Consider the following 144,179-nt stretch of genomic DNA (forward strand, 5'->3'; position numbering starts at 1 on the left):
AAATCAGTTCCTGAAGCAGGGAACCGATCAACGTTAAGTGAAAAAAACCATTCAAACATTGTTTTGCGATTGCAAAAGCGATTGCAAAAATATTGTCGTGAAGTGGATTCGTCGTTATACGGGGTACTCGTTAAGCGGGGTACGACTGTAATGTATTTTCTGATTTGTCACAGAACTGTACATAAGTCATATGTAAAATGAACATCTTTATCTGCTGTAAATCAGATTACTTTTTCCAATGCTGTGTGTTGCTTCATGTCATGTTATGCTGCCAGAGGAATGTCTATTCTCTATGTATATATGTAAATAGCCTAAGTTGTTGGTTTTACTGTCTAAGTGTCATAATGTCATAAGTATCTCTGCTAACCAATATCTCCTTACTCTGCTGATGTAATGAGAATACATGTTATAATCAAAATTCTCAACACCTATGTCTGTTTAATTCAGATTTAAGTGCTGCAGACTTTGGTGGGCTCTGTTTCCAAGATATTTTATTTTATTTTATTTTATTCATTTGTTTGTTTGTTTGATTGATTTCTATCCTGCCCTTTTAGACAAAGTCTACTCCGGGCAGGTTCCATCAAACATTATAAGCTAAAACAGTTAAAAACAATTAAAAACAATTCTAAATAATAGTAATTAGTAATACTTAGTAGTGCTCATGATGGGAAAACAGAAAATTATAGTAAAAATAAAGTCAAGTATTGGCAGGAGGGAAGGCCTGCCGAAACAGTAGATTTGCATACATATGGGATCTTCTACTATGTTCAGCCTCAGAAATGACATTAACAAAGGCCCAAGAGTGCCATTTTGAATACTAGATCAAATGCAGATTAAATTATAACAGAACACTGAAGCAACTACAGTCTTTTTTACTGTGAAGTCAGTGAAAAGTGTCACGCATTTTGGTGCCAGCTGAGACAGGCTTCAACCCAATATAAATGGCGTGTGTGAACAAGTCAACAATTGCTCCATAAGCAAGGTTGGTGCCTCTGTATTTATCCTGTAAGCAAGATAAACATTTACTTCTGACACAGTGTTAACGTGGGACATTGGAATTCCAATATCTAACACTAAAATTATATACTAGAAGACTGATGTGTTCATCATTTTTGATCTGCCAGTGTTTATACTTTCTCAGCAAATATTTAATTGTAGGATGTAACAGAAATGCTTGATAGCCTGAGCAGTTTAGAAATGTACTTTAAACTGCATCCATAAACCACAGTCTTCATTTTTGTGAGGCAGCAGCCATTGTGCCCTTCTCTGCTGGCATGTAAAGTCTGGGGCCTCAGCAGGTCAAAGCATTCAAAGGAAAAGAAAACAGCTGAAAAAACAAAAATAAAAACAGCTGAGGCAGTAGAAATCGAGGCTGAACCACAGGTTGGGGGAAAGGGGATTGATTCTTTTCCTCAGTCTGTCTCTCAAATACCTCCTCTGCTTGTATTTGCTTCAAATGGAAAACCTGTGTAGCTGCTATCAATTTGTCTAAATCCACAGGAGAAATTCAAACCAGATATCCTCAATCACATCTATATGGGTGCTGCTTGTCCCCATATAGAATTTGAGGGTTGAGCACGATAAGATGTGGTATCTGCCAGATGTGGCTGGGTGCAACATAGTTTGCACTCCATAAGATGGGAAGAAGTAAAGAGGTGATCACCCCAGGCTTCCTAGACTGTTATTTTCCTACTCTGTGGTGACCTTCCTTCAACTCTAGATTGCTGTTCTAAGGGTTGCTGATTGTCACTTCCTTCCTTCCTTTTTTTGTCGCCAAATGAGGAGACATCTTGCCATTTTTCTAATTTCTGGAAAAGAAAGGGGCAGCCATGGCTCTTGACATCTCCAAAGTGGTTAGCTAAAACTAGGACTTCTATCACCTTTCCTATCACAAGTGTGCTTCTGTAATTAACTTAAACTTTCTTATTTTCTTGGGGGGGGGGAAGTGCGACCATGATTCCTTTATAAAAGAAGTGAGCTCAGGTAATCATTCCAAATTTCAAAGAGCTGAACTCACAAGTTAACATTGTTCTTGCACTGCCATGTGTTTATTCTCCAACAATATTTAAATGGCTATAATATTTTAAAAGTAACAACCAACCCCAACAATAGCAGCAATGGCAGTGGAAATTAAATTTGAACCACAACACTGGGGGAAGATGTGCTTTTCCACCCTGTTATGAATGAAAAGGAGCAGAGGTGGCTTGTTTATGGCCATTTTATAATCTCAAGGTAGTAACATTTGAGCTGGGGGAAGGGGCTCCTGATTCTTCAGCTTAGTCCTTTTGTCTTTATGCTAAACCAACACAAAAATAGTTCTGTCGAGATCCAACCTTAAACTCGTTTACATAATGCTGGCATTAGTGGCTAGGCGTGCTTCTTAACTGTTCCTTAAGAAGCAAAAGTTTCCAGAAATTGGGATGTGAAGCAAAATACCTTGGAGTAGAATCATGATACATTTGTTAATCTGTCTCTTTTTTAAAAGGACAGAGTTCATAAGATGCTCATACGTGTTCTATTTATTAACCATCTCATCAAAATAATTCTTTATGTGATGTAGAAGAATAGTAACTTTAAATTTAAAACCACTAATTTCCAAGTAAACAAAATATTAGAATGACTAAGACTTTTAGCTTTGCAGCTGTTACCTTAGAAGTTTGAGTTATTGTATATATACATCACTTTTGGGTGGGAATATAAATGTGAGTGACTTGTAGGGCACTGGATCGAAATGATTTAATCATACTGCTTTAATTCCAGAAGGTGTAAGTGTTCTAGAAATTGCAACATGTGGCGAACATTACTTTGAATGTAGACAGTCGATATATTCTTATTTCAGCCACTAGAGGTCTCTCCGAACAATAGTATTCTCGTTTTGGGTCTATATTTCCTCATGCACACCACAATTGTTAACCTTCCTTTAAGGCCAGCTACACAGTCTTCCTATAGCTGGTCCAACAGTTCGATTTCAGCACAAAACAAAGGAAAGTGTTCTACATTATTTTTTTGCAGTCCCACAATATTTAAATTCCAGGGTAGGAGACTTGGTAATCAAAACATTCTGATTTCAAACAACATAGATCACCAATAGCTGTAACATTTAACGTTTGGCACATGTCAGTTTACAGATCGAGCATTATCATTTCTACCCTGTATTTTCATCATAACGTAGCATGCAGAGCTGTTTGCAAACTTTATAAAGCAGAAGAAAAAGAAGCAAATAAAAAGAGTTACCCATAAAACTATTATAAAAGTTTTTTTATGCCAGATTCACCTGTACAGTTTTTCTGTGGTATGCTACTATAATATAGTTTTAGTTTTGAATTAGTGACTATTTTAATTTTGTGAAGAGTATAATAAAAAAGCAAATTTGTAGGTCTATATTCTTTTGTTAGTTGTAACTAAAGTAGTCCCATTGACTCACTGATTTACACAGGCATTGCTATGCCGTTTAGAAGTTGATTCCTTAGGTACACTCTCTAGCTGAGACTAGAAATGGGGGTGTGGGTGGGTGGAGTAGAGATGATTTTCGAAAATTCTGTTCTCGGCACAATTATACTAATGGCAATGTAGCAATATTAGGAATGCTCCACTAGGACATTGCCTATGGAAGTTCTATTGCTTAACCTCTCTTGATCTTGAATTTCTAAAGGTCACAGTCACTAATGGAGCTGGGGGGTGGTTTGATTCAAAGCTTGAGATTCAAACGATAGCTGCCTGATATCTCCAACATCTGGGCTTAAGTTAGATTCAAAATGTGTTCATGGAAATGTAAATTTTCACTGGAGGGACTAGAGCATGAGAACAAAACCCCTGCCCTCAACACTGAATCCAGTTTAAAGAACCAATTCGACATCTCCATCTTCAAACTTTAGCTACAGACCTAAGAATTTAAATGTGTAGACAGAATGATTTTTTTTTACTTTTCTGTTTCCCTCCTCCACCATAAACACTTCAAAGCCAGATTATAACAGTCCTGCAGAACTTGAATGCCTATCTGTTTATATTTTAGCAGTCCAATAATGATACTACACATGCATGCGTCTGAATTTTGTGCATGGATCACGTGGTCGGGCTCCTTTCTTCCTTTTTTTGTATGTGTCTAATTGAATCTGTTGCAGATTTTTTTCCCTGCACACAATGAATCTGCTGTCAAGTCAATTCAGACTTATGGTGACCCTTTTTAGGGTTTTCTAGGTAAAGAGTACTGAGAAGTACTTTACTCTTCCCTTCTTGTTGTCATGTCTTAGGACTGTGCATCTAACTTACTGGCTCTTCCGGGATGCAGAGTGGAGAACTGAACCTCCAGCTTCTGACTCCACCACCCAACTCACTGAGCTGTCCAGCCAGTTAGAGTTTCTATGCAGTTCTTGCAATTCTTCCCCTATCACCACAGCCTGGACATCCACATATACAGGTCACAGAAAGTTATCCAAGTATATAAGAAGAATGAAAAGTGAAACTTCTTTCCATGGCTATGTCCAGAGTTGTCCCTTTTCATGGAAATAAGCTCTCCAAGATGTACAATTGGAAAATTAATTTGTCTTGCCAGCTGAGAACTACATCAAAAGAATTTATAGTATTGCTACTTCATCCTTTCTGTATAACATGAATAAACTGGGTTAAGAGGCAATATTTTCACATTAACTAAGGGGAAGAAGAACTCAAAGAGGCAGTTGCAATATTTCACATGAAATGGCATGCATCAGAAAAGCTGGCTTGGAATACCCCAACAGATTCAAATGGCATGCTATGTATTTCATGAGGGAAATGTCACACAGAAGTGTTTAAAGGCATGTGTGAACAGAAATCTGACAGAAGCTGAAAAGCACATTGAATTACACTGCAGTCATGTATACAATGGTGGTTGTGTTACTTGTCATCAAGCAGCATCCCGTTTAAGGGATCCTAATGTTTTTCGAGGTATGTGAAATATTTAAGGAGTGCTTTTACCACTTCCACCCTCCTCAGTGAATTTCCATAGATGAATGGGGATTCAACTCAGGTCTTCTGAGTCCTAGTCCATTACTCTATCTATTACACCTCACTGGCTTTCACTGTAGTGAGTCTGTGCGGAGTCAATTCCATTTCACCCCATAATCTACTCTGGATTCGCCACATTCTAGCTATTGAAGTTACTTCCGCCAAACTCCTCTCAAGAGCAGATGTTTCTTAGGTGTGGTATATCTTAGGACGTGAAAACCTTTCTGTCTCTGTTTTCCTGTGTTTCTCTAAGCCCCCTGGATATTCTTGTGTCATCCATGCATTGATTGTAAACAGCTTGTCATCAGAAGAGGGAAAGTGTAATGGCAGGAGTTACTGCCACAATGCTGCTTGCTCAAGCACAGAAAGACAGTCTTGGTCATGCTCTCCAACACTAACACTTGTGCTTTCATCTCTAATTATTGGCTATATATATATATTTCTTCATGGGTGTAAATGACAGCCAAATCTGACCCACAGAATAGTGAAAAAGCATCAGTTGGTACTTTTGGGTCCTGTCAAATTAGAGGGCAATCCTTACACTAGATCAGTATGAATTGTTACCACCCCCTAATCTTCAGAATTGTAGTTTTTTGTGACTAAAGATCTAATGCTGGCTTGAAAAATGGTTCACTAGCGCTAGGTATTTCTTTTCAAAAAGATTCTCTCTTTTTATGCCTGGCTGGGCAATGAAATATGAACAGCCCATCCAGAAGCTTAAGGCCTGTCAGGAGAAGGGAGATTTCAGGCTTGAGCCCTGAGAGCAGAGCACAGTGATGAATGGCTACATCCTGGCAAACAGGAGAGTATCCTTTGTCCTATCCCACCACCACCACCACCCGTTAATGAACTATCACTCAAACGTCCTGGAAGGGACACTATTTTATTTTATTTGCTCAGATAAGCTGCCAGTGAAGGTGAGAAGTTCTAAAGTTTCACAGGCAGGCTGTGGGAGTATTTTGTTCCATCACCAGCATCCTCTTCCCCTACCATTTCCTTTCACCCTTGTCCTCCCCATACTATTTTGTCCCACCTGGTCACTCTTCCTTTCAGCTCCTTTATTCTAGCCCCATTCCCCACTCACCCTCTTCCACTCCCGTATCCATATGAATACAAGATGCTGCCTCAGACTGAGCCAGTTCACTGACCCTTCTAGCAACAATCAAGGGCCCCAGATAAAGAGCTGCTCCCTAGCCCTGCCTACCTAAGATCCGTGGTTTAAATTAGGGATACCTGGGACTTCATACTGTAACACTGAAGCGCCTGGGTCTGCCTAAAAGATGGATCAAAGAAAAGATGTGGCTCTTCCTGCTCCTTTTGTAGAATCGCTCTGAGCATGAACGATGGTCCATTTACATATTATGGTTCATGGGGTCCTACTGAGACTGTTGGTCCCCCTGGCTAAGGTAATTTCTTTCCAGTTTCTCCCCTTTCTGACTGACTGTGGCAGGAAGCCTGTTTGTCTAGGCACACCATACCTTTATGCCTGTGCAAATGTGTCAGCCATTCTGTCCAGGCAACAAGGCTTTTTATTTGTTCCCGGCATTTGCTGCTGTTCAGCTTTTGCAGAATATATTCTTTGCCTGGGAAGTCTTCAACAATGGCTGCAATGGCTTTTTCTTGTAAAATGTTCTGCATCATATGTGTGCCACAGAAACAGCTGTTCCCCACATGGGTATGGAAGGGTTAGGCCTACAGGGTCAAATAAACAGTTGTCGAGGTTGCTGTGAACGGAGCGGAAGATAGATTGGTAGCTCTTTGATCCTTCTTCACCTTTCAGAATAAGGAAGTAATGCCAGCTGTCCCAACACTGCAGCTGCAGTGAAGGGCAAAAGCTCGTTTGGGCTTGATCTTTTACTTACCGATGTCCAGAAGAAAGTTCTTACTGATTTTAGAGACAGGAATGAATTCTTGGCTCAATTTGTCTAGTTTCACTGCGCAGCCTGACTAGTACAATTCACCCTATATATTACATTTCATGGTGCCTTTAGGTTCCAATCCTAAACCTTTTTCCTGGAAGTAAGTTCTGTTGAAATCACTGCAATTTATGTTGGAATAAATTCACAGAATCACATCAATGTAATTTTATTTTTATTCAGGACCCTTATTTAATGCTAGCACGTGAGCACTGATTTTATAAAAACGATGTGAAATCTTCTCTAGGCTATGAGAAAAGATTAAGAGATGTAAAAGTGTCTTGCTTGGTTTTAATCCCTTGTGTATGTGTATGTGTGTGTGTGTGTGTGTGTGTGTAAAATAAATGTTAAACCATTTTTCTTTTAATTTTTCTAGTTTTAAAAATATTTTCAATTCAGTTGTGTTTTAATATGGTTACTTGTTTAATTGTGTGTGCATATTTGTATACAAACACAATTAAACAAGTTTACATTACACACAAACAATTAAACAAGTTACCATATTTAAACACAACTGAATTGAAAATGTTGTTAAAACAACAAGAACTGAAGAATGATTATTTAATGGTGCAGCACCAATCTGTGTTAAAAGGCCTCTGCTTAGCAGCCTGTCAGTCTCCAAAAGTCTGCCCAAATTACAAGTGTGCTATCTTGCCAATAGAAGGAGAACAGGAAGAGGTGCATCCTAGCCTCCCTTGGTAGGAGTTGCAGAGGCTTGGAGCAGCCACTAAAAAGGCCCAGTCTTGTATTTTTATTTAACCTATCTTACCCTACCTTTCTCCTTTAAAAAGACCCAAAAGCATCCTACATCATTAAAAGACAACATTAAAGCTAAAACAAAGTATAAAAATAGTAAAAAAAAAGGATCAAGCAATACCACACTAAAAATGGTAAACGAAAGCAACACCAAAAACACACATTCAAAGCACTAAGGCACAACCATCCATTTTAAAACTCCACCAAATTTAATTTAATATCAACTTTCCCACTAACTCTTGTCTGTGTCGATGCCAGGACTGAGCGAAGAGCTTTCCCTAAAGATCAGGAAATATATGGGAGAATACCATGTTTCAGGCCATCAACGTTTTCTCAGGCTTCCAGCAGGGGGAATCACTGTTTACCCATAGCTGGATAACTGGCCACTGAGTCCAGGTCACAAGCTGGTAGACACACATCCTTGACACTGTCCCTTTGTCAGCGTTAGGACTGAAGGTCAACATAGAGAAGTCGACTTGCAACCTACATAGTGTGTCGATTCTATTAATGAGATTTGGGATGCTTTCTTGAAGCAGGGTTTTTCTTCCCTGATGACAAGTCTTCTGACCTTGCAGCACAGAGGCTTCTGCAGTTTAACCCACAGTGCCACTACCCAGCAACAGAGACATTGTAGTCTGTTTCAATTTTTTTGTAAGAAACAAATGTTTGTGAGAGCAGTCAGAGAAAACCCTGGGCAGTTGTACAATTGTGCACCAATGCAGGTGTATTCTGATCTTTATTATCAAACAGTGGCTTGAAGATGCAGTTCAAAGGTGGCTACCGCAATACTTGCAAAGAACAATATGAAATATGTTGGTAATGAGTGGGGTTTTGTTTGTTTGTTTCTGAGAGAGAGAGAGAGAGTTTTTTATATTCTGGAAAATTTCATAAGAGAACATCATTAGAGCAAGATTTAAATTCCTTGAGTGAGGTTCTCTGGATGGAACAAGAAAGAGATAGCTATGCATGATGAACTGCTGTTGGATCAGCCTGCTATTTTAGAGAAGGAAATCCAAGTGGAGTAAGAGGGAACTGAACTAAGTGGAAAGCTGTTTGGCTGCTCTACCATCTCCGAGGGAGAAACAACTGAACTTTAAATGTGTCCAGAAGGTCAAGAGGAGATAGAGAAGATTTATTTTAGAATTAGTTTAGATTGGTTTCTCCAATTGTCTGGTATAACACATGCTATAAAAAAGGGTTCATGGTTTCATGAAGAAGAGTTAATTTGGACACTGTTGTGAAGATGATTTAAAGAAGATGTAATATGAGCACTATTGAGATTGGCTTTATATATTTTATTCGATAAGTATAATGGGGGTATGAATCTAAAGAAACTGGTTAAAAAACAAGTACTATTAAGAGGAATTCAAGGAGGAAATGATATTAAAAGGGAGACAGAGCATAGAGGAAGAGATTTGAATGGGTAAAGTAAGGTTGTTTGAAGGCATAGCATTCTACCCATAAAAGGAGGTAATTATAAGAAAGGGAGAGTGAGAAGGAGGGGTAGAGGGAGAGGGAGAGAGAGAATGATAGCGAATGCAACCATTATTTCTAAAAAATTGATTTTAACATGAACAAAATGAAAAAAAGGTAGTAATAGAAGATGTGTAATGTTACAAGGAGGAATGAGAGGAGTGTACTGTGATTAGTGTTTATTCTCCAAATGTAAATAAAACTAATTTTTAAAAGCTGTGTTTAAGGAATTGGAAGAGATAAGAGAAGGGTCAGGTAGGTGATTGGATAAAGGGAAAGATAAATCAAACTCTACTAAAATTGAGAAAAATAATAGTGTTATGGTTTTGAAGAGAATGATAAGGAAAATTGATTTGAAAGATATTTAGATATTGATTAAAGGAGATGAACAGAATGCTAATTCTTCTCTGTTCATAAAATTTACTCAAGAATAGATTATATATTCATATCTAATAGTCTGATCTCAAGAGTAGCTAAAACTGAGCTTGGGTTATTATAAGCAACAGATTATACTTTACTTAATATGGAGATTAAAAATCATATGTGATTACAGAAAAGCTAAAATTCTAGCTGAGGTGAGATACTAGCATTTTTCAGCATTTTTGCCACCAGGGATATACATGAAGCATTATGAACAGAGTTATGAGAGGAATTGGTATTAGGGAGTAATATGATTTCAAAAGTACAGTGGGGTCTTGACTTGAGAACTTAATCCGTATTGGAAGGCGGTTCTCAAGTCAAAAAGTTCTCAGGTCAAATCTGCATTTCCCATAGGAATGCATTGAAAACCATTTGATCCGTATCTGCTCTTTTCCGTCCATAGAAACTAATGGGAAGCTGCTATTCCGCCTTCGACCACTAGAGGGGGATATTTTGTTTCTTTTTTTCTTAGGTCAAGAAAGGTTCAGGGAAGGCAGGGAAAATACAGTCCAGGCAGTACCAGGCAGTCCGAAGACTGTCACCCAATCCACTCTCTAAACGCTGGGAGGAGTGAGGAAGTAGACAGGCACCCTTTTCACTGGCCAACAGTTAACTGAAAGTTCACATTTTGCACTTTCCCTGCCTCCCACGTGGGTTTTTTTCAGTTCTTAACTCAAATCTAAGTATGTAAGTCAAGTCAATATTTTCCTATGAGAGCGGTTCTTAAGTCAAAATGTTCTTAACTCAAGCCGTTCTTAAGTCAAGACCCCACTGTAAATGAGAAAAAACACATTCTTTCTCTGCCAAGAAAACCTTGAAAAGGGTCACCATATGTCAGAATTGACTTGACAGCATGCAGTTATTATTAATTCAAGACTATTGGCTGGAGCCATGCAAGGTAAAAAAAAGCCAGTTAAACACAATTAGAACAGTTAAAAACAATAGTGGTATAATGTGTGACTTAATGAGAGATAAATTAGAGGTCTTCAAAAATTTCTTCAAAATATTAGCTGCTGCTGGAAGATATCAGGAAGGATTAAGGAATATATTGAGGAAAATGTGAGTAACAGACTTCAAGAAATGAACAGAGATATAATGGAGCAGCCAATAAGAGAAGAAGAGATTGAGAAAATAATTAATAAATTAAAAATAGGGAAGACACCTGGATTGGATGAGTTGGGAACAGAGTATTATCAATGTTTAGAAAAATGCTGGTATCTAAATTAAAGTCCTTTTTCAATGAAATAATGCAGAAAAAGATTCTGTCATCTAGCAAATAATCAATAATTATAATCATCCTAAATATGAATAAAGACCATATTGATTCTGAAGCTTAGAGAATGTTTCTTTAATAAACCAGATGCTAAGATATTGACAACAAATTAGCAAAGAGAATGAACAATTGTATTACTAAATAAGATCAAAATGGTTTTATGCCAGGAAGGCAAATGGCAAATCTGATTAGAAGAGTGTTAAATGGAATACAGTGGTGCCCCGCATGATGACGATAATCCATTCCAGGAAAATCGTTGTACAGCGAAATCATTGTCATGCAAAAAAAAATCCCCATTAGAATGCATTGAAAACCGGTCAATGCATTCCAATGGGAAAATACCTCGTTGTCCAGCGAAGATCACCCATAGAGAACCATCAATCAGCTCTTTTAAATCACTGTCTTGTGAAGCTTCTATCTGGAAAACACCCATTTTGCAAAGGGAAGCCAGCCATTTTGCGGAGCCGGAAAAATCATCATTTTACAAACAAATGATTCGCTAATCATCGTAAAATGGATTTCACCCATAGAAACCATCATTTTGCGATCGCTATAGCAAAAAGGTCGTAGTACTGCGGTTTCATCATACTGTGGGGTCTTCGTATTGCGGGGCACTACTGTAAATAGAAAAACTGAACAAAAGGTCAAGGCAAGTATAATTAATTGTATTAGCTATTTTCAAGGTGTTCATTTGTGCAGAATGACTAATATTAAAATTATAAGTAAGGTATTAGGTTTTGGTAAATATGTTAAAGAAATAAAAGATAAATAATATTCAGAGAGTACTGCAGCAGTATTAATAAATGATAGGAACAGGCCAAGTTGCTAGACAAAATGCCCCCTTTCCCCAGTATTGTTTGCTTTAGTTACAAAACTATTAACAAATATTATTAGAGAAGATAAAGAGAAGATAAAAAGTGATTTAGGTATTGGCAGAGTTAAAATCAGTTTATTCACTGACAATAGCTTATTAATAATAGAAAACACTAATGGTTATGGAAAGGATAAAATTCCATCTATAAGAATTTGGTGAGACAACTGGGTTAAAGATAAATTGGCATAAAGCAGAGATGAGGGTGTTTAATTATAACAAAGGGGAAAAGAAAAAAATAGAAATGAAACATATTTATTTTTGAAAGTCTACTAAGCATTAAGGTATAAATATCTCAGCTAATCTAGAGTGAAAGAAGGGAATTTTAAAACATTGGAAGAAATAATAAAATATATAAGTTTGATGTCTTAAGGAAAATTGGAATGGTCTGGCAGAATAGTAACATGCAAAATGAAAATACTACCCACTATTCATGGTGCTACTAATAAGGATATGCGAAGAAGAGTTAAAGGACTTGCAAAACATGATTAATACATTTTAATGGATTTTTTTAATGAGAAGATCTGTATATCTTTGCAAGCAGAGGACCAAGCACCATTTCACTGGGCCCTGTCACCTATGATGAGGTAATAATGCTGACTAACAAACTGAAGAAGGGCAAGGCCCCAGGAAGAAATGGAATCCCACCTGACTTTCTGATTGACTGTTCACACTGGTGGATCCTGATATTAGCTGCCTTATTTACCTCTATAGACAGATCTGGGAAATTCCCTTCAGAATGAGCTGAAAGGCATTCTAGTACCTATCTATAAGAAAGGTGCTCAATCAGATCCTAGGAATTATTGCCCTATAAGCTGCCTAGATGTAATCAGCCAAGTATACGCAAGCCATTTTGTGGACAAACTAGAAAACTGGGTGTCCTCAGAGAACCTCTTGGCAGAAGAACAAAGCAAGATTCCACTGTGACAGGTCCACAATTGTCCACTGCTTTCTATTGCAACAATTAGTGGGGAAATATACATCTCCCTCCTGTACTCACTTTTTGTAGCTTTTGTAGACTTTAAAGCAGCCATTGACACCCTATCTCGACCCCACCTTTGGAGCAAATTGGAATCCTTGAATATAGATGGTGGGTTGCTTAGGAGAATCCAAGGACTGTACAAGAATACCACTCTATGAGTAAGAGTCACTTCTGATGGCAATCTTTCAGCCCCAATCTCTGTAAATAAGGAAGTGCATCAGGGATGCTTATTAGCACCCCCCTTATATTTAATTTATACCTAAATGATATAGTTCCCACTCTATCTAACCCTAAGTTTTTCTCATTCCATCTAAAAGACAAAAATATATCAGTAGGTTTGTATATATAGATGATGCTATTCTCTTGTCCTATACCCAGGTGGGGATGTGAAAACTATTAAGGGCTTAAGGTGCTTTTTGTGCCAACAAAGATCTCTTAGTAAATAAAACCAAAATTTTAGGTTTTGGGGTTAGAAAGAAATACAAATGGGAGCTGAACAGGAAACTGCTTGGACAGGCCAACTCATATAAATACCTTGGAGTAACATTTAAAAGCTCAGGAACATGGTAAGGGCATTTAGAATCTGCAGCTCTGTCAGCGGAGGCATCTGGCAATGCTATTTATTGTTTCTCTCCTGGACCAGGCAGAAAAATGTTGGCACCACTAATACAAATGTATAAAGACAAACTGCTCCGCTACATGCTTTACGGAACCCCACTGTGAACTTTTTCAAATATTACAAAATTGGAATCTATTCAACATAAATTTCTAACCAGAGCACTAGCAGTACCAAGATCTACTTCCATGTCCAGAGTCTGTTCTGAGACTTCATACTACTGTGTGGGTTCTCTTGGTAAGAAAGCAGCTGTGCTGTTCTGGCTTAAGATAGTGTTCCATATGGCCTCATCCTTGGTCTCATTGGCCTATGAAGAAATGGAAAGTGTCTTCTGGGCAGCAAATATATGCACAACTGTATCAAAGCTGGGTTACCCCTGGGTCATATGGGAGGGGATATGGGGCAGTCTAAGAAGATATCATTAAAAGATGATATGATATCGATATCCAGACCACCATGGCATCTATAGCTAGCTGCAGTTCCAATATGATATACAAAGGCTTTTCCTGGCTTTTTGGAACACTGACCCCACATTTGTTCCTTGTTAAGACACATGAGCTGAGACATCTCCTAACTAAATGCAGACTGAACTCACTACAGTTGAAAGAGATTCAGGGATGTAACATGGACCAACATGGTACAGGCATGCATTGCCCAACAGGATGCTCTAAAACAGAGAATTTTGAAAGTATTTATTTCTCAGAAACAAGCCATGCTAGAGTTATCTTTCTCCCACCCTCCTTGTACTTTTATGCCTCTCCATTCTGCTGAGGCAGTCAGACTTCATTTGCGATATTATCTCTAGCTCCGGTTCACCGCAATCTGAGAAAAGTATGAACAAGTCGGAGTATATCCAAAAGAGTGTGACCAAGGTGGTAAAAGCTCATGGAATGATGGAGTAGTTTAAGCTTGAAGAAGAAAGACTGTGAAGTGGAGTAACAACTGTCTTCAAACATCTGAAGGGTTGTCATATGGAAGATGGGCAATATATTCTCATGTTCTCTTGTTCCAGAACTTAGAGTCTGAGCAAATGGATTCAGAACAGAGATTTTGTTGACAGTTGACAGTTGGTCAAGATGGCGGCGCAAGCACTTGCAGCGGCTAGGCATTCCAGAGATCGGCCCTTATTACGGACTCTACATGCTCAGGCACAAGTAATTTACAGTCGACAAGAATTATTATCTATTGGCAGAGAAGGTTACAACTTTGAATCGACGGTCTCAACTTACAACATCCCAGCTGAGCTTTTAAGACAGCCTGCATATCCGGGGGTTACTCCCCCTGCTCTCCCTGTCAGGAAGAAAAGAGCACGGAGAAAACGCAAGCAGAAAAGAGGTTGCAGGGCCGGTCTACGAGTGAGGTTAGGCAAAAATCCTCACAAGCCTGCATTGCCAAGTCTTTTTGTCTCAAATGTTAGATCTCTACCCAACAAGATTGAGGAGCTGGAACTTACTATCTCCCTACAGAAAAATATTCGAGACTGTTGCGTTATGATCTTTACAGAGACATGGCTTGACTCTTCCATCCCAGGGGAGGTAATTGAACTACAAGGACGCAGAGTACATCGAGCAGACAGATCTGTTGAATCTGGGAAGAGCAGAGGTGGAGGGGTTTGTGTTTACACAAACGATAATTGGAGCACAGATGTTAAAATACTGGACATTCACTGTTCTCCTGATTTGGAGTATTTGGCAGTGAAATGCCGCCCCTTTTACCTGCCTCGTGAGTTTAATGTTATTATAATAACAGCAGTATATATACCTCCTGATGCTAACACAACCACAGCTTTGAGTTGTTGTTAACTGCTATCAGCAAACAGCAGCAGGCCTACCCAGATGGAGTGCTGGTGGTAGCAGGTGATTTCAATCAAGCCAATTTAAAGACCGTCCTCCCTAACTTTTATCAGTATGTGGACTGTCCCACTAGAGGGGAAAATACCTTGGATCAGGTATATAGTAACATCACACATGGATATAAGACGAAGCCATTGCCTAGCTTGGGACAGTCAGATCATATATCTCTTTTTTTGATTCCATCATACAGACCTCTTGTTAAAAGAATCAGACCATCAATTAGAGAAATACAAGTGTGGCCAGTGGATGCATCTGAGCAACTTCAAGATTGCTTTAGGAGCACTGATTGGGCACTGTTTGAGGAGGACAATGTTGATACTTATGCCTCAACAGTACTGTTTTATATCAAAAGCTGCATCAATGTTGTTACTACTACCAGACAAGTACGAGTGTTTTCTAATAACAAGCCTTGGCTAAATAGAGAAGTGCGCCTTTTATTAAAAGCCAGAAATGCTGCTTTTCATTCTGGTGATGAACTACAGTACAGAGAGGCTAGAGCTAAACTGAAAAGGGGCATTAAGGATGCCAAAGCTATGTACAGCCAGAGAATTGAACAACACCTTGAAAGTTCTGACACTCGCCGAGTGTGGCACGGCCTAAGACAAATCACTGGTCAGAGTAACAAAAACAGTCTGTGTAGCAGCAGTGATTTTTTGGCTGAGCAGTTAAATCAATTTTTCAGCCGTTTTGAGGTGGAAACAGGAACAACCATTATTCCAGCACCTACTGTCTATAATACATCACTAGAATCTACCATCAACAGACAACCACTAGTACTGCAGATTTCAGATGTGAGACGCGCTTTCCAGAATATTAATGTTCGAAAGGCAGCTGGACCAGATGGAATCATGGGACGAGTTATTAGGGGCTGTGCTGCAGAATTAGCTGGAGTTTTTACGGATATTTTCAATCTATCCTTGTTGCAGTGTTCAGTCCCCACTTGCCTGAAGACATCTATTATAGTGCCAGTCCCCAAGCAGTCAGCTGTGGTATCTCTCAATGATTACAGACCAGTAGCTTTAACATCTGTTGTTATGAAATGTTTTGAGAGATTGGTGCTGGATTACATTAAGGCTAGTCTTCCACCTTCTTTGGACCCATGGCAATTTGCATACAGGAAAAATAGATCTACTGATGATGCTGTGTCCATTGTACTCCATACTGTATTGAGCCACTTAGAACATCAGGGAACTTATGCGAGGCTGTTGTTTGTGGATTATAGCTCTGCTTTTAATACCATTCTACCAAATAGGTTGTTTTTTAAAATGATCAACCTGGGATTACCTCAGGAGATATGCATGTGGATAAAGGATTTTCTGACAGATAGGCCACAGTCAGTAAGGATGGGATCTCACCATTCTTCTACCCTGGTACTAAGTACAGGAGCTCCCCAGGGCTGCGTGCTAAGTCCCTTCCTCTATTCCCTGTACACACATGATTGCACCCCACTGTATAACACCAATGCAATTATTAAATTTGCGGATGATACGACAGTGGTGGGGCTCATAAATAAGAACAATGAGTCTGCTTATAGAAAGGAAGTACAAAGGTTGATACTTTGGTGTAAAGAAAATCATCTCACACTTAACATCAAAAAAACTAAAGAACTCATAATTGATTTTAGGAGGAAGAGATATGTACATTTACCACTGTACATAAACGGTGAGGAAGTGGAGAGAGTTGGTAGTTTTAAATTTCTGGGTACTTACATCTCAGAGGACCTCTCATGGACTATAAATGCCAACATGCTAATGAAGAAGGCACAGAAGAGGCTGTATTTCCTGAGAATGCTCGGCAAGTTAAATTTATCTCAGCATTTGCTTCTGTCATACTATCGTAGCACCATTGAGAGTGTCCTAACCTATGGCATTCTGGCATGGTTTGGGAGTAGCTCTGTAGCGGACAAAAAAGCTCTACAGAGAACCATTAAAATTGCCCAGAATATCATCGGGCTCCAGCTACCAACCCTGGATGACATCTTCACATCCCGCTGTCTAAGGAAATCACATAGCATCCTGAGAGACTCTTCCCATCCTGCTTATAACTTTTTTGAACTGTTACCATCTGGCAGAAGATATAGAACAATTAAGACTCGGACCACACGTTTTCTCAATAGTTTTTATCCCAGAGCTATAATTGCAATTAATAATGAGCTTAAAGACCATCAGTAGTGAATAATTAGTTGGACTGTGTAACTTGGCCTGCGGTGTAGATGTTTGTATTTTTAGTGGGGGACTTTTAGTGGGTGGGGAGTGTTTGGGAATTTTATGTGTGTGCATGTGTCTGGTCTCTGGGTGTCTGTGAATTTCGTTGTATGTGTATATACTTACAATGACAATAAATTATTATTATTATTATTATTATTATTATTATTATTATTATTATTATTATTATTATTATTATTATTATTATTATTATTATTATTATTATTATTATTATTATTATTATTATTATTATTATTATTATTATTAATTGAACATAAGGAAGAACTTCCTGATGGTAAAAGCTGTTCAGCAATAGAATAGACTATGGTTCTATTAAACTCTCATGTTTTTGTAGCCAAAAAGGAGCACTGGGAGGAAGTGGGCTCTGGAAAACATCATGGGTGGCCAGGTGGAGGACTTAATTCCATCTCCCAGGATATTTGAAATTCTTTGAGGCAGGATAGCTCCTCCTCCTGCTCTTGAGAGATGGGGGTCATTTCTAAGCATGTTATTTAAAAATGCTTTGTACAAGGAGATGTGATTATTAGTTTTCTCATTAAAAAAACATTGTGCAATACAAAGCAAGTATAACACTGCAGTAAAACAAAACAATATACATTTAAACTAGTTTCCCTAGTGCCTAAGAGTTACATACAGGCACAAGCAAGTCTATCCCTGTTTTTGTTGGGAAAGGTAGGTGTCAGAGGGGGGCAATTTGACATGCAGAATCTAGGCCAACAGATGCCACAAGGCAGGACCCCATGTCCCAATCTGATTCTCCTCTGCATTTTCACTCAAAACAGCCTTTTCTTGTGAAAAACATTCACAGGGGCTTATATGCTTTTTAAAAATGCAAATATGCGTGTTACCAGCCAAAAGAGAAATTTCTTCTTGCCAAAAGAAATTCGTATACTTTGTAGGTAAAATTGCCAGTGTCTTTGGAAAAGAAGAGGTTTATTATGAAAATACGTCATTGTTCCAGCTCTATGCAAGACGACAGTTTTAAGAGTTACTTGGAGGCTTCAGTGTCATAAATCTGTAATGAAGTAAAGCGATGTTTCTCACAAAAATACATTTCCTAAAGTGATTATTCTTCAGTGCAGATGAAAAAAGGTGCAAGCATTATCATGCATGATTTCACAGGCAATATGAAAAGCAATGCAATTACATTTATGGCCACTGATAAGGTGCTTGCTTGATAATCACTGGAGGTCAAAAGTTTAAAACTCACACAAGAACAAGCACTGCACATTAAAAACGATATTTAAAAATGTAACACTGGATTCAGACTACAATAATTCTTACTTTGTCTGGACTATATATGTGTGCATATATATATTTCTACCCAAAGTTATCTGAGTACTTAAAGAGTTCCCCATTGTCATTTGTTTTATTTATGTCAGGAAGCTAAATGGGGACAAGCCATGCAGATTTTCTCAAACTTGTCTTTAGAAACACATATAAAAAGATAATAAATATTAATTGAGAGTTTTGTGATTCCATCTGTATTTGATAATCTCTTTTTTTATAATCAGAGGCTGCAATCTTGTACCCACTTACCAGTGAGTAAACAGGGCTTCCATCTAAGTAGGCATACACAGGATAGTGCTGAAAGAAAATCAATTGAAATATGATATCGAAACATTTCCTTGTTTTTAGTTGATAAAGAAGAGCTGATGTATGGTCTATGAACCCTGCGTCAAAACCATAAAATGCCAGGAATACATCCTAGAACTCTATAGCGATGGTATGGTTATGGTTTCGAAAGCATGAACTGGACTTTTCTGAGCAGTATTCAAAGGAGGGCCAAGCTCCTTCTTCAGGAGGTAACCAATAATAGACATTGGGTTGGGCCCCTATGAGTGATCAGTGGAGTTCTACTTGTGCAAGTAGCGGATCTCTGAGGAAATACTATCATGGGAGAGCAAATGGGTTAATTGTACAAAGTACACACTCCACTTACTGTCCCAGTTTGAGCCCTTCCTCTCCTCTCATTACAAAAAACAAAGGGAAGAAATCAAATTTCAAGACCACAAGATAACTTAAGGATGTTCCTGGATCATAAAGTCACACACTCATAGCTGGAATATTTTCTAACGTTTCCTTCTCTGTGTAGACATTTGCAATTTTGGAAAGCATCTCTTACAAATTGTCTTGAGTGCGGGGGGCTTCTGAAGAGTGTAGGACGAGATAAAGTGGTCTGCCAGGGGAGAAGAGAAACACCTTAAACCGAGCCTTCACCCTAAGAAATGTTACTTTAAGAAAGTTCATGGAAAGAGCATTTGCCACCCTCTCCCCTCCTCACAGAAGCTCTCACAGTATCCCATTCATGTTGCTCGGGAGGCCCCTGACTTTCTGGGGAATGAAGAGATGGCTGCAGAGTAGGAAAAAAGATGTGAAACTTTCCTTCTGTCACTGAGAATCTCAGAATCCAGGCCTAGATAAACTAAAGTATCAATGTACTGAAGGGAAGTGAGTTTGTATTATAGTACAGAGAAAAACTACACAATGAAATTTCAGCAGAAGATATGGCTAGATGGGCAGCAAAGGTCAAAAACTGACCCTTTGAATATATTCAAGAATGCACAGCAAAACAGAAGTCTACTTTAAGATTATTTATTTATTTATTTATTTATTGGATTTATATACCGCCCCATAGCGCTACAAGCACTCTCCGGGCGGTTTACAATTTTAATTATAAAGGCTACACATTGCCCCCCCAGCAAGCTGGGTACTCATTTTACCGACCTCGGAAGGATGGAAGGCTGAGTCAACCTTGAGCCGGCTACCTGGGATTTGAACCCCAGGTCGTGAGCACAGTTTTAGCTGCAGTACAGCGTTTTAACCACTGCGCCACGAGGCTCTTAAGATTAGTTTTGTCATTGGCCTCTATAACTCAACATCTACAGATAACAAGCACATAAATTATTATAATTACTTCCTTTGAAATCCAAATGTGTAGGGGGCACCTACTGTCCTTGAATTCTCCACATTTGTGGCCAATGGTGGTGACATGAATAATGCAATTGGTTTTTATTTGTACTCACTAATTGTCACTTTTTTGTATTAAAGTGGCAGTTGTGTGTTAGTTTAGATGGAAAAATCTATTTTCTAATTATAATATGCACATGTGTATGTGTGTTCTGTCAGTCAAGTCAGAACTTATACAGTATTATCCCTAATAGGTCTTTCAATATAAGTGAGATATTTAAGGAGTGAATTTCCAGTTCCACTCCCCCAGTGAGTTTCCATGGCAAAGTTGGGATTCAAACCTTGTTCTCCAGAGTCCTAGTCCATTACTCTATCCACTACAACACACTGAGAATCCCATAACATGCAAGAGCCAAATATGATTATCAAATTCAGGTTCTGGGTTACAGCTGTAGAACTGTTGGGAATTATGAAGGAAGGCAGGTATTGCAGGCTGAAGCTTTATTAGTCACTGTGATTTTTTTTTCCAGCAGGGACTGCAGCTGAAGAGGAAGCAAGTCCTGATTAAATTCACATTGCATAACAGATTTCAGTTGTCCACTGTGATCTTGAATTCAGTGCCAGTTTAAGCTTTATTCAACATCTGCTCCTCAAACGACACATAATACTTGCTCTGAGTATAGAATTAATTTCCTCTGTTTTCTCCATGTTCCTCATGACCTGTCCACCAAAACAAAGCATTGCATTTTTAGGTGACTGAAAACAAAAAAAATCTTGAGATTATCACAGGTTGGCTGTTGTTTGGTACAGCTTTTGGTTCAGCTTTTAGAGCAATGTAATCTTGCTATGTAATTAGTTGCCACTTGTGCTTGATCTTAAATGCAGTTGCTTTCTTAGTGAAAAACCAACTGCAAATCACTGTTTATGAAGCTGGCTTGTATTCAGTAGCCATTATTAACAGTAACTTTAATGTATGGTTTAGACCAATGGTCCCCAACCTTGGGCCTCTAGATATTCTTGGACTACAACTCCCAGAAGCCTTCACCACCACCTCTGCTGGCCAGGGTTTCTGGGAGCTGAAGTCCAAGAACATCTAGAGGCCCAAGGTTGGGGACCACTGGTTTAGACAACACACAAAACTATGGGAAATCTAAAATAGAAATAGGAGTTTCGAACTCCTACTGACAGCCATTGGGAGCCCCACAGCCATGACCTCACAACCTTCTGCTGGAGAGAGGTTTTAGGGTTGTTTATATAATGTTAAATCATGGTTTATCATTACATTCAAATGTTGATTTTCAGTTGTTTCTGATGTATTCATCGTACCTCTACATCTGCATACAAACACAATGAAAGCCCTGCATCTGGTTTATATGTAATATTAGCTGTGTCGGCCTTTTGTGATTACCAAAGCAGCTTTAGGTCAGAGTTGGCTTTCTTCTATGAGAAAACAATCATTTTGATCTTAAAGAACTATGTCAATATTTCACTGGAAGGCTTTCTCGAAATGTCACTATTTCTATATTCTCAATGGCTTTCTTTATTGCCTGTCTGTGTAATTTCAGTTTTGTAACATTCACAGACAGCTTGATGCTGAAGGGGTGAGATTGCCCTTTAATGCTTTCTCCAAATGTTGATAGTTGAACAGTCCGTACTAATTGGCAACACCTTTGCACAGCATACATCTTCACTATCTGTAAATTATCTTAATTTAAATGAAACATTCCCCCTGCAAAGTAATTACACTTCAGCAGCAAAGTTGTTAACTGGCTTTTACAGAATCCAAGAGCAAAAATAATGCAGACAGAACAACATCAGGAAACAGCAACCTTTCTTCAACCTAAGGCTTCCATCAGAGCTTGAGAAAATTACTTTTTTTTGGACTCCAACAGGCCAGGCTGGTTTGGAAATCTGGGAAGCTGTAGTCCAAAGGAACTTTCTTAAGCTTCTAGCATTCCCAGTCAAAAGAAGTTGTGTAGCTCTACTTGAAGAGTTTTTAGTTTTACTTTTTGGTTGAAAAGCAAAAGACAGAAGAAGTGGTAGGGCAACGCAGACGGTTTTAAGAGCAAGATCACATCATCCATGAAGTGTTGTGAAATGAGGTATGGTGATAGCATGGTATAAAAGACCCAAAGGAGAGTATCTTGACATTTTTTAAAAAATCACTTCCCCCCACCCCAAAAAAAACATTTTCTCAACAGAGAAAATTTACAGACTTAATGGAAACGTGGTCTGGGACTGAACTTCTGTATATTTTAGACAAGCATGCTAAAATTAAGAAATGATTTCTTCTTTCTCAAGGTTTTGAATACATACTAGAAATGCATATGTCTTTGACTAGAATATACGAACTAATCCCATGAGATGATTCTGAGTGAAGAGCACCCACGTTGGTCTGTTACAACCAAAACAACAAGGAGCTTGAAGGCACATTAAAGACTAGGAAGTCCTTTAAGGCACAGGGTTTTTTTTGGTGAACAACAGTCCTTGCATCAGACACATGGGATGGAGCCCCAACAGGCATACTGTATACTTAAATTGATGCTTGCTCTGTATGTGTGTGTATGTGTGATCAAAATACAAAAGGCATTAGAATAACATCTATCTATCTATCTATCTATCTATCTATCTATCTATCTATCTATCTATCTATCTATCTATCTATCTATCTATCTATCTATCTATCTATCTATCTATCTATCTATCTATCTATCTATCTATGTCTGTCTGTCTGTCTGTCTGTCTGTCTGTCTGTCTGTCTGTCTGTCTGTCTGTCTATTTTTCCCTGCCTTTCTCCTTGAAAAGGGCCCAAGGCAGCTTAGAACTTTCAAAGACCATATTTAACAATACTTTCAGACTGTTAAGTACCTTTCCACAGGGCACCATACAAAGATGAGCAGTGAACCATAAATGGATGAGCAGAGATGGGACTAGAGGAAGGAAGGATCAGCAAAGGGAGGACCAGAGGAAAGAAGGGGAGCTGTGGGATGGAATGCAACTCAGATTGCACCCTGTTATTGTTGTTGTTTAGTCGTTAAGTCATGTCTGACTCTTCATGACCCCGTGGACCAGAGCACGCCAGGCCCTCCTGTCTTCCACTGCCTCCCGGAGTTGGGTCAAAGTCATGTTGGTAGCTTCGATGACACTGTCCAACCACCTCGTCCTCTGTCGTCCCCTTCTCCTCTTGCCTTCACACTTTCCCCAAAATCAGGGTCTTTTCCAGGGCAACACCTTTGTGTTGGGCAACACTATTTATATTGCACCCAGCATAAATAGCCCCGTGTAAGGGTTGATTGCAATTTCAAATGTGATACAGGCTTTGAATCAAATCATAGCAAAGCCAAATTGGAACAATTCTTGCACCCCCCCCCCAAAAAAAAAAGCTTTTGGAGGAAAAGGGACTGCACCAGTTCAAACCAGTCAGTAAAAATACTTTGAATTCATTTGTTTTATAAAGTGGAGCAAATCCTGCATTATTTGATGACGTGGTCACACTCTAACTCTCAATCATGGTCCTTTAAAAGTTGTTGGGAGGTCACCAGATAAGCAGATTCACATATATAGTGATGATGAAACTTCTTTGTCCAAGCCAGGAGGAGTAAAAGACAGAGTTTAACTTCTGGATGGGAAACTGAAATCGGCAAGTCCAAATGGAACAGAAATGCAAAAATTACAGGCAGAAGAAATCCCTGAACAGGAGTTGGGTGATAACACATAAGAAGACTGCACAGGGATAGAAACAAGTATTTTGAGGATAAGCTGAATATATTTCTCTCACCTAACCCATAGGATAAAACAGAGGTTGCTAGCACCATGTTCCAGAAAGTGTGCTATGTGGTTTAGTTTTGTTTCATTTGACCAGCCCATAATTCTGCTCAATGTATTAGCCACCTCATCCTTGAAGATTTAAGGGAAGTAAGAATAAGACCACATAATACAATCACATTGTAACTTATTTTAAAATAATAATATCACCAACAGGAATACATACATAGGAATTATTGACATGTTGCTAGAAATACTGGAATCCTTTCTTCATGACTTTTTAATGCACTTTAAAGAAGCTTAGGATCCACAGGTACCCTCTTGTTCATGAAACAACTTTTCATTAAATATGATACAGGTCAAGGCAGTAAAAGATAGCCTTGCCAATCATGCACACATGCAATCCCCCGTCCTTGCATACAAATCTTGCACATGAGATGAAATCAGTTCTAATAACACACATGCTACACCATTTAAAAAACCCCTTTATGTACTGTTTCTAGGGATGTGAGGATCACTCTACAGGGAGCGTTTAAATAGATGGACTGGCATTAATAAACACGTGTCCCTGTCTGCCTAATAAATTAATACACAAAATGGACCTAAGAACTGGTCACATGTACTTCAATAGATAATGTTTTTACAGTTATGCAGTTTTCCATCAGTAGATGGCCATATTGTCTTCTCATTTCTCTCTCTCTCCCTTTTGGTTCATTAAAACAACCTTTGTAACAGAATATGTTCTGTGTTGGTCCAATGTGTATTCCTTTTTTAAAAAACTCTTTTACGGAATCAGATGGAGAGGGCAAAGGACTGCTCCCAGAATGGTCTGGTAGTCCAGATAGGCGGGGTATAAATCAAATAAATAAATAAATAAGCGCATCAAAACCTTTTCCGGCAAGCTCCCTGCACAAGAATGGGAGGAAGAAAAGCTGTTCTTTTGACCCTTCCCCTCAAAGGCTATCACCTTTCCAACCATGTCCCCCCCCCCATTTCTGTTTGATTAAAAACTATCATGTTGCACCAAAGCAAGAAAAAAAAAGAGGCAGCAGGATCCTTCAAAGTCATAAGGGCTTGTCTGTTAACCGGAGCATTTCTGAAATAAGGTCACTTCAGTTTAAATGCCTGTCAAGTGAATTTCAGAATTCTTTTCCAGTGTGGTTTTTAAAGCAGAGCTTTGTTTTGTAATTATGCACGCAGTTAAGCACTTAAGAGGTCAAAAGCTAGGTAATGGTAAATGTTTGTCAGCAACACCCCCTTTCTATTTTGTCCCCATGCAGTGCATGCATTATATTTCATCAGACCAATATGTGCTAGATGATATTTAACAGGCATTCTCTTTCCTGTGCCCTTCAAAAAGCTCTCAAGACCTTGATGTGCATTGGACAGTCATTAAAATAATAGCTGAGGATGGGCATCACTGTGGTTAATAAGCATTTCACAAATTACAGTGCAGATGACTGATGATAGGCTTCTGACTCTAGGCTGTATCTACACAGACATAGCAGCTTGATGCGTTTTTCAGTACTATGAAATTCTGGGATCTCTGGTTTGGTGGGGTACTTCGAATTCTGTGCTGTGTTCATAGGACAGCATTGGAACTCTGTGGCATACAGTTCTAAAGCCCCTCACTGAACTAGAAATCCAAGAATTCAACGGAGTGAAAATACAGCAGTTAAAAGTGGAATCAAAGTGCTATATCTGTATTGTGTAGGACACAATCTATGTTTAGCCATAAATCATGCCTATTATGTGTTATAATAACATAGAATCATAGAATAATTGAGTTGGAAAGGCCATCGAGTCCAACCCCCTGCTCAGTGTAGGGATCCAAATTAAAGCAGATCTGACATACGGTTGTCCACATTTCTGTTGCATGCTTACAGTGTTGGAGCACTGACCACCTCCCAAGGTAATTAGTTCCATTGTTGTACTGCTCTAACAGTTAGGAACTTTTTCCTGATATCTGGCTTCCTAACTTGAGCCCATTATTACTCATTCTGTAGTCTGGGGTTATTGAAAACAGATGCTGCCCCTCCTTTGTGTGACTAGTTTTGAAGTATTTGAAAAGTGCTATCATATCTCCCTTCAGTCATCTTTTCTCAAGGCTAAATGTGCCCAGTTCTTTCAGTCTTTCCTTGTAGGGCTTGGTTTGCAGTTTCCTGAACATTCTTCTTGCCCTTCTCTAAACTTGTTCCCCAAGCATTATTCTTGAAGTGTGGTGCTCGGAACTAGGCACAGTACTCTAGATGAGACCTAACCAATGCCAAATAGGGGAGAACTAGTACATCACAAGAGTTGGAGATTATACTTCTGTTAATGCAGTTTAAAATAGTATTTGCTTTTCTTGCAGCCCCATCACACTGTTGGCTCTTATTCAGCTTGTGATCGACAACAATTCCAAGATACTCCTCACTCATAGTATTACTGAGCCAAGTATCCCCCCACCTTGTAACTGTGCATTTGTGGTTCTCCCCCCCCCACACACACAGGCGAATCCCTGGAAACAAACAAATGAGGCCCCCATGAAGATGGGGAGAACAATGCTGTCCTTAAGACAATACCCTGGAATGAATTACTAAAAGTAGCACTTCTTCCCAAATAAGGGTGCAGCTACATTAGCAGTGGGGAGCAAGCTAGCGTGGGCACCTTGAGAGCAGTCAAACGTGATTAGAACAATCCAGTCAATATATATATTGTCTATATAGATGCAATGTGCATTTCCCCCACCCAAAGTTTTATTCACAGTGCTCTCAGCCATGGAAGGGGCCTTGCTACTTTGGACAGTGGCTCTGTGCCATCTGTTCACAGCCAAGGATGGGACTTCTAGATCTGTGTAGGTTTGTATCCAGTGTGAGATATTCCCCTGCTGGGCTCTACAGGGGAGGATGTGCTGATAGGAGGTGGGGGTGGGGACCACCAAGAGGGTGTGTATTCCTCCTTTCCTCTTCCAGCTCTATGTAGCTTCTCCCTCCTTCTAAACGATGAACAGTGAATGTATTGGTAATGGCTGAACCACCATGATTGCCACAGAGACAAAAATGGACTTCTGCTGTTACCCCCAATTCCTTCCTCCTCTTCCATTTCTGCTCAGAGTTGCTCTGAGTACAGGTCCCTCCCTCACCCTGCTTGTTATTGGTTGTGCTGTTACCTAAAGAGCCTCTCCTCCTCTTGCGTCCTTCCTTTTAAGGATCTGTAAGAGTCATGCTTGGCATCCTATTTGCCTTCTGCATTTGTGGCAGTGCCTCCCTGCCTATGGCAATAACCTGGGGATGCAGGTGATGGGGGCGTACTGCCTCTTCCTCCCTTATCAGCACTATATAGAACTGCAGCTGGTGCTCTTCCCTCCACACTTGCGCAAACAACAACACCATGATATGGGGGAACCCCCACAATGACAGGGTGGAACTTTTGTTCCCACCTCAGATGGCAAGAAAACTTTGACTGTTGCTGTTTCCACACTAAGGAGACAGTGTAGAAATGTCATGCCCCCTTCAGCCATCTTGTAGGGGGCCTCCATACGTCATCCAGTCATTACCCTCCTGGCCATTTTCTATGTGGTTCCTTACAGTGGCCAATAGAGTCAGTTCAGAATTTCTCCTAAAAGCACAATAAATATTTAAAAATAGATACCTTTAGCAGCTCCTGTCTCTTTCTCTCTCCTCCCCAATTTTTTTTAAGAGTGTGATTTTGATGTCCACAGCAATGTACTGGAATGCAGTTTAGTGCACTTTCATTGCAAATGACATTATATGGCCGTAGTTGTTCTGCAAGTCAATCTTTTAATTATTGTTATTTATGTTCCAAATGGATTTGCTTTTCAAAGAAAAGTAAATTCAAGCAATCTAAAACAACATAATTTCTTTCATTGTGTGGAAGCCATGGGAGCGGCAGGACAGAAAGAGGAAATTCTCCCCTTGCCAATAATATAATACAATGGGGGTGATCTTTGGTAATGAAAATATTTATCTTCCCTTCCCACAGTTCCCATAGCTTCCATATGATGAAAAGGATTATTTGCAAGTCAGAAAAACTATGGGAGGGAAAGCAGATATCTTAATTACCAAAAACCCTTCCCTGCTGTCCAAAGACATAGCTATGCCAACAAGATTTTGCACCACTCTGCTAGAATAGTTGAATATCGTTATTTTTTAAAAAAGAATATTATCCCATTTATGATGTAAATATTATAACATCATAATGATATTTTTTTAAAAAAAATATACATTACAAGGCTATAAGGACAATAAAATAATAATAGGAATCATAGAATTGTAGAACAAGGAGGGATGCCAAAGGTCATTGAGTCCAACTGCCCCACCCACCATGATGCAGAAAATACACAGTTAAAACATCTCTGTCAAATGGCCATTGGCCTTCTGTTTATAAATCTCCAGTGAAGGATAGCCTACTACCTTCTAAGGCCATCTATTCCATTCATGAACAGTTCTTACTGTCAGGGGCTAAAATCCCATTGTGTAGTGACAGAAGCAAGTGTAACTTCTGGAGGTGAAAAGCTGCAACTGAAGTGATCACTGCAGAAATTACCTGTTGCATGCTGAGTCGTGTGATTCAGTACACAAGAGATAATTCTCTGGTGATTTCATAGCTTTAGGCATTTCACCTCCAAAAGTTCTGCTTCTAGTGTGGACATAATTATGCAAGAGGACGTTGGCCAGAAAGTTTGCATAACGTTTCGTTGAAATTGTCTTTTTTGTTACTTGAATCCACTGCTTTTGGTCATACTTTCTCAAACTGTGGAAAATAAGCTTGCTCCATCTTCCACATAACAGCTCTTGCAGTATTTAGAAGTGTCTGTTATATTATGTGTCACCCTACTTTTTTCTCATTCTAAACATAGCCAACTGCCTCAACTATTCTTCATAGGATTTGGTTTCCCAAACTTTCGGACCATCTTGGTCACCCTCCTCTGGACATATTCCAGCAATATTGCTGCCCTCCTTAAACTGTGGTATCCAGAACTAGTCACAACATTCTAGATAAGTTCTGACCAAAGCAGAATAGAGTGTTTCCATTGCTTCCCTTGATCTGAACACTTGTGACAAGGTTGCTGGCAGCACCCCGGATGGGATGTTGGCTCTCTCACAAACCCTAAAAGAGACAAGTGCATCCTGGGAGGGCATGGTGGAGGAAGAACTGATGGCTGCTGAGGGGGCTGGCAAATAGGTTCAGCTGGGAAAATATTGGGGGGATTGAGAGGGGGCAGGAAAGAATGGACTGTGGAAGACAGCAAGACTGTCTCAGATGGAGAAGTAACCTGGGTAGACACCCATAGAGGAGCTGATGTCCTGTCCCGAGGGGGACTTCAAGTACAGGCGGTACGTAGGAGGATCCTTGGTAAGTCAGCTTGGTAGAGTTGTGGTACTTCAAGGGCAGGGACAAGGTGGTGGCACTTGCCCTGCCAGCGTCTCTACCTCAACCAGCATCCACTTTGTGATGCAGGAAACTGATGATTCCCACTGCTCTGACCCCCAACCCAGGGCCAGCATCAGAGATGCATGCCCCAGAAAGAGAGTCAGCAGCAGCTTCAGGAGAAGTTTGAGAGTTCCAGGGGATACCACCCAGTTGCCTTTACAGAGTGTTGGAGGACCCCCAGTTGCTTAACCTTGTGATGTGTGACTCTCCCCTTTCTCCAGTGGACTTAAGTAGGAAAGGCTCAGAGAGACTGTGCCAGAGGGGCTAGCATGGGGAACTGAGCCCCTCAGGAGACTACTTACCCAGGATGAAGGAAACACAACCGTACCTCTGTATCTCCAACTCAACAAGTAATAAACACTTTGCTTATTCACGCCAGCAGTCTGGAGCCTATGGAAATAGCTTCTGGGAATACTTTGAACCCCAGCCTTGTGGCTGGTGGGGTCAAAAGCACGCAAAACACTCTACGTCTGTTGATGCAGGCTAATAGTGCATTTACTTCTTTTCCTTGCCACATCATAGTGTTCACTGGCATTTAGTTTGTGATCAAGCCAGCTGTCATCTATCCTATGTTTATAAATCTGACTTTTGCTGCTTGACTGTAGAACTTTACATTTTTCTCCTGTAGAAACTCTCTTTGGGGCAGCAAGTTGGGCCCATTCTCCCGTCTGTTAAAGCCATCTCGGATTCGGATTCTTCTAAAGTACTACCTACTCATCCAAGTCATTTGGATAAATGCTGGACAACCCTGGGCCCAGGACCAAACCCTGTAGCATCCCACCTGTCCAGAATAATGAGGAACCATTGATAAACATTGTCTGGGTACAAATGCACTCAACAGTAGTATTGTGCAGACCACATTTTACCAGTCTGGCCACAACAATATTATTAGAGCTTGCAAAATGTCCTACTAGCATCATGATACACTATACCCACAGCACTCATCTCGACTACTAAGACTGAAACTGTATCACAACCAAAGATAAGATTAATCCAGCTTGGCTTGATTTTGAGAAACCTGTGCTGGATCTTAGTAACCACCACATTCTTTTCTAATTGTTCATAGGTCGACTCTTTAATGATCAGTTCCAGAATCTTTCCTTCCATTGATGTCAAACTGGCTGATCATTAGTTGCCTGGAACTCCTTTTCTTCCCTTTTTGAAAACCAAGACAACATCTGTCTGCCTCCAGTCTTTGGGGATCTCACCTGTTTTCCAGGAATTATCAAAGATGATAGTCAGAAGGCTCTTAGATTGCAACTGGCAGTTCCTTAATTAGCCTTGATGCGGCCCATCTGTCTTGCAGACTTGAATTCATTTAAAGCATTTATGTGTTTCTATACTATCTCTTTACTTATCTTGGGCAGCAGTCCCCTCCCAATCTCCTTTACTCTAGTTATGTTGGGCAAAGTTGGTGTTCAGCAGTTCTGCCTTCTATCTTCTATTTCTCCCCACTCACCATATAGCATTCCTCTTGCTCTGAGCATAGATGAAACACCACCACCCTTCCCCCCCCCTTTTTTTGTTATTTTCAATGTCTTGTAAGTCTGAGCTCATTCTGAGCTTTAGCCCTCCTGACTCTTTCCCTAAAAATATTGGCAACACTTCTTTGTGGATTTGCCCCTCCTTCCATTTTCTATAGATGCAAACCAGGTTTCTTGAGATGTCCCCACTTTTCTTTCTTCTAGATCTATTTGCGATTACAGTGGTGCCTCGCACAACGGGCGCCTCGTAGAGCGATGAATTCGCTCTACGAGGCCGTTTTTGCGATCGAAAATGCGATCGCAAAATGATGCCCGTAAAGGCGGTAATTCACAGAGCGAAGGTCGGTAAGCTGCTCGCTTACCGACCTTCGCTTTGCGACCCGCCGATCAGCTGTCCGGCGGGTCCAAAATGGCCGCCGGAACAGCCGAAAGGGGCTGGGGCGCAGCGTTTTCACGCCCTTGGTAAGCAAGGGGAGTGCGCGAAAATGCTGCGGAAGCCCCGAAATGGCTGTGCGCAACCATTTCGGGGCTTCCGGCAGCGTTTTCGCGCGCTCCCCTTGCTTACCAAGGGCACGAAAACGCTGCGCCCCAGCCCCTTTCGGCTGTTCCGGCGGCCATTTTGGACCCGCCGGACAGCTGATGGCAGCCATTTTGGCACCCTCGTTGTGCGAGGGGAGGGCGTGAAAATGGCTGCCGGCCCCTGGGAAGCATCGCACTACGGTGAGTATTCTATGGCATTGGAACGTATTAAACGCTGTTTAATGCGTTCCAATGCCTTTTTGTGTTCTGTAGTGCAATGTTTCCAACAGCGAAGGTTAATCCGGAACGGATTAACCTCGCTGTGCGGGGCACCACTGTACTCTGTCCTGAGGCACGTATATGATGCACTCAAGATACGGATGGGAGGTGTTGCTGTTCATTTTCTTAACAGTCACTAGTAGTAGATTTAAACTTAAAAGTTGACATCCTCTAAATCTTAGTGCCCTGGGTAAAGCCCCACTTGCCTTGGCTAGTAACCTATACTTTTCTCTTTGAGCATTTCTGACCATGGAATCTCACACAGTGTTTCCTTAAGTTTATTGAAATCAGCTTGCTCAAATTCCAGAATGCACATTTTACTACTCTCAGCTTTCCCTTTCCTCACTTTCTTTCTTTCTTTCTTTCTTTCTTTCTTTCTTTCTTTCTTTCTTTCTTTCTTTCTTTCTTTCTTCTTTCTTTCTTTCTTTCTTTCTTTCTTTCTTTCTTTCTTTCTTTCTTTCTTTCTTTCTTTCTTTCTTCATAAATAAATATTTATTTATTTAATTATTTACTTATTTATTTATTTACTTAATTATTTATTTCTACCCTGCTTTTCTCCTTAAAAAAGACACAAGGCAGCATAATTGAAAGACAACATTTAAAGCTGAAAACAGCAAGTCTATAAAGATTAAAAAGGAACAAACAAATAGCACTCTGAGAAACGGTAAGCACAAGCAGTACTAAACTTACTACATTCAAAGTAGTAAGGCACAACAATCCATCTAATAATCACACTCAGGTAGCCAGTCACTGAGGGAAGGCTTGCCTGAAGAGAAAGGTCTTTGCCTGCTTGCAGAACAACAACAAAGATGGAGCCAGTCTGGTTCCCTTTGGGGGGGAATTCCAAAGTCTGGGTGCAGCAACAGAGAAGGCTCTCTCCTATGTCTCCACAGATGCACCTAATAAGATGGTGGAACCAAGAGAAAGCCCCCTCTTGATGTTCTTAACATTTAAGCTGGCTCATAATAGGAGACAACGGTCATTGAGATAGCTTGGACCCGAAACACTTAGAGCTTTATAGCATAAAAACAGCACTTTGAATTCTGCCCAGAAACAGATAGGCAACCAGTAGAGCTGCTGTAAGAGGAAGGTTTTGTGAGCCCTATAACCAGCCCAGATCAGCAATCTGGTTGCTGCATTTTGGACTCGTTGAAGTTTCCTGATCCTGACACTTTCCATTGGCAGCCCCACATAGAGGGCATTAAAGTAATCCAGCTACGATATAACTAAGGCATATGTCACAGTGGCCAGATCAGATCTCTCAAGAAATGAATGTAGCTGGCGTACTAGTTTAAATTTTGCAAATGCACTCATGGCCACTGCCAAAACCTGGGCATTCAGGCTCAGAAATTAATCCAAGAGCACCCCCAAGGGCACATCTGTGTTTTCGGGTGCGGGTGTAACCCCATCCAGCACAGGCTGAATCCCTATTGCTTGATCTGCCTTTCAAGTTACCTGAAGCACCTCTGTCTTGTCCGGATTAAGTTTCAGTTTATTCACCCTCAGCCAGTCCATTACTGACATGAAACATTGATGTAGAGCCGAAACAGCTTCTTTGGATTTAGGTGACAAGATATTCACTAGAGTAAATCTCAAGAGAGCACGGTCACTTGCACTCAGAGGTCCCACCATTTTCAGCTCACTAACCAATTTCATCCCTCTTGGTGATAACTAGATCCAGGATAACCAGATCTTGTTTATGCTTCTTCTCCTTTCTTGCAGATGAAGTTGTCAATAGGAATATTACATTTTTGGCTGAGTTGGAATTCTGTTCAGAGCTTTTCTGGACTACAGTTCCAGTCAGCAGGGTTTCCATGCTGGTGATTCTTGGACTTTTATTTTTAAAAAGGGGGGCATACTCTGCTTCTACTCCATGTTTTGGCCACCATCAATAGAATGTAGTGTCACCTTTCCCTGGACTTTTATTTTAATCTGATTCTGCAGTGTTACTTATTCTGCCTTAAAATAAAAATTCCCCAAGGAAAATGCCATTGCTATATAAAATAAACAGCAAATCAAATTTCTCTGTGGGGCAATCAGTTTTGACAGTTCTTTCCACTCTTCCCCTACCTACTGTGAAAGAATACCTGCAAATTTAACCCCTTGCTGTTATGAACTTCCTTTCAGGCAGTCCTGAGTATACACGAACAAATGTATCTTGAACTGAGAGAGAAAAGAAATAAATTTTGACTGGTGGTTGTGGAAACTTCATTCCATTTAAGCTAAAAAATAGTGGAGGCCGGAGACTCCAATATTAGTGGGGCAGTGAATGTGCTCCAGGTTTGATTCTGAACTTTGCAAGTATTATCCTCTAGACCCCAAATAGGTTTTGCACCCAGACTAAACTGTGGAGTGGAGTTATTGCCCCACTGACTTTGGAATCACCCACTTCCACTGCTCACAACACATGAAATTACCTTCCTTTGTGGGGTGTAGAGGAAGCTTTAATCAATGCATCAGTAAAACGTGGATGTATGTATGGGATATTCATATTCGTCTCTTGCAGAATGATACAAATATTGTCACCACAGATGGTCAGGCTGATTGGACTGTCCCCCCAGAAGTGGGCTGTCTACTTACAGCTTGTGCTGCGCATGGTCGTCATCACTTGCTCAATGTCAATTGTGAAAGAAGCTCAATGGAGACTTCCTTGCCTCCCTGCACTGTTGACCAATCCATCAAGGAGGCAGGATGATGAGTCTCTGCTTAGCTGCTGACTGGTCAGCAGTGCAGGGAGGCAGGGAAGTCTGGCCAGGCTACTTCTGCAATTGGCACAGCGCGAACAATGATGGACCACGTACACCATGCCACAATCAGTAAGTGGATGGCCTGGTTCTGGGGGGAGGGTCCAATTGGCCCAGCCACCTGGGGTGGTGATATATATATTCATCTTCCTCAGGAGACACACAGGGATCCAGCGTTTGTCCATAGAAAGTTTCTGTGGTCATGTGGCCAGCGTGACTACACACGGAACGCCGTTACCTTCCTACCGAGGTGGTACCTATTTATCTACTCGCATTTGCATGCTTTCGAACTGCTAGGTTGGCGGGAGCTGGGACAAGCGACAGGCACTCACTCCGTCACGTGGATTTGATCATACGACTGCTAGTCTTCCGACTTTGCAGCACAGAGGCTTTTATAGTTTAACCCACAGCGCCACCACGTCCTGCATATATACATATATGTATAGCTAAATCAATTCAATCCGGGTGCCTTTAGGCACATCTTTTTTTCCTTACTGCATGAGCCTTCTAAAAGCTCCTTCACATAACATGAGTTTTAATGCATGCTACTTCTTTCCCTTCACCTTTCTTCTAGTGGGGCAGCCTTACATTTCCTAGTGGGGCTTTGCAGCTGGCTTGGCCTTGTTCAGAGAAGCCGTTCTTGATCCTCAATACATTCTTCAGCAAGGAGAAGGTCACAGCTGGGTTGCATCACTTCAGCCCATTTCATTTCCCATCTGTCAATACGTCCCTCAGACAGATCTACCTCTCTATACAAAATAAAGCTTTTTTGTCCCCACTGGATGTAATTAAAGTAGGTTCCTTTGTAAGTGCAGTACTGACAGAAGCCTCCTCCATTGTCCTGGCAGAAAAGGAAAAAAAAAATCATTTCCCATTTCAGATTTGGTACTTCAGTGCAGGAGATGTAGCACAAACGGACTTAAAATGTCAGAGCTGCCGAGTCAAAGTATAGAACTAAGAAAATGAAAAGACTGCAACCTCCATTTTCTAGTCATGCCAATTGCTGCTGCCTCACCAATGATCCATCACTCATTTGGACTTGCATTCTGCCTCTCCAATGATCGTAATCATTTTAGTGGTTTTTTATTGTAGTCCATTCAGTACTAATGAGTTGTCATTCAGCTGTTGCTGTGCAGTCTCTCCCCCACCCTATCAAATGGTTTTAGAAACTAGGTGCAGCAGCACACTACGCAGGTTTTTTTAAAAAAAAACTTTAATTCTGGGCAGGAAACTGCAACCACCAAAGTTACTTTCCTTCATAAAGGCACATGAGGAAGATATTATTCTACTTGGGTTCCTCAAGTACTTGGAGAGTTCTGGAGACATTCTTCTAATTCAAGGCAAGGGGGGGGGGCTTCCACAGACCCTTGGAAAAAAGAGATGAGAGAGGATCGTACAATTCCACATGAGGTAAAAAAAAATTAAAATTAAAAAAGAAAACAGCGCTATCAGGATATTAGCACTACTATCACTGGAAAACAGCTTACTGTGGGAGCCTGAGGACTTTCTGAGGAATGCTACATAGCACACAAAAAATATTATAAAGTGCACTCCAGTTCTAAGCAAAAAACACCTCTGGAGCCAAGGTTCACAGACCAAAGCATCAGTGCTTTTTGGTTGGCAGAAATAATATCATTCCAACTACAGCGGATGCTGTTCTGTCCCTTCAGCGCTGTCTGGAGTCTGTACTGCAATAGATGCAGGAAAATGGGCTGAGGCTGAACTCGGACACGATGGCGGTCCTAAGGGTGGGTGGACCCACTGTCAGCAGTTTGGGAAAGTCCTCTCTTGGGGGGGGTGACTCTCACTGCGAAGAGTGAGGTTCGCAGCTTGGGGATACATCTGTACCCAGTGCTCACCATGGAAACTCAGGTGGCATCAGTGGTCCATACCACCTATTTCCATCTTTGGTGGATTGCCCATCTGCGTCCCTTTCTTGTTGTTGAGGCACTCACCACCTTGGCCCATGTGCTCGTAATCTCGAGACTAGACCACTGCAATGTGCTCTATGTGAGGCTACCCTTGAGATTGATGCGGAAACTCCAAATGGTGCAGAATGCGGTGGCCAGACTTCTTAGTGGGGTGAGGAAACATTAACATATCACTCCCACTCTGGCCGCATTGCACTTGCTGCCTGTTCGATTTGGTATTGATTTCAAAGTTTTAATGATGACATACAAAGCCCTAAACGGTTTAGGACCTTGATACTTGGCGGAACGCCTCCTCCCACCTAGATCTACTCATATCACCCAATCTAGCCAGGATGGGTGACTGAGGAGCCTAACGCCGAGGGATGCCCAGAAGGAAAAAAAACAAGACACCAGGCCTTCACAGCAGTGGCTCCCCCCCCCCCGATCCATTTGGCTCCCTCGCTGGGCATTTTTAAAAACCAACTCAAGATCTGGTTATATAGACAGGCCTTCCCCCCGGGCATTACTTAACCTACCTCTTTCACCTGTTGTGTAAATGTTGTAAATTGTCATTATATATTGTTTTTACTCTGTGTTTTGTGAGCCGCCCAGAGCAGACTATGTCTAAATGGGTGGCATATAAGTTAAATCAATCAATCAATCAATCAATCAATCAATCAATCAATCAATCAATCAATCAATCAATCAATCAATCAATCAATCAATCAATCTATCTATCTATCTATCTATCTATCTATCTATCTATCTATCTATCTATCTATCTATCTATCTATCTATCTATCTATCATCTGCTGCCACCCTCTCACTTCTGTTTTCCCAATTCTCACAATAGCAATGCAAGCCATCAATTTTCCCAGCAACAATATGTAGCAATGCAAAATATTTTGTGGTGGCTTATTTTTGAAGGCCCAATGAAGGCCCATTAGGATGACGAAAGATGTACCCCTTATTTAACTGGTTTGTTAAAATGAAACAAAGTCTACAGTGACATTCTCCTTAGGATCATGGCCATAGGGACTGCTGTGATAATGCCTACACTCTAGATTTTAATCCTGATACACTGACTGTACCCCAATGATAACAGTGTAAGATAAGGAGTTAAGGCAGGAAAAGATTACAAAGGTGGATTATAACTGCAAATATCATTACTGTCGTTAACAAAATTGCTCTGCTTGTCTTTTGCTAGAGAGGCTGCTGGTTGGATACTCCATGAATGCGTAGGAAATATGTGGAAGATCCTGTCAGGGATCTTATCTTTCCATTTCCTGTCTACAGACTAAGGATTATATATTATAAGATAGGTCAGTGTTGCAAAGGGATTTACTAAAGGTGACAGTAACTTCATAATTAACTATTGCATCCTTTAAAAAATACTGAGTTCTAAATGTTAATCCCAAATAGAGTAGATCTCTCAGATCAGTGGATCTTTGATGTGTGGACATTTATGTAAGTCCCATTGATTCAGTCTATTCTTGTTGGGAATTAGCAATCAGATGCAGTCCTAAATTTATGGAGGGGCAGTCATCAGCATAGGCAACAATGGCCCAAGTGAGGGGTCCTAACTCCCTGAGCATCCCCCAGGCCATGAGCCACCACTGCTCCTTGGCATCACGCACCTCATGGAAGAGCAAGGTTGAAGCCTTCTCTAGCTAGCCATGATCTTAAGAAGGATGTGTGCATCTGTCAAACTTAATATTCTTGAAGTTCTCATTTTTCCACTTTAGAGTTCATTATGTCTTGGGTCCATACCAGACTGTGAGTCATCCCCTCTCACATACCATTTGTATGTATTTTTCCACATTTTTTGAGTACATGCATTTTTATGTGCCTTTTTCTATTGACAAAAGCATGCTTGTGTACACTATTCACAAGTATATATCTTTTTTTCCATGTACATTTTTCAAATCTCTGATTTAACTGAATGTTTGTGTGACTCACATTACAAACCGAGAAATTTACAGATTTTGACTACAAACAATATTTAGGTCCCAAAGATACAAAATCCTGTCTGTGAAATGAATGACTAATATGGGGGGAGGGGAGTTCCCCCATACTTCCCCCATGCTACCTGCCATACATGGGGAGGAGATTATATGTCTTAAACCTCCCCTGCATGGATGCCATAGTGTGGCATTTACAGCTGCCTAGAGTGGTCGAAATGACTAGATAGGCAGGGTATAAATACAATTATTATTATTATTATTATTATTATTATTATTATTATTATTATTATTATTATTATTATTATTATTATTATTATTATTATTATTATTATTATTATTATTATTATTATTATTATTATTATTATTATTATTATTATTATTAATAATAATAATAATAATAATAATAATAATAATAATAATAATAATAATAATAATAATAATAATAATAATAATAATAATAATAATAATAGTGCCGATGACTATTTACCTCAACTGTTCCTCCTATTCAGGGCTGAGAAAATGACTGGTTGTACTACTAACGTTATATGCAGTTAGGCCCCATCAGGAAGAATGCTGAGGGGGACATGTACTCCTTTCCCACTCATCCCTCAAGCAGGTCTCCCTGATACACACGAAAGCATTATTTTCATCCCGAATCAAGTCTGGGATGAGCAATGCTTTGCTAGAGAGAGATAGACTGTCCTGATGTTTCAAAACCTGGATCCTAAGGCTGCATGATCTGCTTTTGTTGTTGTTCCCATGGCTTCCTTGGTAGAGCTTCTGCTTCAAAAGCTACTTTTAAGACAAAGGAATATGACACGGTGACACCAACTCTAACTGAGCAGCGGTAGGTTCTCAGAGCATCATCTTAGTATGATTAGTCTGGGGTGGATGGCTTCAGCAGCCCTTTATATGTATTCTTCTTAAAAAATAGTTCTCAGAACTCTGTTATTTGGTTAGACTCCACCTTGAAAGGAGGAAAGAAACATCGGTGGCCTCCCTACCCTGTTTTCTGCATAACCACCAGGTTGGAATCTCCCACATCTCGCCTGCCAGTAATTACTGGAAGAGTCCTGCCTCATCTCTTTACCTGTTCCTGATCTCTTAAGACATAACTAAAGAAGCCTGGTAAAGCACCAATCGCAGTGGAATGTATTTAGCATGCTGAAACGCATCTTCTCTGCTATATGCAGCTTTTAATGTTTGCTGCTTTATAGAGATATATGTGGCTGAGTTGAGGCAAGGTGCAGATTTTCTTCCTGCTTCATAGCTGTCTACGGAATGTTTCTGGAACCTGGCTTTGCAGACTATAATTTTGAGACTGCTGAGAAGAAAGGAAAGGGAAAAAAAGACCAAAGTAAATAGAGGACGGAGAGCAGGCAGAGAGGGGAAAGTGCAGAGGATACATAAAACTTGAACCATTACTCTTTAATTTCTTGTGTCTTTCCCCACATATTCTGTGACTGGAGAAAACATCTGCTAACCAACATGCACTACAAGCAAATGCTTCAGGCAGCCTTATACAGAGGTATCATAATATATCCCTTTCTTTCCCTCGTCTTTTGGCATATAAAATAAAATGTGTAATCTCTGGAATGTACATTTTCTTTTACTATTGTGGCACTTAGCAGGGAAAGCAGAACCGATGACCAGCTTGGCAGCTGACGATTGCAGCCAGTAAAAACTCCACATCTGTTTCCTCAATAAAGAAGCCAAAGAGGGCATGTAAATCATATTTTCACCTCCATTTCTCTAGTACTTTCAACAGTCTGATCATCTCTATGGACTCTGTCCTGATCTTGAATGAGTTCTGGACTATTAGACGGTTTAGGGGAAAAAATACATTTTGCAGTTCTGTTTCTTAGGAAGGCTAAATATTTTATTTCGTTTATGCAAGAATGCTGCCTTGTGGAGGTGTTCTTTGGGGGGGGGGGAGAAGAGCAACAACAGTTAATTCAGAAATAGTTATTTTGCTTCTAGTCCTATGCTTTATTGCTCTTCCGGCCGGAACACACTGCTTCTTATGATCTGTTTATAAGTCACAGTCTGGTCTGGGATTCATCAGGCCAGAGTTTAGAAAAGTTCTTTTTTAGAGTACAAATCCAGTCAGTGTGGGTAGTATTTGTGCCAGTTAAGGAATTCTGGGAACTATAGGATTAAAGATGACTTTTCTAAGCTCTGCAGTGATGTGAGGTTTCTAGCTGGTTACTAATGTTTATTGTCTTGCCAGTTACCCTTATATATCTTGCCAGTTACCCTGATTGGTGAAGCCACGATCATTCGTGGGTTACATGTTGCCCACCTTTGTTCTAAAGGACGAGACTGATATAGGGACAGTAAAATCAGGACACTGGGTTGATATCTGCTACATTGGGAGGCCTATCACCTATCAGTGTGGATAGAGAAAGAGAGACAATCTTATGGAACACGTTATTTGAAATGCTCTGAAAACCAATACTTCAGAATGCATAGGCGAAATCCAGTAGTAAGTTGCAACTAGAGTAGCCCATTGAATCAGTGGGGATCTGGTAAGTCAACTCTTACTCTAGTTGTGATTTACTCCTGGATTTCAGCCATTAAGTATATATTCAAGCCACTTGAATAGTATACTGTCTTCATTCTTATTTATGCACACACGCACAGAAACACACCTAATCTACCATGACAAATCTGGTACTGGAAGATTAGGGTTTATATATTGTTACTACCTCCCCAGCTCTGACCTGTGCAGAATGCATAGTGGATCTGAACAACAAATGAAGAGGAAATTATCAATCTACATATTTATGAGATACCACCATATAGATACCACTAAGTAGAATATAATTCACACAGCATAGGTGTAGATGTGTTCCAGCTAGCATCTGGGAATTCTGCATGCATTGCCCCATGCATGACTGCTGCTGTCAAAATGACCATTTAGCTTTTTTTTTTTAACAGACTAGTGAAATATGAGCAGCTATACCCATTTCCAGTAAGACCAGAGCAATTATTATAAAATAATTATTTCTATCTACAATACAGCTATATAGCTTGCAGGCTGTGGACTGTCAGTCAATCCTCACGGACACCCACACACACAGACACACAGTCCCTGCCAGATTCACCATCTCCCTGCTAATGGCACTCACTGCCGTGGAGAATTCCCAGTGTCTCTGCCACAACCTACCAAACATCACTCAATGAGAAGGGTGCTGATGTTAATAGGGCATTTGTAAGAATAATACCTGGAGATAACAGGACCCATTTATAGTTCATAGACTCAATTTATTAACATCACATTACCTTATATATCTCAGTGGTTTAGGTCTCTGGCTGTGGAGCCAGAGGCTGGGAGCTCAATTTCCCACTGTATCTTCTTGACAATCAATCAATCAATCAATCAATCAATCAATCAATCAATCAATCAATCAATCAATCAATCAATCAATCATTCATTCATTCATTCATTCATTCATTCATTCATTCATTCATTCATTCATTCATTTATTTATTTATTTATTTATTTATTTATTTATTTATTTATTTATTTATTTATTTATTTAACTTGTATGCCGCCCACACTCCCCAAAGGTCTCTGGACAGCTTACAACAATTTGAATTTAAGAAAAAGATAAAAAACAATCAAAACACAATTTAAAAATACAACGCTAAAAAAATTGCCATCAGGAACCACAGTTGATATTATTTCAATTGAAACCCACCTGGAACAGGAAGGTTTTGACCTGGCACCAAATGACATCAATGTCGGCACCAGACGAATCTCCCTCAGGAGGGCGTTCCATCGTCTGGGGGCAGCTGCTGAAAAGGCCCTTTGTCTACAAGCCATCCCTCTTACCTCCTTGAGGGACAGCTCTTTCAAAAGCTAGATCTTAATTGCCAGGTAGGTTCAAATGAAATGTATTTTATTTTACTATTGGCATACTCCATATGTGAGCCAACTCAGATGGAAAGGGTTGTCCTTGGAATAGTATGGAAATCTGTTCTGTAGAGCTGTATTTCATCTGACCTTTTATCATATGCAAAACACCACTTAAAGTTAAAATCATTACTGAACCAGCCCTGTTTTTCCTGCCTGATGACAAAGCTTTCTTTATTTAGAAGACATGTGCTATTTTCTGTCCGCAGAATATGGACCATATTTGTGTGACCTGTTAAGTAAAGAATAGGCTAAACATTCTGAGGATGAGAGCCAACTTGAAATACAGAAGGCACTTGTTTCCTTCAACAATTGTTCAGGTGCTCTCTAGATTAGCTCTGCAGTGGATTATGTGCATGGCATGTCACAACTCTTGAAGGCCAACAGAAGAGAACCAATTTTATAGAATGTTGTCAAGTAGTGGTAACTGCCAATTGTTGGCAGCCAGGTCTGTGTCCACAGAAAGGCGTACAGTGTTCCTATTTTGAGCCCAGTGAAATGATAGAAAATCTCAGATCCACAGGTCAGATATGCTCCATTTTCCAATCAACTATGAATAAGCCCTGTAATCTTGAGGAAAGCTCCTACCTACAGCTCCTAACAACAAACCATTTCTTGGTGTATGTTATGCTAATATAGCATTTATCTCTCTTGTTTTTGTTATGTGTTGCCAAGCCACTTCTGATTCATGGCAACTCTACGAATGAGCAATCTGCAAAATGTCCTGCCCTCAGTAGCCCTGCTCAGCTCCTGCAGACAGCAGCCTGTCGTTCCTTTAGGGAGCCAACCCATCTCATATTTGGTTTTCCTCTTTTCTTGCTGCCTTCCACATTTCCCAGCCTTATTATCTTTTTCTCTCTAGTAAATGTGCTTTGTCTTGCAGCAGGTTGTTAACACCTGTTTTCCTCATTACCCTAGAAGTAGATTTTCGTTACCACAAGGTCAGAATTGGTGTTTACTTCAAATGAATGACACATACCCTTCAAATAAGTAATGTATAGGCTAGACACTAACACAGCAATTTTGTTTGACTTGAGTATCCTAGGTGTATAATATAATTTGTTCATGAGGCAAATATTGAGAGAAGTCTTGTCCAGATTTTCTCCTTCTTGAAATTAAATTATATTTGAGTCGTCCCTAGCATGAGCAGCCCTTGAATCTGTAGAAGTACAGAACACACACAACTTGAAAAAAGCAGATAGCTGAGGAAAATCTATGGAATACTAGTTGATAGTGCAGCAGCTTGAAAACACATACAAGAACACTTGGCTGTATTTCATTTTTGCCATTGCTTGCATGTCAAGTATTTAAAAAATAAAACAGCTCCTTAATCTGTGTACACTGTGTGTATACATCAACAAAATGATCTTTTAATCCTATCATAAATAAGTCATAAAACATATGCTAGCAGATAATTGCAAAATTGGCACCCAAGCTCATTCCTCTTACATCACTTTAAGCACCTCATTTTACAGAAAAATTCAGAAGATTTTTTCCCCCAGAAATTCATAGTAGGAGGGAAGGAACAGGAGATCCAAGTTGCTGGAATATGTTGCAGTCGTTTTAAGACTGCAGATCAGTCAATAATTATCTAATGGGAATATTATGCAGCCAAAGCAAACAGGACCTAATTCAAATAGTTCATTGCGCTACTGGAATACCAGTTGAAATACCAGTTAATCGCCACTGAATATGTGTTATAATGGAGGAAACCTTGCAGAGTACCTTCCCCAATCCTGTTTGCAATGCAGCCGATACAGAGCCAGAACATCCTGAATAGACAGCTTTCTAGATGTGGTTTGAAGACAACCGAAGACAGAGCCCATCATCTCTTAAGGTCAAATTTGGGGGACCTCAAGCCCTGCATCCTGCCTATTGTGGTTGGCTCCGCCCCCTTTCCCAGAATCCATCTGTTTAGTGATGTCCTAGCTTCCTAGCCGCCTGGAGTGGTCGCAAGACCAGCTAGGTGGGATATAAATTAATTAAATAAATAATTAAATAAATAATTAAATAAATAAATAAATAATTAAATAAATAAATAAATAACAATTTATGTTATCCTCTCTCCTCATTCTAAAATGTCAAAACGCCTGTGCTCTAAGCGGCTTCAGGCAAAATCTTATTGCTAGTCTCAACTAGGGTAGATCCATTGACTCTGCAGGTTTAACATAAGTTTTGAACTGCCATTCAGTTATTGATCCATTAGGTCTACTTTTAGTTGGGACTAGCAGCAGGACACAAGCTTTAAATGTTGATTGTAAAAACATGTAAGCTAAAACTGGAACACGGCCCCCCAAAAAACCTCTATGACTGAATTAGGCCCTTGAAGTGAAACAGTGTCTTCACCTTTGCTTTAGGTAACTTGTTGCACCGTCAGATTGCTTCTGTAGTTCTTTGGGCATATGGTTACCTCATATTAATATACGTTGCTAGCTCATCGTTATACTACATTTTGTATTTTCCCTGCTCTTTTCTTTTGCTTTCTTTCTCCTTCCTTTCTCTTCCCTCCTTTTGATTTGAAAGAAAAATAAAAGAGAAAAGTCTGTTCTTGCCATTAAAAAATTGCTTCCAATGTTCAACCAAAATCTACCCTGTTAATCACTGAAACATATTCACTCTAGTCTTGCCGGCAGATGCTGTGAACGATGACTCTTATGGAGACCTTTAGGCATTGCAAGGGTGCTATAGTGCCCCCTCAAACTACTCTCTTCCCATTCTTGCTATATATTTTTTAAATCTATGTCTAATACAACATGTACAGCACAGGCTGTACAGAAGGCTGAATTTCAATACTGCTACTACTCTGGAATTATAGTTCTCTCCTGTTTTGATTCAATATCTGTATCAGCATGCACATGTTAAGGGAAAAGTATAAGCCAGCTTCAGTGCTAAATGAATAACAAGGAAGAGTAAAGAAGAAGATTGTTAAACGAATTAACTTCATCCCTAACTTTTGGGTGGAAGAGCAAACCTTTTCAATATTTATCTTTTAGTAGTTTCGGTCTTGTATACACTCAGTTTAGTGTATACTCCTAGGTTAATGGTTAAAATAATCTCACATTTTCTGGGGCTATAATTTATTCTTTTGATTCTTAAAATGAAAAAAAGAGTCTTTCTGCTTTAAAAGAATCTCTGGTCAAGTAACTCCAGGATTACCTCAGACTCTGCCATCAAAGCCTTGCCCAGAAATGACTGGAAAAGATTCAGGGCTTAGATGACTGGACCCATCGACCCCCTTTGGAAATGGAGTGAATTTGGTTGCTGTGAGCCATCGTTTAAGTGTATCCCTTGTTGTGGTAGGTAGACTGATGGGCATTGAGTTGTAGAATATGGTAGCGCTGGAAAATGCATTGCATTTGCATCTTACAAAGTTTAGTATATGGTTTCTCTCTTGTGGTCTGGATTTCTGTTCCTTAGTATGTAGTCTGTTTAAGTAATAAAACTTTACACTGGATGTGAACCTTTTGGTCCTTAAACTTTTTTTGGACTTTAACTCCCCTAAAACCCAACCAGCTTGGTCAATGGTAAAAAATTATATAAGATGGTCCCAAGCAACTGGAGGAGCAAAGATTCCCTTCCCCAATAATCAATGCTTACAATTCAATTTACAGAACTCCAAGTAATATACCACAGGCACTGCAGAGTAAATATATTAAGTCCAAGGCTACAAAATTCATCAGCATCCCTTGCCCCTTCATAGCACGAATGCTAAAAACTGTGAACCCAGTTGGAATTGTAAATCCTGACCTGGTTCGTTGTCATGACTGGTCAATTGTTCCTTCTTAAAGAGGGTATTTGGGGCTTTCCAAAGGCCCAGAGTCTGAAATAGCCTGTACGTGACCTGAAATAGCCAATAAATGGCCAATCACACCACTATCTTCTAGTGGCACATCTGGTTATTTTCATGTTGGAACTTTTATTTTAGCACTAAGAAGTCAATGGCATGGGGGCTTGGATGGTGGGTGTAGCTTGCAGAGGTCCAGTGGACACAGTGAAGGTGTCTTTTCTGATCTACATCATCTCACTGAAGGACAGGAAGAGAAGAGTGTTCCTGTAACACTGTACTTCAAATGCGTATTACTGTGAATCACTATAATGTGATTTTCCTTTCAGTTAGGCTTTTAGGCCTGCATCTGAATACATACATTAGTACCTCCATCATCTAGGAAGTTTAGTGAGCTGCCTTGAGGAAATTATAGCTTTTTAGCTCTAACCACCTCCTGTCTGTGGGGATAGATAATTTCTGCAGAACAATTTCATTCACCATTATTGCAGTAATTATGCTAGTGTAACTCTTATTTCAGGAAGTCAGGGAGGGAGTATATGAAACAAATCCATGTAATGAAGCAAAAGTCTCCTTCACCAGTTCTTAAGAGGCATGATGTGTCTTTGGGAATCATGGTGTCTGAAGAAGCTTCAGGTAAGGAGGAACCTGGTGGTGTCCTCAAAGCTTGTAAGGAAGCCAATGGAGACAGGAAATGGTGGGCAACAGGAGGCAAGGCTGTTGGTGCTGAAGACAGGAGAGTTCCATTCATCTGGTACTCCACTACACTGAGAACAGGGCCCTGAGGCGCAGTGAATCAGAAAGAGGGTACTGACTACAGCTATCTGGCTTAGCATCTCTCTCTGCAATATCATTCAAAAAGGAAAACAGATAGACAGATAAAGGAAAACCAGCATCCATCACAGTGATATAGGGCCCCCCAGCATTTTCCCTGCCATCCAAGCCTGAACTTTCCATTTAGCAGAATTACATTATTTTATAGTGTGCTCTTTTATCTAGCCAATTGGTTTTTACAGTTCCATTTCTCTGCAAATGCTAATGCAACTCTAACAGCAATCTTTGCTCTGAACTATAAATTGAGCACTGAAAAGCAGTCCAGCAGTTCTTCATCACTATTGAATGTAGAAAGTCTCTGGAATTCTGATTCCATGTTTGATATTAAATAGTACTACCTATGGAGTAAATTACAACTCCTTTTGTTCCCTCAAAGGCTGTGTGGTTTTACAGTAATTCTATTCATGCAGTTATAGAATTTTGCAGTCCATATTCCCATTCTTTTTCCTGAAAAGCACATGCACAAACGCATGTATGCGCGCGCGCACGCGCGCACACACACACACACACACACACACACACACACACACACACACACACACACACACACACACACACACACACACACACTTTCAAATGTAACAATGCAAGTCTGTCTCCTAACAACTTTTCAGGGATGTTACAGGCAATAATTAGATGACGTGAAACATACCATATTTTTCCGTGTATAAGACATCCCATGTATAAGTCGACCCCCACTTTTCTAATCCAAAATTAAGAAATCTAAGTGGGGCTTAGGAAGTGTAGGGGGAAAGGGATCAAAGCGCTGCAGGATTGCTTTGATCTCTGCTTCCCCCTTCACTTGTTCTTGTTCTCTCCTAACCTTCTTCCGTGTAGTATAAGACGATCCTCAATTTTTAGTCTAAAGATTTCAGACAAAAGTATAGTCTTATACATGGAAAAATATGGTATTTAAAAATATTTATGAGGAACAAACAGCCATAATTCCTCCTCATAGCATGCTTTGAAATTACTATTCCTTGTACATTCTGTTCTTAGAGTTTTTGGTTTGGTACCTGTGTCTGCAATGGTCTTAAACCTGAGGCAATGTCTTGTTTGTGTAAAGTCTTGTATTATTATGGTGCAGTTCTAGTTTCTCTGTTCTTCCAATGTATTGCCTTTGGATGTATATAATTCACCTGCCTTTATATGTTCTTAACCATAGTGCCCAAAAGCACCAGACTTACGAAAAGCAAAGCGGTATCAAAATTTTCTTCTGTGCTTTTTCCGCCCAACCAATCTCATTCAGTTTTATAGAAAAGAATAATATTTTGGTCAAATTTTTATGCATGGGGCTATAGTGATTTTGTATTCTAGCTATGGAGTGGCTGCTAGATATATGAAAATGCCAGTTTTCCCTTGTACAGTCCTTTCACAAGATGTCTAAAGCTTTCCTAGAAGCCTATTCTTCAGTTAAAGCCCAGGGAAAGATGTCATGAGATAAATCCCCTAAGGACTTTTCAGACAAGGAAGTGGGGCAAGCTGCAGAAGCTGTGGCATGATAGTGCTGTATTAAGAAAAAGAACACACACACACACACACCATACACACACCATATGTGGTCACCTCACAAAGATAAGCTCAAAAGCAGCACCAAAAGAAATTCTAAAGCATTTTTAGAATGAGCTAGAGAAAAGAGGAAACTTTCAGAAAACTGAGAGATAGATTTTGGTACCTTGGAGGGAAAACCAAACCAAACAAGGAAGCTACCTATGACCTATGTATCCCAGAGAGAAGAAATTCTCTTACTCCTTTGAACCCTATTTAAACTCAGCTGTTGTGCAGACTGTAACAAGACCAGCATTAGAATTAAATGATTCTCTTTAATCCTCAGCCTGGTAATGGTTTCAATCCTGCCTCCGTATTTTATTAAATGTGAAGCTGGTTATTGGATCATATAATCTCAGGCATTATTGAATTTATGCTGTGACGAGTTTACTGAATTGTTGCTTTTGTTTTATTTGAATTCATTTGACGTGATCTGTAATGGGTTGTTAATTGAACAGTTGTCAAGTATGGCGTGGCATTTTGATATTTATGTGATGTTTCTTGTGGGCTACTTTGGGCCTGGCCCACCATACAAAGTGGCAAAGAAGGGGAGAGTGAAGAACTTAGTGCCTGGATATGATTTCCTTGCTCAACCAAAGCAGCAGCTTTCTTCCTAGGACAGATGGTTTGAAGGTCAGGCAGTGGACTGAAGCCAATGCACTGAACAGCTGGCTTACCACAGAGTGTTCACACACAGCCTACTTCCAGAGAGTGATGCAGGAGTGGACATGTTATATAGCCAGTGGTGCATTGACTCAAGCTGATCTGGTTGAAGTGATTTGAGCCTGTGTGTTCTCTGCCAGGGAAAAAAATATATCATACTTCAATTTCTCATGGCTTATTTGTTTAAACATCTTCTGTATTCCTTAGAAAGGCTTCCTAAGTGTGTGTGGTTGTTAAACAAAATAAAAATAAAGCCAACTTCTTCCACTTTTCCTACCACAACCAAATACAGGAGATTTGGTGGCTGCTTGTGGTTACACCAGCTGTCTTGTTGTTTGCCTATTTTTTAAGTTCACCGTAACAAAATGCAGTATGTGTGTTCATATTTACACACACGCACACACACACACACACACACACACACACACACACACACACACACACACACACACACACACACACACAGAGAGAGAGAGAGAGAGAGAGAGAGAGAGAGAGAGAGAGAGAGAGAGAGACATCCCTGCTTCTAACTCTTCAGAATTTGTAAGGAAGTCGGCTAAGATTTTTGCAGAGAGTACAGCCAAACTCTATGTCTGGCCCACACACGTGGCCCGTCTAGACTGATCAACACAGACATTACCAGTACCATATGTTTTAAAATGAAGTTAGATCATCTGATCAAAGAAGTGGGGTCACGTAAACATTCCATGTATCTTAAATGTGTGCCTCCTCCATGACTGCACAAAGGTTTTATACCATAAATTTCAGCTGTTTCAGACTCAAGGTTGTGTGTTATTTGAAATGGACAACAGAGATTTCATTTCCTTAGATAGTCAAAAGTGAGATTCTTGGCTACAGAATCATCATGCTCATCAGTAACAAAACTGGATCTATACAATTCAGCCAAATGTAATCACTTTGAAGTACCATCGATTTTAACTGGGCCCTTAAGCTAATTTAAGCTGGTTTATACTTCTAGCTTTCACGAGGAGTGTCTACAAATGAACTGGTGGTCTCTGTGTGTGCTGGAAAAGCTGCAAAACAGGAATAAAACAAAGTAAAGTAAGAAAAAAGTCAGGAGGAAGAGCCCTACATTTGTGTAGGCTCATAATATTTTTAGGAATTTTATTTATGTATCTGTAACACGTCTACCAACTGGAAAAAGCCTAGGAGGCACCAGAAGGCAGCTGCTACAACGATAATAGGTGTGCGGGGAGAAAAGTACTGTATGATACTTTTTTGGCCTTGTGTCATTCATTTCCAGAGCCACCTTGCAAGCTAGAGTATAATTGCTCCCAGGTTGCAGCCTCTGGAGTTATAGATGCTGTCACAGTAGAGATCTGCAGACTGGTGGCTGATACGATCTGGTGCTCCCATGAATGCAAAATGACACCCCTGGCTGCAACATGCATCAATGTCTCCCCCACTCATGAGACACGCTGACTGAATGTTCATGTTTCTTCAAAAACTGTGGCTGGGGCAGAAAGCAAGCCTGGACTTTCAAGCTGAAGTTTCCTGAGTCTGAATGGTTAGTTTTTAAAACTAATTTGTTCCTGGTACTGGTGGCTGTTTAAAAAGCAGAGCTCAAAAGTGACTAGTTAAAAGTAATGCAGTTGCTTTCAGGGTAATTCAATTATCTTTCAAAGCAACATAATGTCAAACCTTTGTTGCATAAGGTAAGCAGCTTCATAAGATTTGGTCCATTCCTCACCAGTAAATAAAGAGTCCCCCTGTAACTCTCAGTCTGCGCTTCCACTAACTTGGTGCATGCATGCATGCCCCCAAGAATCACAGCAGAAGCTCCTCATTTGTCACTGAGGAATGGACCAAATTTGCCTACGATTTGCTTATGGTATGTAACAGGATTTAGGCCAATGAATATTTACAAAATTACTTTTTTGTGCAATGAGTAATATTTCTGGTTAATTCCAACAGTTACTTTAAAAAGACACTTTAAAAGACCTCTTTATAGAAAATGACAAGGGAAACATTTTTGTGTGCGTTGTATTTTGTATTTTTGTTTTCAAGGTGCAATATCAGAAATTAAAGGAAACCATTTTTGCTAATTACTGTATATACTTGAGTATAAGTCTAGTTTTTTCAGCACAACTTTTTTTTGCTGAAAAAGCACCACTTTGACTTATACTTGAGTCAGTGTCAAAATTACATGTTCTCCCCTGCAGTGCGGGTGTTCTCTGGACTCTCCCGCTCACTACAGGTGCCTGCAGCCTCTGTGGGTGGTCCGATGACCTGGGTTAAGTACACTGCATTTCCACTTCCAGGACACTCCCATCCTCCTCCTTCTGCATATTCTATGTACCCACCTTCCTCTTCCCACCTTCCTCCTCCATCCTTCATCTCCCTCCATCTTGTTACGCAGCAGTAGAGCAGTAGATAAGTGCAGCATCCGGTATGAGTTCTCCCTCCGCAGGCAGTGAAGTGTGTCTTCACACTTCACTGCCCTTCAAAAGGGCAGTATCTTCAAAAACATTTAACCTATGGATGCCTCAATTAATGTAATTTTATTGGTATCTATTTTTATTTTTGAAATTTACCAGTAGCTGCTGCATTTTCCACCCTCGGCTTATACTCGAGTCAATAAGGTTTCCTCTTTTTTTGTGGTAAAATTGGGTGCCTCGGCTTATATTCAGGTTGGCTTATACTCGAGTATATACAGTACGATACCAATGATAACTCAAAGGAATGAGTAACACAACAAGTTCCTTTAAAAACAACATACCAAGCTGTTAGAAAGTAATTTGTTGCTATTACCCATTAGACTGATTTAAAGGTAGCTCATTGCATTGCTTATTGACTTGAACAGTAACTACCGTATTTTTTGCTCTATAAGATGCACTTCCCCCCCCCAAAAAAGTTTGCGTCTTATGGAGCAAATACTGTAAAACAGCACTCCCCAGGGCTCAGTGGGGGAATGGTGGGGGGAGCCTTGGAAGGGTCCCAGAGTGCCTTCCAGGACCCTTCTGAGGCTTGGAAAGCCTCAGAAGGGTCCTGTAAGCTGGCAATTTCGCCCCTTCTGGCCCCTTGGGGGGTGGAGGGAGCTTCCGAAGGGTCCTGGAAGGCATTCTCAGACCCTTTCGAGGCTTCCCCCACCTCCACCCTCGCAGGCCCAGCGGGCCAAAATTGCCAGAATATTTTTTCCTGTTTTCCTCCCCTAAAAATGAGATGCGTCTTATGGAGCAAAAAATACGGTATTTTTTTGCTATTTCTCTCTTTTTTCCATTAGGATTAATAATAAAATGCCCTACTACTAAATCTTGCCAAAAAGCTCTCTTAAAATGCCTGAAAAGGTCCTTAAAACTAACCTTTTAAAGCAATTAAGCAACCAATAAAATAATTTAATTCCCAATTGTTATTATTGAAATCTAATTATTACACCCTCATTCTGTCTGATGAAGTGTTTTGTGTCCACAAAAACTGACATTAAAAATATAAAAGTTAGTCTTTAAGGTGCCAACATGTTTTTGTCTTTTTAAAACTGTTTATTTCTGTGTTGCTTTTACCTATAATCATTATAATAAGTAACTTTTTGGAAGTAACTAAAGTTACTCACAACTATGTTGTAAGCCACCCAGAGACCCTTGGGAAGTGTGGGCGGCATAGGAATAAATAAATAAATAAATAAATAGATAGATAGATAGATAGATAGATAGATAGATAGATAGATAGATAGATAGATAGATAGATAGATAGATAGATAGATAGATAGATAGATAGATAGATAGATAGATAGATAGATAGATAGATAGATAGATAGATAGATAGATAGATAGATAGATAGATAGATGTGTGTGTGTTTAGTCGTTTAGTCATGTCCGACTCTTCGTGACCCCATGGACCAGAGCACGCCAGGCCCTCCTGTCTTCTACTACCTCCCGGAGTTGTGTCAGGTTCATGTTGGTTGCTTCGCAGACACTGTCCAGCCATCTCATCCTTGGTCATCCCCTTCTCCTCTTGCCATCACACCTTCCTAACATCAAGGTTTTTTCCAAGGACTCTTTTCTTCTCATGAGATGGCCAAAGTACTGGAGCCTCACCTTCAGGATCTGTCCTTCAAGTGAGCATTCAGGGTTGATTTCCTTTAGAACTGATAGGTTTGTTCTCCTTGCAGTCCAGGGGATTCTCAAGAGCCTCCTCCAGCACCACAATTCAAAGGCATCAATTCTTTGGCGGTCTGCTTTCTTTATGGTCCAGCTCTCACTTCCATACATCACGACAGGAAAAACCATAGCTTTGACTATTCGGACTTTTGTTGGCAAGGTGATGTCTCTGCTTTTCCAGATGCTGTCAAGATTTGTCATCGCTTTCCTCCCAAGAAGAAGGCACCTTTTAATTTCAGGGCTGCTGTCTCCATCTGAAGTAATCATGGAGCCCAGGAAGATAAAATTTGACACTGCCTCCATATCTTCCCCTTCTATTTCCCAGGAGGTGATGGGACCAGTGGCCATGGTCTTAGTTTTTTTGATGTTGAGTTTCAGACCGTTTTTTGCACTGTCCTCTTTCACTCTCATTACAAGGTTCTTTAATTCCTCCTCACTTTCTGCCATCAGAGTGGTATCATCTGCATATCGGAGGTTGTTGATATTTCTTCCGGCAATCTTAATTCCGGCTTGGGTTTCTTCCAGTCCAGCCTTCCGCATGATGTATTCTGCATATAAGTTAAATAAGCTGGGGGACAATATACAGCCTTGCCGTACTCCTTTCCCAATTTTGAACCACTCAGTTGTTCCATGACCAGTTCTAACTGTTGCTTCCTGTCCCACATATAGGTTTCTCAGGAGACAGATAAAGTGGTCAGGCACTCCCATTTCTTTAAGAACTTGCCATAGTTTGCTGTGGTCCACACAGTCAAAGGCTTTCGCATAGTCAATGAAGCAGAAGTAGATATTTTTCTGGAACTCTCTGGCTTTCTCCATAATCCAGCGCAAGTTAGCAATTTGGTCTCGAGTTCCTCTGCCTCTTCGGAATCCAGCTTGTACTTCTGGGAGTTCTCGGTCCACATACTGCTGAAGCCTACCTTGGAGGATTTTGAGCATAACCTTGCTAGCGTGCGAAATGAGTGCAATTGTACGGTAGTTGGAGCATTCTTTGGCACTGCCTTTCTTTGGGATTGGGATGTAGACTGATCTTTTCCAATCCTCTGGCCACTGTTGAGTTTTCCAAACTTGCTGGCATATTGAATGTAGCACCTTAACAGCATCATCTTTCAAGATTTTAAATAGGTCAACTGGAATGCCATCACCTCCACTGGCCTTGTTGTTAGCCAGGCTTTCTAAGGCCCACTTGACTTCGCTCTCCAGGATGTCTGGCTCAAGGTCAGCAACTACATTGTCTGGGTTGTCCAGGATATCCAAATCTTTCTGATATAATTCCTCTGTGTATTCTTGCCACCTCTTCTTGACGTCTTCTGCTTCTGTTAGGTCCCTCCCATTTTTGTCTTTTATCATGTTCATCTTTGCGCAAAATGTTCCTCTAATATGTCCAATTTTCCTGAACAGATCTCTGGTCTTTCCTTTTCTGTTATCTTCCTCTATTTCTTTGCATTGTTCATTTAAGAAGGCCCTCTTGTCTCTCCTTGCTATTCTTTGGAAGTCTGAATTCAAGTTTCTGTAACTTTCCCTATCTCCCTTGCATTTTGCTTCCCTTCTCCTCTCTGCTATTTCTAAGGCCTCGTTGGACAGCCACTTTGCTTTCTTGCATTTCCTTTTCTTTGGGATGGTTTTCGTTGCTGCCTCCTGGACAATGTTACGAGCCTCTATCCAAAGTTCTTCAGGCACTCTGTCCACCAAATCTAGTTCCTTAAATCTGTTCTTCACTTCCACTGTGTATTCATAAGGGATTTGGTTTAGATTATACCTGAGTGGCCCAGTGGTTTTTCCTAATCTCTTCAGTCTAAGCTTGAATTTTGCTATGAGAAGCTGATGATCAGAACCGCAGTCAGCTCCAGGTCTTGTTTTTGCTGACTGTATAGAGCTTCTCCATCTTTGGCTGCAGAGAATATAATCAATCTGATTTCGATATTGCCCATCTGGTGATTTCCATGTATAGAGTCGCCTCTTGTGTTGTTGGAAAAGAGTGTTTGTGATGACCAGCTTGTTCTCTTGACAAAACTCTATTAGCCTTTGTCCTGCTTCGTTCTGAACTCCAAGGCCAAACTTCCCTGTTGTTCCTTTTATCTCTTGGCTCCCTACTTTAGCATTCCAGTCCCCTAGAATGAGAAGAACATCTTTCTTTGGTGTCAGTTCTAGAAGGTGTTGTAAATCTTCATAGAATTGTTCAATTTCAGTCTCCTCAGCAATGCTGGTTGGTGCATAAACTTGGATTATTGTGATGTTGAATGGTCTGCCTTGGATTCGTATTGACATCATTCTATCATTTTTGAGATTGTATCCCATTACAGCTTTTCCCACTCTTTTGTTGACTATGAGGGCTACTCCATTCCTTCTACGGGATTCTTGCCCACAATAGTAGATATGATAATCATCTGAGCTGAATTCGCCCATTCCTGTCCATTTTAGTTCACTGATGCCCAGGATGTCGATGTTTATTCTTGCCATCTCCTGTTTGACCACCTCCAGCTTCCCAAGGTTCATAGATCTTACATTCCAGGTTCCTATGCAGTATTTTTCTTTGCAGCATTGGATTTTCCTTTCACTTCCAGGCATGTCCACAGCTGAGCGTCCTTTCGGCTTTGGCCCAACCACTTCATTAGCTCTGGAGCTATTTGTACTTGTCCTCCGCTCTTCCTCAGTAGCATGTTGGACGCCTTCCGACCTGAGGGGCCCATCTTCCAGCGTCATATCTTTTAGCCTTTTGTTTCTGATCATGGGGCGTTCTTGGCAAAGATACTGGAGTGGCTTGCCATTTCCTACTCCAGGTGGATTGCGTTTAGTCGGAACTCTCCACTATGTCCTGTCCGTCTTGGGTGTCCCTGCACGGCATAGCCCATAGTTTCTCTGAGTTACTCAAGCCCCTTCGCCACGACAAGGCAGCAATCCATGAAGGAGAGATAGATAGATAGATAGATAGATAGATAGATAGATAGATAGATAGATAGATAGATAGATAGATAGATAGATAGATAGATAGATAGATAGATAGATAGATAGATAGATAGATAGATAGATAGATAGATAGATAGATAGATAGATAGATAGATAGATAGATAGATACTCACATTGAAACTCTGATCAGCTGGCATATACCCAAAGACACCTGTGAGGTGTCAATGCCTGCACTGGAATCATCGTCACCATAATCTTAAAGCTGGAAGGGACCTTATGGATAATCAGGTCCAGCCCCTATCAAGGAGGCACAGTGGGAAATTAAACTCCCGACCTCTGCTTTGCAGCCAGAGACCTTAACTACTGAGCTATTCAGCAGTTGCTGGAGAAAACTACAGACATGTGTGATCTTCTCACTCTTTTGTACATATCGTTCTTTCAGAAGACTGTCAGCCAGGATTAGGTGAATCCAAGCATGTGGGAACCTTGGCAGAATGACCAAAGTCTTCTCATCTGTGCTGTTTCCCTCAGATAGCAGAGCTGATCTACTTCATCCCATTAGTCAAAACAACATTTGAATGAAAATGAAAGGATTTTATTTTGGACATACTTCAGCAACATATTTCACATAATCAATCCTCCACTGAAATGTATGATGGACCATCAGTTAATCAGGGTTTTTCTCTGTATACTGAATGTTTTCAATAAATATTTTTTAAAAGAAAAGTGAAAATTGCTTTTCTTTATCTGAGCAGTAGGTACAAAATGAATCAGATATAAGTATACCAAATAGGCAGTGAGCTCATCTGCTTCCCCTCCATCTTCCCTTTCCCAGAAGAATCCATAGAAATTTTCCAGACCTCATCGTGTTAAGATTTGGTGTTATGCACAACTGCAGCTGAATTGTATGAAAATGATTTCCGGAAAGCTTCCAAGCCCAGTTTGAGAACTGGCACTTCCAGATTTGTATTCAATGAATATTTAAGATTCACAAGTTTCTTCAAAATGTAGAGGTGCTTGCCAGTGTGAAGGATTGTTCCATGAACTGTAGCCTTCATGCACCATAACAAGTCCTTCCACAAGTGCATAATCATAATTTATGGTAAAAATTAATGGCAGAAAGGTTGTTATCTATCAGTTAATTAGCTGCTGCAAACTGAATTCGTATTATTTCTTCAGTATCTTGTTTCTCACACAATCTGCATGTGTCGCCCACATAATATAAAGACAAATAACACAACACGACATCTTTGAGCATGCTAAATATATCGGTTGCATTTGTTGCTTCCATTTATATTCCACCTTTCATCCAAAGAGCTTAGCATTGTATATATGGTTCCCACATCCCCACAACAATTCAGTGAGGTAAGTTAGACTGAGACAGAGTGACTGGCCCAGCATCAACCTCTGCTAAGATGTGGAGAATTACTGGCCAAAATCCTCAGGTGGGGGGTGGGGACCTGTGCAACAAGAATGATAGTCATAATCAGATTAGTGCTGATTAAAGATTACCTTTTTCAATGTTGGGGTGCACATGATTTTGTTTCAATGCATGCAAGACATGCTCCCCCATCGAATAAATGAATCTTTAATCATAAACTATCTGTCAGTGATTATGATGCCACTCCCATTGTGCAGGTGGAACACTTCAACAGGATTTTGGTCACTGCATGGCACTCTGGTCACTGACTATAATGGATTCTAGTCCGTGAAAGATTATCCCATAAGAGACATGCTAGTCTTTGGCATCACTCTTTGGTGTTTTCTGACAATATACCTACATTTCTCCCAACCATTTATAGGCAATCATCATCATCGCCACCGCCATCATGTGCAGTCAATTCTGATTTATGGCAGCCATTTTCAGGGTTTTTCAGGCAGAGAATACAGAGAAGTAGTTTACAATTCCCTTCTTCTGGGGCCACCCTGGGATTGTGAAGCTTGCCCAAGGCCACACAGGTTGGTTCTTCTTACAGGAAGCATAGTGGACACTCAATCTCTCAATCTCTGGCTCCGCAGCCAGATATTTAAACCATTGAGCTATCCAGCCAGCTTATAGGCAATAGAGGTACAGTACTTGAAAACTTCAGAGTAAATCCACAGGATCTTAAAAGGCTAAATGAAGTAAATAAAAGCTTCTCCTCAATCTGTTGTGTTTCTCTGTTGTGTGAAGAAGGGAAGAAGAGGGGTTTTCCCCTACATGTGGAGGTTCATGTTGATCAGAAACGCTGGTGTGTCAGGGTCCTGACTGCACAGAGAACCTGGGCATGCCTCCTATGTAGACTTTTACACTCCATGTGAAACCCCCTCACCACCTGTTGACCTCAACCTTTTTCTGAATACTTGCGCAATGTCAATAAAAGAGTTAGAGACTACTAATATTCAGAATGTATTTATCTGGTTACCTATTATGTTTGTATCCCACCTTTTCCACAATAAGCTCATGAGCACTTGCCTCTATTCCTTCCAACTTTATCCTCACAAGAACCATGTGGGGTATGTCAAACTCTGAAACTGAATGAGTGACCCACTGGTCCAAGATCACCCAGTGGGTTTCATGGCTTGGTTAGGACTTGAATCAATATTGTCCAAGTCCCAATCTGGCACTCTTAACCATCATACCACACTGGGTCTCCACAGGCCATGCTGGTTGGACATTTTTAGAATCTAGATCCAAAAGACAAGAACAAGGGCTGAATGGATCCAGTTTCACATATACGTTAGCAGAAGTGGCTTATGTTTTTGAAACGTTATATTTCTGAAGGAGCAGGGTTTATTTCACATTCAGTAAGGTCAATTGTTTGACCTTAGAGAACAATACAATTTTTTTAAAAAAATCAATACATGTGCTGTTTGCAGCACCACAGCTGAACTCTGACACTTGCATCTGTTTCTATGCTGCTTGAGACTGCTGACAATTTATATCACCAAATTCTGAAAGTCTGTAAAATAATACAGCAAGTACTCTGATCAATAAAGGCAAGAGTCTTTTATCCAACTCTAATCCTCCAGCCTGCAGACAAAGTTCATTTCCACAGTTTGGGGAAAGGGAGTATATAATGAAAAATCTAAGCTTCCCAAGTGGATTTTTTTTGAACTATCATAACTTAATGAGCACATCAGCAAGAAGGCAAGAAGAGAAGGTGTATCAAACGCTGACCTTCCTTCTTCCCTATCTTAAGAAATGCATTTAAATATGTCTGGACACTTTTTAGACAGTTGGCCAAGTGTGCAGAAACTGAGATTTTGCAAAGCAGGGCTATTCCTGTCCTTACTGAAAACTGTTGACTGTTTTGTGTCACTCTTGCTTCAGAAATGCAATGTTCTGGTTCCTCCTTACCGCATTTTCTGCATCGTGGTGCTTGTTTGTACATGATCAAGTGAGATAATGCTTTAAGAGTGATATCAGGATGAAACTATGCATTTCATTCTAGAAGGAGCTGATTAACATAATGTTTTGAAGGCATGTTGGGATTGTATTCAGTTATAGATCCTTAAAATTCTGCATCATTCTAGGCTCAGAAAAGTTACTTTTCTGAACTAAAACTCCCATTATTATGCAGCCATCATGGCCAGTCCAAAAACTAACATTTCCATTTTTGTATTTTATTAAAATTAAGAGGGGTGAGATTACAAGGACAAAAGTTTCAAAATATTACAAAAAAAGATTGAAAAAGTTATTTATAGCAAAATACAGAGACAGTCTTGGGCAATTCAACAAAATACACCAGAAACCAGTATGATAATACTCATACCGTAGTTTGTACAACCCAAATGTTAACATGTTTAAGTTGTTCTAGGTTTTCCTTTATGATTTCAAGCTTGTTTTGGTTTGGTTCAAGCTCCTTATGTTTTTTTGTTCCAATTATATGTAATATGCAGCACTAGACTTCCATTTTTGTTCTGTGCATTTCAGCAACTAGACATTCTTTTGACTTTAATTTCATTGCTTCCTTAGCAAAAATGCTATATGTACTTTTTGGCCACAGGCCTATTGGGAATACAGGAAATTGTTTAAGTTTCAGCAGTGAATTGCACCCAAATAACGTGGCACCCATTGTGTGTCTAGGAGAGACGTGCAATTAAACATGCATTTGATTGCTTATTAGCAGCAATTTGGCCTGCAATTTATGTAATTTCACTTATTCTGGAGTAAACTCTCAATAGGACCCTGGCCATACTTTTCCCATAGCTGCTTAATTGTCATCTGAACTGAAGCTTAAACTTCCAATGTAATCTCTTATTTCATTTTGGACTGTCTCATCAAAGGGCTTTTGAGATATAAATATTCTGAAATGGTTTACTATTACTATCCTGCTCCCCAACAGTTTGGCTTCCAGAGGTGAAGTTTGAGCAGGCAGAAGTATCTAACAAGCCTAGCCAGGGGAGCCTACAATCAGGAGCAAATCAGTCCATGAGGTGACAAGTAGATTCCTTACTGTAACCCAAAAAGAATGTCAAAAAGCAGACTGGGGACAGTTCAGCTCGAGTGTGTTAGAGCAGTGGTTCTTAACCTTGGGTTACTCAGGAGTTTTGGACTGCAACTCCCAGAAGCCTTCACCACCAACTGTGCTGGCTGGGGTTTTTGGGAGTTGCAGTTCAAAAACATCTGAGTAACAAAGGTTAAGAACCACTGTGTTAGAGGAAAGCAAAGAGAATATGTTGGTTGCAGTCCAGCAATCCAAGAGTCATACACTGCATCGAATCAGCAGCAGGGTCTGAATACAAAGCAAGCTAGACCTGGAACAAAGTGAGCTGTTGTCTCCAGCAGGATTCTTGGGACCTTGTCCAGTGCTTAATTGCAAGCCTTTGGCCTGCAGAAGAAGGATTTCACTTACTGGACTTGGCATCACTAGGAGGAAAAACTTTCCTCCAAGGAGATCACATAATCCCAAAGAGGCTCTCCTAAGGACCTTTCTCCTTCATCCTGGCACTTTACCTGGTAGCTTCCTTCTGGGCTTGTATCTACAGCCTGTGCTGCTCTCATGGACTGTATGAGAGTTGAGCCTCCTCCAGAGTCTCAGCCCCACATTGGCTGCAGAATCAGACCTCTGGCCCCTCCAGAGTCTGGGATGTGCAGGACCCCATAGATCCCTCCCAAAATCCATTCCTAGCACCCTTGGTCCATCCTCACTAGAGGATTCATCTAATATGCCTCCTTCTGTCTGCTACTAAGAGATAATCTGAGATTCACACCCATGATCTATGGAAGATCTTCTCCCATTGCTCCCTTCTATTACTGCTGCTAACCTGTGGTTACCCTTCAAGAATTTCTGTGAACTGTTTTCTTCTATATAGCCATTTTCCAGGTTTGAGTTGTCTACCTTGGGTGACCCTGTGAGGAGTCAATCCTCCTTATGGCATTCTCCTCAGCTTTCATGGCACACTCAGATGTTCTCACCACATTGAGGTGTGCATCCAAGAGAGAGATCTGTTTCATAGCATGCACAACAACCTTTTACCATTCCTCAGCTTCCGGTGAGTTATAAAGCCAAGGATACTTCCAGTTTGGAATGAATGATGGGAAACTGATTTTCTGAAGGATGTTACCGCACTCCTCATAAAAAAAAAAGAACCAGCAACTATGTCAGCAAAGTGATAAATAATGCCTACAACCCACTGACAGTTACAGAAAGCAAAGAGCCAGAAACTGACAATACTTTAGTAGCACGCTCAGAGCTTGGAAAACTTACTTTTTGGTTTACAACTCTCGTATCACCCCTACTAGCATACTGTGTGCCATGCCAGGTAAGGAAGTCTGGGAGTTATGGTCCAAAAGTAGCTTTTCCAAAGTCTGAGCAGAACAGGAATCAACATTAAGGTAATATGCAACTCTAACTTATGGCTATCATTTTCAGAGTTTTCCAGGTAGAGAATGCTCAGAAGTGGTTTACCATTCCCTCCTTGTGGGGGCATCCTGGGCCTTGCCCAAGGCCACACGGGCTGGCTCAACACACAAGAGGCACAGTGAGGAAATCAAACTCCCTACCTCAGGCTCTGCTGCCAGATAGCTAAACCACTGAGGAACTATCAAATTAGGATCCTAAAAAGCTCAAAAGTGTGAGATATTTTGTCTGTTCCACAACTGTACCAGTGATTCATTATTTTATAATCAATTTCTATGTAGTGTAAAAGAGTGTAGTATCCCAAGATAATAGCTACACTGTTTCTGCCATGCCTTGTTATTTATTTCTTTATGTATTTATTATACTGCCCTTCAGTCACAATCCCGGAGCAGTTTACAAAAAGAAAGTGATGAAATTCTAAATGCTTTGTTTCCTTTGCACACAAAGCCCTTCTCACAAATGCAAATTAAGCACATCAGTTACTGAATTCCTTCTGCACAAAAGAGGAGCTGAGACAATAATTCACAAAACATGCATCCTTGGGAAGAGAGAAACTGAGAAGCTTGGTTTAAGGAATGGTTTACAAATGTATGGTCAGTCTTATTAATATTGGTTTAGTTTCCTATGCTGGTTTAGCGGAGGAGAATAACATCAGAAGCCATTTTAGCAAGAAAAACTTTATACCAAAAAGAGCCATGTTGGACCAGACTGAAGCCCTCTCTAGTCCAGCATTTGGCTCACACAGTGGCCAATGTGTTGCTTGTGGGAAGCACACAAGCCAAGCTTGGGTACAACAGCACCATTCCACTTATGCTCCTAGGCTACTGACATGCAGAGGCATATTGTTTCTGGAGGAACATCTCCATTATGATGAATAGCTACTGATGGCTCTATCCTCTATGAATGTGCACAATCCTTTTTCAAAATCATCCAAGCTAGCATCCATCATAATTTCTTTGGGTGGTGCACTATCAGAATCTTGTACAAATAAAGCAGTAAGCAAGCTGGCATTCCTGCCAACATAAGCAGAAATACATGTTTTTTTTTCCTTATTCTGGTATAAATCACATAATTTGAAAACTTAAGAGTCCATAATTCCAAGATGAAACATTGGTATTCAATGTCTGAATGGTTATATCAAGTTCATTATAACAAAGCATTAGAACATTGCTACACATTGCTTGTTAACATTCTACTATAATAAACTGATCCAGTATAAATGAAGCCATTATGAAAACATGGACAAAAGTAGCATCTCAGATTCATCTAACTCTAATGGGCTCTGCAGCAGTGCCCATAGAGGCATAGATAAGTGTAGATAAAATTTAATAGCAATCTATTTGATTTGTACACAAATGCTAAGTCAGGGGATGCCTGATCAAGCCATGAAAGATACCAAGAAGATACTTATCAATGATTTCAAAAACAGGTGTACATAGGTGTGCATAGCTCAATAGTTTCACACCAAAGAAAGAAGGGAGAGTTAGAGATACCAAATTTAATATCAACAAAACTAAAATAAAAGTTCTGTGGCACCTTGAAGACATATTTATTTCAGTGTGAGCATTATCCAAAAGAAGTGGCTTGTAATCTGTTGCAATTTTCATTCCAAATGAAAAAAATATTAATTCTATTTCCATTCTCTCTCCCTCTACTCTTTGAAACATTGGCACACATATTTTGATCCATTGGTTACATCTGAAGAGGACATAGAAGCTGGCAATTTATGAATTATTTCAATTATGTTTGAGGCAATCACATCTTGATGTCTAACAAAGTTTAATGTCACAGTGAGGATATAGGAGTTAGACCTAAGAAAGATATAAGACTTCCAGAGTCACTTTTGTAGGATTGTTTTATTTAATTATTTATTTATTGAATTTGTACCCCACCCATTTAGTCAACTGACTACTCTGGGCGGCTAACAACATATAAAATAAACCATTTAAAACATAAAACAAATAATACACCAATAGACAAGGACTCGAGATGAAAGAAAAATAAATAAATCAAGAGATGGCAGGAGTGAAGGCTTGCCGAAATAGCCAGGTTTTCAGTTGGCCTTTGAAAATGCCCAGCGAAGGGGCCATACGAATCTCAGAAGGGAGGCTATTCCAAAGGCGAAGAGCCACTGCAGAGAAGGCCCGGTTTCTTGTTTTTTCCTTCCGGGCCTCCCTTGGCGCTAGGCTCCTCAGCCTCGCCTCCTGGCTAGATCAAGTGATACGAGTAGATTTGGGTGGGAGGAGGCGTTCCGTCAGATATCGAGGCCCTAAACCATTTAGGGCTTTATACATAAGCATTAGAACTTTGAAATCAACACGGAACCAAACGGGCAGCCAATGTAAGGCGGCCAGGGTGGGGGAGATATGATGATGTTTTCTCACCCCACTAAGAAGTCTGGCCGCCGCATTCTGCACCATTTGGAGTTTCCGCATTAATCTCAAAGGTGGCCCCACATAGAGAGCATTGCAGTGATCTAACCCCGAGATTACAAGTGCATGGACCAAAGTGGTGAGCAGCCCCCATCTAGATAGGGACACAGTTGGGCAATCCTCCACAGATGGAAATAGGTGAATCGGACCACGGATGCCACCTGGGATTCCATGATAAGTGCCTGGTCCAGATGAATCCCCAAGCTGCGAACCTCACTCTTCACGGTGAGAGTCACCCCCCCAAAAGAGAGGGAGTTTCCCAAACCGCTGATGGTGGGTCCACCCACCCTCAGGACCTCCATCTTGTCCGGGTTCAGCCTCAGCCCATTCTCCTGCATCCATCGCATTACAGACCCCAGACAGTGCTGCAGGGACAGTACAGCATCCACTGTAGTTGGAAAAAAGGACATGTAGAGCTGTGTGTCATCAGCATATTGATGGCACGCCACTCCACACCCCCTGATGACCTCGCCCAGCGGCCTCATATAGATGTTAAAGAGCATTGGGGAGGTAGCCGAGCCCTGCGGAATCCCATTGTTGAGGCTCCACGGGGCCAACTCACTCTCCCCAAGCTGAACTCTCTGAGGACGATCTCCCAGGAAGGATCCGAGCCAGGCCAATGCAGAGCCACCAATTCCCAACTCGGAGATCCTCCTTAGGAGGATACCGTGGTCGACGGTATCGAAGGCAGCTGAGATATCGAGGAGGACCAACAGAGAAGTTTTTCCCCTGTCAGGCTCCCTCAATAGGTCATCATACAGGGCGACCAATGCCATTTCTGTGCCATGGCACGGCCTGAAGCCTGACTGGAACGGGTCCAAGGCATTTGTTTCATCCAAATGTGCCTGAAACTGATTGGCCACCACCCTCTCTACCACTTTGCTAATGAAAGAAACGTTGGCGACGGGCCTGTAATTGCCAATATCGTCTGCCGCCAGATTGAGTTTCTTTCTAATGGGCCGAATGAGCATCTCCTTGAGGGCAGGAAGAACCCTGCCCTCCTGGAAAGACCCATTAATTATTGCTGTGGCCCATTCAGTTGTTATAGGCCTGGCTGCTTTGATTAGCCAGGCTGGGCAAGGGTCAAGAGAGGAAGTGGTGGCCCGACAGCGAACTAGCACCTTTCCCACAATGTCTGGCATCACAGGCTGAAAATGGTCAAAGCTCACCGGGCAAGGCGGAGTGCTGGACATCTCTGCTCAATCCGCTGTCACCAAAAATGGAGAAAACTCCCGGCAGATGGCCTCCACTTTAGATTTTAAAAATGCTGCAAATTGGTCAGGTGAGATACTAGAAGGAGGCCCTTCACCCTGACCAATTCTGGATAGGTTGCGGACTATATGGAAAATTTCCGCCTGCTGATTTGAAGCCTCGCTTATCCGGTCAGGCGAGGTGAGCTCGACTAGCAGCCCTTATCTTGGCCAGATAATGGTTAGTCGCGGCCCTGACAGCTTCTCTGTTATAATTCATTGGTTTCTTTCTCCACTTGCTCTCTAGACTTCTCCTGGTTTGCTTCATCACTCGTAGTTCCTGGTTAAACCAGGACGCTGTCCGAGCTCTGCATTAGATAGGGCGTTTAGGAGCGATCGTGTCAACAGCCCTAGTGGCAGCCGTAACCCAATCATCCACCAGAGCCTCAGCAGGAGCACCAGCCAGATCAGCTGTATGCAGTCTGTATGCAATCTGTTATTCTCAAATTTTCAGAGTTCTAACACTGTATTTTCGTAGAATATTAAGAGAGGCATAGAAACTTTCAAGCCTGCTCCAGAAGTTAGAAGGAGGACTTATAACATGATCACTTATAAAATTGTACAGACAAATGCAACTGGACAGATAGCTTAGTGGTTTAGGTATCTGGTTCTGGAACCAGAAGTCGGGAATTTTGATTCCCCACTATGTCTCCTGGGGCTAGAGCCATTGCCGTTCCAACCCCAGAATGAAGACACGAGACAGTAATGAGTCAAATATGGGCCACACTTTACTGATAACATCCAAATACAAAATTTGCCATCCTTTGGCAAAAGAGGGGGCCTGCTGTAGTGTGGAAACAGGTGAAAGGCAGGGGTGTGCCGATACCCCTTGATCAATAAATGGGAGAGTCCCCAGCTCCAAGTTCCAGCAGTCACCAGAAAGCAGGAACCGGCCAGCTGCGAATAAACACCCCAAACCTCAAGCCATCTTTAGCTGATGACTGTTTGTCCAGAAGTGGCCCAGCGCATCCTCCCCCCACAGGCACTGTAATCACACAATCTGAAGTGCCAGGAGGTCAGGTACACTGTTGATTTACCTGAGATTACAATTGGGACACACCAAAAATGCCTGTTATTTCCGCACTACCTGCCACAGCATAGGGACTAGCCATATTATGTTCCATGCCCACCACAGAGCCACACAAGCTCGACAAGCAAGCCACCTTAGATGTCTTCAAAAAACTGTCCAAACCTGTGACTGACAGGTGGATTCTATCACTCCTGAATAATTCAGGCTTCTCCACTTGGACCCAATGGTGACTAATCACTGATTCAAGGCCGCTGCAGATGCCTCTGCATGTTTCTCTGGTCACGCTCTGCCAGGCCTTATTAACATTACAGTTCCTCCTAGAGCCTTGCCAGGCTAACCGAGGAATAATTGTGGACCACATGGATCCGAGGCCTCCACTGCAGATGCCTTTACTTACTTACCGTTAGCACCTGGCCGGGCCTAGCTAACTACAGCAATGCTCCCAGAGCCTCGCCAGGCTAACTGTTTTATTGAGTGTGATGCCAGATAACGTAGATGGGATAAAGAGTTACCCAGCCTGCATGAATCAGAAAACCTGGAAGCCAATTGGCCCAGTTGGTCCTGTCTGGCTTTTTCCTTCTATGCTTTTCCTTCTCTTTCTCATCCTCGTCAATGTCTTTTTTGTCAATTTTTCTATTGAGAAGATCGAAAATATCAACGTATTTTGGCCGGGATTAAATGGTCTTCCAGAGGCATGGAATAGTCTCCGTACAGCAAAGCCCTGAGGGGTACCATATTGTACCCTGTATTAAGAACTGATGGGTAAGGCTAAGCCCCCAGATTTGTTGTATTCTCTGCCTGCACCGGCGTGGAAGGTGGAACATATGGCATGATAAAATTAGACCAGACTTAGTGATAAAATTAGACCAGGCAACCAACCTCTTCTCTGGTCGGGACCTACCCAAACCCCAATTAATAAATAAACAAGAGGTCCAAGGCAATATCTAAAACCCAAAGGTAAGGAACAAAAAGGTAACCTTTTTTTCCAATATTTTATTTTTAAACTACTAGGAATAGAGTAGGAAATACAAAAGGTAAAAGGAAGTGGAAGGGATGGGGAAAAGGCTTTAAGGATAGGAGAACACAGAATATACAATCATCTAATCTATTCATATTAAGTATACGAGCATCCAAACTATTCATTTTTCCAATAAAAAAATCAACTTTCTACTTTTTTAAAAAGTGTTTGATTACCCTCTAGCTATCAACTTACATTTATGTTTTAGTTTAAATCTAAGTTACTCCAACACTATCAGGAAACTGAGACCAATTGTAAAATACATCCCCTCTTTCATTTCCTTCTGTTCAGCATGCCTGAAAAAGTATCAATTTCCGTCACTTCCCATCTTTTCTCAGTACGCTTCTCCTGTTTCCGTGGCTGTTTTCTTCCAGTTTTTGGAAGAGAAGGATGAATCCAGGACAGTAATCCTATTTTTAACATCACAATTTCTGACTGTTGTAGCTAAATAACTCACTGGGTAACTCTTTATCCCATCTATGTTACCTGGCATCACACTCAATAAAAACAGTTCTGGAGTTATTACAGTTTCATTTAACTGTTGTTTAACATCTGATGACTTCTCTTTCATCAAATCTTCCATCTGGCTGAGATGCTCATTTACCTGCTGAAATCCTGTTATTATTATTATTTGCATGGTAACCTGCCATTCTTTATCTGACAAAGTCCCCAACAATTGATATTTTAATTTTTCAGAAGCCGTTTCCATCTTTCCAGTGAGTATGGTCTGTATAAATAATACTCTTTAGTTTCCACTATTTTATCAACAAACCAAACCCATCATCATAAACCTCCCCTTGGTACTTCCTCCCCTCCTTACCCAGATATTATAGTATATACATCAACTTTTAGCCCAACAATTTAAATTACAACCGTGGCAGTATTATCAGTGTCCCACACAACCCAGCCAAGAAAAAATCCAGACTAAACAGCAGACACAGGAAGTCAGTCTCTCCAATAGATACCCTTATAATCTGTTAAACTCCAGTCCTGGTTTTCCTAGCTCCTCAGTCTATTCAGTTGCGTTCATCTTGCTGATGATTCACAGTCCGTTTTCTTGCTTCCAAAAGTTTATTCCTCCTTCTAAAACCCAGAAAGGTTCTGTTATCAAAGTCCCATTCATCAAACTCCAGTCCTGGTTTTCCTAGCTCCTCAGTCTAGCTGATTGTGTCATCTCACTGGTGATTTACAGTCCATTTTCTTACTTCCAAAAACTTATTCCTCCTTCTCCGAAAACCCAGCAAAATTCTGTTATCAGAGTCCCATACTATCTAGGGAGAAAGATCCAGACTAAACAGCTTTCACAAAATTTCAGTCTCTTAAAGCCTGTCCAGTGGTATTTTCTCTGGGATTTTTTTCCAGAAACACAAGATTTTTCCATCCCACTGTCTCTCGCTTCAACCTTGAGCCAGCCTGCTGTTTAAGAATCAGTTTTGTTTTGAAGAAGCGGGCTGGCAAGCAAGACTCGCCACTCCTTATCTTCTTTCAGCCAAGTATTTTCAGTCTAATTTCTTTTTCATCTTAATGGGGTTATTCATAAATTAAAGGCTTCAAGTTACTTTGTTATTGTATATTTTCAGACATATTTCTTGTTCTCCTCTCCTCGAGGTGGGTGGGAGTGGACTTGCTCACAGCTATTCTGCCAAGATGGCTCCCATCTGTGCTCGGGTGAATTTTCAGAAGGAAGAAGTATCAGGTTGCTGCCCAATGATCTTCCTTCTGGGGCTCACCAACTGCTTCAGAGAGAACTCCCCTGGTCTCCCCTTCAATCCCCCCATTTCTAGAGGGACCCCAGACCAGGCGGTTCCAGCTTTTCCCGGGAGCTATTCCCAGAGGCTGCTGGCAGCACTGCGACGAAGCTCCGCCTCCGAAAAAAGGTAACCCTTGAGAGTGAGTTGAAACTATCCTCCCATCCAGAGAAAAGGCTCATGGAGTGAAGTGTCACCGCTGCAAACAGAGTTGAACCACAATAAGACTCTGTCTTTTCCTGATGCCCAGAAAAGGACAGTGTGGGGGTGGACAGCCCCTTAAGTAACCTGGGCTCTCCACCCCCACCATGTGAGTCTCGTGAGACTACAGAAGTCTCGGTCTCACCAGGCTGGCCGGCAAAGCACACTCATGCTGCTCAAAGTCCCAGGAGACTTATCAGCGAGCTCAACAGCCTGTGTGGCCTTGGGCAAGCTGCACAGTCCCAGGATGCCCCCAGAAGAAGGGAATGGTAAGCACTACCTCTATATTTTCTACCCAGAAAACCCTAAAAAGGGTTGCCATAAGTCAGAATTGACTTTATGGCACATGATGATGATGGGGAAGATTACAAACAAATGCACACATGCATGTAAAATAACCAGAAATTATGATGTTAACTACACTACAGTGGTGCCTCGCATAGCGAGGTTAATCCATTCTGGATTAACCTTCGCTATGGCGAAACATCGCTGAACGGGACAGAAAAACCCATAGTTCCAAATGGGCTGAAAACTCACCATTCAGCGATGCTTCCCGGGTCCGGCAGCCATTTTCGCGCCCTCGTTAAGCAAAGGCAGGGTGCAAAAACGCTGCGCGCGGCCATTTCGGGGCTTCCGGCGGCCATTTTGGAGCTGCCGAACAGCTGATTGTCGGGCTTCGTTTTGCCCATAGGGGCCATTGGTATGCGATCACATTTGCAATCTCTGAGACCCCATCGCTATGCGATTTTGTCGTTATACGGTGCGCTCGTTAAGCGAGGCACCACTGTATAGATAGAAAGAATATGCAGGCATCAGGTTTCAGTTGCTGATCAGTGCAAGATCCTGCCTCTGTCAATATAAAGACCCAGGCCTCCTATTAAAAAGTGATCTGTACACAGACAAGCAGTTGAGTTTCCCTTCACTCTTGGAGGCAGCAGCCCTTTCGACCTCCTTAAGTTCAATGTGACTATGCAGTGAGGTGCTGAATTATTTTGTCTTCAGCCATGTACTTTCATGACAGAAAAGACACTGTGTAGTGTGTGTGGTTCATAGCCCAAATCATAGGTGTTAGCTCCTATATACATATCACAGAAGGAAAGCAAAGTATTGTCCATTGCAAGAAATATCAGTTATAGGCTGCGGTCACACAGACTACCCCATTCGTACAGGAAATACCTGAAATGGTATTTCTTCTGAATGACTTTTACTTGCCACTTATACACACCATACAACTGTATTTTGGTCACAGAGAACACATTAACTCCCTCAGACTATATAAATTGGGGATCTGTTTTAAAATACATTTATTCTGCAGAACAAGAAGGCTGAAGAAAAGAAGATAGAAATCCTCTCAGCAGAAATGCAATAGTGTCTTAAATCCATTCTAAGACAAAACAAAAATGAAGATTTTGGGAGGGAATATTACTGTAACAACCATCTGGATCTCGAAATGATGCTTTTGCTCTGAATTTTTTTAAAAAAACATATTTTTGGTCAATTGTATTTTCTTCTACCAAAGTTTCTTTCAGAAGATCTCCAGACTGATAATTCCTATGCCATCCAGTTAAATCCCATTTTGGATTACCCACTGGCTGAAATGTCTCTTTGTTTGAGCCCTGCTTACTTTTCTCTCTGATTTTTCAGAAACTCATTTAAATGTAAATCAAAATCAAAACACTTCCTCTGAATTCAAAATACTCACCATTCCTTTATACTTCATGCTATTTCAAGGCATTCTTTTCATCTCAGTGAGTTCAGACTCTGTTATAAACAGAAAATATGATAGCATCATTAACATTTTAATACCATTTTATTATATATATATTTTTACTAGCTTACATACGGCTTCAGACTTGGCTTTATGGGTTGTGAAAGTTGGGCACAGACCTCTCCACACAACATTCTCAAAATACCTGCCCAGCAATGCGCCGCTGGACTCCTAATCATTTTGAGGGGGACATAATTTACAGAGAATTATGTCTCAGCCCCACCCTGTTAACTGGGAAATTGTTCCTTATTTCTTGGCTCAATGGGGTGAAAAATACTAAATGTTTCACATAGTTCAAAACCTCTAATTTTAATAAGCTGTTTACGAGTTATTCTACATTCAGATTACCAAACCACTGAACAGGTTTGGGTGGGGGGAATGCACATTGAATACAATTCTCTATGTCTGGACATACATTTTTTAGCTTTTTCAGAGAAAGGCAGAGTAGACTGCACATAAAAAAACCTGAATGGACTGCAGGCACATAAACTACCCTATTGTTACAGGAGATTCTTGGGATGGTATCTTTAAAAGCTAAACAGGGCCTCACGTGCTCATGACCCAGCGCTATCATGAACACCTAGGTTTTGGACTCACCACTAACTAATCTTCAAGCTACCACATTCATGATGTTCTGTTCCTGTAGAGTGATTATATGGAAATGAATTGCAGCAGTAGATCCTGTCCATAACCTTCAGATTCTAAATTAGAAGTTGCAAACAGTCTTCTGGCATCTTAAAGACTAATATGCCTTATTTGGCACTAGCAAACATACCTGTCTTTGCCCAGATTAGAAACCCATTGGTTCTGACACACACTCCATGATCTCTTTTCTTCACAAAAATAAAACAAACTTTCTTCTCCTTAAAGAATACTTGCATTACAGCAGCTTGAAGTAACCTGTCCTAGCTTTCCATAGAGAAGCAAGAGCCATTTAAGTTCTGTGCAAACATGATGGGCTTCTTTTAACATTACCCTTTCTGGTGTAAGCACAGCAGTGCAAATCTAGAGAGACGTGTTGTCCATAATGCACTCCCAAGCCTCCCTCACATTTCCAGCTTATATTGCAAAACAATCACCTGCTGAATCACTCTTTTTCAACATCAGTCAAAGGCAAGATGGACCCAGTCTGGATTGGAGTCACAGCAATGGAGGCTTGGTGCCTCTAATGACAGTGGTACAGTGACTCTACTTGGGGTTTTTGCCCAGACTATCTATGATGCAGAATCTATTTGGGGCAAAGGGTTCAATGTCCTGGATTGCTCCTGTAATATTCAAACTAAAATTCAAAGCAGATTCCCTGCCACACTCATAGCTGCCATACTTTACTAGGTCACACCACAGAGGAAGCACAGCAGCATTTCCAGTGCTAGGGTTCAGATCTGAACCAGAAATGCTACAGTAATGTGCAATTCTTTAAAGACCTGAGCTACCTTTTAAAATTAGCAACTGCTTTGACATGAAGCAGCTTTCATTTCTATCATACCAACCAAGCATGGCAGAAGTCATGAGTATGCACTGTGTGTGTTTTCGACAGACTCTGTTTCCTTAAAACTCCCAGGAGTGTGGGCAAACATCAGCCATGCCACCCAAGACTTCTAATGTGCCATACTTATCCCATCTGTTGACAATTACACAGGCCAAACTGGCCAGTGTCTGTGCAGGAAGATAAATGGACCACAATTCAAACGTTTAAAATAGTAGCACTCAGAAATCAGCAGGGGACATTTCAGTCTACCCAGATGTTCTGCCACAGGCCTGTGCACTCCATTGAAAAGGCTTCAAAGGAAAACTCCAACATGAATGTGCTCAAGTGGAATTCGCAAGTAAACTGGACATGCTCCAGTTTCATTCATTATATTCCCATATGGTTGCAGGTCACAACAGAATAGACATGGCATTGTGGAATTTGGTCACGATAAGCACTAAAGTAGGTGTTCTTTTTATTATGTATTTGTTTATTATTTCTTAAAGAATTCTAACCCATCATATATTGGCAGCACATCAGCGCACTGATTAATAAACAACATCCCATTAAAATTATATAACACAATTCAACTTCTTAAAAACATAAGGGATGTATTGCTATCCTATTCTGCTTCATTAATGCCTTTGGGTTCCCTGTTCTGGGCCTGTGGGCAATACAGAAATGCATAGACACCCCAGATTTAACATTTTTTCTATAAAGCAAGTACCCATCCCTAAGCCAAGTGACACATTACAAGTAACCTCATACTTGCAATGCTTTTTAAAACATATGATTTAGCCAGGTTTTTTACCACCTGAGAAATTGGGCTTGCATACACAAAACAAGTTAGTATCTTGAAGACAGAAAACAAAGCAAGCTCATTTGCAAATTACAGATGATGGGAAAAAGCCCTCGTCTGATAAACACAATCACCACATACAGGGTGCCCTCTTCCCTGACAGGTTATATGTAAGGCACACCTGGGCAAAGTGCGGCTCGAGGGCTACATACGGCCCGTGAGCCGCTCCTGTCCAGCCCGCAGACAGTTTTGAACATCAAAACCATTTATAGCTTTATGTCTAAAGTTGATCAGTTGCTTATCTTTAACATACCGCAAAAACCTCTTTAGTATTTATGAAGATTAATAAGTTTAAACTAAAAACAATCATAACATCACTGTTTCATTTTATTTTTAAGTAAAGTTGGCCCCTGAACACAGTTCAGATTTTTCATGTGGCCCCCTTATAGAAATTAATTGCTCACCCCTGATGTAAGGTATAGTTCAACTCTTAAATCCTGCATTTGTTTGTCCAAATTTTATATTTATCTGTTCAGAATCTTGTATTTATGATTCACCAGCCAGCTATATTGTTTCTAATTTAAATGACAATAGCAACAGTTTGTCACATCTCTGGCCATATTTAAATACAGTGGTACCTCGACTTATGAACTTAATTGGTTCTGGAACTCCGGTCGTAACTCAAAATGGTCATAAGTCGAAGCACCATTTCCCATTGAAATGCATTGAAATGCAATGAATCCATTCTGACCGAAGGAAAAAATAACAACAAAAAAAGACCCATCGGAAATGTGATTAATCCCTTCCAGCCGAAGGGGGGGGGGAGAGAAAAGCAATCAAGCATGCAAGACCCATCAGAAATGCAAAGAAAGGAAAGCAAAACGCAAGCAGAGCACATCGGAAATGCAAAGAAAACAAAGCAAAAAGCAAGGGAAGTATGCAAGACCCATTGGAAATGGGGGAAAAAAACCAAAAGCAACCAACCCCCCAAGACCCATCGGAAATGCGGGTAAAAAGCCCAACCAATAAACAACACCCCCCCAAGACCCATCGGGAATGGGGGGAAAATTCCAAAAAGCAACCAAACCCCCCAAGACCAATTGAAAATGGGAAAAAACACCAAAAAGCAAACAACCCCCCAAGACCCATTGCAGCACAGAAACATAACCCCCCCAGCCCTATACCACACTGCAAAACCCACCCAGAACAATTTTTAAAAAGCAGAAAGCAACACCATACCTTACCAGGCAGTCTGAAGCCTCCTCCAATCACACACTCTCTATTTGCTGGGGCAAAAGAGCTACAAAGAAGCAGCCTCGTCACCTACCAACAATTACCAATTTGAATTTTACGCCTTTTTTCCCTGCCTTTTTGTGTTCGTAACTGGAAGCTCCAGCTGCAAGTTGAAGCAACATTTTGTGGCCGGAGCTGGTCATAACTCAAAATGGTCGTTTGTCGGGACATTCGTAAGTCGAGGCACCACTGTACTGACTAACTTGAATTACAGCTCCAGGCACCTGACAAGGGGAGTTCTGCTTTGGCCTGGAAACCTTATGGGCCAATATATTTATTACTAATTTTTTAGGTGCCACACAATTCATTGTTAATTTAAATGAGTTGATATTCTTTGGAAAGAGAACCACTCCAAATAAACCTTATTTCATATCCAAAAATAAATTTCATGAAAGAAAGAAATATTTGCTAAACTTTGACAGATCTCACATCATTATTAGGAAAATACTTTGAAAATACTTTATAGTTTTTTAATACCAGGAGTGTGGATCTGAGGCTACTATGTAGGAAGCCAGACACCTAACTAACTAACTAACTAACTAACTAACTAACTAACTAACTAACTAACTAACTAACTAACTAACTAACTAACTAACTAACTAACTAACTAACTAACTAACTAAAATAAGTAAAATAAGTAAAATAAATAAAATGAAATAAAGGTATTGTCATTGTAAGTATATACATAGTATACAATGAAATTCACACAGAAACCCAGAGACCAGACCCACATGCACACACATAAAAAATCCCCAAACACTCCCCATCCACTAAAAATCCCCCACTAAGAATACAAACATCTACACCGCAGGCTAAGTAACACTGTCCAACTATTCACTACTGGTGGTCTTTAAGCTCATTATTAAGTGCAATTATAGCTCTGGGATAAAAACTATTCAGAAAACATGTGGTCCGATTCTTAATTGTTCTATATCTTCTGCCAGCCGGCAACAGTTCAAAAAAGTTGTAAGTAGGATGGGAAGAGTCTCTCAGGATGTTGTGTGACTTCTTCAGACAGCGGGATGTGAAGATGTCATCCAGAGTTGATAGCTGGAGCCCGATGATATTCTGGGCAATTTTAATGGTTCTCTGTAGAGCTTTTTCATCCGCTACAGAGCTACTCCCAAACCATACCAGAATGCCATGAGTTAGGACACTCTCAATGGTGCTACGATAGTAGAACAGAAGTAAATGCTGAGATAAATTTAACTTCCCAAGCATTCTCAGGAAATACAGCCTCTTCTGTGCCTTCTTCACTAGCATGTTGGCATTTATAGTCCATGAGAGGTCCTCTGAGATGCAAGTACCCAGAAATTTAAAACTACCAACTCTCTCCACTTCTTTGCCATTTATGTACAGTGGTAAATGTACATTTCTCTTCCTCCTAAAATCAGTTATGAGTTCTTTAGGTTTTTTATGTTAAGTGTAAGATTATTTTATTTACACCAGAGTATTAACCCTCACACTTCCTTTCTATAAGCAGACTCATTGTTCTTATTTATGAGCTCCACCACTGTTGTACTGTCTGCAAATTTAATAATTGTGTCGGTGTTATACAGTGGGGTGCAATCATCCGTGTACAGGAGGGGACTTGGCACACAGCCCTGGGGAGCTCCTGTACTTAGTATCAGGGTAGAAGAATGATGAGATCCCATCCTTACTGACTGTGGCCTATCTGTCAGAAAGTCCTTTACCCACACACAAATCTTCTGAGGTAATCCCAGGTTGATAATTTAAAAAAAAAAAAACAACCTATTGGGTAGAATGGTATTAAAAGCAAAATAAAATAAATATCTGTGAGGATTCATTTGTGCTGGTAAAATCCCTGCCCAGCCTTTGAGAAATAGTACAGGGATAATGCCAATGATTATTCAAAATGCCTCTCAATGCATTCCCATAGCACAGGAAGATGAACAAATTCCCCTGTGACATGTTGAAGAAAGAAGACTTTATTAAGGCCGAAAACAAGGGGTGGGGGAATCATTAATCTGAATGAAGGTCACTAAAGTTGCAATATTATACACAGGTGGCTATGAGGAAGTCCCATTGAACTCAGTCAGACTGGGAGGTAAACTACATATCATATTAAACATATAGCACAGAGCTGAGCATTTCTTACTCCAGAGTGCAGTCACAGGACGAATCAGGATTGGGACCACCACAAATGGATATGTTTCAACATCCCCCTTGCACTGACCCCTCCCCATCAGTTCTTTAGCAGCTTTGAGAAAGTTGGAACCAGATCCACATCTGCATTCTCTTGACAGATTTTAAAACTGTGGATTACTCACTGCTAAATACAACATCAACCCTGAGTGCTCACTGGAAGGACAGATCCTGAAACTGAGGCTCCAAGACTTTGGCCATCTCATGAGAAGAAAAGACTCCCTGGAAAAGACCCTGATGTTAGGAAAGTGTGAAGGCAGGAGGAGAAGGGTAGGACAGAGAATGAAATGGTCGGACAGTGTCATCAAAGCTAACAACATGATTTTGACCCAGCTCCTGGAGGCAGTGGAAGAAGGAGGGCCTGGCGTGCTCTGGTCCATGGGGGTCACGAAGAGCTGGACATGACTAAACGGATAAACAACAAATACAACATGGCTCTGCCATGTTACTCCATCTACATAGTTATATTAGGCTTATGCAAGTATTCAGCTGTTCATGTGTAGGACCAAAACTGGAGATGGGAGCCCTGTCTGAAAAGTAAATGGCCCTCCACCAAGCCATACATACTCCTACATTAATTTAAATACTGGAAATGATGAATTTGTAATATCCCACTTTGGCGCAATCTTAAGTTAGAAAGCTTGTAATTTTAAAAATTGCCTACAGAGATATCAGCCAAGAATGTGAAACTTAACTGCTTGCTTCAATAACAAAACCTTTTGGTGCTATTTTGAGAATCTTCTCTTACTCAAGAATCTTCAGCAAACAATTTCTTGCTTGAGAAATAAACAACTTTAAGTCCTTTTTACTGAGCCAGGAAGTCTACAAGGCACGGGAATTACTCAGCACAGTAGACCCCTTCTCAGCGGGCACCTCCAATTAAATCTCACAGCTTTAGCCTGTAATTAAGTGCATTTGATTAATTGCATTAATTAATTGATTAGTGTTTCAGCTCTTCTCACTGTAGAATGAGCTAAGGAAAAAGAGCCTCATTTCCTTTCAGCAGAGGGTCACTCATCTGGGTTCTTAATCTAAACCATGGTGATTTGCAAATGAAATAGTCCTAGTACTATACTCTTTCTGAGATCCTGTGCCCAAGAACTAAAAGCCATTATGATAAATGGTGACTACATACCAAAGCTTATCCTGACAAAAATTTGTGTGGGATTCAAGTCTGCCTCCTGCACAAAACCTCTGCTATGACCCAGCAGTAATGGAACAGCAGGAAGCTCCTCCACTGTCAATCAGTGTGTTAAAGAGACCCACAATGGTTGAAAGATTTAGAGGTCACTATGGTTCAACAGCAGGGACAGTATTCTACATTGCCTGCTGAGAAGAATATTTGCCACATGAGATACAGGTGGAGCATCAGAAAACTCATTATTTGTGTGAATGTGCTATCCTGCTACTTCTGAGTGTACTCAAAATCTCTGAGGAAGCTCAAGAGATGGTGGAAAAGCGGCTTCTGCCAGCTGCGATCCTGTTTTTAGCAGAAAAACATAAGATGTGCGTAAATCTTAATTTTATAAAAATGTCTTTAGAAATGGATCATGCTTGCAAAAGCTATCTCTTCTTCTTCGAATACTTTCCCCAGACTATTGCAGGATCATGTTAGGTATTGTGAGATGTAATACACAAAAAAGTAACATTCCCACATTTAGAGTGTGCAGGGAAGACATGCATACAGGTGTTGTCAACTAGCAGTATTTATAGCACTTATATAGTACCACAAATTGTGTGCCTCTAGATGAAGCTTTTGTTATGCAGTCATCCTGCCTCATAGGCAAAGTTTTACACATGGCTATAGGTACAGTTTTATTTTACTTCTTGCCTTCAAGTATTTCCTCACAACTTCCACAGGAGATCCATTCAGAAAGAAATGATAGCAGAGATGTGGACTGTCAGCACTGTTCATCCCAGAAGCCCCAATCGAGAAGCATCTTGTGACCCTTTGTTGCAATTATCCAGCCTTCGTATTTCGAAGAGAAAGTGTTTCGGAGTGTTGAGGAAATGAGGAAATGCCTGTTGAGGAAATGAGGAAAGTTACACTATGCCTAGTGTTATGGGTCAGCCTCCTAACGAAGAGTGATTGGTGAGTCAACACTAATGAAAATCCTATTGGCTTAATGGGTCTACTCTAGCTGGGACTATCAGCAGAATTCTGCCCACAATGTATTTTAATTGGCATAATTTTAAACAGGTCATGACATTTTCACTCCCATTACCAAAAGGCAAATTTGGTGCTAGCAGTGGCGTTCATTTTTCAGCCATAGTCTAGTAATATTATCCTCCCGGTTTATATTCACAGTCAAAGAAAATAGTTTCTGTTCAGTATTTGTAATCTGAAGTGCAAGGCATTAAAAATCAAACTGATGTTAAAAAAGGAGGCAGTGAAGATCTTTTAAAAACATTTGCACTAAAGTTTGGAAAACGTTTGTAGACTACAGCTCCTGGAATCTCCTAGACAGAATGGAGAACGCTATTGGAGAAAGATGCTTAGAATAAGCATGTTGAGATCTTGTAACTAGGTAAAATTAAATGTCATACAACTATAGGCACAATATTTCTCCATTTTCCTTTGCACCAAACAGTGACAGTCTTGAAATGATATGGACAACATTTGTCAGGAGAAGAGGGTCAAAAACCACAGCTGGGCTGAGTACCTTGGGAAGATGCAGATCTAAAAAAGAAGCCTGATGTTACCCCCCCCCTCCATTTGCCAAATTTCTTCATTGGAAAAGTTTAACCAGGCAAACGCAGACCAGAGACGAAAAAAGTGTGAAGAAAGGATCCAAGTGGAATGTGTTAATGAATCCTTTCATCTGGAAAGGCGAACAGGGTGGCTTGTGTTATTTCTGTTTTATTTATTTTCTGGCTTTAACTGAAGAGGAGTTGACAACAAAATAACCAAGCTGTTTCAGAGAAAAACAGATGTGCTGAAATGTTCATTCAGCTGGGGTGGGTGGGAGGGAGAGAAGATTACTTTTAAAGTGGACACCAAACAAAATTGAACTCCTCTGCTCCTTGGATAACTCAGAACTAACTAGTGGTATTTACACTATGTGCAAAACTGCACACAGGTCGAAGAGTAAAAAAGGAAGAGAGATAATTAGAATCTTTTTTAAAAAATTAAAAAAATCTTTTAAAAAAACTGATCATGCAATCAAAGCACTTCTAAGTTTCGCTGATTTCAATCAGAACAGGAGTTAAGCAATTGCTTAATTTCCCCAGTAAAATCACTGGAACGCTGAGGGCCCAACTGCTCTATTATCTGCTTGAGCCACTTTTTTCCTTACAGCTTTAAATTGCTAACATATTTTTGGCAGTTACTCAGAACAGATGGAAAAATCTGTTGCTTTTGCTTTCTCCAGCATTCAGATTTTTTAAACTTCATTTTTTTCTTTCCTGTACATGAAGAAATTTTAAATTTTTAGTAAAATCTTCCAAAACAAAACCAGAATTTTTGAATTCTTCAAAAATGAATTGCACTGGGCAAACTCTGTAAACCTGGCTGTTCCCAGCAAGAAGAGGACCTATTTGTCATACACGTTCTAAAATAAGGAACCTCACAAAAAAGGAGGATAACCATAATGTGGAACTGCAAATATGGCTTTTACCCACTCTGAGTCCTCAGGCTGTGTGAACAACTGTGTCACCTTTTGTTTTTCCTATACATAGACTTTTAAATCTCAAATTCTTTCTATTTCAAAGAAACTCATAGATTTGTGTGAAATCTTTTTAAAAAAAACTCAACTGAGGTGAAATTCTCAACCAGCCCTGGTTATTAAAGAAAAGAATCCAAGGAGGTTGTTATTGCATCTGTCCAGGTTACATTAAAAACAGTCCCGCTGAATGAGACCAAAGATCCATCTAGTCAAGCATCCTATCCTGAATAGATATAAGCCATAGGTCTGGCCCACAAAGCCAGTCCAATGTTTCTAGGAAACCCACAAATACTTTGCAATAGACCAACAGATTTGTGACAAGTCCACAAGCAAGGCATAAGTTCCCACTGTCCCTCTCTGTTGTTTTGCATCCAGTAGTTGGTATCTATGTGTATAATATTTCTGAACATTAGATATCATGACTCCTAGCGAACGAAAAGACCTACTTTCTTGTGAACATGTCTATGATCTTTCGAAAGCCATCTAAGTCACTGCCATTTATGGTTGGTTTTCCACACATACACACCACCTCACTGGTCTCCAGTAACACCACTACTCTAGCACTCTTAAAATCAATTGAAAATTGTTTGTGGAGTTGGCATATTTTCATGTGCTTTCCCTGCAGAAGGTCCCAAATTAAATTCCTGGCATATCTTGCTTAAAAGATTCAGGTGGCTAGTGATGAAACAGACCTCTGTGAAGTGCCGTGGAGAATACTATTCCCTAAGTAGACAATACCGGTATAGATGGACAAATAATGTATCACAGCACAACAGAGCCTGCGTTCCTGACATAAACAAGACAAGGGATTATATTGAGATTCCATTGGCATCTCAAAAGAATGGCTAAATGCACAATGAACTTCATTCCTCCATCACCTTCCTCACTGTTAGGAAATCACACCCACCTGTTTAAGGAAAATTAATATTTATTTCAGAAATACATTGAGATAGGAAAGGTATCATAGTAATTGAGCTGAGATGCAGTCAGCCATACGCCTTCAACTTTTAGGATCAAATACAAGATGTCTCCTCTGTCCTATTCCAAAGAGGTTCAAGAAGAAAATGTGAGGAACAAGGGAATGATATCAGCAGCCCTAAGAATATCAGTATAATATATTCACGAGGGCTTTCACGGCCGGGATCTAATGGTTGTTGTGGGTTTTTCGGGCTCTTTGGCCATGTTCTGAAGGTTGTTCTTCCTAACGTTTCGCCAGTCTCTGTGGCCGGCATCTTCAGAGCACAGACTGCTGTCCTCTGAAGATGCCGGCCACAGAGACTAGCGAAACGTTAGGAAGAACAACCTTCAGAACACGGCCAAAGAGCCCAAGAAACCCACAACAACCAATATCAGTATAGGTTGCAGGAAGTTCAACATAGGTCAGAGCGTGTAAAGTACAGTTGAGGAAACCTGGGGAGATTGCCCTCATCTAAAACATTCCATGTGAAAACATCCATCTTCTTCAGTGTAAACTAAGCTGCTCATAGTCATCTGCAACACTCATATGAGAAAGGCAAAGGAAGAGGAAAGCGATTGAGCCATGGCCCTTGTACCTTAGCTCCCTCATTCTGCCCCATTATCCTTCTGAGGGGGTTGGGAAGCAGTGTATCTTTCCTCAGGTGAATGGAAACAGCTGTTGGGAGGGGATAGGCTAGGTATTTATTTCACTATCCATAACTTTATTATTTCATTGCTTGCAACTTCATGTTATTCTTACGTGCTCTCAAGTTTCTTCCAGTTTATGGTGACAATATGAATTAGTGCTGTCCAAAAAAGTCTTTATCATTAAGGGGCCTGCTCAGGTCTCGTAGATGCAAGGCTTAGCTTCTATTATTGAAACAATTCATCTCGTTCAATATCCATACCTCTTTTAAATAAACTGTTTTGGATTAAAATATCCCAGGATTTTAGATTAGAAAACACAAAAGGGGGAAATAGATTGTTTCAATGTGGATGCCCTACAGCTGTGAGGAGAACTGGCAGCTTCAAATGAAGGTCATTAGAAAGCTAGCAAGTCAAATGCGAGAAGATGGAGTAGTGGGGAGCTCAGCCAGTCCAGCCATGAATGTTTGATGGCAGAACTTTGATCAGCCAGCAGTTCTGAGATCTCCTGGCTTGCATGTTTAAGTTTGGAGAGTTTGAGACCAGTGGTATCTGGATGCTAAGAATTATCAATATAATCACTATTATTAATAGTATCAATAATTATAATCACTACTATTAACATTTTAATGATAGTTGTCCTCTTAATAGCAACAGCAGACCATTTACAGATCTACAGCTGTGTTGGATAGACTTGTTGGGTAGAATAGGGCTCCTTTTCTTAGTATTTTTTATAGAAATGTGTGCAGGCCAATCCACTCAGACAAACAGGCATGCCAAAAATATGGACTTAGCAAATGCTTAATGATTGTGACAAGGGTGGACAAAGTAAAGCCTATCAGCTACATGAGATGTCTTAGCACCAGACCACCCATCAGAGAATACATATTGGAGAGAAAATGTTCTAGTAATCCAGTTGTGGGAGAGGATTCATCAGAAGGCAGCAACTCCACTCACCAGAGAAGCCCTATCTGACTGCTGTGATTGTGGGAAGCATTTTAGGTACCACTCTGTCCTTCATGATCACAGAAGAATCCACACCACAGAGGAACCCTCTGGTATTCCCCCCCTCCATGGCAACATTTCCCCCCAAGGGCAAAAATAAAAAAATAAATCAAGTGGAAACAATTGGCCATTCCACCCATTTCTCTTTACACTTATTTTAGTTTGGGGGAAGCACACAAAACTGAAAGCAACCAAGTCTGGAAGGAGTTAGGGGGTGACCCTCCATGTTAGGGAGGAGCTGCTGGGTTACCCCCTTTTCAAATATTCTTAGCATGCTCACAACATATATATATGGTTGTGAGCATGCTAAGAATATATATATGTAGGACTATGTAAAACAGTCTCAAGCTAGGTGTGCTAAAAGAAGTCTCATGCATGGTGCTGTGCATCATGGAACCCAGACATTATAGAGATCTACAGTATATGAAGGTTTATTTTTTGACCTGACAAAGAATACAAAACTTATTCTACTGCCTGAAATGGCTCTTAAGATTAACTTAAGTGTGAATCCAACCCACAGGCTGCATGCATATTAGTTGCTCTGAGGCATTACTGGATCTGGCATTCTGAACACACTTATGTCTAGCCTTCTCCCCTCCGTTGTTGCTTTTGCCATGTTTTCACCATGGAACCTCTATCTAATTTCTCCATATATGTGAGCCGCAGCATGTTCAGAATGCCAGATCCACTCATGCCTGAAGAGAGCTAATGTCTTGCCATTAGGTTGTCAGACCTTTCGTTGGCTGGCCATAAGCAATATTTCCAATGAGCAGGATTGCTAGAGCATCAATTTAAAGGGCATGATCAGTTGCCTTCACTCTACCCTGAAATACATTACAGGAGCTGTGGTCAGATTGTGCAGAAGATTAAGAGAGCCAACTGCATCAGTGATCTTGAATGTCTGCTGATTTAATGGCCTGCCAGCAGTTTTGTACTTTTTGTTGTTAGCTATATCCCTGGAATACCATAAAAGTAATAAACAGAGCACTACTCTTGCCAGACCTGTTCAGTACAGATCAACAAACATAGCTATTACTTTCTCTGATACGGCAAGTAAGAAATCTGTTTATCAATAGCAGTTCAGAAGACTTTCAGAGAAAACCTTAAGGCAAAACAACTAAAATCTCAATACATATTCATTCCATACAATTGCCTCTTGCTCACGCTGTTAAACAAAATATTGTATTTATAGCATCTTAGTATGCCTTGGATCCCTGTGCAAGAAACAAAGCCAATGCCTGTTTAATCAAATGATTCGACTTTTATCATTCAAAGAAAAATCCTTAACAAAATTGCATCAAAGATTTGAGGACAAATACTGGAAGCCGTTGGACTGATGCACAAGTTATCTTACCATTTGATTTCTCACAGAGAAATATAAACTCTTCATTATAAACTTTATTTATTTTAAACCACTGCTTATAAACTATACACTGATAAACTATTATCTAAGCAAAAGAATAGGTCTAGTTCTGTCTGGCACTCTCCTCTCAAAATCTCATATGCATTGAAAAGAGCAAGAATGTGCTTACTGAATGTGATTAAAACTCCTGTTTGGTAAGTAATGAAGAAATGCAAAATTGCAAACTGAGGGAAAAGCGATTTGCCCACTGCACTGATAAATTATCATCATGGATTCAGTGTGAATACAAAAAATGTTTTCAAACAGCATTATGTGAGGCAAAAAAAAAAAGACCCACTGTAGTCTGGCTCTTCTTGCACCTGGCTTTGCTCGGTACCTAAGCTGTTCTTTATCCAGTACAAAGCACGTTGACATATTGCCTGCCTGAGACATAATAAATGCACTGCATGGATTCTTAAGTGGTTGCTCCAAAAGTTGGCTTCTTACAGTACATCTGTCTGGCAGGAGAACAATAGCTCAGATCAAAGGAAGCAACAGCCTTCAGGCAGCTTATGAGTCCATTGTGTGATACTGTGGGTGCTTGCTTATCCAGAGGACACGTGCTTTACATTAGTGTGTGCACGGTGAACAATCCATTTTTTCCCTCCTGCAAATCAGATTTCCCTTAAATTTCTTCATTCTACAAGGCCAGCCTTCTTATCACTAGATGCTTTTGTTAACCATGTGTCATAAGTAAAATCTATCTTCCACTATATGAGAATACAACAGTGGAAGAAAATGCCTGGAAGAAGCCATAGCAGAGCTATAGTGTGGAAAGTATGGCAAAGACATGTTGCATATAAACCTTCAAAGGCTGAGAGTTTACCCCACAAAGGCTAAACACTTCCAGGCCTCTCTTTTAAAACACAACAACAACAACAACAACAACCACAACCACAACACACACACAACAGCAAACAACACACAACAACACACACAACAACAATAACAATAATAATAAACCAAGCCCCTCCATGAGCACAGGCCTTGCTGAGGTAGAGGGGCTTGCATGCTTCATTGAGTTTGAGAGCTATGCTGAAGGGTCTTCTAAGCCAGACAGGTCTCAGCTGAGAAGCCAGAACAACTGTGTTCACCAACTATCAATTATGATTTAAGAGAATAAATAGAAATCCATACTGGATTGGTTGTTACCCAGGTCAACAAGGACCATGCCTGATGCTATAGCCCCTGGGCATCTGATGACATATAGGCAACAGGGCTTAGCAGACCCTGTTGAGGAACCAGGACAGGCTGCTGCAAAGCTACTGGAACAATGTTAATGCATAACTTGGACTCTCACCAAAAATCAATAAATTATAAAATGTTATTACATGGCAACAGCCCATGGTTCAAAAAAAATAATGACGAAAACTTAGAAAAGGGAGCACCCAAATAGTGACATAACTGAACAATGATTAGTGGACCAGTGGGTAACAGTTACAGCAAAGAAAATTGAAAGACATGATGGATGCTTGAAACAATATAGAGAAAGCAACTATTATTCTGTACATCACTAGGAGAAAATGCAGAGCAAAAGAAATTAGGCCCATGTAAAGATGATGCTCTAAAATTTTGGAAAGAAATGTGGGATAGCCCAACCGGACATAACAAAAACACCTCATGGATTAAAGACATTTGTAAAGAAACTCAAGGGAAACAAACGGATGATATTGTAATAACAATTGAAATCATTAAGAGGCAAGTAAAGGCTGTGAAAAATTTGGTTAAAGCATCGAACAAGTCATCAACATATAGCAGTGCAATTTAACCACTTACTTCAAAATTCTACAACTGAAGACTGGATGACATCAGGCTGCACATTTCTGATAATAAAATATCATCAAAGGGGCAATGAACCAGTAATTATCAACCAATTATATGCCTTCCAACAGTATTCAATCTGCTCACAGGTGTACTGGCAAGATTAATATCTAATTACTAAACAGCATTGTAGAGGTTCCAGCCCACAGAATCATACAGTACCTACAGTCACCTGTATTTTGCTGATCTGGATCAAAGATGACATGGGCACCTCAATTCCTGCTGCAATACTTCCTGGGAGGAAGTTGCCACAATGCTTTCTGACTAAAGAGCAGTAAGACTACCACTCCAAGAAAGCATTGCAGTAATTTCCTCCTTTGTAATAGGTAAAATTCCCCTTCACAATTTGTCCAGTCATGTCCGACTCTAGGGGGCGGTGCTCATCTCCGTTTCCAACCCATAGAGCTAGCATTTTGTCCGAAGACAATCTTCCGTGGTCACGTGGCCAGTGTGAGTAGATGCGGAATGCCGTTTACCTTCCCACCATGGTGGTACCTATTTATCTACTCACATTTTTGCATTTTGCATGCTTTCGAACCACTAGGTTGGCAGGAGCTGGACCAAGTGACGGGAGCTCACTCTGTTGTGTGGATTCGATCTTATGACTGCAGGTCTTCTGATCTTGCAGTACAGAGGCTTCTGTGGTTTAAACCACAGTGCCACCACATCCCTTCTGGAAAAGAGCACAGGCCCTGAGAAAAAATGGACTAGAATGAAAGGAATGGAGCAGAGAGCTGCTGGAAGAAGAGAAAGGAAGAATATTAAGGTGGGGGATGCAATGGGGAAAGTAACTGAGCACCCTTGGAAAGGATGGGGAGAGAAAAAGTGGCGATTGGACAGTTAGAAAAGGCAGGAAGGGAGGAAAAGGAAGCTAAGACGTTGGGAGCCGATGTGAAGGAGACGATATATAAAGGAGAAGTCTCAGAGGAGAAAGTAGTAGAGGTTAGGGAGGTAAAAACAACAAAGGAGAAGATCCTTGCTCCTGGATGGCGGTAGACCTGGCTTGAAAATCCTTGGACAAGCAAATGGGAAAGGTTGATGGTGCCTAGGAGGGAAGCCAAGAGAAGAAGGAGAGAGATGACACCGCAAAAACCATCATATTGAGAGGAGAAGGAAGCTAGAGAATGGGCAAGGAAGATTGGAGAAGAGAGAGCTAAAATTGAAAGAGAGAGAGGAGAGAAAGAGCTACATGGAGGAATACACCTTGGATGGAGACATAGAAAATCCAGGGTTATGGGAGACCATGGAGCCAGGAAACGGACCATTGCATGGAGTGTCCCTGGGTAGAGGACAGATGACCCTGCTGCCAGTTTCACCAGAACAGATCCTAATGGACTTAAAACCCATGGAGACTTATGGACAGAGGGACTATAATGTTGAAACCTCTTTTTCGGTTCCAGGCGGAAATCTTTTCTACATCCCATTGGATGCGGAAGAGAAAATGGACATCAAAGTGAGTGTAAATAGTTTCTTGGATGTTCTAGAAATAGATGTAGAATGTTTATAAAAGTTGAAAACAAGACTACAATGAATGACTTAATACTTGAACTTGATGAAGGCCCATCTAGAGGAACTGTCACAGGCCCATTAGTGTGAAAATCAGAAGGGATGACCCCTTAGGGAAGGACACCACACCTTGCTCTAGAGGAAGAGCCATGCCATCATAGTAGAAACTTTCCTCCGTGGTGGCCTTTTCTTATCACTGGTCTTCAAGACTCAGACTTGTCCACTTCTTTTTCACCAGTTACTGCTTCCTGATTATCTATCTGCCAAATCCTAGTCTTGTTTTAATTAATTAATTAATTAATTAATTAATTAATTAATTAATTTTATTTTATTTTATTTTATTTTATTTTATTTTATTTTATTTTATTTTATTTTATTCTATCCATTATTTTATTATTAGACAACCCAACCTTCTAAACACATCTCCTGGCTGTTTACCCCAGCGTGAACTCTGATGACACTTGGAACAGACAATCTAATTCTTCAGTTTGGCCCCTAGATTAATGCAGTCTGTTCTTGACACTGTTTGTCCTCCAGGACTGATACTCTTTCACCATTTATTTTTGATGATGATTTATAACACCCACTGTTATTCTTTTTAGAACACATTGTTAATCTGCAGTGCGGGAAGGCAGAACATGGAATAGGATCTATCAATACATCTTTGGAGGCTTCTGATTCCTGACAGTTTAAAAACAGCTGCAACAACAAGAAGAATGAAGATTCCCTGCCTTTACCCCCAGGCAAATTACGCTATTGAGAAGAAGAAAGCTAGAATGAGTTTTTGGTGTACCAAGAATGTGAGCTCACTGTTGGTACTGAAAACAAATTCCTGAATTACCCTGTTGTTAATTCCAAATGTATGTCTTTCATATTTGGGTTCTGTAAGTAAACCTGGGCATTCTAGAAAAAAACGAACAAAACTGGCCATCTATATTGGAAGTTTGCCCACCTCTGATGCACAATCTCTGAGTATTCTGAAATATTTCTCCCTTTTACTTTAAGAGCATGCCAAAAAGTATCTCCTCTTTATAGTAAAGATACCACCTGCTGACTAAACTCTTAGGCCATCCAAAGTAGACTATCATCCAATACATTTGTAATGATGTTTGGATCCCCTCCCCTCCCAGAAGCATAAAGTTAAAACTCCTGAATAAAGCTAATCCGACATTTCATTCACAGGTTTAAAATGCACATCAAATGTTTGGGTGGAGGGCAGGTGGGGGACAGTATTTGTATTTGCTCCTTTAAGACAACAGACTAGCACATGTCCTTCAAATACGAAACTTAAAAGAATAATGATGCCATTCAATATCCATTGCTTTATGTGAACTAGTATGACATGAGTTGTGGTATAATCCCAAATATGTGACACAGTTACTTGACTACAATTATCTATATGTGAGCCAAATTATTCCTTTTACATAGAACTTTGTGGAGTCATCCTAAATGAACCATTTCCCAATGACTTTGTGGAGTCATCCTAAACAAAACCTGGACCATTTTCCAAACTAGTGATCTCATGAAAACTGAACTCTGTGACTTCTAGCTTTGCCAAGCAGAACACAGATACAAGGCATACCAAAGCTATGGCCTAGTACCAGATGGCAGCTGTAACATAGCAGTACTAACATACTACATTGCAGGTATATGGAAATGATGTTAACAGGATCAAAATTGTGCTTTCCGACATAGCAATTGTTACAAGAGAGCTTGGGAAAGTCATATCTTTTAGGTATCTCCCCAATTACCCCACAATGCATGGACAGTGGCTGTGCTGGGTTGAGAATTCTGGAGTTGAAACCCCATGGCTTCTGCTCTACTAGTGCTTTTCCAGGCAAAAGTTAAATTATGGGTGCATAAATAGGATAAGAGTCCATTCTACCTGTGTTAAAAAGAGAGAGAAAAGCAGGTCATAGTGTGAAAGAGAAAACATGCTATTTGAGATGTGCCATCCATTTATTTTATTTTTTTCAGTATTTCAAACGCTCTTTTCCAACAACACAAGAGGCGACTCTAAACATGGAAATCACCAGATGGGCAATACCGTAATCAGATTGACTATATTATCTGCAGCCAAAGATGGAGAAGCTCTATACAGTCAGCAAAAAAAAGACCTGGAGCTGATTGTGGCTCTGATCATCAGCTTCTCATAGCAAAATTCAAGCTTAAACTGAAGAGAGTAGGAAAAACCACTGAGCTAGTCAGATATAATCTAAACCAAATCCCTTATGACTACACAGTGGAAGTGAAGAACAGATTTAAGGAACTAGATTTGGTGGACAGAGTGCCTGAAGATCTTTGGATAGAGGCTCATAACATTGTACAGGAGGCAGCAACAAAAACCATCCCAAAGAAAATGAAATGCAAGAAAGCAAAGTGGCTGTCCAATGAGGCCTTACAAATAGCAGAGAAGAGAAGGGAAACAAAATGCAAGGGAGATAGGGAAAGTTACAGAAAGTGGAATGCAGACTTCCAAAGAATAGCAAGGAGAGACAAGAGGGCCTTCTTAAATGAACAATGCAAAGAAATAGAGGAAAATAATAGAAAAGGAAAAACCAGAGATCTGGTTCAGGAAAATTGGAGATGTCAAAGGAACATTTTGTGCAAAGATGGACATGATAAAGGACAAAAATGGTAGGGACCTCACAGAAGCAGAAGACATCAAGAAGAGGTGGCAAGAATACACAGAGGAACTATACCAGAAAGATTTGGATATCCGGGACAACCCAGATAGTGTGGTTGCTAACCTAGAGCTAGACATCCTGGAGACTCAAGTCAAGTGGGCCTTAGAAAGCTTGTCTAACAACAAGGCCAGTGGAGGTGATGGCATCCCAGTGGAACTATTTAAAATCTTAAAAGGTGACGCTGTTAAAGTGTACATTCAATATGCCAGCAAGTTTGGAAAACTCAGCAGTGGCCAGAGGACTGGAAAAGATCAGTCTACATCCCAATCCCAAAGAAGGGCACTGCCAAAGAATAGTCCAACTACCACACAATTGCACTCATTTCCCATGCTAGCAAGGTTATGCTCAAAATCCTACAAGGTAGGCTTCAGCAGTATGTGGACCAAGAACTCCAAGTACAAGCTGGATTTCGAAGGGGCAGAGGAACTAGGGACCAAATTGCTAATATGCGCTGGATTATGGAGAAAGCCAGAGAGTTCCAGAAAAACATCTACTTCTGCTTCATTGACTATGCAAAAGCCTTTGACTGTTTGGACCACAACAAACTATGGCAATTCCTTCAAGAAATGGGTGTACCTGATCACCTTATCTACCTCCTGAGAAACCTATATGTGGGACAGGAAACAACAGTTAGAACTGGATAGGGAACACTGATTGGTTCAAAATTGGGAAAGGAGCACAACAAGGCTGTATATTGCCCCCCCTGCTTATTTAACTTATATGCAGAATACATCACGCGACAGGCCGGACTGGAGGAATCCCAAGCCGGAATTAAGATTGCTGGAAGAAATATCAACAACCTCCGATATGCAGATGGTACCACTCTGATGGCAAAAAGTGAGGAGGAATTAAGGAATCTTGTAATGAGGAGAGTGCAAAAAGTGGTCTGAAGCTCAACATCAAAAAAACTAAGATGATGGCTACTGGTCCCATCACCTCCTGGCAAATAGAAAGGGATGATCTGGAGGCAGTGACAGATTTTACTTTCTTGGACTCCATGATCACTGTGGATGGTGACAGCAGCCCCGAAATTAAAAGATGCCTGCTTCTTAGGAGGAAAGTGATGACAAACCTCGATAGCATCTTAAAAAGCAGAGACATCACCTTGCCAACAAAAGTCCGAATAGTCAAAGCCGTGGTTTTCCCTGTAGTGAAGTACGGAAGTGAGAGCTGGACCATAAAGAAAGCTGACCGCCGAAGAATTGATGCATTTGAATTGTGGTGCTGGAGGAGGCTCTTGAGAGTCCCCTGGACTGCAAGGAGAACAAACCTATCCATTTTGAAGGAAAACAACCCTGAGTACTCCCTGGAAGGACAGATCCTGAAGCTGAGGCTCCAATACTTTTGACATCTCATGAGAAGAGAAGACTCCCCGGAGAAGACCCTGAAGTTGGGAAAGTGTGAAGGCAGGAGGAGAAGGGGACGATAGAGGATGAGATGGTTGGACAGTGTCATCGAAATGACCAACATGAATTTAGCCCAACTCCGGGAGGCAGTGGAAGACAGGAGGGCCTGGCGTGCTCTGGTCCATGGGGTCATGAAGAGTTGGACACGACTAAACGACTAAACAACAACAACAACAACAATAACAAAATAAGATAAGAGTCCATTGATCTACATGTGTTAAAAGAGAGAGAAAAGCAGGCCATAGTGTGAAAGAGAAAACATGCTATTTAAGATGTGCCATCCATTTATTTTATTTTTTCAATATTTAAATCCAGCTCACAGAATTTTCCAAGAATGCCCCAGACAAATTTCTAGAAATTCCAGCCCACAGACAAATAACTCCATTTCACTGGACCAAGGCCTGCATCAGGCCTTACTTCTTGCTGAAAATCAATCTGCCCCAGTTTTTCCTGGGAGGCCTAGGTCTGAGAGAGATATAGTTATTTGGGCGAGGGTTCTATAGAGCCTAGTGGGCAGCAAGACTATTTGTATGGCATACTGTTGGAGTGAGGAGTAGTGGCATGGCAGGCGTAAGAGCAACATTTCAGCCATTCATTGTTGATGATACCAATGGAATTTTAGGGAAGGAGAGAGACAGTAACGCCTATGAAGTGGTGACTTATAAAAATATTGGTAAGGATTTATTAAACATACAACACACTAAAGAAGCACACAGGTTTCATGTGATAGTTGATAATGAGAAAGATGGGTAACACTGTGCTCCCTGCTATCATCCTTGTGTTGAGGTCATGTTTTCTAGTTTTTATTTTTGAAACAACTAATGTAGGAGAGAACTGGAATTCCAGCAGTGCTATTCACCATTTAATTAGGATTTGTCTGGAAGAAAAAAATTGTCCCTTCTCTACGGAGTTACTAAAGCTATCAAAAGAACTTTTTCTCTTTTATAGTGTCTAGTTACACAACATCTGATCAAAAGAAAGCCTCTTTCTCTTCCACATGGCAAGACTCTGCTCTTAGAGCATTTTTCTCATAGTGCTGCAATGACTGGGGAAGTCATATCTGCAATCTGTTTCCATATCACAAACCTTTCAGTGTTTGGCATTAGACACCTTCTGAATGTTTCCCATAATTTCTTCTGCGTATTGCTGGAGGCAATCAAGGGCAGTAAAACTAATTTAAAATTATTTATAGGAAAGCTTTAGTTGATTAATTCTAAGAGCCTACCTGAGTCTATAACAATAAATTTATTCAGTTAGGGTACGAGTCAAAAAACATATTGGGGTAAAGACTGGAATGATTTTGGGTGTTACTGGAACAGAGAATGATAAAGAACATTCTCAAATGAGTGGGGAAACACCTTTAGTTTAAAACAAAAGCATGAAGATTATTAATGGAAACTGTATCCCCCACAGCAAGGAAATTCACACCACCAATCAAGACTCCCCTTCAGAATTAATTCACCCCTTTATATATTAACTTCCACCCAAGTAAATATAAAAGGGAGCAAAACTCTTTGATTCTCTAAACAGGAAAAACTCAAGTCACAAACGGGGAAGACTGCTATTCTACAGCATTACCATATTACCAATATATGCCATGTATGAAATCCAACATTTTGATCCTATCCGGGCAATGAGTGACATCCTAGGGCATAATCAAGCACCCCTACAAACTGTTCCCCTTCTGTTGCACAGTGCAAAATGGGTTAACTGTATGCACATATAAAATGTTGCCAGACAAGAGGGAAAGGGGATCATTTTGGAACATTGATGAAAGCACCCTTACAGCAAAGCCTGGAAGAACAGTTTGTGAATGGAAGCTTCCTTCCTTGTCTCTTTTACAGGTCTCATGGGATAAAACGTCTAGCCCATATGCTTTGAACAGCCATGTTCACACAAATGGAGGATGCTCATGTGCACTATATCTTGTGTCAGGCATAGCTGACATGAAGAATTTGTACACGACAACCTTCCTCAAGCTGGCACCCTACAGATGCTTTGAGATGTAACTACAGTATCCTCATTCCCAGCCATCACAGTCATGCTGATTGGGGCCTGATGGGATTTACAGTCCAATATATTTGAAGGGTGACAGACTGGGGAGGGCTCCTGCGCAAAGATGTTAAGGAAAGCAACCAAAACAACAACAGAACAAGAAGGAGGATTTTAATGGAAATGTAGCAGAGGAAACACACTTACAGTCTCCCAAGATGGTTAATGCTTTCTGCTGAAACTCCATATATTCTAAAATGGGTCAGAATCTGGGGGCACTAACTGAAGAACAAGGTGTTCATGTGTCCTCTGACTTAAAATGAAACTCCACTCAAAGAGTCAACATTTTGGGTGCAGGGTTGTCTTAAAAACTAAAGATGGTTGGCTTGAACATTTCTGAGGGTGAGAAAACAAGCAACTAATCTCAAGGAACAGTAGGAGACTTCTGAACTGATTCAGTGAAGCAGAGAGGTGGCAGAAGTTTTGTGTACAGACACCAGCTGTTAAGACCTATTGACTCATGTTTACTGATGCTATCCAGATGGTCTGTTTAGAGACTCTGAGGATGGTAATTTGTTATGTGGAATGCTTCAGCAAAGAAGGAAATGGAGACCATCTACCAAGTGACAATAACAATGTCTCTTTTTTAAAAAAAGTGGTGGACTCTCATGCAAACAATGACAAATGAACAGAGTTAAGCTTATTAGTAAGAAAAACAAAAACAAAACAGTTTTGAGCTTCTGTTTTTCAAATGGCTTTCTCTTGATTCTGTTGAAACAGGAGGTCCAGCGATCTATGCATAAAATGGGAATAAATGGAGCTTGCTAGTTACCATTTCCAGCTATTAATATCTTCCCCAAATTAAAATTAGTGGACTAATTTTCATATTAATTGCCCCCTTTTAAGTTGTTTCAGGATGAGGACAACTCTGAACATCCAACAACTGTGGAAAAGCTGTGCCAGGCCGTGTGTGTGCTGGAGATTCAACAGTAAAATTGCAAAAATGTATGGACACAAAAACATATCCCAAATTAGGAAGACCTTGTTGTTCAATCAAGCCTTCACTGTTATCAGGAAAACTTCCTATAGTTCCTTCTCTCCAGAGATATCCATTATGCAGCCTAAATTGTTGTTGCTGTTTAGTAGTTAAGTCATGTCTGACTCTTCGTGACCCCCATGGACCAGGCCTTCCTGTCTTCCACTGCCTCCCAGAGTTGGGGCAAATTCATGTTGGTAGCTTCGATGACACTGTCCAACCATCTCATCCTCTGTTGTCCCCTTCTCCTCTTCCTTTCACACTTTCCTAACATCAGTTCTTCGATGGTCAGCCTAAGTAGACAGGGTCAATTCAAAGTCAGATGTTCCTAAATGCTTAGGCAGATGTTGCACCACTGATGCAATGGCATACCACACAGGGCATCCACAAATAAGCCAAAAGGCTCTTGGAAAGGTTTGGGCATTTCAATTATTCTTTAGATAATGCATGATGAGAAGATGGAGAAGATGGAGCACTGCTGCTCAGATCCAATGAAGAGTCTATGGAACAAACAGAAAAGTGTTAAATGAGCTCGCTCACTCTCTTTTTTAAAGAAAGTTATTATTATTATTTTTTTGTCAGTGATATGATTGATCAGGGAAGGCAAAGAGAAAAAGAGGACTTGAGTCTTTTTCCCATTGATCTCTCCATGGATAATCTAAGAACCCTAGCTGCTAAATGTTTTCTTTTCCTAGTTCCTCACTTATTCAGAGATACAATGAAAAAAAACTGGTTGCATAAGCATAGTGCTCCTGGGACTGGGGATACTGAAATTACTGTCACATACCTTTCATCTGTTAATGAGCATTGCAGTGAATAAGCCGCTGCTGAGCCGGAGCTTCAGCAGCGTGGCTTACCTTTGCCGTCTTCCCCAGAGGACGTGAGATCTTGGGTAAGTCTCGCATGAGCAGATTGGAAGAGGGGGGAAATGATAGGCTATTTAAGGGCTGTGCCCTCCTCTTCACTTCCTCTTGAGTCCTATAGCAATAGCAGGTAATTATAGCTCATCTGAGCTCCCAGCACTACTGATGGTGCGATTATAGTGCTTGAGGGGAAAGATGAGCTGGAGATACACCCAGACCAACTGTCAACAAGGAGAGACTGGCTTGAGGTCCGGGGTGGTCAAATTTGGGCTGGCAGAGTTTCTCACTGTCTTCATGGCTGGGGCCAGGGACTCACACATTCGTTGCTTAGAAGGGTCTGTTTAGTCCTACGTTTTGAAACCTGAATCTGCACAATGGCAGGACACACCCCTCCTTTGCCAAATGATTGGCAACAATAATTATATTCAATAAAGTGTTGGCCCGTGTTTAATCCATATTTCTGGTCTTGCATCTTTATTCTGGGCTAAGGGGGCAATAGTTTTTGAATGTAAAATTCTTCAGAGTACAAACTATCTCTATTTGTGATTTTTAGATCTAAGAAAAACATCTTGCATGTGGTGGGTTTTTATGTATATGTTTCTTCATTTGACTTTGTTTCATTTGGGGATTAGAACTTTAAATATTCAGTTGGGGTTTCAAGGTTGTATCAACCCCAGTTGGTCAGGTAATGATTCTGGAATGTCTTGTTTTCTGATACTGCCAGTCCTGTAAGGGAAAATATGTTTAGTGCTTAATTTTTGCTCTTCAGTGAATCGGATTTTCATTGCAAAGAAATTCTAGCATTTTGAAGATAGTGGTTGCTAATCCTTATACTGTCACATCAGAAAATAATCATATAGATTTTTTTTGAAACAGAGGTAGAACACTAGTCTTGCAGCAGTTAAAAAAACAATAGTGAGGGAGATAGATAAAGAAAAAATAAAGCCACAATATAAAAATGATTTTGGTTACCACAGGGCTTGATCCTACTGATGAAGAAAGATACGCTGTTGTATTGCATTCTGCTGTTTTAAAAACTGTTCAAAATAAGGTGTCTCTATGATGTAAACAAAAATACGGATTACTTTGCCAGGGAAGCATACTTTCTGGTTGGAAAGTGATATAAAAAACTCTTCCACCAGAAGGTCATTTATTTTAGCATGCATATGCAACCCTGATTTATTTCAATCATTTCAGAATATCTCTGTTGCTGCAAATGGTGTCTTTGGGTAACCAGCAGAGGTAGTGGGAAAGGCATCAATAGCAAAAGAGCCGCAAGGGGAAGGAGGGAGGAGGGACGGATGGGCGCAGGGAATCTGTGAGGAAGGGGAGGACGCAGTCAGCCCAGTGCAGGGTTGGAGGAGCAAAGAGCTGTCTTTGGGCAAAAAATGGATTAGAGGCACAGGTCCTCGTGATTTTTCTGTAGGATCACCCCAAAAACAATTTCAGTCATAGGCATGATCTCTTCCCACAGATTGGACGGTGGTTTGAGGATGATCCCACATTAAAATCATGTGGATCTATGAGGATCCATTCTTGGATCAGTGTTTTTGGACCAGTGCAAATCCAGGCACCCTTCATTTTTGTGGAGTATTCTGTGGGTACAAATGGGAACTGCTGGAACATTCTTAAAGGGACAGAGGCAGCCAAGCTTTCTAAAGAGACAAGCAGCTTTGCCCTCTTTCTCCCTCCTTCACCTCACCACAGCAGCGGGAGGTGAGTGGCCAGAGTGAGGGGAGGGAAGGATAGGCAAGCCTCCAGGGAAATGATTTTAAAAGCTGGTATAGCCCTCTCAACTGAGATACAATACAGCTTAAAAATGTATACAATTTTCCCCCAAGAGTACGCACACACTGACTGAAATACCATGTGACTACAATGTGATTTCTAAATTGATTTTATTCAGAACAGAGCTTATTGTGAGGCAAATGTAAATGTAAATCAGCCCATAGAAACTGAATGCTCACACTACATTAAGCAAAAATTGCTTCCCATGAACCATGCTCTCCTCATTAGGCTTTCTAAAACCAGCTGGAGTAATCTCACATCCTGAAAAACCATCCTGAGTGGAAGTGGGCATGAACCCACTCAGAGAAAGCAGAGAAAGCCCAGAGGACGCAGAGCAGGGAAGCCAGGCCGTTGCCTCTGATTGGGTGCCAGTGGAGGCGGGGCTTTGAAGTGCTGAACACCTGTTCAGCCGCTAAAGAAACCAGTGATTCAGGCCCAATCTAATCCTGAGTTTTCGAGTGTAGATACCAAAGGGGGCACCACAGGTATGTGTTCTAGAGTCTGACTAGCCCATTAGAAGAATCAAGGGACTCAGGAGACATGGAGATTTTATTAAGTTTATCTTTGATAAGAATGTGCCATGGTTGCAATTCGAAATGCAAATCAAAATGTTAACTAGAATATAGAAATGTCAATGTTTGCTCTTCTCAAAATTTTGAATGATCTTTGATTACAAATGCATACCAAAATACATAAATCTGAGACACATAATAGTGAAAAAAATAAAAAGAGATAACGAAAGGAGAACTGCTTGCAAATATGCATTTATTCGGCAAAATAGTGTATAGAAAGGATATACTGGGAGGAATATGTGTGAAACAGAACACAATTTCTTCATGTAGACTTTTTAAAAAAGTAGGATACTGATGCAGAAATGGCTCAGAATCAAAAGACTGGGGAAAAACAAGAAATGTCAATTACTAGGAAAAATTAACATGAGAATATTAGGCCAATGAGAACAGAAGGGGAAGCTGATGATAGGGAAGAAAGATAAAGGGTCCATAGCCTAGAAAATGATGGGATTAGGCAAACTCTGTTATCCAGGCAGTTTAAGACAAGAGTTCATTCTGACTCTGAAAGAACAGAAGTTAGAGAGGGAGAGAGGGAGAACCTTGAGATTCACATCTGCTTTCTTCCCAAAGATGATGCAGAACTGTTAGCAACAGTAGTATCTTTAGTAGACACTAGTTTATAAATGTGATTCTGCTAAATCCCAACAAAGCTCTATTTAAGCAACTGTTAAAATTCTTGTGACTTTCATGTCTTACTTTGGTGAATTGGCCATTTTAATATTATTTTTAATGTAGTGATTGATTAATGAATAAATCAACAGATAATTTCCTGATTTTCTCATAACACTTTACTGTTAGTGAATTAGAAATTTTCAGCAATTTAATGTCTTTACTCAAACATTTTCAAATTCTGTCCTAGCAATGAACTTCTACAATGGAGTTTCAAACTTTGTGCTCCATTCATCATTGTGTAATAAAATCATGACACTGGAACAAATTGGGGAGCCTTTGACTTTCTGTGTTCTACTTAATATGGGTTACTACTTTTCCCCTCAGTTATGTTTGACATTCTGTCATAGAATTATAGAATCACAGAGTTGGAAGAGACCACAGGGGCCATCAAGTCCAACCCCCTGCCATGCAGGAACTCCATCAAAGCACTGCTGACAGATGCCCAGTCTCTGCTTAAAAACCTCCAAAGAAGGAGACTCCAACGAACTCCGAGGCAGTCTATTCCACTGCCAACTAGCTCTGACTGTGAGGAAGTTCTTCCTGAGATTCAGGTGGAATCTCTTTTCTTGTAGTTTGAAACCATTGCTCCTTATCCTAGTGTCTGGAGCCATGGAAAACAAACCTGTCCATTCCTCGAAATGACATCCCTTCAAATATTTAAACATGGCTATCATGTCCCCTCTTAACCTTCTTTTTATAAGGCTAAATATTCCCAGCTCCCTAAGCCATTCCTCATAGGACATGGCTTCCATACGTTTGACCATTTTGGCTGCCCTCCTCTGAACACGTTCCAGGTTGTCAACATACTTATTGAATTGAGGTCCCCATTGTCACCATGTGAACTCATAATTTCTGGGTTTTTCCATATGTTGTTCCTCTAGTGAGACAGGGTTTTTCCCCACTATTGTGGCTACCCCTACCCTCCATTTGTCTTCTATATTATGGTCATTGTTCTGTGTTGATTTTTCTTTTGCCACCTTTTCTAGTTCTTGTAATTCCAGTTCTGAAAACACTTTACTACGTTTGATAAACCTTCTCTGGTCCACTAATCTTTGTTCAGATATGTCACTAATTGGGTGCTTCCTTTTCCAAAGTTCCATCATTCTTTTTTGAAAACCATGGGCTGTTGCAACGTAATAACATTTCATAATTTCTTGATATTTGGTGAGAGTCCAAATTTTGCGTTGACGTTCCAGTAGCTTTGCAGCAGCCATTCCTGGTTCCTCAACAGGGTCTGCTGACCTCTGTAGCCAATTTGTTACCAGATGCATCATGGCTATAGCATCTGACACAATCCTTGTTGACCCAGGTGATGACCAATCCAGTATGCATTTCTGTTCATTCTCTTAAATGATAATTGATAGTTGGTGGATACACTTGGTCTGGCTTCTCAGCTGAGACCTGTCTGGCTTAGGAGACCCTTCAGCATAGCTATCAACCTCACTGAAGCACGCAAGCCCCTCCGCCTCAATAAGGCCTGTGCCCAGGGAGGGGATTATGATGATAAGGATGATGATGATTTTACTGTCTGTATGACACACAAGGCTGATTTGAGTTTGTCCAGCCTATTTGATGTCAAATTAGACTTTTTCCCTTACAGATGTTGTAAATATGGGGGGGGGGGTGTCTGTAGCACCAGGCTCTCCTCTTCCAAGCCACTTCTTTTTTTAAAACAACTTCCCTACCTGGTGAACATGATGTGTGAGGTTGGGGGGTGGGGGGAATTAAAAGCAAAGCACCATGAGTAAGTTTTGCTGTGAAGCTGCTTTCTGATTTAAAGCTTTAAAAAATGCAGTTGAAAAATAACATGGAAAAGATACATCATAGTCTACCTTCAATGACACTGTCCAACCATCTCGTCCTCTATTGTCCTCTTCTCCTCTTGACTTTCACTCGTTCCCAATATCAGGGTCTTTTCCAGAGAGATTTCTCTTCTCATGAGTTGGCCAAAGTACTGAAGCCGTTTTAATTTCGTGGCTGCTGTCACCAGCTGTGGTGATCATGGAGCCCAAGAAAGTAAAATCTGTCACTGCCTCTGTATCTTCCCCTTCTATTTGCTGGGAGATGATGGAACCAGTGGCCATGATCTTAGTTTTTTTTATGTTGAGCTTCAGACCATTTTTGCACTCTCCTCTTTCACCCTCATTAAGAAGTTCTTTAATTCCTCCTCACTTTCTGCCATCAGAATGGTTTCATCTGCATATCTGAGGTTGTTGATATTTCTTCTGGCAATCTTAATTCTGGTTTGCGATTCATCCAGTCCAGCCGTTCGCATGATGTATTCTGCATATAAGTTAAATAAGCAGGGAGACAATATACAGCCTTGTCATACTCCTCTCCCAATTTTGAACCAATCAGTTGTTCCATATCCAGTTCTGACTGTGGCTTCCTGTCCCACATAGAGATTTCTCAGGAGATAGATAAGGTGGTCAGGCACTCCCATTTCTTTAAGAACTTACCATAGTTTGTTGTGGTCAACACAGTCAAAGGCTTTTGCGTAGTCAATGAAGCAGAAGTAGATGTTTTTCTGGAACTCTCTGGCTTTCTCCATAATCCAGCGCAGGTTAGCAATTTGGTCTCTAGTTCCTCTGCCCCTTTGAAATCCAGCTTCTGCTTCTGGGAGTTCTCGGTCCACATACTGCTGAAGCATGCCTTCTAGGATTTTGAGCATAACCTTGCTAGGGTGTGAAATGAATGCGATTGTATGGCAGTTGGAGCATTCTTTGGCACTGGCCTTCTTTGGGATTGGGATGTAGACTGATCTTTTCCAATCCTCTGGCCACTGCTGAGTTTTCCAAAGTTGCTGGCATATTGAGTGTAGCACCTTAACAGTGCCATCTTTTAAGATTTTAAATAGTTCATATGGTATGCCATCACCTCCACTGGCCTTGTTGTTAGCTGTGCTTTCTAAGGCCACTGCACTCTCCAGGATGTCTGGATCAAGGTCAGCAATCACACTATCTGGGTTGTCTGGGACATCTAGATCTTTCTGTTATAATTCCTCTGTGTATTCTTGACACCTCTTCTTGATGTCTTCTGCTTCTGTGAGGTCCCTACCATTTTCATCCTTCATCATGTCCATCTTGCACAAAATGTTCCTTTAATATCTCCAATTTTCTTGAACAGATCTCTGGTTTTTCCCTTTCTATTATTTTCCTCTATTTCTTTGCACTGTTCATTTAAAAAGGCCCTCTTGTCTCTCCTTGCTATTCTTTGGAAGTCTGCATTCAATTTTCTATAACTTTTCCTATCTCCCTTGCATTTTGTTTCCCTTCTCTTCTCCGCTATATGCAAGACCTTGTTGGACAGGCACTTTGCTTTTTTGGATTTCCTTTTCTTTGGGATGCTTTTTGTTGCTGCCTCCTGTACTGTACAATGTTACGAGCCTCTATCCAAAGTTCTTCAGGCATTCTATCCATCAAATCTAGTTCCTTAAATCTGTTCTTCATTTCCACTGTGTATTCATAAGGGATTTGGTTTAGATTATACCTGACTAGCCCAGTGGTTTTTTCTACTCTCTTCAGTTTAAGCTTGAATTTTGCTATAAGAAGCTGATGATCAGAGCCACAATCAGCTCCAGGTCTTGTTTTTGCTGACTGTATGGAGCTTCTCTATCTTTGGTTGCAGAGAACATAGTCAATCTGATTTGGATATTGCCCATCTGGTGATGTCCATGTGTAGAGTCGCCTCTTGTGTTGGTGGAATAGAGTGTTTGTGATGACCAGCTTGTTCTCTTAACAAAACTCTATTAGCCTTTGCCCTGCTTCGTTTTGAACTCCAAGGCCAAACTTGCCTCTTGTTCCTTTTATCTCTTGACTCGCTACTTTAACATTCCAGTCCCCTATAATCATAAGAACATCTTTCTTTGGTGTCAGTTCTAGAAGGTGTTGTAAGTCTTCATAGAATTGGTCAGTTTCAGTCTCCTCAGCATTGGTGGCTATGGCTCTTTCCTGGCTGCGTATATAAGAATCCTACCCCATCTGGGGAATTTCAGCTGCTTCATTTCGACCCTCGGGCAAAGTATCACTGAGCTGTGCAGGCATCCCCATGGAGGCAACATTTTCCTTGGCTCTCAGCTGTACCTTCTCCTGCTGCAGGATATGGGACTCCTCTGGGCTGCAAACCATTAAAAGATCAGCAGAGGCAGGACCAGGAAGGAAGGAACTGAGGGTGGAGGGTTGGACGTGGGCTGAAATGTGATTTGGATCACAACCAGCATGAACAGTAAACTCTCAAATCAATCCGCAGCGCCTGTGTGGGCACTGCTTCCAAGCCAGACATAATGCAAGCTGTGAATCAAATTGCAGCAAAGCCGAATATTTCTGATACAGCTCTCCAATGTATAGAGGTGTATCAGAACCTTCAGCTGGTTTTATTATTCCAGTTGTCAGGTTTCTTTCTTTCTTTCTTTCTTTCTTTCTTTCTTTCTTTCTTTCTTTCTTTCTTTCTTTCTTTCTTTCGTCCCAATAGAGCTGGATAGGGAGAATAGAGAGGTCAACTGGAACAGCTTGTCACATGAGGGAGAGCCTAGTTTTTTGTTTGTTTGTGTGTTATTTGAGCCTGGCGTAAAGCATGGGTTGCTGAATGAGAACCAGATGCTTCTACACGTCCATTCTGAATATTATTATCTGAACAAACTTGGAATCTGCTGTTAAAGAGAGACAGCTTGGTCTTTAGTAATGTTCCAGAATCTAGGGCTATGCTTTCCTAACTGCATTGTACAGTGTATACTGTATATTTTTTACAGTTAATAGATTTGGGTTTTTAAATGATACTTTGAAAGTGTTGCTGCTGTTGTTACATGCCATCAAATCGTAACTGACCTACAAAGACCCTATTGTCAACAGCTTTTGTCAGTTCTAGGAAGGCTATGCTTCTTTTATTGAATCAATCCATCTCTTACAGTACTTGGTGTTCCTCTTTTCCTACTGTCTTCAACTTTTCCCAGCATTTATGGGAATAATATTGGTTCTTGTCATGTTGTGTTCAAAATACAACAATCTAAGTTTAGTCATATTTTCCTTCTAGGGAGAGTTCTGGCTTGGAGTCCCCCCCCCAAAAAAAATATCATGCCCAAGCTGTCATTTTGTTTATGCATTGGCAGATTGCTGAGCAGATTTGTTTTAACAAAGTCAAACTATTTCATTTTGGATTGTTGGTTTTCATTTTTTAATGAATATTGTGATTTCTATTCTACTTAAGAGACTCAGATCCAAATAATGGTATCTTAGAATCACCCCAAAGAATAATACTATGAGAGCCTTAATGACCTTTAAAGGTGCACACACCCATCCCTTCAATTTCAAACATATAGTTTAGCTAAGATAGAGCCAGAGCCTGATTAATAACCAGCATCCCACTGTCTCTGGGTTCATCATAAGCTCCTATTTGAAAGAAATGGACTTTAAAAATTCTTATATGTTCTTCTCCAAACAAACCCATAATGTTTTGTTAAACCTGTGAATAAGATATATACTGGGTTTCTCAGGACTCTTAAAGGGTTTAGCGACTGGTGTAAATGCAGATGATCAGGAGAGGATGGAACAGCCAGCTGTACCACAAAGTGTGACTGAATACGGTATGGGGGATAGCAATACAGTTAATGAAAATTCCCCTTCATCATAGAGCATCTTCCTGCCTCCAATCAGATTGTGACTGGCCTCTCCCCTAGGAATTGCTCTGGACCCCGAAGTACTGGGTCAATTTGAACTCCCCACCTTCACAACTGCAGGCTAAGATTATTCCTGTTGAGGTGATAACCACTCCAAAGAAGAATGGTACAGTTTGGATCAATGATTCGGGAGTGCCTGACTAAATAAAAGGATGCACACAATAAACTGCCAATAAAAGTTGGTAGGCTGGCAGCAAATGCTCGTCAAATTATTGTGAGTGCTAGAGTTCACAAAAGAGACACAGTTGAATCTCTGGTGGCCTTTCAATTTCCACTCTTTACTATTCTTTTCAGAAATGCTTCCTAGTTCAGTTTATTAGAAATAATGGAACCATGGACTAATGTGGAATAAGATCAAGCATATGTCGCTTATTTCTCTCTGCCATTCCTCAAATACAATGGCCACAGTACTAGTGGATGTTTACATGTGTGCAAGAAGGAGTGCAGAAGTTGCCACAACTAATTGTGGCCAGTTGATCAGGTGCTAAGCAAGTGTCAGATGCATGCCAGCTATATGATGGGAAGCGTGATTAGGAAGCTTGTAACTGGCATCTCCTCAATTAGCTGTAGCAACGTCTGTGATTCCTATTTCTCCCATGTGAATATCCAGTTGGATTCTGTGCAATTAACCTGAGTAAACTAAACAACCTTTCTTGAAAGACCTGCTTTCCATATGGCATAAATAGAAGGACCTGGACAATTTCTTGGTATGGTCTTGGACGGATTCCATCTGTGACTTTGCACTATCTGAAAAACTGGTTTGTGAAATTAACGTATTGAAAGGATCTGGGGTGGTGGGGAAGGGAGGGAGGGAGGAAGAAAACAATTTTGGGGGAGGCACAAGTTCTCAGACACTTGATTGCTGTTTGCCTGGTTTGTAGTTTTGTTATAATCCATTGTGGTGATGAGGATAAACATGGTAATGCACCCCCCCCCCCTATAATCACAAATGGTTCAGCATGTCCTATTTTCAGATCACAATATTTTATGCACAATATAGTCTTATTCTGTAGGCTAAACATGATTTATCATTATTTATTTATTTAAATAGTTTAGCTTTCTAGTCCCAAAACCAGTATTTTTTGTGTGATGTTAAACAAATAGGCAATGTGCCGCTTTCAAACTACTGAAAGACATTAAGGGGTATTTTGCCATATGCTGAAGGTCACTAAGTCAGAACTCACAATTCAGGAGACTTAGGGTGTGATCAGATGGTGAGAAAGGATCACGTCTGATCATGCTGGAAAGGATTGTTTTGGTGGGACTGATCTTCCTTAAATAAACCCTTCCATCCGGGCAGGAATTGCTCCAGACAGTTCCAAAACAGAGAAGCCCTGCCACTGGAATTAAAGAGCTCCAGTTTGGGCCCTGACCAAGGTCCGTCTGGTTTGTGATCACCTGTGCACTACATGAAAGAGATTGCACCAGACCATGTCACAAGCGGTCCAAATCATGAACTCCTTCCTTGTCTGATTACACCCTGAGTTTCTTAGCTAATTGCAGGCCTGGGGGGTGGTGGTCATGTAATCCTAGAGGTGTAGTTGTTCTTGTCATAGTGCAGCCAGTGGCCAGACATGATAGGAGTTGTAGTTGAACAACATCTGGCTCTAAAATATGCACACAATACCTTGTGTTAGGAAAGCCACACATATTTGACCAAACCTGTTATTTAAGAACTGTCTAGCATTAATTTTTCTTTTTCTCCAGGGAGTTAATATAACAACATATCCACATGTTCTGATTGATTTCAAAACTTGATCGATATGATGTTTCCAGTAAATTCCTTGCTGAGATAAGAATATATTAAAAATACCACAGAATCTAATGAAACATACTGGGAGGTTTTTTATTAAACACACAGAAATAAACATAGCTGTAGTGGTCACGAAATGAGAAGTCTGATATTTTAGGTGATCACTGAATACAGAAAGCAATTAGTTTTAGAGACAGAGCAAATAAGTCAGTCATACACAGAGATGTCCACCAGCGGAGTCCTCCACACACACCCTTCTGGGGCACACCCTAACCCTAACCCTAACCCTAACCCTCAGGAGGACTCCCTTTTATTAACCTTACAGATCACTGATAGTATACTGATAGGGCACCGTTACATAATGCCAATTAGGATTGGCCAAAGAAAGGCTTTGAAGTTAGCTCTCTATCTCTATGAGAAAGAGGAAGAATGGGTAGCCGCTCCTCCTCTCAGAAGCAGCTGCATCATATCCAGGAGCGTATGCTCTGCACTGAAAAACAGATAACAGCTAGCAACCTTGGGGAGCCCCCACAAACACACATAGCAGTTTGTGATAAAACTCCTGGAAGAGTGACCAGATGTGAAGAATGGGGAATCTTGACAATGTTTATATTTTAACAAAACTTAAACTCCAAAAAGATTAGGAAATATTATCATTATTAATCAACACTGAATCCTCTTCATAGACCAACACAACTACCTCTGTTTTCTGGAAAATACTGCCTTTGACTATGGCTGGAGGCTAAAACTGTCACCAGAGGAAGATTTCCTACCAGCAAAAGAGGGATCATCCCGAGTCTTTCCCTCTCTCACCACACAGTAATACAACATGGCCTGTGGAACCCAAAATCCAACTTTCTTTATGTAAGAACTGTACTTCTGCTTCTCTGTGCCGTTTCAGAAACCTGCATGTTTTTCTCAAGTCAAATTTGTACCTGCAAGAGAGTCTTGTGTTTTCAGAAATGGAGGCCTATAAGTGGCTCTTCTTGCCAGTATGAAATTATTGGATATACTCTGACACCTGAGCACTTGGATATAATTTAGTTTGCAGTCTTTCTTGGGACTCAGTTTAACATCTGGCCTAACAGGATAGGGTCTGAGTAACACTTTCTTTTGTTGAAGTTATTGCACCCTTGCATGCTGTCTCTAGTATGTGTGGCTAGAGTGACTGTCAATCTATCCAGCAATGACCTCTGATTTAAGGAGAGCTCCACCTCTCTGCTCTGTTTTTTCCTTCTCAGTAATTTGTTGGAACCAGTCTGTTGAGGCCTGTTGTTGAAAGTAAATCAGCCAAGTTTGTCAGTTTGACCTCTTTGCTGTAAGTAAATGAAACCTTTTATCCTTTCTACTATTAATGCCTCAGAGTTAGTTATTGGGACTGTAAGTGCCAGGTGATGAGTAAAAAGTGGTAGACTAAACTGGGGAACTTGAATCTATTCTGCTCTGTGAATCCCTGCATTTCTACTGCACAGCTAGAGGAATTTAACAAAAAAATCAAACTCTTTTCCTTCTAGACAGCTTGATGAAGACCTCTAGAAAACTCAAATATTTGCCTGCAGTTTTGCCATTTTGTTAGTCTTAGCGAATTCCTAACTGTGGGTTTCTGTAAAATATAATATTCCAATTTTGTAATTTGCCAAATATTTCAACATTTTTTCTTAAACCAATACAAAGAGTTAAATATGGAGACCTGCAGAAGATAATAACTGCCCTTTTCTCTCTGAATTCTTTACTCTGTAAAGCATTTCAAACTGCAAATTCCACACTTGAATCCTTTCGGAAATGAAATTTGCATCCTAACAAGACCCAAGAAAAAGCAGGGCATGCATAGCTATCATAAGCTTTAAAGGGCTCCTGAGGTAAGTTTGCTTCCTGGATCACACTTAGCAACTATTCAGACATATCTACTGTTATACAAAAAACAGTCATGTACATAGAATTAATAATAATAACTGTGTGCTATCAAGTCAGTTCTGATTTATGGTGACCCTTTCCAGGGTTTTTTAAGGTAGAGAATATACATCCGTTCTTCTGGAGGCAGCCTGGGACTGTGCAGCCTGTTTAAAGCCACACAGGCTGGCACTTCTCCCGTGAGACACAGTGGGGAATTGAACTCCCAACCTCTGGCTCTGCAGCCAGATATCTAAACCACATCCATCTTCTTTAATGATTTGATGAACCAGAAACCACATTAAGTGTCCCAAAATGTCATATAGGCACATTTTCTGTGAAGTAACAACATTATTTTATAGCACTGAGTAGCCACCGTGACTATGAATAATGATAGCCTACCCAGAAGATTGGGTATTGTCCTGATTAATCAACCTTCTTATGTATGCAATAAAACAGTATTCTAGCAGATAGCTGGAATTAAGCTGGAATAATTATCATTCTGGATGGAATGCAAATCTGTCGATTAATTTTACATTTAAAAAACAGATCACCCAAACCCTTTACACTAAAGATTTGTGTGTGTGTGTGCACGCACAGACGTGTGTGTGTGTGTGTGTGTGTGTGTGTGTGTGTGTGTGTGTGTGTGTGTGTGTGTGTGATGACAACATCTGTCTAAAATGAATGGATTGATGCACAGATTCTTCTTTTCATCAGCCAACTGTATGGAAAATTTGGTGTGTGAAAAATGGAACACTAATGAAGTAAAAAAACCGAAACAATTTGAACAGCACCATGCTCACGGTGGCCATGTCAAAGATTATTTTGCTTGTTAAAAATGCCGCCCAAGGCTAGAGTAAAATATTTCAGCAATTTCCCTCATGGAAAGGAAACAAAATACCTCATTAACATGGACTATGAAAAGAAAAGGACAGTGTTGGACAAGTCGAGTTCAAAGGGGGAAAAGTGTATGTATCCAAGACGAAGAGGTCCGTTACCTCAATATAGATTCAATTCTTCAAAAAACCTCTGGTTTATGAATATGGAATGTTGTGCTTCTGTACCCACAATTGACAAAGCCAGGAAATGGCCTGATATTGTTGCAAAATATTATGCCCAATTTGCCAGCAGGAAGATGATGCTTTGCATAGGAAAGGGCAGGCTGAATGTTAAGAACACCAGTGGCAACAGTCAAGATGGTCTACAGGATACCCTCATCGGCTCACTACCATTCACACTTGTTGAAAAATAGCCCTGATAATTGCTTTGTGTTTGGGTGAGAAGTGGTTAACTGATGAAAAGAGGAATCAACTTCTGAGATTTTCCTTTGCGTGGTGTCACGTTGTGAATGATAGCGGTGCTGGGAGACTCCTGTTCAGTATTTTGACCATTAGTCTGTAGAGTGTCTTGGTTTCAATGATTCCCCATACTATTTCCTATATGCATGAAGAACCTGAAAGAGGCTCTCCAGAATTGTTGCGGTCTGGTTTCACTAGTGTGCCCATGACATCCAACTCCATCTGCTTTTTAAGATCTCCCAGGAGACCCTCCTATCAGTCTCTCAGGCCCCAGTGTGTGGCCACCCAGCCCAAGCCCCAGCCAATTTCACCATAATTTGGAAAGACAATATTTGAATAGATAAATATGGTGATGATGACAATGATGTACTGTTTGATTTTCTCTTTAACAATTAAGAATGTTTGTGAACATTCTGTGAAATGATATCAGTTTAGCTGTTGCCTCAGCAATCAGAGTTCAGAACAGCTTACTTAAGGTGAGAAAACAACAGACTGGATCTGGATAATACACAACTTGCCAATGTGAACATTTAGGCCAAGATCCAGCCATGTTTTTCAGTTTCCAAGCCCCACAGAACTTGGATCTTTATCCTCTCCACTCTGCCTCCCCCCCCCAACTATTTCATACTGCTGGATTTGTGAGGGATTTGTAGGAGTGAGCAGAAGGGTCTCAGATTCTGCTAGAAATGGCAGAATCCTGTGGAAGTGCACCATTGGATTCTAACTTTTAAAATTACTACTCATTGATGATAAATGAATAGATGGTTGCCTAGAAAACTTAATGTTGTTTCCCACTTTTATTCTTAGCATCATATTCAGTGAACAGTCAGCCATGTGCTTTCATTCTTGATCCACTGACATCCTTGACAAAATCTCTAGTGATCTCAACAGGGAACCCAACAGGGCACTTGTTAATGAAATGCAAAGCCTTAAGGTAACAGGTGCCATCTGGTGCCAAGTAAACCAAGACAGCAACACTAAGCTCAGCTGCATTTTTACATATAGTATTGGAGATGCTAAGTATATTTATAACTTCAAGCCATTAACAACAAACTAATCCTGCTAGAAATAATACTCATCTCTTTTGCATAATGAAAGCCATGAACTTTCCATGATAATTTTGTTGGGATAATAGCAATCTTGCATGCGCTACCACTAGGAAATGTGAGCATGCCTAAGAAAACATACGTCATCAGCAGGTGTCCTATTAAAGAATGTGATAGAGCTCAAATACCCTAGCATAGCCCACTTTGGCTAATGCCTTGCCTGGACCACCAAGTGCTACCAAAAACGACTGCTTAGAGCCTTGGGGGTGCTGTTGCCGTATTCATAGGCCTTCTCTTTGTACTCGCAAAGAGGCTTGCCCAGCTTCAGCATTGCCAGGTAACTCCGCTTGTGAACAATCATGGCAACAGCTGGCCCAAATGGCTGTAGATTCTTGAGGCTGGTCAAGTATTTGACCTGGGAAATGGGGGAAGTCCATCCCCATTTTGAGGTGCTTTGAGCCTCCTAATTCATAGCTGCAGCATTTACTAGTCTACTCTCAATCTGTGTAAGTAAATACATATTGACTTCATTCTTCCTAGTTGCCTCTACATTCTTCAGAGAAACACTTATTTGTTGTCCTTTAGCTTCAAAATATGGCGCTCTCCAGGTTGGCCATGAGCATACTTAGACACAAGAAAGCCAGTTCTAGGACTTACTGTACATATGCAAGTGTGGGTTTTATCCTGAATTGATATCCTGGAACAATAAACACCAAGTTTTACTTTATTTAATATTACATTTTTCTTTTCTTTTTACCATGAACATCCTTAATGACTCCTAATTCATAGCCATAAACTCAACTTACTAGCTTGCTGCACTCTGCTAATACTGTATAATGTACTGTACTACAACTTTCTGCTTGGCTGACACCCCAGTCCAAGTAGGAGCAGTCAGTCAATGCTAGATGAAGCAGTGGTCTCACTCAGTGTATGCCAGCTTTGTACATGGGTCCATCACTGTATGTTGCCCCCTGCACATGGAGTTTAGACCCCAACCTGTCATTATAGCCTCATGTGCTGCATTTGCTGAGAGAGAGCGAGAGAGAGCGAGAGAGAGAGAGAGCACGTATACACACACACTCTCTTATCTTCTAAATTTCTCATTTGCTGACACCACCTCTCCTTTTTCACCCCATCACACAGTCCTATATAGTGGAGGATAAAGATCTGCAGCAGTAAATGTGTTCTTTGTGAGTGACCTGAGTAATTTAGAACTCTGAGCACAAAGGATTTTAGCCCATAGTTTACAACTTCCTGCTGCAAAGCATGGAGGGTGGCAGGGCTAGATAACAGTGACAGTGGGTGGGTTATGCAAGCATTATTTAGCTCAGTCTCCTTCCACATGTGGGAGCTAGAATACTTGAATAGGGCTTAGATTTTATGCTAATCTATGATGAATACAGAACATTAGTCACTCCTCATTTATAGACTTTTGCACAGTTGATTATTATTTAAATATATCAAGTTGAAATATCACCTTGATCATGTGGGGATGTGAACTGTGATAAGAGAAATGCATCTGGTAATTAACTCTTCCACTTGCTAGGGGTTTGATGATAAATATGTGCATTATATAGAAATCGAATTCAAGAGCATAGCAATGTATTATAATAGTAAGGTTAACACAGGGAAATGTTAAACAGAGGAAAGGATCTGAGAGAGGGAGAGAATGCTCATATATTTAAATTTAGCTAGAGCTTTTAAAGAGATATTCACAAATTTAATCCCTTTGAAAGTTCTCCTAGAGGGATACTATCCTATACAGACTGACCTCGGCATAGGACTCATTGAACTCAATGAGAAAGATTACTGAGTAGACATGCACAGTTTTATTTATTTATTTATTTATTTATTTATTTATTTATTTATTTATTTATTTATTTATTTATTTATTTATTTATTTATTTATTTATTTATTTATTTTCCTCTAGAATTCAGATCCAGTATGAGTAAGAGTGATACTGGGCTCCATGATCACTGCAGATGGTGACAGCAGCCACGGAATTAAAAGATGCCTGCTTCTTGGGAGGAAAGCGATGACAAACCTCGACAGCATCTTAAAAAGCAGAGACATCACCTTGCCGACAAAGGTCCGCATAGTCAAAAGTTTTTTTCCCCAGTAGTGATGTATAGAAGTGAGAGCCAGACCACAAAGAAAGCTGACCGCCGAAGAATTGATGCTTTTGAATTGTGGTGCTGGAGCAGACTTTTGAGAGTCCCCTGGACTGCAAAGAGTACAAACCTATCCATTTTGAAGGAAATCAACCCTGAGTGTTCATTGGAGGGACAGATCCTGAAGCTTTGGCTCCAATACTTTGGCCATCTCATGAGAAGAGAAAACTCCCTAGAAAAGACCCTGATGCTGGGAAAGTGTGAAGGCAAGAGGAGAAGGGGATGACAGAGGACGAGATGGCTGGACAGAAGAGGATGAGGAGGAGGAAGCTCTGCCAGGTGCTGAGGCGGCCGCTGGCTAGTTATCTGAATGTCTGTTGGAAATGTGAGAATGAAATTGGTACATACTTTCATATGTGGTGAAAGTACAAAGATTTTGGAAACAAATTTTAAAGAATTAAATGATATATGTGAAAAAGACATAGAATTGAATCCTGAGATTGCTTTGTTATCAATACAGTGGTGCCTCGCTTAACGAGCGCACCGTATAACGATTAAATCGCATAGCGATCCATTTTTTCGGATCTCTAATGCGATCGCACAACGTTTTTCCTATAGGGAAAAATTCGCTTTGCGAAGACCGGTAAGCGTTTCGCTTACCGATCTTCGCAAAACGACCCCCGCCGATCAGCTGTTCGGCGGCCAAAATGGCCGCCGGAAGCCGGGAAATGGCCTAAAATGGCCGCGCGCAGCGTTTTCGCGCCCTCGTTAAGCGAGGCGAGGGCGCGAAAATGGCTGCCGGCCATGAAGAAGCTTCGCTGAACGGTGAGTATTTGCCCTATTTGGAACGCATTAAACGATGTTTAATGCGTTCCAATGGAAATCGCTGCCCCGTTCAGCGATGCTTCAGCATAGCGAAGGTTAATCCGGAACGGATTAACCTCGCTATGCGAGGCACCACTGTATTTGAGAATGTGGAATATGATAAGATGATTAAAGAACTGATAACTAATTTATTAACAGCAGCAAGATTAATAATAGCTAGGCAATGGAAATCAAAACCTGAATTTCAAGGGGATGAATGGTATAATGAAATATGGAATATAGCTATAAATGATCAATTAACTTGTAATCTAATGATTAAGAAAGGAGAGTTGAAAAAGAATATTTTTTATGAAATATGGGGCAGATTCTTGGAATATGTACTAATAAGAGGAAAGTGGAAAGCTCCAAATCAAGAATCAATGCAGTTCTGGAGAAGAGAACAATAAAAGAAGAGGAAGAATATAGATGGAGGAAGAAGATTATTGCAAGAGGTCCCATCTATGGTGGTGGGAACACAATTAAATTGTATTTTGGTTTGTGTTTTTTATGTTTTATGTTTATGTTTTAGTTAAAATAAAATTATTTTTAAAAAGAATGATATAATATTTAATTGAAAGCTTCCTGTCTCCTCTTTGGTTTCTCAGACTGCTTTTTTTACCTGGAGAAACCGTTGGGAACATCGAGATGGGGGCCAGTCATTGTCAGCAGTCCTGATCATGGCAGTAGAAATCTGGGGGTGATTTTTATGGATTTTATGGCTCTCTTCAATCCTGAGACTCCCAAAGTGTTCTCAGGTTGAAAGGAAGCCTGTTTTACTTGTGATCTCTTTATACTACTGTATTTCACTCAATATGTCCGAAGAAGTGGACCCACCCACGAAAGCTCACCTTAAAAGATAACAGCTTGTCTTTAAGATGCCTTGGGGTTTTGTCTTCTTTTAATTTAATAATAACAATAATAACATATAAATATAAGATCCCCAGCCACCGCAGTTGCTGCAGGTTCCCCTGGTTTTGTTACAGAGCTGTAGCTGCTAGATTCAACATGAGAATTAACATTTTTTTACTTAGCTAAACCAAAACAACTGAAAGGGAAAAAATGGCTTCTGTCCCATTACTTTCTCTGTAGAAGCTATTCCCCTGCCTTGTCTAGAAATACTGCCCAAATGCCAATGGGTGGATCTACTTCTGTGTTTTAGTTTGTAAAGGAAAGCCTTGCCTTTACCCTGGAAAGAAAAAAAAAGTATTGCATTTTGCTTACCGTACTGTCAGAAGAATGTAGCTTTTTACTATTTCCCTAAGCCAAATGTGGTTAAAAAAAAAGAGATAAATCACATAGAACATATGATCCATATTTGATGTGACATCAGGTAATGATGCCAAAGAAATACTTTGTTTTTCATTGATCAAAGAGGCAGCTAGAAGCAACTGCATTTGTCATCCGGCTTCTTTTCAATAATATTGCTCCACTGCCTTAGCCTTACAAGGCACTTGTGGGAACATGGTTGCCCCATATTCTCTATTCTGGATGAGAGCATCCCAATTTGCTTTGTTTATGCATATTCTGTTTCCTCTCAGCTCTATAACATTTGTCCTTGGTTTAAGAAAACTCAGTAAGAAAACATATCGGTTTTCTCACCACCCACAGGTTGCTGCTCTAGAAAATCTGCACAACAGATACCTATTTAGAATTATTTTGCCTTAAGAGCAGCACTTGGAAAGTTATTACCACAGACTACACAGTCCTAAAATCCCCAAACCAGTATGACTACAGACTATGTTGTCTGGGGGATTCTGTGAGCTGTAGTCCAAAAAAAGTGCTTTTCTAGTATTTGCTGAAGGGTGGTGTGATCTTGCTGCCTGTCATCTACCTCCTTTTTCTTAACTTTGTCCAAAGAAGCAGTTGTCGTGCCCAATTCTTGTAATAAAACTGCTTTATTATTTAACATGTCTTCATCAATTTTTGAGTCAATAAATCATAAGTCTTAACGTTATTAAAACTGGGTATCTCTTCATGGTACCCAATTTTATCCATGGTTTCCAGACTCCCTGGAAAAGACCCTGATGTTGGGACAGTGTGAAGGCAAGAGGAGAAGGGGACGACAGAGGACGAGATGGATGGACAGTGTCATCAAAGCTACCAACATGAATTTGACCAAACTCCGGGAGGCAGTGGAAGACAGGAGGGCCTGACGTGCTCTGGTCTATGGGATGACGAAGAGTTGAACACGACTTAATGACTAAACAACATCTCTTCATGGCATGACAATGGGGAATAACTGGTAATATCGTGAGACCATTTTGGGTTGGCACCTCTCAACTCTAGCGTGTTCATTGCCCACTTCAATTTTGTGGATTGAACATCAAACCTTTTTGGCGTTCCTCCTTTATCGAGCCATGAACTGTTCTCCATTGGGGTCTGAAGGGGCTGGGCCCACGGGATTTCTCCGGATTCACTATACATCTCTGTCTTTCTCTTCTCTGTTCTTCCCTCTTTACCCACGCTTTTTACTCTTTCTTCTGCTTTCTCTCCTCAGTCTTCCCCCAGTAAGGTGGCGTTCTGTACATCTGTCGTCTCTATTTCCTTTCACCGTACTCATGGGGCACTTTGAATTCCACCTACTCTCCTGTCCAAGGGTTTTCTTGGATGAACTCTACAAGCTCTTCTTTTTCTTTCTCCTCTCTTCCCCAACATGCTTTTCCCTCTCCCAGTCCTTCTTCCCCCTTTTTATCTTCCTCTTTTCCCGCCTGATTTGCACCCCCTTCAGTGTCTTCCTTTATTTCTAATTTACTTAATTCCCTTTCTATAACTCCCACCTCTTGCTCTTCTGTCATTGTTTGAGAGTCGGACGGTACACTCTCTTGATACTGGTTGAGGTGACTCTTTGCCTCAGAGGTGGAAATCCTCTTTGTATAATGTTATGCCTTCCTAAGTATGCCAGACATTATGTCCTGGACTCCTGGCAATGAGGATTACACAATTCAATTGCACAATTGCTCACAGAGTTCCCAACTAGACCATTAAGCAGCCTGCATGCAGAAGTTCTTCTTGAATAGCACTTTTGCCATACTATGAGTTTCAAATCCTGTTCCACAGTTTTGAGTTGTGCATGCAGAACCGTGCAGCTGGATTTTGGCCAGTTTGGTTTGGCCCAAGACTGTCTGGAGGGAGCTTCATAGAGATATGTTTGTATAATTCACGTATATAGGCTGAAATCCTGTTGCATAAAAATATACCTTTGGAAGTTGTTATGTTACCAGACATGGGGTTTTACAGGTAATTAAAACACTCTTATTTCCTACCTGTTCTAAGATTCTCTAGGAATCCATTTCAACTTGGGGAAGCTTGTGGGGGGCTCAGGATGAACAGGAGGACTTTAATGTTTGGAAATTGCTATTGTTGATTGCATTCCCCCTAAAATGCCCTCACCAATTTAACTTTACATAACAACCAAAAATATTAATTACACTTTACACATAGTAATGTCTTTGTTGCTTCACTTCCAACCTTTTCAAAATGTAACTTTTTGCAGATGACTACATTACATGCAAATCATTACTTCCAAACTCTGAGTAGGCAATCATGGGGGTAAGGGTGAGGGATAGGACTTCTGCCTCACCAAGATGGATGGACAATAATTTTAATTTTATTAGTGTTTTTATAAAACACCTGGGAGAAATAAAAAATGTAAAAGGTGGAATGAAAAAACATTGCATTTTCAGATGTATGAAAAGTAACATTTTGTTCACTAATGTTGATTTCTTAGTAATCATTGTAAGTTGTTGAAATATAGATTTAACCGTTTCAGCAGTAAGGAGGGAATACTCCACAATTAAATCCATAGGAGTTTCCCTTAAGCATCCCTGTTTAGCTCTTTCATCCAAGGAGACCTTTTTATTTGGGGACTCATTGAGGGGGAAGGGTTCAGACATTCCTTGAAGTTTATTGTAATTAGGTGTACAGGATTTATCTGAGGCCTTGATTTTCCAATTGTGAATTTCAAACACTGTATCTGGTTGTAATGACTGTTACATACAGCACTGATGTTACCTGTCTGTCATGGGTTTGGAGGGAAAGTTCCATCCTATGGGGAGTGGAAGGCGGGACATCAGGAGGAGGGGCTGTACTGTATAAATATGTGAAGCGTGTGTGGAGAGACAGTGAGAGACACTGGGGTGTGACGAAGCAGCAGCTGGGAAGAAGAAGCTGTTGTGGGAGTCTGTGTGTCAGACAGGGTACTTCTGTGTGTCAGAGTACCAACCTGATAGGTTCAGGTGTCTGTTGGTTAGCCAGAACTGATAGGTTCAGGGTCTGTGCTTCAAGTTAAGGGTTCTGGGTGAACCAAACTGTATGCTTGTATGAGTGAGAATAAGCCACGTTACTTTATCTTATTCACCTGATTGTTTATTTTTCCCTGTGTGTATTTAAAATAAACCTTATTCTTTTTATTGTTTGAAAATCCATCCCTGGTCTGTGTGACTTCTTATAGGGAATGGTTGGTGGCAGCTTAGTGTAACTGTGTGACATATCCCAGTAGGTCTGGGTTTGTCACATTGATTGGTGTCCAGCGGGTGGGATACGACTGGTCCAGTTGTCCAGTGGTCCAGCAAAGCCTTGGCAGGTGTGCCCAGAGCAAGGGGGGTCTAGTCAGGGACAGTCTGAGGCGCGTAGGTAATCTTCTAGGTGTACCTCACGGGGAGGTGCGCTAGTAGAAGAACGTGCCAACTGGGGAGACTTAGATTAAGGTGCTCTGAGGCAGCCTAGTTTTGGCGGGAAAAAGCTGAGGCAAAACTGCGTAGCAACAGTGATCTAGCTTGCCAGCTGAGAGGCCCAGCAGAGGGGGGTAGGCTCTGACTCGATACTGTTGCAAGTTTAGTGCTGAAGAACAGCAGCAATCTCTAGGGAAAGCTGGTTCTGAGGCAAGAGGAAAAAAGTGGTCGTTTTATTTTGAGGCTTGACTTTTAAAGCAGCCTGTTCTGAGGGGGGATTATGCCCTTGACTCGAAGCCAGATAGCAGACATGAGTGAAGTGAAAGACCCCCAGATTGACCAAGGTTCTGAGGATGAATTTGGCTCAGTGCAGGGTGACAGCACAGGAGAGCAGAACCCAGAACTTAGAAAATTGCTCATAGCCCAACAGCATGAACTGAGGATGAGGCAATTTGAAGTGGAGGAAAGATTAGAGAGAGAAAGAAGGGAGGAAAGGGAAAGGCAAATTGAAATGGAGGAAAGGGAAAGAGAGAAACAAAGGCAATTTGAATTAGAGAGAGAGAGAATGGAGAGGGAAGAAAGAATGGAGAGAGAGAAAATTGCTCTGGAAAAAGAAAAAATGGCGTTTGAATTAAAAAAACTGGAACTGATGAACCAGAACAATAATAATAATAGGGATTCTGAGGGAGGCCAACTGTCTAAAGCTGACCTGAAGAAATTCCCTGTGTACCACAAGGGAGATTGTCCTGAGGTGTTCTTTTCCTTAGTGGAAAGAGCGTTTGTGGACTTCTCAGTGAGGGAAACTGAGAAGATGACCATCATGCGATCTTTAATCAGTGGTAGCCTGGCTGAGGTTTATGCCGAGATGCCTGAGGAACTGATGAAAGATTTTGCAGAGTTTAAAAAACTGGTGTTTGCCAGACATGGGATAAATGCAGAGCAGCTGAGACAAAGATTCAGGTCCCTCACCAAGAAGCCAGAGCAGACTTTTACCCAAGTGGGGGCCCAATTGGTGAGGCTGCTTGAGAAATGGCTATCGCAGGAGGGAACAGAGACCTATGAGCAGCTTAAAGACTTGATAGCACTGGAACAGTTCTATTCAGTCCTGCATGGGGAATTGAAATTCCAGGTGAGGGAAAGGAAACCGAAATCTGTGGCAGCAGCCGCGGAGATCGCAGATTTTATTTCCCAAATAAGAAAGCCCTTGGGTGAGGGGAAATCTGTAGGTAAACCCAAAGAAACCTACAGCAAGTACTCTCAGGGACCAGGGAAAAGCCAGCAAGGGGGAGGGGCCCATGGTGAAGGGAAGCCCTCAGACATGAAACAAAGACCTCAGATTTTGGAGGGAAAACCAAAACAAGATGAGAGAGAATCAAAATACACCAGAAAATGTTATTTCTGTCAGGGAAAGGGTCATCTAATCTCAGATTGTGAGAAATTAAAGCAGCTAAAAGGAATGGTGCCTCAGGATTCTAGTCAGACCAAGCCAAAAGCTGTGTTCTGTGTCCAGAAAGAGCAAGGCTCAGTGTCACTGAGGGAGCCTGTTGCCATGGCTACTCAGTCTGGAACAGCTACCTCTGCTGATCAGGCTGAGGAAAATGGTCCTCTTATAGAGGTAAAGCGCTGCTTGCTGGTGAAAACAGATTCTCAGTTGTTTGAGACAGCCGGGGTGGACGTAGGAATACTTGACCGTCAGTATAGGGGGCTGCGGGACACTTGTTCCCAGGTAACCCTGTGCCATCCAGATATCATCCCTAGGGAGTTTATAATCCCACATGAGAGCATGAAGGTGGCAGGGATTGAGGGGCAGGTAATCTCTCTGCCAGTAGCAGAGGTACCTGTCAACTTTCAAGGCTGGAGGGGAGATTGGCGGCTAGCGATTTCATCGACTCTGCCAGCAGCCGTGCTCGTGGGAAATGACCTGGCTGAACATGTGAAACGGGTGCTAGTGATTACACGCTCACAAGCCACCACAGGGACAGTTCAGGGGGGTAATGATGAGCCAGAGACGGAAGCAGAGGGGAGTTCAGAAGCTGTGGTGGAAACCTTAACCACAGACAGCAGATTTGGACAGGAGCAAAAGGCAGACGCCACTCTCCAAAAGTGTTTTGAACAGGTGACTGACGCCCAGCTAACACCTGAAACCCCAGTGAGATTTCTGGAGAAAAAGGGGATTTTATATAGAGAAACCCTGAGGAATATCTCAAAAGGGGGAGATGGGATCAGAAGTCAGCTGGTGGTACCTGAAAAGTATCGCCCCATGATCTTACAAAGGGGTCACTCTGACATGTTTGCTGCACACTTAGGGGTGAAAGGGCCCCTTGATTTGATCAAACAAAATTGGGAGCAGATCACCCAGGATGACCCACAAGACGTTGTGACATACATAGACACCTTGATGAATGACCTAAGGAGAAATCTAGAGCTGGCAGCAGAAAACCTGCAAGCTCAGAAGGTCAGACAGAAAACATGGTATGACCACAAAGCTAGAGAGAGGCACTTTGACCCAGGGGAGGAAGTGCTTTGGCTTAGGCCCTGCAGAGAGAACAAACTGCAGCTCAAATGGGCAGGACCATATAGGGTCATTTCCAAGATGTCAGACCTGAACTACCTAATAGAGCAGGAGGAGAACCAAGCAAGGAGGGTGGTTCATGTGAATGCCCTAAAACCCTACTACAGAGGGGAACAGAGGGTTTTATTCGCGATAAAAGCAGCTGAGAGTGAGGAAGCTGAATTACCCTTCTGGGAGGGTAGAGGGGAAGTAAAATACAACCCAGATGAGGTAAAGATCAGTCCTGCACTCACCCAAGACCAGCAGCAAGAACTAAAAATGCTGCTTAGTAAATATCAACAGGTGTTTTCCAACAAGCCGGGGATAGTGAAGGGAGTGATGCATCGGATCCACACAGGGGATGCACCCCCGCAGGCAGTATCCCCATACCGAGTAACGGGACCCTATAGGGACAAGGTGCGGAAGGAGCTGGACGAGATGCTTAGGGAGAACATAATCGTCCCCTCTTCTAGTCCTTGGTCCTCTCCGATAGTCCTTGTGGACAAGCCTGATGGGAGCATTAGGTTTTGTGTTGATTACAGGAAATTAAACCGTGTAACCACTCCTGATGCCTACCCAATGCCCAGGCTAGACAACCTGATTGAAACCATAGGGGGTTGTCGGTTCATCTCATCATTGGACCTGGTAAAGGGATATTGGCAATTAAGAATTGATCCCAGGGATCAAGAAAAGACTGCCTTTTGCAGCCCTTTTGGTCTCTATGAGTTTCGAGTCCTGAGCTTTGGTCTCAGAAATGCACCAGCCACATTCCAAAGGCTGATGGACCAGACCTTGGCAGGGCTCAGTGACTTTACAGTGGCCTACATTGACGACATAGGGATCTTCAGTAATACCTGGGAAGATCACCTGATACACCTGGAGTTAGTGCTGCAGAGGTTAAGTGCAGCAGGGCTAACAGTAAAGGCCAGCAAGTGTCAGCTGGGTAGCCCAGAAATAAAATACTTGGGTCACATGGTAGGGGGAGGAATGATAAAACCCCTGGAGGCCAAAATAGAAGCTGTTCGTGATTGGCCTCGACCCAACACCAAGAAAAAAGTCAAATCATTTCTTGGGTTGGTGGGCTACTACAGAAAGTTCATCCCGAGGTTTAGCGAGATTGCGGCTCCGCTGACCGATCTGACGAGGAAGAAGGCTGATGACCGCATCCCGTGGACCAGCGACTGTGAGGCGGCGTTCCAGAGGTTGAAGGAGGCGTTAATCAACCATCCAGTCCTGCGGGCTCCAGACTTCGACCGGGAGTTCATCATCTACACAGATGCGTCTAACAGCGGCGTAGGAGCAGTTCTGTGCCAGGAGGATGAGAATGGTGACCAGCATCCAGTGTCCTACCTGAGTAGGAAACTTCAAAAAGGTGAGAGACATTTGGCAACCGTGGAGAAGGAGTGTTTGGCCATAGTCTACGCGATCCAGAAGGCCAAGCCTTACATCTGGGGAAGACATTTTATTCTGTGTACTGACCATTCACCATTGCAATGGTTAAAGACAATGAAAACCCACAATAGCAAACTTATGAGGTGGGCTTTAAACCTACAGGACTATGACTTTGAAGTGAAGGTGGTCAGAGGGTCAGTGAACTGTGTTGCTGACGCCTTATCAAGAAGACCTGAAGATTGAAGACGGCGAAAGAACATGGACTATGTGTATATAATGATGACAAAAAAGTTAAATGTACCTGGTTTTTTTTGAATTTGGTTTGTATGAATAAAGGTAAATTGATGTAATGTATATGATAAATGGTTAAATGCCTAAATGGTAAATGTTTAACTTAGAATGTAAGTATGAGTAAGTATAATATGGTATGTATAACTGTTGTTGTATGTTTTATTCAGGTTGTTTTTTGGTGAAAAGCACCTTAGCTTTCCCCCTACAAAACAACTTATAAAGAGGGGAGGTGTTACATACAGCACTGATGTTACCTGTCTGTCATGGGTTTGGAGGGAAAGTTCCATCCTATGGGGAGTGGAAGGCGGGACATCAGGAGGAGGGGCTGTACTGTATAAATATGTGAAGCGTGTGTGGAGAGACAGTGAGAGACACTGGGGTGTGACGAAGCAGCAGCTGGGAAGAAGAAGCTGTTGTGGGAGTCTGTGTGTCAGACAGGGTACTTCTGTGTGTCAGAGTACCAACCTGATAGGTTCAGGTGTCTGTTGGTTAGCCAGAACTGATAGGTTCAGGGTCTGTGCTTCAAGTTAAGGGTTCTGGGTGAACCAAACTGTATGCTTGTATGAGTGAGAATAAGCCACGTTACTTTATCTTATTCACCTGATTGTTTATTTTTCCCTGTGTGTATTTAAAATAAACCTTATTCTTTTTATTGTTTGAAAATCCATCCCTGGTCTGTGTGACTTCTTATAGGGAATGGTTGGTGGCAGCTTAGTGTAACTGTGTGACATATCCCAGTAGGTCTGACAAGCATAGGAGAAACACTCACTAAGTCTTTCTGAGGCAGAAGGTCATCTATTTGAAGTTGTTTACCTGGGTTTGCCGGGGAGTTTGAGTTGGATCTTGCTCTAGGTATTTTCTTCTTTCCCATTGCTACAAATGGAGATGGAACCTCACTAGGTAGTAAAAGGGAATAGTTCAAGCAGTGACCCAGCCGGACAGCCCGAACAATAACTCAAAGAGGACAGTTTGAATGAGAAAGGCAGAGGCAAAACACTCCAAGGTTGAAGGTCAGATAAAGTCAAAAAGCAAACAAAACCTGCTGGAGCTCCCGACTAGAGCTGCTCACGTGCCACCATCTTGACCCCTTACCACAAGCAGTGCCTTCTTTCTTGGTAAGTCTCTAGCCCTAATAATGAAAATGTTCAGGTCAATTGCTTTCCAAAAATAAAAAAAGGCTCTTTCCATGTGATTAGCCAATGAGTAAAGCTGCTCACTCTTTAATAGGAACTCTGAGATAAATGCGCCAATGTTACAATCCGGGAAATGTTTGGTCCTCGTTCAGGTGCTTCTGAACAGTGTAGAAGAATCAGGTAATCATCCATAGCCATGGATGCTGAATGCTAAGGATGGGATTATTGGAACTCAAAGACTCCCAATCCCATAAATTATGAGACTGGGAGCCCTTAGACTGGCAGGAATTAGAGCAGCCTCCATGCTGTTCCTGCACCATTTCTTTCAACCATTAGAAAAGTGTTCTGCAGCACTTTGGGAATTTCAAAGATTCCCCGTTGCTCACAAAGGTGCATGGGGAAAATGAGCTCTGAGAGAGAGGCAACTTCAGTGTGTAAATGCCCAACACTCCTCAAGTCTGATTTTTTGTCTTTGTCTCTTCCAGGATATCATCCCATCATAACTGATAATTATTTAGCCTTAATTGACCATCATATTTTGTAAAAAAAATATTGTCCATTGCCATCATCTTAATTTTTAAATTTGTTGTATTTTTATATTAATGGGATTAGGTGGGATTTGGTTTTCTTTTCTTTTCTTATTATTTTTTGGCTGGAAACCATCAAGAGTAGTGGCAAGGCCACTAGATGGTGTGGTATAAAAATATAATAGACAATAAATAAACAAAGAAAATATTTCATGCAATATGCCTTCCACATTGTCACCCACAAGCTGCCACTAGAGCTCCCAAAAGCTGGTGAGTGCAGGCAGAAAATTTGGTACAGTTGCTCCTTCTCAGGTCTTCTTGCCATAATGGTCTTCCTGGATGTAAATGCCTTGTGACCCTTCATGCCCTGCCCAGTGTCAAAACCTGGACTACTCTTCCCTGCAGCCCTGCACTCCCAGAGCGTTATAACACAAAAGTCAAGGTAGTTCACAGCAATATTTTAAGCAGAGGAACAGAGAAAAACACAAAAAGTTGCAATATTAAAACACAGTTAAATAAATGATATTATTAAATACAGTTGAATTAAAAGCAGGTTTAAAACTAACTGTAATGTGCATGTTAACTTCATCTCTTTATCATTTCCAGTTTGATTTACTTGCTTTATTTCCCTAGTTCTTTCCTTGGAAAACTTTTGTTTTGTTATATCCATTCACCTAGGCCAGTGGAGGCAAACCTTTTTCAGTTGGAATGCCCAAAATGAGGGGGTGGAGAAGAAACCAGTGGCTGCAGTGCTGCCCAGAAGACCAGAACTGGAACAGGAAGTGACAGTTTCAGGGGGAATCATGGGGACGGACAGGAAGTTAAAGGGGGAATCATGGGGATGGACAGGGAGTTAAAGGACCCAGAACAGGAAGAGAAAGGGGGAATCCCAGCTGCAGCCACTTCAAAAGGTTTGTTTTCACAATGGTGGGTGGGCCACTCACTTGCGTGCCAAAAGAAAGGTCTTCGCATGCCAGATGTTCACCACCACTGACCTAGGCAGTGGTTTTTACCTCTGAAGCCATTGTGAATGCACTGTAAAGCTTACTTGGCCCATTTCTGTGTACTTTAAATTCACTCTCTCTGCCAGAATGGGGTTGAATATGAGATACTGCTTGGCTCATTAGTCTTTGGACTTGAATCTGTAAAAGAGAAGTGAAGAAGCATAGGCCAAAATCTTATGGACAAAATCCGCATGTGTAAGAACACATAATTTCCCCCTTTCATTCACTGCCCTGTCATTCGAATCCATTAGTTCAGATCCTACTCTCTGGAGCCTGAGAAAACATCTTCCACATAACAGTCCTTTAAATATTTGAGGACAGCTATGATATCACCTCTAAATATTTTCTTCTGCAGGCTAAACATACACAGTTCCCACAACTATTGCTCATAAGTCTTGATTTGCTAATCATTTACTATCTTGGTCATCTCCTCTGGACATGTTCCAGCTAGTGAATATCTTTTCTAAGCTGCATGCTCAGACTTGAGCAAAGTATTCTAGGTGGGGTCTGACCAATACAGAATAGAGTGATGCTATTATTTCCCTTAATCAGGGTACTGTATTTCTGTTGATGCAGCCTAGAACTGCTTTAGCATATTTTAGCTGCCATACCACACTGGTGACTCATATTTATCTTGTGGTCCACAAAGACACTTGATACATTCTTGATCCTTTTCACTTATATGGTGCCAAGTAAGGAACCATTCATTCCCTATTGTGCATCTGATTTTTTTCCCTTTTGAAAAATAGATCTTTACATGTATCCCTGTTGAAATTCGTTTTGTACCAGATCTCCAATTTTTAAGGTCATCCTGAATTCTGAATATGTCTTCTGACATAAACAACACCTTCAACTTTTGTTTCATCGGAAAATTTGATAGACATCCGCTCTATCCAGGTAATATATTAACAACTTCATCCAGGTAATATATTAGCAACTCTATGACCACCTCAATGACTATTAACAACATGTTAATAAATTATGTTGAACAACATCAGCCTACTACAGAACCATGCAGGACCTTGCTTATGACTTATTTGGGTATAGCCCATCAACCAGCTACAAACCCATGTAACAGCAACATCTTCTAGTCCACAATTTCCCAGCTTTAATGTGCCATCTACTCACAATTATGTGACTGGACAGCACACAATTATTAGTATTAAGTAAAGGTCTGCAAAGAAAGTATAGTCCTGATTAGCAATCATCCTTCTCATAGGGTATGTTTTCAATTAAACATGGACTCAAGAATCAAACTATTTTTTTCTTTACAAACATGGAGAGTATCAAGTACACTGTTTAAAAAGAGGAAATGATATCATGTGTTTTCTTAGGAAAATAGGTCCTCAGAAGGACCAAGTGCTATCCTGTCTGCCAGATGAAACTTTGTGGAGTTTTACTGAGGTTCAGGATATATGTAACTAACTTGACTATCTAGAAAGTATAGGAAAAAAATCTTTGGAGATGAGGCAAATTGCAGTGCATTCTTTGTCTATTTTGGCAAAGCATCTGCACACAGTAGAATTGTAGTACATATTTACAAGCACAAAGGATACTCTTGATATGAAATGCTATACTGTTCCAGGAGAAACTTCTATGAGAGGCAGCTAATATATACAATATAATGTAATGCAGTACGGTGCAGTGCAATTCGTCAATTATGTAGCTATCCTACTGAAGTGAAAATAATCCACGTTGGGACTAGATTGTTGCATTGCTCTTTTAAAAAGCAAGGTGCATCCCTTAACCGAACAATGATTCCAGATCATCTTCTGTGTTTGTGATAAAGAGGCTCCTTGTATGGAGGAAGCTGTGAATAACTTGATGGCCCTTCCCCCTCGGTCCATTGGCACATCCTATAGATTTCCTCTTGACCACAGTGTTAATGATTCAAAACCGACATTCTCAAATAACTCTCAATAAGCATGTAAAATGCAGGCTTATAATAATGTTGACTTCACTCACTGGTGCCTCTTGATCCAAGAATAACATCCCATTCCACAAGAACAGTACCAGATGTTCTTCCCCTTACTAGGCATTAGAGCTAATGTTATATAGAGAACAATGTGTGCCAGTTTGGCTAGAGAATCCCGTAACCATTATTTTTATGAGTTTCATGTTCCAAAAATTTATATCTAGTCAAGAATATTATCTATCCCAGTCTTACCCAACCTGCTACACTCTAGATGTGTTGGATTGAAACAATGCAAGTTGTAGTCCAACATATCTGGAGGACACCTGACACTTTCATACTTTGTGAAAGTACTGCAGACAACGACATTTTCCAGAAGATGAAAGCAGGGACAAGGAATCAGCTGTCCTGGATTTGCTCCTCACCATCAAGGAACATAAATAAGATTGAAACAGTGTGAACACAGAGTGGAAGTGGCCACAACATCTTGGGATTCATTATATGGAAGAAAGGGAATGCTAAAGGAAGTATAAGGGCATTGCATTTTAATGACAAATTCCTTTGAAGAGGAATCCTATGATGAAGAACCAGCAGTTCTATCAAGTGAAAGCTGTTCTGAAAACACTGGGAAGAAATAAACCCCCAAGGATAGACAGGATACTGATAAAACTATTTTAAGCCACAAAGACTGAATCTGTCAAAATCCTAAGAAGAATATGTCAACAAATATGGAAAACAAAACAACAGGTCACAGACTGAAAATATTCAATGTACATTTCAGTCCCCAAGAAAAGAAATGCCAAGGAGTGCAATAATTATAGGACCATTTTTCTAATTTCCAGTGCAAGCAAAGTGATGACCAAAGTGTTGCAAGAACGATTTTTACATTAGGTAGAGTGAAAAATGCTGATGTTCAAGCTGGGTTATGAAAAGGAAGAGGCACTCAAGATCATATTACTGTATAAATATCCACCGGATACTCGAGCGCACCAAAGATTTCAGAAGATCATTCTGTACTTCATGGACTACTGCAAAACTTTTGACTGTGGGGATAATGAGAAGTTATGGATTGTTCTGAAAGAAATTGACATGCTTCTGTGCTTGATTGTCCTGATGTGTAACCTGTATTGTGGACAAGAAGCTAGTGTTATGATAGAATATGGATAAACATAATAATTTCCTATGGACAAAGGTGCCAGAAAATGGAATATTTTCTCTCCCTAACTACTCAGTCCATACAGATAGCTGGACAAGATTCAGATGAAGAATGAATTAAAATTGGTGGGAAAAACTTAATTTAAGATATATGCAGATAACACCATCTTACTGGCAGAAAGCAAAAATGATCTGAAATATACTGAAAGTGAAAGAAGAAAGTGCCAAAGCAGGACTACAACTAAACATTAAGAAAACCAAAATCACAACTACAAAAGAACTACACAAGTTTAATGTCAACAATGAAGAAATGGTTCAATCATCAACCTAAATGGAGACTGCAAGGCAGAAATTAGAAGGCTGACAGTTGGAAGGGCAGCAGTGAAGAAATTAGAAAAGATCATCAAATTTAAGGCTGTGCCACTGGAGACCAAGACCAAGTTCACCCACATTCTTGTATTTTGATTACTCTATATGGATGTGGAAACTGGGCAGTTAAGAAAGCTGACAGGGGGAAAATGACTCATTTGAAGTGGTGCTGGAGAAGACTTTTGTGGAAACCCTGACAGCTAGAAAGATGAACAAGTAGGCAAGATTCCCTGGAAAAGACAATAAGGCTGGGAAAAGCTGAATGCAGCCAATAAAAGGAGGAAAACCAAATATGACTCCACCAAAGAAGCCACAGGCTTTCTTATACAAGAGCTGAGCAGGCTCACTTGGACAATGTTAACTGTCCATGTTTAATTGTAGATGGTGCCCCGGTCAGCTACTCAGGGTATCTTCCATAATAACAATTGTGTGCCATCAAGTCAAGCCTGACATATGGTGAAGTTTTTCAGATTTTTCTGGGTAGAAAGTACGCAGAAGTGGTTTAGCAATCCCTCATTCTGGGGGCATTCTGCAGCTGTGCAACTTGCCCAATGCTACACAGGCTCTCTCTTTGAGATGCACATTAGGGAAATGAACTCCCAACCTCTGGCTCTACAGCCAAAAAATGTAACTCATTGAACTATTCAGCCAGGGGCTCAGACTTTTGCTTACCGATTTACAAAAGACAGCTGTGCGTCACACATGTCACAGAGGACCTTCTGCCTGGTAATGGCCAGCAAAAGACATCTGCTTCCATCGCATGAGCTGAGTAAGACCCAGCCCAGCTGCAAAAAATAAAAAATAAAAACCTCCCTTTTCTCAAAGGATTCTGGAGTTGTAATTTCTGCCTTGTATGACCAGTGCTTGGAAGTGGGGGACTTTTGGGGCTACATCTTCCAGAATTGTACTGACAGTATCGCCAGGGGCAATGAAAAGCTGAGAGTTGTAGTCTAATAAGGAACTTTCTGAATCTTATAATGGGAAAGGACAAGCACAGGGATTCCCTCCAATGGCAGGTTCTTCAATAAACCTGGTTCCATACAGACACCAAGCAATGCAATAGGGTTTGGAGGCCATCAGACTGAGGAAGACTGTATTTAAAAAGTCTACAGGTTTGTATTATTTTTGCACAGAAAGAATTTTTTAAGGAACTTCTGCAACTAATGTTTGGAGAACATAGAAGCAGCCTCCTTGAATAGTGGAAAGCATTCCCAAGATAATATTGGGCACCTGGCTAAGTCCTTCATATCCAGAAGTGTTGCAGTAGAAACCTGTTGATGAGCAAAATGACCGAGTGGTCCTTTTTAGGGACAATGAATTCTATTAATATAGAGGGCATCTCTTCATCTAAAGAGGAATTCTTAGCTTCATTTTGCCATGAACGGAGAAGCAACATTCCTTGTGTCCAAAAACTCACAGAGATGCTGAAAAGCCTCATGCAAAAGTTCCTGGGATGTGTCTAGTTGCTGGAAGGCTTCACAAACAATATGAAAGTGTTATCTTTGTAGTCTAACGAGTTCTTCAACCAGAGAACTATGATCATTCTGGAATGTTCTTGTGACTTCATTCCAAGAGGGTGCCAGATCAATTACTTCTCAGGTTGGAAACACAGAACTAATACTTATATTTCACACTTTGAAGAAAATCTTTTTAGTGAACACACAATAAAAGCTGGGAGAAATTTGATATTGACTTTTGCAGAAACAGAAAGAAATTGCTGGATAGACAGTATAACAGAGCTTGACATGGCAAGAAACAGCCAGAAAGCTTGGAGACTACTAAAAAGAGTGAACAATGATTCAAACAAAAGGACACCATAGCCAAATATAACCCACAACCAAATAGCACACCAATTGCTCCTGGCAGCAAAGACCAAACAATGCATAATAAATATTCAGAGCAAACCCAGTGAACTTTTCCCTGCCTTTATATTGGTGGAATTAGGGGGAGGCATAGGAAGATGTACAAGTGGTTAAGCAGTGGGACTTGATGATATCCGCCAGCTGCCGCTCCTTTGTGTCAGGACTCCAAGCGCCATGCTGTCACGCTCATGCACAAACAATTCAAACGGTCATTCTGGATCTGGCAGCCCGAGTGCTGGAGCAGAGAACAGCTCCTGTTTTATGAACTTAAAAGCTGTTTTTCATACCTGGCCTATTGTCCACCCTGTTTCCAGGCCCCTTAAGTGCCTCATAAAGAGGGCGGGCTAAAACAGAAAATTTTGGGTTCCAGATTTTGCAGAATCCAGCCATGTCGAGAAATGTGTGCCAGCCCTGCTTAGTGTCGGGGAGAGGAACTGCACATATAGTGTTCTTCCTATCTGCCATCAATTTCCTCTGCTCTTTTGGAATTAAAAACCTCATGTAAACTCACCTCTTCCCTTGCCACTTGCACTTTGTCCTTTTATACCTTGAAGCCTTCGTACCTCAGGAAGTTTAGAAGCTCTACAGTTGACTTGAGGCACATTGCTTGGTCCTCTGCTGACAACAATAGGTCATCCACGTGTTGAATAACCTTGCACTTCACTTTGGGAACCCATATGCACAAAAAAAATTTCCTAGGGCTTCCCCAAACAATGTTGGGCTGTTTTTGAAACCCTGCGATAACACACACCAGCCGTATCTGCCTGAAGATACACCTGACCTGCCCGGGGGGGGGGGTCTTCCCATGTGAATGCAAAAATATAATATGACTGGGGGGGGCAAGTGGAATTGTAAAGAAAGCATCTTTGAGATCAAGATAGGTGAAAAAGGCGTGATCCCTGGGGATAAGAGTCACTAAAATATAAGGGTTCAGGACCATGGCCGTGATATCACGTGTGTCATGAGTGCTTCCGAAGACCTGGACCCAGAAGGGTTAACTGTGGCTGAAGAGAATCTGGAGAGATCAGAAACACCTGAACCGCCTCCAGATTCTCCCTCCACAGCAGACAGGCTTCAGGGCAGGCTTCGGGAAAGACTCAGGACAAGAAGATCAGAGGATCGCTCAAAGGCTTTCCACAGAGACCTACGTTCATCTAGTCCTGAGTATTAGCAGGATAGAAAGCTTTCCAGCAGCTCAAGGAGCTGTTTCATTATAAAACAGCTTCCAGTGAAGTCAGAAACTTCGTGGAAGCAAAGAGTCAAAACCTTGGCTTGCATCCACGCTTCTTGCATCGTGTTCCTGTCTCTTAACTCTGGACTTTGACCCTGGACTGCACTGGACTCTGAACTCTGGACTCTGACCCTGAACTACACTGTGTATCAGACCCTGGACTTTGCCATTGGACTTCATTCTGTGAGTTGGTTTCTGGACTTTGGCTTTGCATTCTTGATATCTCTGACCCTGGACTGGTTTATCGGACTTCAGCTATTGTAACCCCCGGGAACGTGACAACGTGTGATATTGCTCACCATCCATAGGTCCTGTACCAGCCTGTACTTATTCTCTTTCTTCCGGACTCCCATGGTCGGGGTGTTGAAGTCAGACTCGCAAGGAGGGTGACTAGGACCTTCTGAAGGCCTAGGCAGGTTTCCAATTTCAGGGGGTATCGAGAAAATTAAACATTTGGGGGAAAATACAAACGAATGGCTTCTTCAATTCTTTTAACAACTGCTGGATGAGCAAACAAATTCCAAAAATATGAAAATAATTGCTATACTGAAACCAGGCAAAGATCCATCACATTCCAAAAGCTACAGGCCAATCTCCCTACTGTGCCACTTATATAAAATGTTTGAGCAAATACTAATGAACTGTCTAGCTCCTACAATTGATTGAGCCTCTTCCAATTCCAGAATAGGCAAACTTTAGATCTGGCAAGAGCGGCACGGCACAAATATTAAATGAACCCATTGTGTAGGCCCACTGGTTGCCAATCTGTTTCCGGGCACAATTCAAAGTGCTGGTTCTAACTTATAAAGCTCTAAGTGGTTTGGATTTATGCTATTTCAAAGACCATGTCTTACGAGCCTGGTGGCATGTTAAGATAATCAAGAGTGGCCATTCTCTTGATCCCGCCATCTTCACAGGCGTGTTTGGTGGAGACACAGGAGAGGGTCTTCTCTGGTGCTGCTCCAAGACTTTAGAACTCACTCCCACAAGAGGCTGGATTGGCCCCATCACTGCAAACACCTTTCTCTTCAGGCAAGCTTTCCCTCAGTGACTGGCTGTCTGAGTGGGATTTTTAAATGGATTGTTATACCTTGCTGCTTTGCATGTGTTTTTAGTATTGCTTTGTTCACCATTTCTCAGAGTGGTATTTGTTTGTTCCTTTTAATTATTTGTATACATATTGTTTTTAGCTTTATATATGGTCTTTTAACTATGCAAGCCCCCTTGAGTCCCTTTTAAGGAGAAAGGTGGGGTAAAAGATTTTAAATAAATAAATAAATAATATAAATAAAGATAGCATATAGAAAACAGTTTTGAAACACATAAAATAACTGGAGCAGCATTTGTTGACCTTACAGAGGTGTATGGTACTGTCCATCATCAATTGCTGCTCAAAAAGCTCTAAAGATTGTGGGCCGACAGAAGTTGTGGCTGTTCTACTTCAAAACTGAAGATGCTTTCTTGAATATTAAGGGAGGCACAGTCACTGGAGAACTCAAAGGAAAGGTCTTCCACAGGGCATTACATTTTAACATCTACACAAATGAGTAACCGACATTCCCGTACCCCTGTAACTCCAGGAGTTTCATCTTTGCTGAAACTAAAGCCCCTGTTGGCCGGCTATAATGTTTCTTCCCAGGACTGGTTGACTTCCAAACATTGAGGTCCCCAGAAGACTTGGGAGAAACAATGATTACTTACAGTGACCCTGTGGAGGTAGAAAGCCTGGAAAAAGAGGGACAGTCCCTGGAGGAGGGAGGGAGTATATGGGAGGAGAAAATTATAAAAGCGGAGTAGGAGAAAAGCTGGGAAACAGATTCAAGAAAGAGTAGAGGAGGAAGAAAACTGGGGGGGATGCCTTGGCAGAACAGGAGGAAGAAGCTTGTTTAGCAGAGACAGAGAATCTTGTTAGAGAGGAACCTGAAAGGGAGCAGGAATATGTGTTAAATGAAGAGCCATGCATTGGGGAGATTATCTCCTGGAGAGTATTCTGCTAAAGCAGAAAGGCACCATAATCCACAATCTGTGCAAAACCCCTCCTTTGGGGAAAGAAGGAATGAAAAGACAAGCAGTGAGTATCCAGGAATGTAGTTCTGAAGAATCCCCTATCCTTCTTGGCACAGTACCCAGGAAAAGGGCTGTCAAACACCCTGGCCTTTCAAACAAGGGGAGGGAAAGAGAGAAGGATCCCCTACTTATTCTCAGTGGGTTATATAAGCCATCCTTGCTGCTGCACACCTTGCCTAGCCTGTATAAAGCCCCTTCTGTGAGCGAGTCAGAATCCGGAACCCTGTCACTGAACTTGCTGGGAAACTAAAGGGATTCAAAGCTGGATAAAGGATTTGTGTTTGACTGAAAAAAAAATTGAAGTTAATTCAAATTTGTTAGAAATTAAGGCTATCTGTCAGTTTAATAAGGAAAGATTGTTTGAATGATATAACATTTCATTCCATGGAAGAAATTACAGAGGATGGGGATGTTATGGGCCAGGCAGCATCTGGGGTGGGGGTGGGGAAACATAACAGTCCATGGGGAAGTCTTCGAGTCCAGCGAGCACCAGCTAACCTCTTCATTAAATTTTTTTTCCTTATACTATATTGTAAAAAAAACACCAGCTGAAAGCACAGGTCTGTGTCTTCCACCTAAAGAACAGAGAAGTAGAGAGAAACTTCTGAGTTAGCTGGGAAGGCAACATTTTGGAACATTATTTGGGCATCATTCTTGATCAAACATACAAAAACATTATATAAACATGAAACAGAACATTGCTGCCAGAAATAACATACTTAGGAAACTGGGTCAGACTGGGGTGCAGAGCTTTATCCCTGTGCTACTCTACAGCATAATATGCTAGTGCTGCATGGTATAGATCAGCACATGCCAAACAAATGGATGCAGCTCTTCATGAATCATGCAGGATTATTACTGGCTACTGCAAACCTACCTCCATTTAAAAAGTCCCTTATTTGGCTGTCACTGCCCCTCCAGAAGTACATTGAGAAGTGGTAGCAAATAATGAACGAAATAAGGTGATAACAGCACCAAAGCCATCCACTTCATGGAATCAACCCCCTAGATGATGCCTAAAATCGAGGAAAAGTTTTCTGCACCCATCTTAAGCACTAAATATTAAATCAGGCTAAGCTAAACCTATGGAGAACAAAAACAACACATCTTGCTAAATGGATGAATGCTGAAGAGTATATCCCACCAGGACAAGACTCTAGCTGGACCATCTGGAATTCACTAAATAGACTTCAAAGCAAAGTAGGAAGATCAAAGAATAATCAAGTAAAATGGTACTACTTGGATGCAGGACAAATTTTCTGTGAATATGGAAAAATTCAATCAATGCAGTATTTATATGCATGCAATTTATGGCCCACTGTGTGCAGTAAAGAAGATCTAGTAAATGGCTGATATAATGCTATTGAAGTAGCCTGCTTCTGGTCAAAAATAATCTAATTATTTTAACATTTAAATTTGTTTGAACTTTTATCTATACAGTATTTCACATATGTCCATATTTTTAAATTGTGTAACACTCTGATATGAATAAAGAAAGAAACTAACTTTTACTTTCTTACTGAAATCTCCATGGTTGGTCAAGTGCTTGGTAACTGACATCATAATGTTGACCATCATGTCATTTTCTATTTAAAATGTTGTAACTAAACATTAGCAACATGTTGTAGAAAGTGTTTCTTTTAAAGACTTGATCCATTCTCTTCCTTCTAGTTTTCCTTACCTTTTCACTCTCCAAAAGTCCACATGAGGCTGCTTCAAGCTGCAAGTTGTTTTCCTTCCGTGTGGGTAGGTGTGCACACACACATGTGTGAATGGGTTGAATTCACTTGTTACATTAAGTTTTTAGATTTTCTAGGCATGGCTCTAACTTCCACTTTTGGTGACATTTAAGAACAGCTTCTGAGGTGTGAACCAGGAAATATCCATGTAAGTTGGTTCTGATTTTCTAATAATCTCTTATGTTCTTTCCTCCTCTTTTGTATCCCTATCTGAGTGAATGAATCAAAGTGCTGAGATCAGAACAAAAATGAAGGAATGATAGTTAGGGGGATGGGAACCCCCAAACAGCTGTGTGAGGATTAAGCTGATTGAGGGGTAAAGGACGCTTGATAATATGGTTTAAGGAAAAGCAATCACTGCATTTTGTGAGCTGAAAAACGTACTCTGCTTCCAGTTCTGAAAGTGTTCTTCTCTGGAAGCATTGTTCTGTTTCTGAATTTACAAATTTACCCCGAGCCAGCATATAGCTAAAGCTAATTGGCTAACTGCCAATAGCATCATGTTCACTATGTGATATCTGACTGGGTGGGATCACTCATGTGAATAAAACAAGAATAATGTTGCTGCTACCGCCTTGCTAGAAAAAGTGTCATCTCTTGATTTCTTCCAATTTATTAAAAACAGGAGACTTTTGTCTATAATAAGAAGTTGCCAGCCTTACTATAAATATTTGGATAACATATGGTGTGTTATAAGATACCTGGTATGTGTATGATACATCTGTGGTTAATGAAAATGCCTGCTTACTCTGGCTCATTTTGGTCCATACTTCTTTTAATCAGAATCATGTTGTTGGTGGCAAGGTATTGTAGCTCTTGTACAGCTTTCTACTCCTATCCTAAGGGCTTTGAGGGCTTTCAATGTATGACTATGATGTGTAATAAATTTTTTATCTGTCACCACCAAATTCATTTCACTCTTGGATCTCAGCAGTTAGTCCATACAGATGGCTTTCAGCAAGAAAGATTTAAATTGTGAATGACTCTTTTCCGTGGATTTAACAATAACCACAACATCTATTGTGCCACCTTGACTATCACTAGTATACTTTGTTTTGAAGCTACTGATGAGTAGATGCATCTTCTTCTGTATAAACAGAAGCCCAGAATCAATTATTAGTTTAGGGTGAAGAAAAACAATCTGCTCTGAGACTGGTGGTGGTTTTCACTTTTTAAAAAAAGTATTTCTGAGGTGTAGAAAACTCACTTGGAAATTAATAGTCCTTGTGCAGAAGAAACACATTTCTGTACTGTGTTCTCTTTACAATACTGTACATTTTTCAAAGTGCAAATGAAAAGGATTTCAGAGATATCCATGCGGTGTACCTAGAGAGATATTTTGTTTCATATTGCACAGGTAGCAAATGACAGAATTTGGCCTAGTATCTGGGTTAGTACAGTGCAGTAGCTAGTTTTGGGCATAAAACCTATATTTCAATGTCCCTCTTAATATAATATGTACACTGGGTAGCCAGTCAATTGTAATACTCTACTTCACAGAATTGTTATTGGGGGGGGGGAATAGTGCTAGGCACTTTGGAGGAAGGGCAGGACAACAGTGTGACAGATATAGAAATAAATGTGTCAAAACAATTTGTCAGTCTACCATATAAGGCATACTGAGGATTTATCCATTGCCTATTGAAATTAATGGGACCTGCTTAAGAACAGCAGTCATAGTAGCATTTGCAATGCTTTTCTTGTTATTGCTTGTCCGAATCAAGAAATACCAGGCTTTTCTTTTTCTGCAAGTGAAATAATTTCATATTTAACTTTGTTATGAAGGAACATGGTGCCTCCTCCCTGATCATGGAGGAAATAAAATAAAAGAAGAAACTACAAGGTCCATTTTGTTACATAGCTTTATCCAAAATGTAAAAACTGAGAAACGGCTTCCAAAGCCAGCCATTATGATTTGAAAGACATTTAGTCAGATGAAAGAACATAGTAAGTTTTGAAAATGTCCAGGTTTCCTTCTGTTTCCCTATAATACAGTTTTCCAAATTGCTCTTTCTCCTGGTTTTCAGTTTTCAGAAGCCTCAGGTGAGACAGGTGTAACTGATTTACCTCCAGCAGGCTTAAGCTTTACTTATATGTGCATAAGCAAGAGAGTATTAAACTTTCTTCAGAATAAATATGTATAGTAGGACCTCCTTAACCACAAGATCAATATCTGCTGATTCACTTATTCACTTAATATCTGAAAATATTAAAAACATTAAAAGAAAAATCCCCAAATATATATATTTCTAATGGTTACCAGAACTGATCACAAAAGGGAGCTAGAGACCATACTATCTATAGCATTCACTGTTATAATAGTGTTTGCTATAATCCACATTTTTCAGCATCCTTCAAGGGGAGGGCTTGGAACTGTATGGAGGTCGTACTGTATAAGCTTTTCAGTGAATTGGATGCTTTCTCTGCATTAATCTTTGACCCTCTCTAGATACTCAATCCCCAACAATCTCATTTAGTTTCTGTGATTGTGAGCATGAAAGAGTTTTTTGTTTGTTTTTTTAAGAAAGTATTGAGGAAATTGTTTTATGTAGGCAAACCTTTTCACTTGAGGAACTACTCTGACTCAATGTGTTCATTTATAAAAAAGAACAGACATTAACTACACCTAGATTCGCATTGCTGGTCCAAGCCCTCTTATTGCTTGAGGCAGACATGGTGCCACCACTTTCAGATTTCCTTCCTGCCATGTGCTTCCCCTCCTTCTGCTGCTGCTTCCAACCAGCCGTTCTTCATCATCTCCCCACGTGCTTTCGTACCCTCGCTGACCCCCCAGAAAGCCATCAGAGAGCTCGGATGAGGCCCAGGCCATTTTGCACTGTAAGGCCCCCTGTGAGCCGAGGCCTGGGCCAAATGGCCTTGCCGTTGGCTCCCTTCTAGGGCCCTCCTTCCTGTAAAGGAGGCCAATATAACTTTCTACAAAGTGCAGGCTCTGTATGTAAACATGAGCCAGTCACTGTGAGCAGCTGGTGATAAAGGAGGAAAGCAAGCAGGAAGGCAGGTGCTAATGGCAACTGTGGGATAGCACCAGGAGGGGGAGACAAGACAGGGTGGCACCAGCTGCCTCAAACAGGGAGTGGGGAAGACGAAGAGGTGGTGGTGACATCCTGGGGGCACCGCAGAATCATCCACTCTTCAGGGCCTCTTGCTGCCTGAGGCAATAACCTCTACCTGCCTAATAGCAGGGCCAGCCAAGCTGGGTAAATGTTCTGGTTGGCTAGCAGACAATCGATTTTCTGTTCATTTCCATCATGCTTAAACAATTGGTTCTCTCTAGGAGCAGCCCAATGTGGCTTCCAGCGTGGTGTAGTAGCAGACAGAGTGACGGACTAGGACTCTGGAGAACAGGGTTCAAGTTGCTGCTCAGCCATGGAAACTTGCTTGGGGCGTGGAACTGGTAAAAGCACTCCTTGAAAACCCTATTAGGGTTGCTATAAGTTTATTCTGACTTGACAGCACATAACATGTACAGAAGCAGCTCATGACATTTTGCTGCCTGAGGTAAAGCTGCAGCCGGCACCTCAGACCCACCAAGTCAAGGTGCACAGCACCTGAATTTAGCCAAGTAAATTTGGGACATGAGATGATGATGATGATGATGATGATGATGATGATGATGATGATGATGATGATGCAAAAAGCACCTCTCCCCATCACTGGCAACAAAAAAAATTAAGTAATATGTATTAAATACCCCAAAACATGCTGCCTGGAGCGCTGCCCAGCTCTGGCGCAAGATGCCCACTGGATGCACCTCCTGCCTGCCTCCTTACTTGAGGCAGAAGATGGCTGGGGAAGTGCCAGCATTCCCCTCTTGCCGAAATGCCTGCCACACACTTTGGACAAGAGGTAGGACCGTTAGAATGAAAAGGAAGGAAGGAATGTGCCAACAGCCCATCACAGAGAGAAGCAGCGAGAGGTAGGGCCATTTCCAGTCTTGGGATAGGGTGTGTTTTTCTACTCCTCTGCTGAGCTGTGGAGTGAATGGATGGCGTGCAGGATAAAACATTATGTAAGTTAATATCTGTCTATCTGCCTTTGCGTGTTTGCATGTGTGCCAGTGCTGGTGTAAACTCTGCTATGTATCACCTGAGGCAGGAAGAGAAGAGAGTTTGCTACCTTCTTCCTCCAGAAAGCAGCCGATGCAGGGCGGCCGGTGGTGGTCGTAGGAAAGCACCTGGTAGTGGCAACCAACCCAGGCCATCTCAGCCTGGCTGACAGCTGAGCCAGCTTTGTTCCACTTCTCAGTGCCCATTTTTGTCCTGCCTGACAGTCGCCCAGGCTCTGCCCATTCTTGGCTGCTGTGCCTTCTATCTCACCAACCACAATAGGCGCCAGCTTCCACTGCTATGCGCCATGGCTTCTCAAGGCTTCTAGGCCCACCTCTGCCCTTGTGGCTCTGGAAGGGTTCCCAGATGACCTATTTCTGCCCTGCCAGAAGTCCAATCCTGTCAGTCTGCGCTCACGTCATGAATAGTGTGCAGAGCTGAGGGCTTGTTGTCTAGGCCCGAAGCCTGCTTTAAAAGCTCCAGCCACCTTGATCAGATTTTTTTTTTCTGGAATGAATGTCCTGAAATAAATGTCATTCAAAAGTAAAGTGCACCACTTGCCTTACAGGCCTATTCTCCAAGTTATGAAAATTGTGCAGAGAAACTATGGGATGAGTGGAGAATTAAGATCAGTCCACATGACTTGTGTGCCAGGCCAAAATAGGGTTTTTTGTTAATCCGTATTGCAGCTGCCTGTACGGTTGAGCAACTGTTTGATGGATTCACCATATCTGAGAACAGGAGGAACTGAGTAAATGCTGTTACTCTCAACTCCTTTTATACTAAATGGAAACTTGGACACATGGTGAAGCAATCGGATGTCTTTTTCATTATGTAGCCATCTGCAATTAGGATTGACTTGGTTTATACCTTAGCACCTTATGTCATGTGAACTGACCCTGAAAGCTGGGTCAACCAGTGAGCTTCTTCACTATACACATGAAAGGATTTTCTTTCTTTCTTTCTTTCTTTCTTTCTTTCTTTCTTTCTTTCTTTCTTTCTTTCTTTCTTTCTTTCTTTCTTTCTTTCTTTCTTTCTTTCTTTCTTTCTTTCTTTCTTTCTTTCTTTCTTTCGGGCTTCTTTGGACAGCATCATCTCAGAAAAAAATTATTGTAAAAGGCTAGAAATGATAATTTTTACTAGCAGAATGAAGACAGCTACAATAGTCTCTAAATGCTTGCCTAAAACATGATTGTCTTAAAATCACTAAAAACAAATTCATTTTGTCCTTTGGGGATAACAATTCCATTCAATAAGATTTGAAATGGATGTAGTTGTTGGGAAAGTCTAATTCTGCTAAGGAATGCAAGAATGATAGCAAGTTTCATGTTATTTTTTACATGCATATTTTGGATATGTATTGAGGAGTGGCTCTTTTATGTTCTTCAGTACGACAGTGCAAAACAGATTTTGAATTACACATCATTCCTTAACTTATTTAAGAAAGGAAAGCCAAATGCAACACACAACATTAAAGCAAATAACAAAGGAACAAAAGTACATGAATGAAATCCTACAGACAGATAAATCATTACGAGTAGTCATCATTTCTTATGAAGGTCCTTAGAGAAGCCATCAGGATTTGGTGTTTTTCATCGTTGGGAGATGCAATAAGGATCATCAAACATTTACAAACACTCTTTTATCTTTGTTTCTGCTGGAGCTTATGACATTTGTGTTTGAGGTGAAACTATGCTCATGTTTACAATCACACCTAACTCCCAAACTATTGCTCTGTACAGCCTGGAAATATAAAGTTAGCAAATAGGTTTGTTCCTCTCTTTAAAAAAAAGACAAGAAAAAGAAAAAAGTGGCCATGATCAAGTGTACTCCTGACCAAAAGCACAGAGCTAATGAAACACTTTGGCAATTGTCTAGTAGTAGTTCTATGCTATCTAGTCAAAACCAACTTATAATGACCCTTATAGGACTTTCAAGGTAAGCAATATATTTAAGGAGTGTTTTTTAAGGAGTGTCAGAGCCCAAGTGTGTTTCCATGCCTGAGTAGGGATTTTAACCCAGGCCTCCAGAGCCCTAATCCGTCATTCTATCCACTATACGACATGAGGTACTGCTAAATGTTTATGTATATAAGCATAATAATGGAACATCTGTCCTGAGGTAACAAAGAACTAGTAATATTATGTAACATGGATGTTCTGATTTAAATTTTCATAACAACACCTCAGCTTACTACTGTGGACATACCCCACTTCAAATAAATCTAATTTTACTGCTCACCTTCTATGAATGACCTGCGGCACAGTCCTAAAGCCTTCATCCTGTCTAGAGTAAGTGCACCATGCCAATGTTGCTGGGAGTTTGTCATAGCAGATTTCTCATGGGATGAGATATCTATGCTGTTTCAGGCCCCAGGATCCACTCTTCAAAAGGAAAAACTAAAAGTTCCTCTTTGGACACAAAACAGCTGGGGAGGGGAGGGGACATGGCGAAACTGGCAACCAGACCCCTAGACCATGTTTCCCAACCTTTGGTCCCCGGACATTCTTGAACTAAAACATTCAGAAGCCTTCACCACTAGCTCCGCTGGCCAGGATTTTTGGGGGTTGTAGTCCAAGAATGCCTGGGGACCCAAAGTTGGGAGGGCATGAGAAGTCTTTTGCATAATTATTTTAATTGGGGTGTTGGGAATTCAAAGGTGGGCATGTATGGTTCTCAAACCTCTGGGAGCTGCCCACCTCTGCTCTAGACACGGGGCAAGAATAATCTGTGGTATGTCAACAGTAAAGCTATTTTCCCGGACAAATGACCATGCTGTCTCCCCCAGCACACTTTCAGCACTATCTGCTCCAAGATATTACTAGGGTTTGACAAATACATACATATTTTCATACATAAACCATTGTTTTGCTTTACAAATTATAAACGGGCCTTGAGATGGCTATAAATCTTTGCTTAAGGAAGGAGCAAGTTTTCACTCTCATGCAAATAATATACTTCCTCCCTCTTAAAAATGTAGGACTGACTTTGATTTGACCCTGTGTTTTATACCTCAGTGGAGATGCATGCAGAGATATTTATAATACTTGTGGACATCCATATTACACCAGTGGGAGTTTTCTTCATCAGTAGATGAATAGCAGAAACATGGTTAGACTAAAACATGGCAGATATATGCAAGAAGCAGATGGAATCAGATTTATTCAGGCATCTCTTTCATACTGTAGGCTTCTCTGCTCATTCTCTTGGGTAATTAGTATGGCATTATTTCCTATAACAGTAAAATATTTCTAAAATGGTGTGGTCTACGTGTGGAGGGTGTGTGTGTGGGTGTGTGTGGAGCACACATAATAAAATACCGCTTGGATAAAAGAAGTTTAAATCACAAATATTATTTCCCAGCTTCTATAAACACCATATATTTTCTTGGAAGCTTTCAAGAATGTCTGCTGCACTCGAAGCCCATAGGAAACCAAGTAACAAGATTATTATTCATTATTATGATCACTGTAGAGAAGCTTCATACTTGTGATGCATTCCAGAGGAAACAAAAGAACAGGGAGAAGAATCACAAATTCATTTTGAAGAGGTTGCAAATGCAAAGAGTGGAAGCTGTAGCAATAAAATGGGAAGCGAGAAAAAACAACATGCGCTGTAACTATCGTAGGCAGCAATTATATACCTAGTTGAATCAAAAGTATTACTTTAAGAGGTAGGCTAAGTATTTAGAAAATTCACCTACACCGTTGAGTTCTCCCACTCACTTGTTTGTTCTTTATCCATTTGTCCCTTGGCCTTCCTCTTGTTCATCCCCTCAGGCTTATATATCAGTAGCTCATGGTCAAAGTAGATAATACATTTAGCATGTGTTTAGAAGCAGTGCTTCTAAATAACACATGCCTTAGCACATAATATATTTAGCCACACTTTATTTTATGATTGGTAACAAGAAGGGAAACCCAAGTCCGATTGCTGAGGCCTGTACCTTCAGATGTTTAATTTAGAGCACCAAACTCTCTACCTAAAATCTCTATCCTATATTGCCAATGATACAAGACTGTGGAAGTTGTAGTCCAAAGCATCTAGAGTGCCAAGATTTCTTCTCTCTTGGCCTGTATGTTTGCACCTACCAGCTCTGTCTCCCCACTCTCCTCTCGTCACCCTTGCCTTTTCAGCACGCTGATCCTGGGTACATACCACCATTTGCAGCAAGGTGGGGCCACCAGGAACATGATTCACAAGCCTCCTTGTTGCACAAGCCCTGACAACAGTGGCACAAAGTCTGTAGAAAATGTGTTTCCCAAATCTTGTTTGCCCGACCAGTGTGACATCAGAAGGACGTCCCCACATGAGACTATAATCTCAGATTTTGGTCTTGAAATCAAGGAATGCAAACGTGGCAACCCCATCAAGCAGCCTTTGGCTCTAC

The 144,179-nt window shown here is 40.9% G+C and overlaps 2 long non-coding RNA genes across 2 annotated transcripts; one reads left to right on the forward strand and one right to left on the reverse strand.

The window, feature by feature from the left end:
* Positions 1–20,875: 20,875 nt before the first annotated feature.
* On the reverse strand, positions 20,876–71,442 carry LOC144586606 (uncharacterized). Its single transcript, XR_013541526.1, has 2 exons — positions 71,377–71,442; positions 20,876–20,998 (listed from the first exon to the last, which is right to left on the reverse strand). It is a non-coding gene; the product is annotated as an uncharacterized LOC144586606 (long non-coding RNA).
* Positions 71,443–79,186: 7,744 nt separating this feature from the next.
* Positions 79,187–88,939, forward strand: LOC140704198 (uncharacterized). The gene is made up of 2 exons (XR_012083326.2): positions 79,187–79,260; positions 88,772–88,939. It is a non-coding gene; the product is annotated as an uncharacterized LOC140704198 (long non-coding RNA).
* Positions 88,940–144,179: the final 55,240 nt, after the last annotated feature.

This window comes from Pogona vitticeps, chromosome 2 (assembly GCF_051106095.1).
Source record: "Pogona vitticeps strain Pit_001003342236 chromosome 2, PviZW2.1, whole genome shotgun sequence".
NCBI lineage: Eukaryota > Metazoa > Chordata > Lepidosauria > Squamata > Agamidae > Pogona > Pogona vitticeps.